At 31.1% G+C, this 144,179-nt stretch overlaps 5 protein-coding genes across 18 annotated transcripts; 3 read left to right on the top strand and 2 right to left on the bottom strand.

Annotated features, from left to right (window-relative positions):
• Positions 1-3,995: 3,995 nt before the first annotated feature.
• Positions 3,996-57,307, bottom strand: LOC132749660 (TNF receptor-associated factor 4-like). 14 transcript variants are annotated; one of them, XM_060739506.1, is made up of 7 exons: positions 57,041-57,307; positions 24,252-24,303; positions 12,915-13,019; positions 8,981-9,145; positions 8,246-8,404; positions 6,781-6,936; positions 3,996-6,169 (listed from the first exon to the last, which is right to left on the bottom strand). In XM_060739506.1, exons 1-7 carry the CDS (start codon positions 57,181-57,183, stop codon positions 5,558-5,560), a joined length of 1,392 nt encoding a protein of 463 aa, XP_060595489.1. In that variant the 5' UTR covers positions 57,184-57,307; the 3' UTR covers positions 3,996-5,557. The 14 variants fall into 14 exon arrangements, with proteins under 14 accessions (XP_060595489.1, XP_060595491.1, XP_060595492.1 ...); XM_060739508.1 differs by lacking the exon at positions 57,041-57,307 and adding an exon at positions 31,380-31,517; XM_060739509.1 differs by lacking the exon at positions 57,041-57,307 and adding an exon at positions 30,263-30,339.
• A 4,946-nt stretch (positions 57,308-62,253) lies between these two features.
• Positions 62,254-67,606, bottom strand: LOC132749659 (transmembrane emp24 domain-containing protein 2-like). Its single transcript, XM_060739505.1, has 4 exons — positions 67,330-67,606; positions 65,193-65,388; positions 64,678-64,785; positions 62,254-64,273 (listed from the first exon to the last, which is right to left on the bottom strand). Exons 1-4 carry the CDS (start codon positions 67,513-67,515, stop codon positions 64,149-64,151), a joined length of 615 nt encoding a protein of 204 aa, XP_060595488.1. The 5' UTR covers positions 67,516-67,606; the 3' UTR covers positions 62,254-64,148.
• An 8,546-nt stretch (positions 67,607-76,152) lies between these two features.
• LOC132749658 (RILP-like protein 1) lies at positions 76,153-113,375 on the top strand. Its single transcript, XM_060739504.1, is given in 13 exon segments — positions 76,153-76,346; positions 76,349-76,488; positions 76,490-76,555; positions 79,405-79,471; positions 79,474-79,572; positions 86,367-86,485; positions 87,992-88,138; positions 90,109-90,180; positions 90,794-90,934; positions 92,206-92,321; positions 95,142-95,234; positions 98,386-98,481; positions 108,023-113,375. Coding segments are annotated over 13 exon segments (1,314 nt in total). The 5' UTR covers positions 76,153-76,255; the 3' UTR covers positions 108,090-113,375.
• A 2,067-nt stretch (positions 113,376-115,442) lies between these two features.
• On the top strand, positions 115,443-116,972 carry LOC132749657 (zinc finger protein 737-like). The gene is made up of 2 exons (XM_060739503.1): positions 115,443-115,611; positions 115,720-116,972. The coding sequence occupies exon 2, from the start codon at positions 115,873-115,875 to the stop codon at positions 116,908-116,910; it is 1,038 nt and encodes a 345-aa protein (XP_060595486.1). The 5' UTR covers positions 115,443-115,611; positions 115,720-115,872; the 3' UTR covers positions 116,911-116,972.
• A 5,714-nt stretch (positions 116,973-122,686) lies between these two features.
• On the top strand, positions 122,687-123,289 carry LOC132749655 (uncharacterized). The gene has a single exon (XM_060739501.1). It carries the CDS (start codon positions 122,687-122,689, stop codon positions 123,287-123,289), a length of 603 nt encoding a protein of 200 aa, XP_060595484.1.
• Positions 123,290-144,179: the final 20,890 nt, after the last annotated feature.

Raw genomic sequence — 144,179 nt, 5'->3', positions numbered from 1 at the left:
GGTACTTAAATGTCAGAATACAAAATTAAAATGCTGATAATATATAGTCAGGTTACACTTCTGAGGGTTTTTATGTTTGTTTTTGTTTCTTTCTTTTTTGTCAGATTTTAGTAGAATATAATTTGTAGTTCACAAAATCAGAAATTGTATCAATGTATATTTAAAGAGTATTATTCACCATGAATAGGTGTATTTAGTCAAAACTTGCTTGCCACAGATTTATGAATTGTGATTTGATGTAAAGGTAGTGGGATGTTCTAAAAAACATGAATACAGCTTAGGGATATGCTTAGAAACTCAATAAAGTGTTAGTAACCCATCAGGGTTTTGTAGAACACTTTTGAAGTTTTCCGTAATCCCTTCAATTTTGGATAGTTTATTTCGTAGAACTGTTATAGATTGTTGGAAATCGGGACATTCAACCATAGAAATATAGTTTTGTAGCAAGTCTACTTTATCTTACATTCAAAGTGTTTAAAGCTATATCTGATAGGAATTTAAATTGATTCCCAATATAAACAATAATTTTACCATCCCAATACAGCAAATAGTTATATAGCTTTATACACTTTAATGTCTTGATATTCAATACCTATAAATGAGCCGTGTCATGACAAAACCAACATAATGCGCTTGCGACCAGCATGGATCCAGACCAGCCTGCGCATTCGCGCAGCCTGATCAGGATCCATGCTGTTCGCTTATCAACTCTCCTGATCAGGATCCATGCTGGTCGCAAACCCATTATGTTGGTTTTGTCGTGACGCGGCTCAAATGCAGAAACTCGATCAACTTTGCAGCTTTGTTATTTAATTAAAATGTTATATTTCAAATCTCATTCCAAAATGTTGCTACTGATTGTAATATGCTTTTAACTTGTTAATTGCTGTATCTTATATATATACATGTATATATGCGCTTTATTGTATGTTTTAGAAAATTGTCCACCTGCTAGTCACCCTAATAGAACTTTCATATTGTACAAGAATATCTAAATAGCTTGGTTATAACTTTGGTTTTGATTTTGCTTTTCCCACCTAAATAAAGTAGTATAAATTAATTACCCCGCCCCAAATTTAAAAGTGTTCATTGTTAATTTAATCTTATCGTGCTTTAACTGAAAGTGATAAGCTTCTGCCACCAGAGTATAGCCAGGCCAGCCTGCACATCCATGCAATCTATTTAAGCTCTATGCTGTTATTGGCTCAATTTTTAGCAGAAAAAGTCAAGCAATTAATTTGATCACTGCAGTAATGTTCTTATTATTGTGCAAAATCTTTAATGTAGTCCATTGTTCTAAACATTTTCAAAGCTATCAACATGAAACTTGTGCAGTTATTAGACAAGGGGCATAATTCTGAAAACAATATTTTTGCAGTGATGCCTCTTTTCAACTTAGAATTTTGAACAGACAAGTTTCAACACAGTGTTCGGTGCTCATGTTATATATTTTGATATTGAAATCCCCTTACTTTGAGTAGAGTAAACCAATTCAAAGCAGTACAAATCCAGCTAGTTAAGGTGGTTTTATATCTAGAATAAAGCTGTCAACTGTTAGAATCCTGTGAGATTGTGCAGATGTGCCGACTGGCCCTGCTTATTACAGGTAGAATAAGTACATGATTGTCACTGCAAGCGTTCAAATCTTTTAAAATGAGGCTACATGTATTTTATATTGGTTTTAATGAGATTAATCATGATAATAAAGAAGGTTTATTTTAATAAAAAGTTTGATTCATGGATTTACATGTATTTTTAGACAATTCCCTATCTTAGTCAATTGTTTGGTTTAAATTGGAGACAGATTTTCAATTGACCATTGTATGAATACAATTGTTTATATTTTTTTCATTTATTGAAAAAAAAAAAATGTTTTTAAAGTGACCACAAATATATTAAATGGTTTTATTAGTAGTAAATATTTACCATATTTGCTTGCCTATAGGACAGGTTAAACTGAAGACAGTGTTAATAATTTTGCGTGGCAATTTGCTGTATTTTGCTTCTACTTGTGATTTTCTTAAAAAGGAACATTTTGATCTATACTCCTAGATGTATTTTTTTAATACATGTATTTTTAGACAATTCCCTATCTTAGTCAATTGTTTGGTTTACATGGGAGACAGAGTTTCAATTGACCATTGTATGAATACAATTGTTTATATTTTTTTCATTTATTGAAAAAAAAAATGCTATTAAAATGACAACAAATATATTTTATGGTTTTATTAGTAGTAAATATTTACCATATTTGCTTGCCTATAGGACAGGTTAAACTGAAGACAGTGTTAATAATTTTGCGTGGCAATTTGCTGTATTTTGCTTCTACTTGTGATTTTCTTAAAAAGGAACATTTTGATCTATACTCCTAGAGAAAAAAAATTTATTGTAAGTTTTTTCCCTAGTAGATCTATTTGCAATAGTACAGAAAAGCATTGTAGGAATTATATGAACACTGCCATTGTTGAATTTTGTAGATAACTTCACTATTAAAAGCATTTTTTGTCAACTTTTTTTAATGGTTAAATTGAAATATGAAGAAATATATGGATTTGTGAGAACTGATATTTGTGAAGTTTTGTTATTCTTGATTGTACATCTTATATTTGGACTTCAAATCAAAAATAGCTTAGGAGCTCTTAAGTGAACTTGTAGACTATAATATATGATTTTGTTGACTATATTTATATTATAAGGATTTCTAATTTTAAAAGGCTCAAGCCATACTTTTTTTTTAACAAGAATGTTGTGTACTTTACATTGATTTGATTATTTCACATGGAAATCTAGATGATTTTTATTTTGTCAACAAATTATGTAGGAAATCCAGCATTTTGCTAATTATTGTTTAACAATGTAGAAAAAGTATATTGTTGGCAGTTAATATTAGTCCAAACATTTTTATTTTAATTGTGAATAAATCTGTTCATGGCTTCAGCATTTTGTTTGTCAGTTTTTTGAAAATCTGTTTAATGGATGTTGGAGGTCGTTTAGATAGGATGTCATGCTGATAGTTCCTGCAGTTACCTTTAACCTCTAAAATGATGGTCAAGGTTACTGCATATAATACAGGTAGATGACAAGTCCTTACCTAGAATGAATAGAGCAACTGATTTCCAGCAGATATAATGGCAGGTGCCATATTTACTACTTGTAACTCTACACAAATGTATATCAATTTAAAACAGATAATTCAATCAAAAGGGTGCAACATTAACTCGGATGGAGTTAGCACAATGCCCCAACACAGCAGGGTTATATGGGGACTACATTATAGCTTTACAGGTGGAGGAAGACCTCAAGTCCCCCTTTGTACATTTTTTCGGACACAAATAGGCTGCTGAGTTGAACCACCAACATTCTGTAAGCTAGCTGGGTAGCTTCCTTACATGAAATAATCCACAGTCCCTAGTAGAATTTGAACCCACAGTTGTGAGGGCCAAGTCAACTACATTAACCACTTGGCCACAGATGCCCCCAATATCAACAGTTCTATATAATACAGTTGTATTTACTTTACAACAAACGGTTGCCCAAGAATCCAGAAATTTCATCACAGATAAAAAAGGAACACATTTTGCTTGTTTATTATCATATTTAATCTGTCAGATATAAACATACATGTAGTTACATTTGACTAGAGTATAAATCCTTCAAATAATAACTTATAAAATTTACTTTAAACTTCTGCATAAGAGTATATCCATAGATAAAAGTCTGGCAGTAGTTACTAACAAGTTCTACAATAAGGTGAGGATAAACATGTCTGACAACATCACCTAAAACTTGCCAATGAAATCAATACATCACAACTGAACCAGGATTTTCATTGTTCCAAAAAGACTAACACATTAGTAATTGTAATAAAGGCACATTTTTTTACATTTAGAAGCTGCACTTGTAAAACAAATTAATGATCTTTCAATTTAAGAAAAAAAAATAATGAAAAGAAAATACAAAGCTCATTCTGAGTAGGGTTTGAACAATTAATATTGAAAAACTATGGTTTAATGGGTTGGGTGGAGTTTTAAGCAGGTTGATAATAAGTAAATGAGAAATGATTCCTATAAACATTGATGCTATGATCCACAATGATGATAAATTAAGACCTGACAGGTAACAAACAGGGTAAGGAAGACTAAAAGTGAAACTCTTCCTCTCCTATAAAAGCCTTGTCATATAAATTTGGTTATAATTACACATCTGTAATGACACAGCACTATTTTACAAGGTTTTATATTAAGGAAACTATTACTACATATTCAAATCTGACAGAGAATTTTTCACATGAGATACAATGTAAGAACATCATAATACAATAATATTTCTATATACAGGAACAAAACATGCTTCAAATGTGAGAGTGAAACATTGTCAAAATACATAACAATCAAATCACCGAAAAGGATTTCATATACATGAACAAAACAAAAATACATACAAATAAGAATATCTTTATAAGTTATTGCACAAATTAGTAATCAATTAACCATCTGAATCATGGTTTATAGATGGCTGAAGTAAGAATGCATGTTATTTTCCTGGCTATAAGGTTGTAAAACAGAGATTACAACTTCAACAATATACTCTTCTACTCGTGAACGTCACATAGGACACTTACTGAACAAGGTAGTATCTAAATGCTTTTAATCTATTGGTCCTGTGTGACACAAATTTAACCAATCAAATGCCGAGTTTCATACTGGTCTCATTCTCTAATTCTATACTCTAGAACCCTAATAAAATGTCAATTATTGTGACCTGATATAATCTAAGGAAATGCAAACTAATCTTTTGCATAAGTTCACATGACACGGGATTTTATAGTTGCTTACAATACTGGCCAACCTTTTTAATATTATGAAATTTAAATATCAACTTCCAACATGTACTTATCACAAAAAGTTACATTTTTGTTCAACTTCAAATATAAATTTCTTATAAACTCCAAATATCAATTTATAGTCATCTTCAAATATCAATTTCTTGTAAACTTCAATTATCGATATCCTGAACCTCAAATATCAATTTCTTTCGACCTTCAAATATCAACTTCTTACTTAACTTCAAATATCAACTTCTTACTAAACTTCACATATCAATTTCTCAACTTAACTGAATATCTTTTTCTCAATCGATCTCTTATGCCAATTTCTTATTGAATCTGAAATTTCTCATGAACTTTAATTTAAAAATTTAAACTTCTTACTGAATCATAAATATTTGTTTATTATTGAACCACAAGAAGAACAGAAAAAATATGAACAGTTTTGAAGCTTGCAATATCGATATTAAGTACCAAAGAATTAAATTAATAGCATGAGTAAGTAAAGAACATAATAGGACTTAATGCCCTTAATTAAATAAATAAGAATATGACATTTTCGCTGATTAAGCTTTTTTCTCATATTCACTATGCCTTAAGATTATTATGTAATGTGAACATTATTTAATGGGCCTAATACATAAAATTTAGCTATAAAATAGCACTGTACATATAACAGATATATGGCAGGAAAAACACAAATGCATGAAAGGGAGGTAATCATTTTTGGCCTTATGTAATGATATGCTGAGAGTTGTCCACCTTCACTCTAATGATTAAAGAGTCACCACGGAGATAATCTCTCTTTTTCAATACTTCATTTGACACAAACTTTGGGTATCCAAATCCCAGCTGATCAACATCCTTTACAGGCTTCTGGAAATGTTTCCATGTTGGATCTGGGACGAAGCTTTCCGTGATGTTAGCACGTTTTTCAATGTCTGAATTTTGGTCATACAATGTAAATGAGATAGGTAACATGAATGGCCAGTCGAGAATGTTGTCATACTCTCCTTGCAGGAGTTTAATGTACACAGATAAATATTTGCCTTCACCAGAACCATTTCCATTCAAGAACACTGACGCTGCCATCTTGTACCCAAACCTCATTGTGTAGAAAGGCTCGCTGACAATTTCTGTATTTTTGTAAATGGATTCAATGAACTTCTGTTTATAGTCTGTTATTTTCCAGATGAATGTGCCATCTGTGACTTGTGTTACAGAGTACAGGGCGTTACACAGTTGTGTTATTTGGTTTTGCTGTTTCTGTACAAGGTCACACATCAACTGTAAATGCTGGTTTGTACTGTCATCACTATGACGATCCATACTGTATCTAGGACACTGAAATCATAATATTTATATTCAAATTATTAAAATCTTGATGTTGCTAACCTTTAAGAATGTTTACTCTTTCTTTCAGAAAGTTACATTTATTACATATATGTATCAATTGAGCAACTAATGTATTATATTTAAGAATGTTAACTTTTTCTTTCAGAAAGTTACATTTATTACATATTCGTATCAATTGAGCAATGTAAAATATTTAAATCTTAAATAACAAAGAAACCCTCAAAATAAATAATGTGTTAAAATTTTGTTTTATCTTGTAAAAGTTTTGTAAAGTTATGTAATGTTACCACGTTTTAATTTCTAGTTTCAATATTCCTCAAGGGCAACTTAAAAACCTTCTTGTCTAAATTTAGATTTTGAATTTTGTCTTACAGTAGCTAGGTTAGATTTTTTTTATCTTTATACTTTTTCAATGTTGCCGCTTTTAGATCTTGTTTATATTAACATGCAATATTCACAAGGGTGAAAGCAGACGACAGATTTTGCTGTTTCGAGTGTACAGAGATGTTATGTGCAATAAACAAGTAGAGAGATTGTTTTATTACATGGGAAAAGTGGTACCTTTATGATCACACATAATTTAAACATGGTTATATTACCTTGTGCGTACAGCCGGCATGTTTGAATGCACATGAGACTGTAGCAGACGGACACAACTCCTGCACATGTACATCCACCTCTTCACGTGGAATCTTTGTTGGGTCACATCTGTTTGGGCAAGGAACTGGGTATCTGGGGCACTGATATTGATGAGTCTAGAAAAAATAGCAAATCGTTCACAAATATGCAAAAACATGTATTTTCCTTTTTAAAATTCATTTTGAGATTCAAATTTGTTTGTTTACATTTTCAGCACAAATGCTGCAAGTTTAGAGCCAAGCCAGATTCAATCTTGTTGGCAACTCAATTTTAGTATCTTAATACTGAATATTCTTAACCCTTTACACCCTAATATCTTAAATGGACTTGCCCATCATTCATTCTGGACAAAACTATTCACCAGTTTTAGAGATAATTTTCTCAATATATACTGATTGAAAAGTCAACAGTGTGGACAATGATTAGACAGCATGGATGTGCAGACTGATTAAAGTCTGCACTGGTCCAGATACAGCTTGTAAGGTAAGGGGCTAAACTGTAAATAGGCTTTTTTCAAAGCTGGACAAGTCCAAAATACAGAATTTATCCATGTAATGGTAAAGGTTTATTGACTGTGATAGTGATTATAACATTTGGATGCTCCACTTGTCTATACACGATGAGCTAAACATTTGTACAATGAGCAGACTGACACGCAGATTTTCAGATTAAATTAAACAAACTTTTCATGATGTACTTCAGAGATAGTTACAATGAATTTTATACAGCCATAAGACTCAACAACTACATAAGATGCATTTTAATGTGCTATAAGATATAGAGTGTAAGTATATCATGTGCAGAGAACAATTTGGTATCAACTGAAAGCATTTTGTTCCCTTCATAGTAATTTAAATACCAATTTTATCCTAGTCTTAGTCTGGTACAAAAACATTATTGAAGACTGAAAAACAATATCTGACAATCATCGTCATAAGCAAATACATCCTTCTTTACAGAAAAACTCTTTTAATCTTATTCTATTTAGGTCAAGGTAGATCTAAAGTTTCGATAAGCATTACATAAATAACTTTGAAAATTACTAATTTATATTAATTTTGTATGTATTATATTACATTACAAATTACATGTACATATTCAATACCTATAATTACCACGGCTTTCATTTTGTGTTTTTTGTTTCTTTTTTATTAAATGTTCTCTTTGTAAAATAGAATCAATAACAGTAGAACGGTTCCCCACTTCACTGGTATAGCAATAGCTAGTGAGTCAGGCAGACATGATAAAAAAATAGATGACAGTTTGGTGGAAGTTTATCAATAATCTGAAGTCATAAAAACTTTATGTGGGCCTTTTAAATATTTGAGAAATATCTTTTTGTTAAGTTTGTCAATTAGAATCAGCATGTCAAAATATTTGTCATTTAAAACCATATAATTAAATCTGTTAACCGTATAACTTTACCTGTAATGTTTCATATACAAATTCTTTTGCACAGTAAGGACATTTAACTGTACGTTTGTGGCATTCGTTTCGCATGTGATTGTTGAGAAATCGACGTTCCAGTTTAGCTCCGCATTTGTTCTCACACCAAACTATCTCATACTGGCAGTTACCTACATGCTGAATAAAAAATTGCAAGATATATTATTATTACAATCATACAAATTGCAACTTTTATATAACATAGAAAGTATGAGAATTTTGAAGATAAAATATATTTTTTCAAACATCATAATTATGCTTATGTAATATGAATTTAAGATCAGAGTGATGTTTTTGCTGTTGTTTTTACTCATTATTATGATTCGCAGATTTATGCATTAATTTTAGGACATATATGACAAATTTTACAATAAATGCTAACAAAATTTTAAAAAAACCTAAATAAGGATATTATCCTAGCAAGTGAATGTTTCTAATTTCCAAGACATTTTCAATACTATATGGATTTAGGTGCTTAGTTTCTACAGGTAATGAATAAATCACACTCATTGAATGCTGACTCTATAAGTTAGCAAGTAACCTCCCTAAATATCGAAATATTAATTCCTCTAATTCACATTTAAAATATATCATATGCAGAAAATTACTTGTTAGTATACAGTGGCTTCTAGCATCAATCAATGACCTTTTTAGTGATAAAACATTATAATGAAATAAATGGTTCCTAATAACAAAATATAGCATTTAGTGTACCAGATCAAAGGCATCCCCAGGAAACTCCTGGTTACAGAATTCACAGATGACGATACGTTTCGAGCAGCTAAATTCTAGATGATCATCTAATGACAGACGTGACAAAACTTCAGTACACTGGTTCGGGCATGGAATGGCATCAAATCGGCAAACATCTAAATGAGCCTACAATAAAGAAAATATTTATCTAATTTATCTGAAAACTATGACAGAGCCATTAACATTCAAGTTATTGATTTAGAATGGACTTCTGAAAGGTATTTTTTTCAATCAATGACAGTTTCTTTGACTTGAGTACCTGACATGAAGCTGTTTTGTTTGTTGTGGTTTTAAATGACATAGAAATAATTCTGACTCATTGAATCCACTATAAACAGAAGGAAATCAATCTTTCTACACCATGTCACCTCAAATAACTCAACCTTATTCTCTATAGACAACATAGAATCACAGTTCGAAAGTAAAAACTTAATATAAATGTATGCACAAATTGCATTAAAACTTTTACTACATGTATTAACATTGATTAAATGACATTCAATGTTAAACATTTACTAAGCATAGCAATATAACACAGTCCTGAAACAGTTTTCTGCATCCCTAATGCAGGTTTTGGTCACAGAACAGAAAAGCATCAGAAAGACTCCCACCAAAATCACTTATCAAAAACACTGTTCACAAATTGAAACAAATGCAAAATGAATTGTAAATATAATTTATCAGTGTACATCATCTTTTTCAGGACTTTTACATGTGAATATAAAATTAAAATCAGATGTTTTATACATAAATCATAAATAAACTGACTTCAAAATTGACAGAATCTAGCTGACCATCATTAATATAATTGAAAATTTTGGGCACAGTCTAACATACAGTCATCAAATAGTTATTAAAATGTGATCTTCTATTTCATCAAAAACTACCTGGAAATTATTAGACATATTTCTCATTGTTTTCATATCTTGTCTATCTCAGGTAAAAATGATAAATTTCCTGCCCTTACAATGGACAAGGAAGGCTATAAAATATGAATAAGGAATATATATATATATAAATGTAATTTAAATTGTTTAAGGACATTTTCACACCAAACTGAGAGACACTGGTATTTGAGTTTGTCAGCAAGTTTTCACCATCTTTTCAGTTCTTTTTGCCAAAATGTTTTGACATTTCAAAAGCACCTGCTTGAGCAAATGATTCTCTGTCCGTTTTTTATATAAATAAATATCAAATTGTCCAATATTTCAGCATGTGACACTCAGGCATTTACTTACCACGTCTAACTTATAATACAATATACAAATGCCCTTTTATATGCTTTTTAAAAAGCATTTCTAATTCGAAATATGAATCTTTATGATCATTTTAGTTTTCAACTTTTTAAATAAAATACTTTACACCTCTTGATGGTTGTAAAATGACAAATCTTCTATTTAGAAAGTAAAGTCCATTTAAAAATAATACAGAGACCCAGTCCCCAATATCTCCATGACAGCCTAGCGACAACAACAACAACAGGTGTGCAATGTCAGTATTTTATAAAGCAAGCTCTCATGTTTCTATCATATATCTAGATCTTTTAAGAGGATAATTGTCAGCAAAATTTGATACCCTCACATTCAAAAACATTGAAAACTTTAAGTCCATAAAATAAACAATTTACCAGTAATTGAATACTGGCATGTCCTGCGCATGCACGGTATGCAGGCACTTTGTCATTTATCTTATAATTTAATTCATCTCTTACCAGCAGTAAAATACTAATGCGTATTTAAATTCTATCTTTTATAGACATTTAATTGATCTTTAATTAAAAGATAAACAACAACAATATTGACTGAGTCAGTTCTTTATACAAGTAATGGGAGATTTACTGTTAATGACTTTGAACCCGGCTTATCACAGTGTATAAAATCTCAAGTATGAAATGATTTTATTTTGTATATTTATATTAGGATAATGGATATAAAGTCTTTATTTACTATGTAGACAATTTAGACATCAAAAGAATTTATATATATTCAGGTGTCCACTGATTATTTATGTAAATGTCAAAAGAACTTTGTGAACCTTAGAGAGCAAATCATAATTTATAATTCTTAGCATTAATGTTTCATAAAAGGTGAAAAAAGTTCACCCATAAAAGTTTAAAATGTCAGATGTTGAAAACAGTTCATCCATAAAAGTTTAAGATGTCAGTTTGTTTCAGTGACCATCCTACTGGGCAGTTTCAAATTTCAAACATAAATGTAATCGATCAATCATATGCTGTGTTGTTAGGAATTTTTTAAATACTTATAAGTCAGATAATTATGTTTTATCATATACAAATTTGCATATAATAATGCTGACCCCAGCAAAGTCTTGACCATACAGAGATTGTGTCACTTAGACATGTTTAGTGTCTCAGTCACAATTGGTAGGATTGTGCCACATGTGAAGACTGTGCCACATCACATACATGTGGTTAAATTGTATAACACATAAGTCTGTGTCACATGTTTATATTGTGTCACATATTGATATTTTGTCACATGGTAAAATTGTATGACACATAAATTTGTGTCACATGTGAAGACTGTGTCACATACATGTGGTTAAATTGTACAACACATAAATCTGTGTCACATATTTAAATTGTGTCACACATTGATATTTTGTCACATGGTAAAATTGTACGACACATAAATTTGTGTCACATGTTTTTATTGTGTCACATATTGATATTTTGTCACATGGTAAAATTGTTTGACACATAAATTTGTGTCACATGTTAAGATTGTGTCACAGGTTAAGACTGTGTCATATTTTAAGACTGTATTACATTGTATTGTACTACTGTGTCACATAATAACTGTGTCACATAGGAAATTGTATAACACATAAATTTGTGTCACATGTTAATATTGTGTCACATATTGATATTTTGTCACATGGTAAAATTGTATGACACATAAATTTGTGTCACATGTTAAGATTGTGTCACAGGTTAACACTGTGTCATATTTTAAGACTGTATTACATTGTATTGTACTACTGTGTCGTATTGTACTACTGTGTGGCATAATAACTGTGTCACATAGGAAATTGTATAACACATGAATTTGTGTAACATTTTATGATTGTGTCAAATGTTAAGAATGTGTCACATTATAGGATTGTGGAAACTTGAAGAAATATTCTGCTGAGATGAGATCAAGTTGACAGTGATAACTCAAATGAAAGTATGGCTGAAGGACAGAAGACAATAGCTTGGGTCAATTATGCCAAGTACAAGTAGCTTTTGCCTATCTCAATAACGATAATTGACTTGTTTTATCAGGAAAAAGTGGACAAATTGGATTTGAATTGTTGTCTCTGGTATTTACCTCTTGTGAAAGAACAGTAGGCTGTGGAGATAAGACTCTTGACATGAAGTCAGGCACTGATAGATATCAACTTGTAATTGACCGTGGTCAGATAATGACCACCTGCTTAATACACCTAAGGTCATCATAACTTATACTTTTATGGTCAATTCACGTAGATAGTCAATTAAAGAGGTAAAATGGGTTGTTAAATTGAAGCAATTGGTGCAATAAATACCAGACAACTGGTCTAATCATGTAAGGTTCATGATGGCAAAAATGTGTTCACATAATTCATGATTCAAAACCTGACCTGTGAAAGTTCTTATTTTATATTGACTACTGTAACAGATGTAAGCACATACAGAACATTAGAACAAGGTGTAGAAACCCTGTCACTTAACTTACCATGATTTTATTTTCAATTTAAGACAAACATGGTGAACAAATATCTGTTTTTGGAGATGATTATGTTGTTAAAGACCAAATTTTCCTATTTCTCAAGACTTGTAGACAGGTTCCATTGTAACCATTTAAATCAGTTTGTAAAACATAATTATTATATATACAGGTGTTAAGTTTACCTGAAGGTTTTGAAGTTTGTCCACCCAGCGACACCCCTCCTTGTAATATTTACATCTTACATGACTATTCATCACTTCAGCCTGTAATTCAGGGTCTGGATAAATCTGAAAATATAAACAAATGTTAAAATATTATATTAAACCAAATTAAACAGTAGCGAAATTATTCAGTAATTTAATATCCATTGTAAAACTGCCTCAAAATAATGTTTTGCTGTTGACTTTCCTAACAAAGATTGCAATATTTACAATTTATTTAACAGCTCCAATTCTTTTGCAGCATGGTCTTACATTACATTAATCCATGAAAAAAATCTATGTTATAGGTATTATACCTTAATCAGAAACACTAGTTTTAACTAATAACACTTTTTTTGTTTCAGCAAGCTGCATTCCACATTTATGAATATTCTTACATGAGAACACTATTAACAGATTGCATGGGGACATCTGTTACCAACTTTCGCAATTATCCAATACCCAGCACGCTTTAAAAGTGCACAAAAAACTTCTTCACTGCAAGTGAATTATGTGCACAAATTTTAATTAGTTACCATGACAACAATCTTAAAATTAGCCAATATCACAAAAGTAATTACAGAGTTAAAAGTAAACTTCATGTCTCCTGAAGGAACGCGTTCCACTTTATTAACTTTTCTTTGTCCCTTATCCTTATTCTTCCTTCTCTCTTTCCCTGTCTTTACTCTTTCTTCTTCCTTCTTTCTATCCTTATTTCTGGCTCGAGTAATCTCCATTATAATATTTTGTTATTTTAAAATTCTAACATAAATTTGTCTCTCTCCCTATCTGTATTGCGTTTTCTACCTTATTAACATATTTTCTTCCTTTTCTTAATACTCCCGATATATTTTACCATCTCTGATCAAATTTCGTCATTTCTATTTGTATATGGATACAGAACTACGTAAAAAATATATAAATATATCACGCAAATTACCGTGTGACAAAATTAGCAGCTTACTCTCTCCCTCGTTAATCACACGGTAAATTTTCTGCTATCATCAACGTTACAATAATCTACCTTGAAACGTAATAGCCTTAATTGTAACATGACATCAGCAGTCACTTGATAACAGAAAAACCATATATTTTATTTCAAAAACAAAATTACGCCGTAATTTCACTTAAAGAAAACCAGCAGTTTAAATATTTTCATTTAAATGCAAACAATTATATTGACATAAATTAATGTTTTTTCCCACGAAAAACAGCACATTTTTTGTGATTATGTTAATCATTACTATACATAATGTCAAATTTTACGACTACTTAAAAAACTAATGACCAAATAAAAGGCAATATCACAAAGACTTGTTTTGTAACAATTTAAGTTTTGATAAATGTAATTTTTAAGATATTTTCATAATTTCTTAAACTCCAATAAAACAAATCATGTTTTTTTGTGAAAAAATGAACCTTAATCTTAGCTAGCTAATATTATTTAACCCTCGTGAAACTAATGTTTAGAGGTCAAACACTATGATTCTTGGGTGTAAAAATGATTCCAAGGAATAAATTGAACCAACCCCTGGGTTCATAGATCATGATTAAGTTGGCAATACTAGTTTATTATGCCTTCAACTCTAGTGTCTGATCTTGTATTCGCACAAATTTAGAATTCAAGAATATAACATTTAAAACATGCAAAAAACAATGCTTACCATTACACAAGAATTTCTAGGAACACACACAAAACTTTCAACACTTGAGGTTGACATGTCACCTTTAATCCAACAAGTTTAATAACTATATAACAAACAAATTCTATATATCCCTTTGTTTAAATAAAAAAAATATTTGCATATAAAATAAGTGTCTTTGTGTCATAAAGTATCTAATTCCAATTATTTATTAATGAAGTATTAAATATAAAGAATCCATCACTGCCTGCCCGTGACCTGATCCTATCTCATTTCAATCAATAACCCGTTTAAAAGCCGCTGTATTAAAAGTGCATTAAAATACCCCGTATGCACTTCCACTTTAAATTATCCCCGCATTCCATTTAAAACAGTAAACTCCGTGATAAAACCCATACACTACCACACTCAATCATCCACGGTCCTCAAATCCAATTTACTTCAATATTGACTGAATCATCAAAACAGTACATACGAGTCATTATAGGTAGAGTCCACAATCATGTTTTTTACCTCATAACCTCATTGTCATAGCTTCGATCACGGTAATAAATTACTGATCAAGCATTTTTTTTAATCAAGATTGATTCGAGCTTCTCTTGCATTCAAGATTATCAGATTTCTTTATATCAAAAACGAAAGAAAAACACACTGTTACCTAATACAAGTGTATTAATTATCAATTATTATCCATTTAACACTTGTTCCACATATCTTTTACATACAAAGCCTGTCAATAAAGCCATCTGTGTTAATATTTAATGAAGAGAATAATTTCTATAGGATCCTTTGTCATCTGCTTATTCATCGAAAACATATACCCTTACACTGAATCGTTCATATATATCTGTGAGTATCAATTTTCTATGACAATTGCGATTGCCATGAAGAAAAGCACTGACATAGTGTAATAAACTACATGTATTGTCTTCTTTAACGCAAGTATTTAATCTTAGACGTATCTTAAAGCATGTATAAATTCCTTCCATTCATTAATTAGAGTAATCAAACCTGCGATTAGTACTGTCCACCCCCTCCCTTTGTCCCGTCTGTCTATCTGTGTTTAACATAGTATTTAACTTGTTTATCCACGGCTTGAGTCACACATACAATCATGGTGACAATGTCGAGATATCGGTCCTTTTGTTTTGTTTTAACTTGTTGACCGTCAAGATTATTTACCTGATCATTAACTTTATCAAATTCAGCAGTGACAGGCAAAATATTTTTACCACACTTTTACCACACTGTATTATTACTCACCACAAAACTTCCACTCAATGACAAAAATAATCCAAAAGCTATGCTATATAAGATATAATTCAAAATAATACCTGTTTTAACTTAAAAAAAAAAACAACAAAAAAACACTGATTTAGATTCTAATAAAAAGAAAATAATGGTGTTCAAATTTTGACATCTTTAAGGCTGATACACAAATCCACTACATATATGTCATGATACACTGATTCCATGTTTTCCTTCACTGAAAGGGCAAACATGAGTTTTCTAATGGTAAGATAATCAATTATGAGAATGTTAGATGCTTATCATTTGAAGAAAGAAGCACTTAATGTGAAATTATATGCCATAAAAGTAGCAAAATGTAACCAAAGTAGTATTTTGACTTCCATACAAAATACTAAGTCACTAAAACATAACTTATTGCCAACTTATTGCCAAAAAGCAACAGAAGCAAAAGATGGTTCAGGTAATTGGAGAATGAACCTATAACAGGATTAGTTCAAACCCGGTCAGGGGCAATTCATTGTTTCCTTGAGCAAGAAACTTTACACTTAAATTGCTCAGTACTGGTTGGTTCCATGCAGGAACAGATTCGAAAGTGTGGCTATTATAAAGCTTATAGCTAATCCTATACAATCGAACTAAAATAAATTTTGTATTTTTCTGTACCAAAAATTAAAAAAAAACTTTTGAGATATAAAATCTCTTTCCTAGGGATAAGATATGAAACCCTAGGATTGAAAGAACAGAACAACAAACAAAAAAGAATATAACTTCTGCAAAATTAATTTGTATAAAAATTGTCAAGTCATGAAAACATGTATCACATTGCATACCACTGAGTGACCCCTAGTCAACTTTGTTATCTTACCAAATATTTCATTTCATCTTTGATGTCATCTCAACATATGTACAGACATATACATAAAAGATTAATTTACTAATACATGTGTAAAGTTAAACTAATCTTGACAATTTAACAAAACAGAGCTCAAAAATCAGTCTTTCAATTTTTATCTAATTACAAATTTTTATTTGATTACAAATGTACCTTCTTTAGAATAGTTTAAACATTATACACATGTGTATTAAGCATGAATGAAAAAAGTTTTGTAGCTTGTTTGATCTTATCTTGTGTCTGTTTCCTTGCACTAACCTGAGTACTGAGTTGTGACCCATATAGAGCTATTTTAGCTCACTGTCCCTGGTCTATCAGGCAGGCATGATAACCATAATGTCAACAGTAATTATTTTATGTTGCACATTAACATCATCAATTAAAGGGATAACATCATCTTCAAGCTTACATTAGAACGGTTAAGTTTGAGCCTCTGCCTGAATGTATCCCGATATCAGACAAAATATAGTTTGACCCAGTATACATCCTGACCTAATTATCATTTACATCAGCAGCCACAATCAAAGTAAAGTTTGAGCCATTGATACATCCTGACCAAAGCCAAATTTTGCATATGCAGACATCCTGACCAAAATAATCATTCACAAACAAAATTTGTTAAACTATTTTTAAGGAAGATGTTTATTATTCATGGTAGACTGAAAACCTAAAGCTTGGTAAAATAAATGAGGCAAACTTTTTGGAATATTTACCTTGAATAATTAATATCAGATATGTATATTATTGTTCAGAAAATAATTGGAATCTAGAAATGTTTACTTTACTTAATCTATTCAAGTAAAATACACCTATGTTGTGAAACAAGAAACACATGATATACATGTTAACACACTTAAAACCTTCCATCTATAAGAAATACATGCATGCAGATAATTAATGAGAATGCTTGAATCATCACAAAGCCAACCTGAAAACATGTAAGCCACAAAACAGGTTTCCAAACACATCAACATTATACAGTACCAGCTGTTTCTAAATCCTCATGTATATAACTTCTTCATAAAATCCAAGCACCTGACTCACACTGATCTTTTCACAGGCTGTATATTCCATTTATATTTAGAGATATCTACTATAGTAAGCACTAATAGCACTAATGGTCATTCCAAAATGCCCGCTCTTAGTTTGTCCAGTTTATGTCCCAAGTGTCAGAGTAAGAAATCAAACAATAGCATAATACATAACGTAAGTTATTCCTATTTCATACAAAATATTAGAAATACAGTGAGAAACCATCACTATATAAACAAATATTACAGAAAGGCCACTCACTTAAAGTTTACAAAATTGACGAAAATAACAACAATTCTCTTAAATCCAGTTTTAATTTCTTTTAAACTTATGTCACTCGAAACTTGTGAAGTTTGTATCTGTCATTTCTCTTTATCATTCTAAAACTTCAAAACTGCTATCTATATCTGTGATGGTATCCTGTGACAATCTAAACTATATCTACACCAATATAATAATCTCCATCTGAGGCTACATCCATTAAAACCAGTCTGGTTCTCTAATCTATTGTAATGAGAGATGGTGCTATTAATTACCAATGTTTTTTCTGTTTTCTTTACAGCTACTATCTGTCATGTAAACTATCAGTAGCTTTAAATTATCAGTACCGTTCATGATCTAAAACCAGCACCATATAATATAAAACCAGTACCAAGTAAAGCATTTGAAACATAAGATCAAAGTCACTGGAGTCTGTTCCAACATTCTGACATAACCTTCCTCATGAAGAGTATATAACTATATACCACTAGAGAGGAAACCAAGACAAAACCAGCCACTAAGTCTTTCACCCCTTTATCAAAATTAAGTCACCCTATAGAATTGCTAAAATAGAGAAATATTATGAAACCCCTAAATGGAAAATTGCTAAATGATGCAGGCTCGGTATGATCGTGCCAGTTCAATCATCTATCAGTTTTCTCTGAGACTGTCACAGTGAGTTAACACACTCCCTGCTGGAACCTTTGCTTCAAGTATAACGCCAGGCCAGCCAGACCTACAAGTTAGTGCATCTAACCTGTGGTTCTAAACTGTTTGCTAAGTTAAGTTTTCATCTTGATATCTCCAAACATGACATGGAACATTTCCAAAAATAGAAGCTGGACAATTCCGATTAAGAAATTAAGCAGATTTAGTGTTAAGAAGTGACAGCATTTGAAAATTCAGATCGTTTTAAATTTACATTGAACTGAAAGAAACATACATTTTGTATATTATTTTTACATGCATACAGGCTCATTCTATCTAGCACATGTTTTATATTCTGTGTGAAAGAGCAGATGTCAAACCCTTCTTAAACTAAGGCATACATGTAGAATGGTTTGTAATATGGTAGAATAAAATGTTGGTGCAGTTAACAGATCAACTACAGTATCTGACTAATACAACAATGCAGGTGATGATTTTACTGTCATTTTAACAAACTATAACACTTTCTCATTATCATAAAAATATTATTATGAGCAAAAAATTTAATATTTGTTAGTGTGTCATGGAAATTATTTCATAGCCATTTAACAGACTACCTACTGAATTGTTATGCTTTGAATGTTATGAACATGCATCTAGTTATACAATGTATATTCTAAATTACAAAGTAAAAATCTACAGAGAGCTTCACAAAGCTTACAACAGTTTTACCCATACAATATTTAATTCATTACTTTGTTGCATTTTTGCAATATTGAGTCAGATGAAAATATGAGTAACTTTTTAATGTCCATTAATTGATTGCAGTAAATAAAATAATATTCATATCAGCATATTTATTAACAATAACTAAATTTAGATATTTCTTAAGTTTGTTCAAATGTTTGGCTCAATAAACAATTCAAATACAATTTTATGAACCAGTTAATAAAATCTGCTGAAGATATAAAAACTGTATCAAATATAACAGTTACCCTTAGTCCAACAGAGGATTCTGGAGATGCCCCTGGAGAGAATCGGAATGAAGTTGGTGTAATAAAACCTTGTTTTTTCCTCATTTTATCCATTCTTATAATACAGATTCTGTCCTCACAAATAATATTCTAACATATCATTCAAATTCACAAATTTATTCCGCTTAGAAAAACACAAAGCACACTAGATATCTAAGGTAGATTTTCTTGAAATTATTTTTGTAACAAATACTCTCTCTATATACATGTAATTAACAGTCATGCATGGCATTATTGGCACACAGTCTCTGGTACACTCAGGTGGTGTAAATACACCAGGAAAATCTACTACTCTAAAACTAACTCATACTGATGAAAAGAAAAAGCAAACTCATGTTACAAAACACCAGTATAAAATTTCACTTATAAGCAAAACCGAAGTATCTGCAATGAATGCAAATCCTGAGATATTTCCGTATTGTATCAACATGGACGAGATGTTTATCAATACATCACCAATGATTATCACCATTAACAACAGCTTGTTCATAATCTTACACAAATACATTTACCATCTACAGATTCTGAATTGTTTCTTCTTTCCTATATTAATTCAATACAACTTGATTATCTCTGATTAATCTATATGTCTACATGCTACCATCACATGTTACCATTACTGTATGGTAGGCCTTCTCTATTTTTTTTAAAAGAAAATTCATTATTCAATTTAATTGAAAGTGTTTGATAATTAAGGCACCATAAGAGATGAGCTTTTATTTCTAAGTTAAACAAGATTGCATTTGAGAAAATGCTATGCCACCGCATTAATACAACACTTAATAGAAGTGTAGGAACAAATACTGTTGAAGAATGGGTCTTTTATTAACCTCGTATCTTATTGTCTGGATGAGCCAGTACCAATGCAAAACCAACGTATTACTATAAACTGCTAGCATTCCCTTGCAGAAAGATAAGCAGACGACAGCCTAAATTTCATGACTACATCAAAGGACAACACAGTAAGACACTTTGTCAAAATCTAGGTCAGCTGATATCAAAGTTCACTTTACATCTTAATCTGTGCACATGGTTCAAATTTCATAGCTGTACATCAAAGGACAAGAAAGTAGGTCACATAATCAAAATCTAGGTCACTTGATATAAAAGTTCAATTTTACAACTAAAACTGTGCACATGGTCAAAATTTCATTGCTGTACATCAAAGGACAATAAAGTAGGTCACTGTCCCTGTGGGCAAGGCAAAATTTTGACCCAAGGGTTTAATTCAAAACAATCTTGATACAGGTCCACTAAACAACATTTCAAGTCAAATACCTAAGCTGTAGCTTCCTCCCATTCAGAAAACATTTGTTTTATTTTCTGTTTTTATTATGTGTTCTTAATGAAAATCACTGCCCCCAGGCAGGGCCGATTTTGACACCTGAGGGGAAAAATTTGAACAACTTTGGTAGAGGACCTACAGATGATATTATATAGCAAACATCAAAGCTCTATGCCTTGTACCTTCAGACAAAAATAGCTTTTATTTTATTTTATTTTTACTATATGTACATTATGAAAATCAATGAACCCGGGGCGGACCGAATTTTGACCCCAGGCCTATAATTTGAACAATCTTAGTAGAGGTTCACTTCCCAAAGTCTCATGCCATAAATTTAACCTCTAGCCTTTGTCAATTCAGAGAAGAAGGTTTTTCAAGTTTTTACTTTATACAAATAAGGAAAACTATCACCTCTAGGGCAGGGCAATTTTTTCACTAGGGGCATAATTAAAACAACTTTAGTAGAGGACCCATAGATGATATTATATACCAAATATCAAAGCTCTAAGCCTTGTACCTTCAGACAAGAAGATTTTTTTTTTTTCTATATGTACATAGTGAAAATCAACGACCCCTGGGGGTGGGGCCAATTTTGACCCCAGGGCTATAATTTGAACAATCTTGCTAGAGGTTCACTACACAATGTTTCATGCAAAATATCTAACCTCTAGCATTGTCAATTGCTAGAAGAAATGTTTTTAAAGTTTTTACTATAAGTTTTTACAATATACATATAAAGAAAACCAATGACCCCAGGGGCGGGCCGATTTTGACCCCAAAGCTATAATTTGAACAATCTTGCTAGAGGTTCACTACACAATGCCTTATGCAAAATATCAAAGCTCTAGGCCTTTTGGGTCTTTACAAGAAGGTATTTTAAGTTTTTCCTATATGTACATATAGTTAAATTCAATAACCCCCCGGGCGGGGCCGATTTTGACCCCAGGGCTATAATTTGAACACTCTTGGTAAGGGTCTACAAGACAATGCCTTATGCAAAATATCTAAGCTCTGGGCCTTTTGGGTCTTTACAAGAAGGTATTTTAAGTTTTTACTATATGTACACATAGTGAAAATCAATGACCCCCAGGGTGGGGCCGATTTTGACCCCAGGGCTATAATTTGAACAATCTTGGTAGAGGTCTACCAGACAATGCCTTATGCAAAATACCTAAGCTCTAGGCCTTCTGGGTCTTTACAAGAAGATTTTTTAAATTTATTCTTATAATTCCTTTTGGTTGCCATGGCAACCAGATTTCTGCATGGAATGAAATTCTTTGAACAACTTTGGAAGCCCTTCACCCAAGGATCAATCATGCCAAGTTTGGTTGAAATTGGACAAGTGGTTTTTCACAAGAAGATTTTTTAAGTTCACTATATAATCTATATAACACACACACACACAAACAAACACACACACACACACACACAGGTGAATCGCTATATGCCACCGCATCGCAGATGCTGCGGTGGCATAAAAATATTATTCTAAAAATTTATACATGTATACAGGACATTTTATTTCATGCTTTCCGGTGTTTTATTGTAATATATCAGATGATTATATTCCGATAAACCACTAGTGAAATTTATAAAATATAATTTTCACTGTAGCCGGACTATATCTGAATGCGGATGAAAAGAAAATCATAACTAAATGGAATAACAGGCAGAAATAAATGCCGTCATACGTAAATTTTGTTTCTTTAGGAAAAGAAAGTCGATGTCATCATACATCATGTTAAAAATGTAACAAAATTAGAGAAATTTAACAGAACTATATTTCAAAATTGATGACGTGACGTCATGATGAGATGACGTCACAAAGGAGAATGCGCGACGTTACGCGGCAAAATCAGTAATCAGATACTTAAAATCACTTAAAAAGCATTAAATAAAAAGAAAATTTATTTGTTTTACATATAAGATTGAAATATATTTCATTTGTGAACACCAGCTATTATATTTTCACTCGTGGCTACGTCACTCGTAAAGATATTGCATCTGGTAATCACTCAGTGAAATTATATTTCAATCTTACATGCAAAATAAACAAATATCCTCTATATATATTATGAAGCTTTCTCACAATTTTGTAACAGGTACATTTTTACTACATTCTTGGAGAGGAGGGTGGGGAGTGGGAGGGGGAGGGGGGTGTTTAGAGAGACGGAAAACTTATCTATATAAATAACTTTATCTAGAAATCAATTATTCTGAAAAGAATAGTAATGCTTATGGCTTCTTGCAAAATTTCAGAAAGAATACAAAACTTGATAAATGTTCTGGTCAATGCAAAGGGGAATCAGTAGATATCTCTACAGGTGGTCAATCAGAGACAATAACTGGACATTAACTGGACATTTAAGTGTCCGAACTTGACCAATTATACCATAATGTGACAGACTGTATGATGCATTAATACAATAATCTTGTCACTATCTGATATAATATAGCTACAGCAGACGTCTGTTATAGATTCTAACACTCTATAGTCAATATCTATCACATTATAATTCTCATCTAATCAATCTAATTGTCTATATTTTGTGACAATTCTTCCAATTAATGGCTCTGTTTATAGATAAACTAATAGCAACCTTCCAAGAATCACTTATATGCACTTAATGACTTATTACACCATGCCACCTATAATTATCTCACCCAATCAATATACCAAATCTCGCATTAATTTGCATAAAATCGCTGCTGCAGACATTTAAAAAATTGTATAGTTTGTTTTGAATTATTTAAATTATGTTTGGCTGTGAACATTTATCGTCATGGAGAACTAATAAAGTAATGTATTCATACAGAAAGTAAAACAGGAGGGAGCACAGTCATGTCAAAGTTTGTAATTTATTATTATGGAACTTCCATTTAACATTTCTAGCAAATGTGGTAATGGAGCACTTTCGATATGCTTATAATCACATGGCTGATCTGAATTGAAACAAAGCTTCTTGAGCTACCCGTATCTATCTTTACAAAGCACTCATCTTGGCAAAAATAATCTTAATGGTTTATTTAAGATCCACTTATCTTCAAAAACATAATCTTGAGGTCTCAAGAGCTAAATTTCAATAAGTAGACTGAAAAAAATGCCCATTTCAGTAAAGTCTAGGTTTTAAATATAAAACAATATCTAAGCTTGAATAATCTTGTGATTATAATTAGAATCTCATAAATTTGTATAATCTTATATTTAAAAGCAACAACAAGACGTGCCCATTTCGATTCTAAAGTTTTTTTAGAAAAATAAAAGTAATTTACCTTGGCATAATCTAAGGGTTTATCATCTTCAGGACACTTGAACACTCCACCACTGTAAATATACAATAATAAAACTAATATTACAACTTTGTCAACCAAACCTATAAATTATCATTGACCATAGAATAGAAATTTATGATTATTAAAAAAAAAGGAAATATCAATTTCATAGTGAAAATTGCTTTACACTGAATATTTGACAGTTAATTTAACTCTACAAAAAACCAAAAATTTATCCTGTACATTATAATATTGCATAATGCTCAATATTGACATAAAAATGTCATAAAATGTCAATATCCAAATATTTTCATTCAAAACTGTGAATTTCTGTACAATCACAAAACAAACATCCTTCCTATACAGAACTATAGCACTTTTTAAACAAACAATAATGTTTCAATTTTAATTTATATTAATACCCTGTTCACATCACTATACAAAACATCCCATTCAGTCAAATTACCATACCCTGATAGTTTTGTTTATTCCTGTACATCAATGTAAACAAAGAGCTTTTATTTGAAGTAAGGAAAGTACAACAGTATAAATAACTTTATTGTATTAATTGAATATTTTGTCTTGCTTTACTACAAACGAATGGTATTATTGATGATAAAGAGAAGGAAAATCTATAACTCTGCAGATTTAACGCCATAAATAGCTCCAGTACCTGACAGCTGAAAGAAGATGGGGAATATTTTATGATCAATTTACACACAACCTTTTAACAAATTATTAAACTCTCTCTAATTATGTCAATATAATCGTCAACAATGTGGAAACGGAAAATCCCTGTAGCAAGGGAGACAAATTTTCATCTACTAAGTTTACAGCAAAGTTCAAACATTGCTACTCTGATTCAATGTTAGACCTTATTTTAAAATTAAAAAAATGCATTATATAGCTAAGGAACTTTAACAAAATCCTGTTATACATATAACCTAACTTGATCGGAATAGCTTAATGCTATTTAGCAATCAGCTAACTCGGCCCACAGAACTTGCCGCATTCATTTCCAAAACCAATCACAGACTTAATGTAATCAAATTGTACCACACCAGTGTGATGAAATTCATTTAATTGTTCTTCTGTTCTGTAACTTTCATTCAATTAAAAGTCAGACTTTAATTGAACTGTTTTAATGAACACAATCAGACTTTAATCAAATTTCAGAGAAAACTCATCCAATAAATAGCGAAGATAATGTTTGATAAAGTTACAACAACATATGGAGAATCTTCAATAATTGCTTTCATTTTGTTGTTGTTTTTCTTTCTTCTTTTTTTCGCAAAATTCATACAGCTGATATCAAGTTAGTCAAGTATAACGATTTTATGATATCAGCAAAATTTACAAAATAAATGGTCATGCAGTTGTGTCTATAACCAAAATTCTCCGACAATTATCAATAATTATCTCCCTTGATTAAGGAATATAAACGGTCATTATCTATTTATTTTAATGACCCTAACACTTATAAATACAAATTACAAGATATAATTTCTATTTTGACTGCTATACAAGGTCAATTTTACAACATTTGTCATTTGTCCAACAATATTTGTGAACTATGATAATAGTTAATAGTGACCTGGACATGATCGAAGCTTACAATTTATGGATAATTAAAATGATACAATTCACGTTAAAAATCAAGTTTATGAATAATCATATTTTATGTCCTTATTAATATTTTTTCTAAACCTTTACCTTGAATCAACACTGATCAAAAAGATCTAAAACTACATAAATCATCTAAATTTAGCCGAAAATTATTCCACTATAAATAGTCAATAATAAAAGTCAATAATTATCATTATGAGCTTAACTGAATTCATTGAAATGTATAAATTTAAAAAGGTAAAAATAAAATTACTTTGTTCGTAACAAGTATCGGCAACATATTTGTCACATTATTGGTACTCTTGAAAATATGTTACCAAAGTAACACTATACATAATTATAATGAATTTACTGACATATTGATCTTCATGTTCAGATATAAAAACATTGTCACCAGCATCTGTTAGAGAAAACAAATATTGCATCAAATAAGTGACACTGACACAAGCACACACACATGGTTGTCACCATCTTATATCAATATTTAAACTGTATCTACAATACCCAGCATTCAATTAAGCTTGTCAATTAACATCAATCTACTCCTATATCAGATTTTAAAATAGCTGTTAAGTAATCAATATTGCCAAATTAAGCTCAATTAAAGGCTGTACCTGCTACAGTTTAATTAGTCAATAACATTTGCTTTTATGTGTATCCATTTCAATAAATTTATTTTTACAAAAAAGATTACTACAACAACTTTTTATGAATATAATCCTTATCAAGTATGATTTAACAGTCATTTTGGTGGAAACATATGTCACTTAAGCACCATTATTTTAGCACTTTTGTCTACAAAACTGAAACCATCCAAAGTCTTTAACATTTAACGTAATATATTTAAGTCATCCAGCAATTTACACAGTCATATCTATATTAATCAATACTTTATTCATCCCACAATTTTGATTCATCTCTCACATAAAACATTATAAATTAATAATTAAATTCCCTAAAACACCATTCATTCAGCACAGCAGAATTTAGAAACCACAAATTATGTATCCTGCCTCAACTAAACTATTTTAATTAGTATCCACTTAATGGGTATAAAGCAATATAATATATGTCATCAAATTTGTCATTCCCTATAGAAAAATAAATACAATTTTAATTACTTAAATATCCTTTATTCCTAGGTACATAACTATGCTAGAAATTTCTTCCAGCTGGGAACTTAGTATCATTATCACTTTCACTACCTTACTTAAACTCCAAAGGTATCACTTGTAATATAAAGTCAGTTTTTATTTCATATTTTATTGTAAATCATATTTCACCAAGTGTTAAAATATGGTATAATATTTCCGCAAGCATGTGTCTCCATAACTGTCAATCATTGCTGTCAATAAAACACACTGACAGCTAGCATTTCAGATGTTTATCAAACTATCTTACATCAATTTAATTATTTGTAACATTTATGATAAACCCATTTCCAAATTAACATAATCAATATCAGTTTACAAAGGTTGTTTCATTATAAACTAATTTACCTGTGTGAATTCAGACTCCATCAAAATTATAACTTTTTAACAGGAATACCTAAGGGTACAGATGGCTGTCAGTTTGTATTTTGATAAAAAAAAGTTTTTCAATATTTAATAAGATTGAAAATATTAAATGAACTTACATACTAACTGCTGACCCTTGTTTCATTGCTACACATGTATTTCCTAGCAACATTTTTTTATATATAAAAATGCCAAAAATAAAATCTTGACCAAAGTCCAGAAAATGCTCCTTACCCTCACACTTTGCAACTACTAATGAAAATGTCTTAGTTCATTTATTTAATGAATTCAGTATCTGTTTAAATAAACATTTTCATAAACTCACCTGTTTGATTTCAGATTCTATCAAAGTTTTATCTATTTCTTAAAACAATTCAATAACACTGTCTATGTCCCTTATCTGCTAACAATCATATTATCCAACCAAAACCAACAATTATACAATATCACATGATATGATCATACAATAACTTACTGATAACACCACTCTGATTGGTTGTTATCATAACAATATGCTATATCTATATCTGTTGTTATTACACCAGGGGTTTCTACAGGAACATCAAAGTTACCAACAGATTCTTTATCAGGATTGGTATCAGATGTTTTTACAAGATCACTAAATAAGATGTTAAGCAAATTCTTAAGAATTTTTTTATATTCATGTGGTCTTTTCCTATTGAAGATTAAATCAATATCAAATACACAAAACATATCATTAAACATGAAAATGAAACAATAAAATGTTGTTTGCCAAAAACAAATATTGCATAACTTAAAACAAGACTTTTTTTCTGGACAAGTGCAAATAATCTAAATGTTTTTGATTGTCGATCAATTTTATGATATTCAGTATCTGATAAAAAGCAAAAAAAGGAAAAGAAACAGACAGAAATCTGCAGAAACATAAAGCTAACCTCCAAACCAGACAGTTGTTGGTCATAGCCTCCATATCTTATTCAAATTTAACTAGATTTCAATTTTGTTGTCTTATAAAAATCCAAACATGCACATAAACATCACCATCGTAACTTGTAAATAACGAGAATTGAAATGTGTCTTGGTGATAACTTTGCTCTAAAATGATCTAAACTATTGCCGACTTAAATGATCTGAACTGTTGCCGACTTAAATAGTGAATGATTCATTTAATTCACAAGTGACCCTGAAAAGTCCATGCGAAATGTTGTTCGATGGAGCAATGATACAAATCAGTGATTCGGTTACTAAGGATCAGATAAAATCCACGAGACATCAGGTCCAACTACCCAACCGATACGAATCTGAACAAAGACGGCAAAATAATCGTTATCAAAAATCTGATTTTTTCTATTGACAACTGTTTCATTGTTTCAATACGAACTTTCCCTGACTAGTGGTAATTAAAAAGTTTAATTATACTAGAAACAAGAGCTTCACACCTGAAATGTAATTAGCCGCCCAAGTTTTTAGTTTGGTTGTTTTTTCTGGCTATGTCATTGAGTTACACAATTAACACCGAATGTTTGACCCAGAATGTACGAGATAAATCCTTTGTTTTAGTGTCCCTCAGTTGTCTGCTGAACATCCGTAAAATAAATTTTATTTTTATACAATTTCACTACAAACTTTTCACAACTAATTTTCAATATTTTCAATGACTCATGAGAAGTCCTCTGATATCAAATTTTACAAAATCATCGAACGAAACTTAAGCGACTGTGTTTAAAAGTTTTTAATACAGAAATTTATGGAAATATAGACATACAAATAAAATTATTTAAGTAAACCATATTTCAACTTTGATACCTGTATCTAGTTGGACATCTTAAATATCCATCAAAGCTTCTCATCATCTTATTTTCACCTGACCATCTGTCCATTTTTCACACAAAATATTTAAATTATTCACATTAACATCACCTATTCTAACAATCTGTTAAAACCATCAAAAAGTACCATTTCTTTTTAAGTAATTAAGTTAAAAAATCTTCATCAATTTAAGTACTTAAATATGGTGCAGATGTGTACAGGACAAATCTTGTGTGGTAAAAGGAAAATCTTAACTAATTTAAGTTAGATCTACGTCAAGGAGTTATTTATGTTCCTGACTTGTTTATAGAGATGATATTTAAAGCCCTCTTAAAGAATTGCCTATAACTCTCTTAAACCACATCAAACTCTTCAGATTATATAAGTGGTCAGTGTATAAATCCTCTAACCTGACCAGGACAATGGAAACAACTTGACCAAATGTCCACCACAGATGACAGTCAATATAAATCACTAAAGCCATGTCATTATCAGTCTTAACTTTAAGAAGGTCCTCTAATTAAATTTAACATGTAATATTTAAGCCATACAATTTAAGTAGATTCTATTAGAAAGTAAAGCCAAATGATGTGTGGTTTACAATATTTTTTTCATGATGTATATTATTTGAGGTATTTTAAGTCCCAGAATACATATATGTATAAACTTTTAAGATTTTAAGTACTTTTTCTAATCCTTCAAATTGTTTATTCCTGGCATGACACAATTAGTGATTTTGCACATTTTACTAAGAAATTTAGAACTATTATATACACTAATAAATAGTAATGTATAATCCATAGTCTACTGGTTGCAAAAGTATTAATATATCCAAGCAAACTGAGCAGACCTGAAGATCAGCCAGCCCACCTATCTGGTCCGCACTGATCATGGTCTGCATTGCACTGTTTGCTATTCAGTGAGTGCATACCAGTATTTTAAATTTTTTCCAAAAAATGATGAAAAGTTTTGTCCAAACTGACCGATAGGCCAATGAGTTCATTTAAGATATTTAGTGTGGTATTTAGAGTTAAAATCACATAGTTTTACATTATTTGTAAATATGTATATACTTACAATCTATTCCTGAAATCTTTCATTTCATTTCTATATTTCCTATATTGCCTCTCACTAGTCATTATGTACTTATAATGTTACACTATTTAACAACAAAACATTCATATACTGAATCCAAAATTTTATGTTTTATTGTAACTATATCACCATGCAAAACAAGTAAATTTCTTTCATTATCCTATGAAATATGAACAAGTTTTATGTAATTTTAGACCAAATTGTAAATATTCCTGTATATATAATGTACAATGTCCTACAAATTATGCTCAATTGAGTAAATTTTTTTTAACATTATGATTACATTACAAACAGTATAATTTATAACTCATTATATTATGGTAAAAATTATATAAATTTTAACATGACAGAAGGTAGACAAGCATTTTACTGCTTAATAATATTAGGAGCTATCTTAAATGATTGAAACACGAAAAATCAGTTCTTTTTAAATGACTCATTCCAACCTTCAGAAACAGTAACCTTTGACCCTAAACAGGACAAATTTTGACAGTTTTACAAATTAATTTGGAACTTTTCATTGACCTGATCCCTTTCAGACACAAAACATGATATATTGCAATTCTTTAATATAACGACCTATAGCGGAAGTCTTAACAATTCACTTAACCACTTTAGTCAGATTATGGTATAAATTACATTCAATTTGATATCTAAATACCCAATTGAAGATTTCAACAAATTCTGCGGACAAAAAAGGAGGAAATGAAGGTTTTATCAAAATCTGCAATAATTTCCTGTGCTTCAATGTACTACATTCGGATTATCCACTCAGATAAAACAGAAAATATTTATACAATCACTTTGCACCTCAATCCTCAAAGCAATAAAAATTGAGAACGGTATTTAAACAAGCAATGACTAAATTGGTTGCGGTTCAACCACAAATTAAAGTAGTATAAAATATTACATAAACGAAGAGAATTTAATCTTATCAGTTTTTTCATACAGCCTTCTAAAATCATTGGAAAGAAGAAAAATATGTTAAAATCATTCATTGTAATAAAACAGCTATTTTCAAATTGCAGAGAAAACTGGAAAACAATAATTAACATAGATTTCCTTAACGATTCAATGAAATAAATTAAATTATACATACTTTTTTACTTTATCCAGGAGTTTCACACTTGCTTTAATTAGTTCAGTTCTTGATAAAACAGGCATTATTCCCTCCTTTCTTAATTCTTGAACATCCAAATGTATCTGAACCTAATCAGAACTGTAATCCTTAACTGAGCTTTTTAAAATCTCACAAAATTATCTTCACAAGAAATATCAATTAACTGTCAATTATAGAAGAAGAAAAAAGTTCAAAATTTCACATATTTGATACAATATTTTTACAATATTTTATCACTAGATTATCAGAAGGTCTTCTGTCTATGTCCAATTGGTTTAAGGTCACTTTAATTGGATGTAAATGTCACACTATCATCCCTTTAAACCAGTCTGATAGTCTTTTTTTCTCATAACATTTAAAATCAATCTATTAACCACTTTAAACTATCACCTCCAGTGTTAAAAAGTTTTACTTAACTTTTTATTGAATAAACACAAGATGTCAAATTTTTCTAAATATTTCACAACTGTGACAAACAATGGTGACAAAATGTAAGTGAAAGTTAACACCTTAAACTTGGTAAAAACACTTGTAATCTCAACAGTAGTTACTCTGTACTTTGAGAACAAAATGTCTTTGAAAACAGTCCAGTACAGGAGTAATATTTATCCAAAACAAGCAAGGTTAGTCACCTCCCACTTCTGTCTGTATTCCTTCACTTACAAAATAAAAAGATTAAATTTCATAAAGACCAAGTTTGGTAATGTTTTACATGACAATGGGTGGTCGGCAGCTGTTTAGTGATGCCCCGCTGTGTGCCAGACACACTACATGCTTTAACTAGAGGTAAAGACAACAAATGTTAACTTTGACAGTGATCCCTCTTGTGTCAAGTGCTTTAATCCTCTCTTACTTTACTGTTTGTAATACAGATTTTTGTTACACACTTGCGACTTTTGGCAAGATTTTAACACCCTCATTTTTGTACCCCAGGGTTATAAATGTTGACACAGTTTTACACACCCCTTATAGGTAGTGGACCATGGGGTATGTATCATGAGAAAAGACATCTGTTCTATTTCCTGTGGGGAACTGTCAGAATCACCCCTTATAGGTTGTGGACCATGGGGTACAGACTTCTATTTACATTATTTGCAGACTGATATTTATAAGTCCTTACTATTCACTTTAACATAAGTATATTAATTTTGTTTTATTTACTAAAACAATTCATTAAATTCTTAATTGATAATATTGATTAAAGAAAAAAAAACATGTTCAATCACGATATCAGGTGACCCTTAGTCTTGTAATTATTTTTTCATTAAGTAATGAAATTAAAATATGTATGGAATTTAAATTGTTAAATGCTTTAATTATTTCAATGCAATTGTACCAAATAGAAAAGTAGGGACAAAAACTTTAACAGGGTTAATGATGCTAAATGAGAAATCAATTAATGGATCAGGTGATTTACCTGTTTAATCAATAGACGGTAAAATTACACTCCATTAATGGTATTTAATTCAGTAAAAACCACAAATAATTTCACTTTCAATTAAATACAAAATGTATTTTTCATGTAATTGTTTTATTGCAATATAATTTTTTTTTTCATTTCCTTTTTATCGAAACATTTTGGTGGGAATATAATTTCTACTGAAGACCACCTATATAGGATATAGAAAGTCCAGTTTTATACAAAGGAGTGGTGTTCAAAAAGGTTCAGTGTTGAGACCAGCTTTATTCCAGCGATCACTCAACACCTTTATATTGTATTTCTTTTGTTTTTCTAACTAGATTTAATTCAATTAGAGCTGTAATCTTTAATATATGGTGAACTTTATTGGCAAATAAACAAAAGTAGAAATAAACACAATATATTTTTTTATAACTTTATTGAGAAAAAAAAAATTAAAGAAGACTACATTATCTGCTGTGAGAACAGATGTATTAAAATTTATCAAAAAAAAAAAAAAAAAAAAAAAAAGATGAGACTGTAGGCTCAATGATATATTATCCGACAGCTGCTTGTCCTAAAAATTACAATATCGACATTTCATAATAATTATCATATAGAGTAAAATAGACAAATGAAATAAAATAATATTTTCTCATTTTTTTTTTGTGCAACAGAAGTCAACCTTGTATGCTTTCCACCTGCCATAACAGACCTTATAAAACCAGAGTTAACTTCCCGCCTTCTGATATTTTTGATATTTTAAACAGCTTATAAAGAGATTAAAATCAGCATGACGAAACGAAGCCCTTCATTATCCGTTTCACTGGCAAATTTGACAATTAGTTGATGGTACGCGCACCTGACACACGCTGGCTATTTATCGTGATTAACTAAAGGCACGTGGAATCCACTGATGCGATTATCATAACATATTCATACACTTGTCATTTTCACAGTGTGTTTACAACCACTTAGGCACAAAAAGACCATCCAGAGTCATAAAAGGAACTTGATCACAATGAACCAACCAAAGGTCAATAAAAATTTTAAAACTTGAAAAGAGCTCCGAATGTCAAACACTCTCCAACCTTTTACAGTTACTGTTGTTTAATTAACGGTACCACACCTGCAGTTGCTATGACAACATTTTAATAGACAGGTGTCCTAAACAATATGAAAATCTAAATCCTTTTTATTTTGTACATCATAATCTGAAAAGCCTTTGAGATCAAAGGGCAATGTATCTTGCTTTAAAGGATTCAAAGAAAATTTGAAAGACTTTAATTGCATGGGTCAGACTTAGTGCACTTGACCATTGATAAGATAATTAAAGTTTATGTATTTATAATTAACCTTATTTCTCCAAATATAAACAGCCAAATATGATAAATGAGGCAGGAACAAAATGTTGCATACATTTTTATTTTTTAGTTTAATTATGTTCAAACTTTATAATGTAAAACCCTTTGAATTCAGGCTTCATCAGGACCTAACCCAAGATTTAGTGTCCGGATGGATAAGGCGTCAGATTAATAATCTAAGGATTGCTTAATTGCCACACAGGTTCAAACCCTGTCAGGGGAAGCCATTGTTTCTTAGGGCAAGAAACTTGACACTCATTGCTTATTATTGGTCAGTCCCAGGTACGGATTGGAAAGTGTATCAATATGCTAAATCATAATTTTTTCAATACAATCAAACTTAAATAAATTTGTAAAAACTAACCAATACTGTAACAGTTGTGACATGGTCATGACAAAAGTAGGGCTCAGACCCATAATCTCTGGGTTAAGAGGCAAAATACTTGATAACTAGCCCACTTCTCCACTGAATACATTTTAGAACAATAACAGTTACCAGCTAACTGAATAAAATAATACAAATTTTACCTCCGGATTTTTTTCATAAGTATATCCACTTTGATATTACAGCTTTCTATTTAGAATAATAAATACAGCAACCATCCACAATGCTCAGACACCTGGTATAACAATAACAATAAGTAATCTTAGTCACCAACAACAACTAAACTCTTGACCAGTTTTTTTTCTCATTCTCAGAAAATCTCAGATCCATCATTACATGTCATAAAACAATTTCCCACTTGTAGGTCACTTTTATCTTTTTCTTTTATCTTAGTAATAACAAATATGTTAACATCAAAAATGTCCAATTAAGGATACACATTACAAATGTCTGTTCATTATTATAACCCTTGATTGATAACTAATTACCCAGGGGGTAGGTAAAAGGGGCAACATGCACATTACAGGTAACACCGCAAAATATATCTGTGTTACCTTTACTATATTTGGTAGGTCACAGACATGAAGCAGTCAGTTCATTTGACAATAAATGGATATAAATATGTTGCTGCAAATAAAACAGAGTTTAACAGAGTCCAAAAAGTTGCAGAAAGGGTGATAATTCAAGTCAGTCAAAGAACTGCAATAATGCACAATATTTCTTTGAATTTTTTCATGCATCTACATGTACCTTTATTTCATACACATGTTTAAACCCTTCATTGTGATAGCTGCAATTATAAGGCAACAGCTGTGCAGACTGCTTAAGTATAATAAGCAAAAATGGGACTAATTCCACAATATCGATTTTAATAATTTTTAATTAAATTTTGATTACAAATAAAAATTTTGTGCAAAGTTTTCTTTTTTTCTTTATTTGTAGTCATTTATCTACATTTTTTAAATGTAAAAAAAAGAATGATAAGAAAGATACCTAAAATTTTAAACAGACACCCACTATGTAGAAATTTAAAAAAAAAGATTATCAATGGATTATTATTAGATATGAATTGTGCAAAATCAGAAGTCATACAAACTAAGTGTTTCAAGTGTTTGGTATTATCTTGTACTCACAGGTTTCACTATATCTTTACAAAAAAAAGAAAACAAATGTTACTTACCAATCAATCAAAAATTTAATTACAACTTGTCAAAATTATACATGATAAAATTTGTTCATAAGACATAAAAATGTGGTAAGAGACAGTTACATTATCACAGCAAAGATTTATCATGATTTCACAGGCTGTCATCACAATTCTGTGAAGTGGGGTCCAAACTGACCCTACAGGGACAGCTCAGCCAATAAACTTGTAAGTTTTAATACATCATGTATTAAACTACTTGTTACATGGTCCAGTGTATATAACATACATGTATGACTCACTCAGTTTTCCAACACCTACAATTCCCTTTTTTAATATCATGTAATTTACAGTCAATTAATATAAAATAGATAGAAGAGTATTATATATCTTTTTTTTTGGGTTAAATTTGTTTGCTCTATCCTTTATATACTACAAATACTAAATTAACTGGTTTAGCTCCTTAAATGATTATTCTATGCCTTATTTAGCTTCTTGATTGAATACAAATTATCTTATTAAGTCCTTTGATTGATTACTCTTTATCTTTTCTTCATTTTTCTTTACCTTATTACGCTCCCCGATTGGTTCTTCTTTACCTTTTTTAAAGTTTTTTATTGCTTATTTTCCTTACATAATTGCTTGATTGTTGGCCCCAAATAATTGTTAACTACAACCAAAAGGGTTTCTTGACTGCTTCCTCTATCAAGAACTTTGATTGTTTACTCTTTTCTCAATAAAGTTCTTTGATCATTTTCTATTTATCCTTCCTAAAAATTATTCCTTGATTGTTAGCACATTATTTAGTTACTTGATTGTAATTCCTTACCACTGTAAATACCATTGATTTTTACTGTTGACTGATGCTTATTGGAACATGTCCCTTGAATGTTGTCTTTTTACCTTACATAGTATTTTGAAAGATTGGCCCAATTTCTATTTTTTCAAATATTTTTTTACTTTTACTTTTTTACCCATGTTTCAATATCCTATCTATTTCATTAGGTTTTTTGACAAGAACCTTTTCTTGGACTTGAAAATGATCAAATTTTAAACCAATTTTGAAACATTTATAGTATTGATATAAGAATTGGGGAGTAAAAAACTTTTTAATATACTAAATTGGCTCATAATTAGCTCATTTAATACAACAATGATCCTGGCTCAAGGAATGTTATTTTCCTGCTTATAATTCTTGAAGTTTCAATGCTCCATTATTTCTCTACAGTAAGATATAATTTAGCTAAGAATCAATCTCCCAAATGAGTTTTTCTTATCAAAGTATTAATCTAAGGCAGACATGAATCTTTAATTGACTTTACTAATTACCTCCCTTGCTTCAATACAAGATGGAGCTAATTATGCCTGATTTAAAGCTGTGGTCTATATGGCACTAAATGGAGACATTATGATACTATCTTTTCTAATTAGGCCGGGAGTATTTTAAAGTCAACTGTATTTCCCTGGATAACAATTATTATATCCTATGACAGTCATTCTAGTTTTTGAAGTCAGAAGACTCAGAACTTACCATATGGCTTCATTTTTGGAGTCTTTCTACAAAAATATCATCTTTTTTGTAAACTGGTATAGAAAGATCTATCTGTCACTAATTTGCTATACAATGAATAATCAATATTTCAGCAAAACATTTTAGATATTCTAAATGGTGAACAAATAGCAAAAAAAACAACAACAAAAAACAACAACATCACATTGCGCAGTTGTCACAAAATGATAACAAAAAGTCACTGTGGTGACATATATAGAGTGAAACAAGACACTATTTATGGATCTGCTATTATCTGTTTTATTATTTTTGTGTCTTGATCATAAAATTGTGATATCACATCCCACCATCTCATAACATCTGCTATATTTTATATTTTAATACTGGTTACTGTATTACTATATCATAATGCAGGTACCAGTGTTGCTGTCAGCTGCTTACATGCAAATTACCTGGCTGTGAATATTATTTTCTGTTTCAGACAACCTTTACTAAAATAATCAGGGGAAATTTATGATAATACATGTGGCTTAATATAAGAAACAAATATTGTACTTGTATAACAAAAGAATTTTTAATTGTTACTCAACCTATTGTAAATAATAAAAATCTAAGACTAAAATTTGTTTAATTTGTATGTTTCAAGTCAAATATGTATCAAGTCAACACAAAGTAGACTTGTTTATATACTGTGCAGCTATCAATATTGCCACTTACATTTGTAGAAAACTTCATATACAGTCAACTATCGTTATCTCGACATTGCTTTTCTCGATATTTCGTTATCATGATGAAATTTTGAAAGTCCCGATTTTTAAATTCTTCCTTCTTTATCTATATTGGAAATATTTGTTTATCTTGATATTTTTATTTCGATATTTTTAGTATCTCGATGTAAAATTTCAGCTCAAACAGTTATTTTCACACTATTATCCTTTGTTTATCTCGACTAATAGTTTTCTTTAATCTGTTCCCTTCAGACCTGTGAAAAACACAAACTAGACGATAATTGCTCAATAGCGCATGTCATAATGATGATTATGTTTGTAACAAGTTTAGCTGTTATAATAAAAGTTAATAAATAGCGTGCTGATTGACTTATGTCCAAAATGACGTTCTTTATAAATATTCCAACACTGAATCAATTCATTATGACTTTAAATGTAAATGAAATAGTGAAAGTATAGAAACGCTATTGTTGCAATATTGTTTAACAACATCACTTCCAAATCAATCAGCGGTCGAGCAATCTCGAAAAAGACCCGATAAATAACCCGGGAGGATATCCGGATCAACCACCCAATCACTATATTGGTGTATTACTGAGTAAACCTCACTATGTGATTTTATCACAGACACCCGTATTTCCTCTGGTAAACATCCGCAAATGTTACTTTGTTAAATATTGACTAGGCCTATGAAAACAAGACTGGAAAAATCATAGTTTATTTGACATAAGGTATGCACATGTCTTTTGTAAAAATCAGTTTCTGCATTATTCAAACCCTAATATGTGTATCTCGACATTTCGTTATCTCGATATTTTTTGGACGGTCCCGATGACTTCGCGATAACGAGAGTCAACTGTAACTTACATTCAAGTAGTCAGTCGCTGGATTATTCCTATTAATTTTGTGATTTGCAGCTCTCTATATCTATGTGAAATATAGATGGGTTATCCAATGTGACCAGTTAACTTGCTAAATTATTTTAAACAAAATTTATATTAATTTTACCTTGGATATTCCCCTAAATAGCCTGTACTGTTCACTATTCAATAATTAAATATTTTGAAAATTCCCTAAAAATGATGAGTGGTTTTATCCAGATTGAAAGATGGTCAGTTTATGTAAGAAATTTCGGTGATTTATGATATTTACCTAGTTTTATAGGGTTAAATCCTATGTAATTACAGTGCCAATAGTATAAACTGAACAGATCAAAGAGAATCCTTGATTCAAGTCATTTATCATATAAAAAATTTTTTTCATGAACATTTAAACAGCTCCTTTATGGATACAATATTATGATATCTCAATAAAAATGTCACACGAAATTGTTGGAGAAAAATTTATATCTTCTACAAAGAATAATATTCATTATTGTAAAAAGTAAAACTTTATTATGTTTTCTATAATTGGTATACCTTTTATAAACGATTTGAATACATGACATAAACCAACTTGTTAGTAATAATTATCTTTTGGAATATATCAATTTAAAAGTGTAATTATTTCTATACATCAATGTAAATTGTATATACTTTCTATATTATCTTATAATTTTTATTCATTCTTTAAATGAATAGTCAACTCTATTTTCACCCAATAAATTCTTATAAAATATGAATATAATTATTAAATCCAGTCTATGGTAATTTTGGCTGTTCAGTTTCATTAATAACTTCAGTTGAAAAGAAAAATTTCAAGTTCAATGTAAGGTAAGTGCTAATGGTATAAAATTAATGCAATGGAGCATTGCCCATGGTGGGGGCGGGTTAAGGGGAGGGTAAAGAGCTTCATATTTAGTACCTCAGGGAAGGGGGTGAGGGGTTTGCCTGTTATAAATTAGGTACCTTTAAACTAATTAAGTCTCCACAACAAAATTAAGCATTTGAAAAATAGAAATTTCTAGAGATTCTGAAGTAAAATGAAACATTTTGAAACATTTCACTCAGACAGCTAGCTTAGGTCTTCTATGAAATCGTAAATGCCAAAGTGAGTATTAAAGTTATTTCAAAACATTCATGTTACAAAAATGAAATAAACCAAAAAGTGTACATTTAAATACTAAATGTCTTTCGTTCGATCTTTTGATCTCAATCAAATTCAAAGTTTTATTTACTCAACTGTATAATCTGAGATTCAGATATATTGTTTCTTTTAATCTCAGTATCTAAGTAATATACAATATAGTGTATTTCTATACTGCTGAGATTTACACATTTATAATTCCTTATTTCTCTAACAAAGATGGGAAAGGAAACATAATCTTTCAATAAACTTCTTTCTTCCATTCAGTGTTCGTTTATTTTCTTACATTTCTTTTCATACCAAACAAACAATGTATTAAATCTCAATTCAAAACATTGTATTATTCAATGTTGCAAAATTACAGCTCTTGCAAAATTTGAAACTTTGATAGTGAAGATTATTTAGTGACACTGACAATAAATCAAAAAGAAACATTGAAGGGCTTTGGTTGGCATACAGTATATACAGATTCTGCAGGGTGGGGTAAAGAAAGGAATAAAAAGAATGACTTCCGTAGTCAAGACTGTTTTGAAAGGAAATAATATGTTTAATTTCCTGCCTGATTTCTATTAAAAAGTTGGTGATTCATTTAAAGTTATAGAAAAATCAAAGCAATAATTGAACAGTCATCTGCACACCTGTCAGCAAATATAAATGTCCTGATTGAGAGGAACTTAAATAATACATTATATAGAATATGATAAACTGAAAATTCCAGACTTATTTCGACTGAGTCTGTATATTGGGATAATGAATAAGTGCAACATTCCTCACGCCCCCTAGCACCGGCTTGAGCGGTACTCAATTTTCAACACTTAAGTAAGTGCTGCATCAATGATTCCGAAGGAGCAGAAAAATATAAAAATACTGAAGACTTAAAGCTTTCAGTCAATATAATATTATATTTATAATATGACATATATTGAAATCTGTTCTTCAAATTCGCTGATTTTGTTGTGTAAATTGTAATTTTCTCTTTTATTTATAATTTTTTTTTTGAGCTTTCATAGTTATATGTAGTTCCAGGAAAGTTTGGTTTAAAACTTTAAATCCATAGATAAGCACAGCAGAGTATTTCTCTGTATGATAATATACATTATACGAAAATAAACAAAAACAAAGGGCCATAATTCTGTAAAAAATAATCAAATCATAAAACCTGACATCGACATTGATGTGTGTGTGCATTCTGGAAACTTGGTTACAATAATTTTGGGAAAGTTAAATTGGAATGATCTATCAATAGAAATGTAAGGAGAAATTGACTGCACTCCCAGCCTGTTGAGCCAACCACTGACAATTTTTGTTCATCAATCTAATAATCAGTATTTTCATGGTTAAAAACCTTTTACCAATGCATGCTGCTGTAGCTCAAACATACCAAATAGTGAAATATTTTCCTATTATGGTGTTATATACAGCTTCCTATAGTTTATACAGGTATTACAGGTATTTACTATAGAACACTTACAGAGTATCAATAAATTATTAAGCTGTAATAAAAACATACTACAGTAAACTAATCAGCTTTTAATAAAATACTGTTTCTGTTTGAAGACAAATATTTATACAGTTAACAATCAATAAATAGCTTAAATGATTAATGCACTCTAAATACAGTTCATTCTTCAACACACTATTAAATAACACACACATTTTTTGAATGTACAAAACTTGTAAATGATATCCTGATTAAATGTAGCCGACTCCCAATTAAGTAAAAAAATCCACCTGTTAATCAATTAAAAAATCATTTATTTCATAAAAATATTTTCACTTGCTTTTAAGTTGCTGCTCAAAAAAAATCTCTAATTATGGTATAAAACACATTTTTACAGAAATTAAATTACTATACATGAAATGAACCTTGTCGTCTGGAACAGTGAGTTTTTGCACAAAAGTACTTACTTTAATTAATATAATCAATTTTGAAAAAATTTTCCTCAAATTTCAGTATGTCACTATAAAAGAAAGCAAACTCGGCTATACAGTAACTATAGGCTACAACAGCTTTCAGATCGGCCAAGTTTTAAATGGGGGTAGCGGACAGAATCTTTTATATAACTTTTCCACTAAAAACAGTCAGAGTATCCAATGATTTATATTACTATTTTCTACAACAGTAAGCTTACAAAAACATTTAAGTTTAATAATCATGGAAAATATTTCAGCAATTTATTTTCATTATAAAATGCCTTAATTAACAATACAGGTAAATACAGGTAAATCTTTTTTTTGCCAAATTTGGCAAAAGATGCAGACTTACTGACTTTACTGTCCACTTCACTAGAAATAATCTATACAATAAAATATGGCCTAAGTTCAAAACCTTTCTTGTTGCCCTACTTTTATAATACAATAACAACCCTGTGGTTTTATGGATTTATTTTGTGGTTAGTCAGGTAATATAACATCTATGAATCATCATTAAAAGCAGGTCACTTGTAAAATAAACAAATTCAGCATATTCTGAAAAAATATCCACATAGAGTACAGAAAAGATACCTGGATCAATTTTTTACGGATCGCAGATAAATCAAACAGAACAATTCAGTTACTCAAAACCTTAAACTTCACTAGAACACCCATTAATAACTCCAAAATTAGGCAAAGCAGAGTAACGGTTCTTGTGGACTGCACATCTACCCAATGAGATCTATCTACCTACAAAGTTCCATATTGATACCTTGTGTTGTTTTAGAGTTATGTCCCCCCACAAGAAAAGCAGGCGGACAAACAGATAGACGGAGGGAGCAGCGACTATATGCTCACCCTTTGGGGAGCATAAAGACATGTACCATGAACAAGCATAGTAATTTTTGGAAATTCTTCAGTTTTGACAGTCTATAATTATGATCTTCAAATATTTTCCTGAAAGTTTCGTTCTTGTGTCACCAGTTTCGTTCTTGTGTCACCATTTGCAGTATTTTGACAGACCTTATATAATTTCTACCCTACTCATTTCATGGCTCCCATTTTTATTGCTTAAAGTGATTCAGCAGTTTTCTTCTTAATTCTAACAATTATCTTCTGGAGATAATTTCCTGATATTAATTTTTGCACTATTTGACAGCAGAGACCTTATTTCCCCGCCCAACTTTATAGCTGCCATCTTTATTGCTCAAAATGACTCAGCAGTTTTCTTCTAAGTTCTGTAAATGTTCTTCTCATATTTCATAGATAATATTTAGATAAAAAGTTTTCTTAAAATGAAAGAAATTCAAAGGAATCTCAAATCTTAAACAAGTTCTCCATTTTGTATAGATTTTCAAAGCAAAAACAAGCAATACCTTCATGTATTGTTGTAGTTTTAGCAAGGCACCTGGTTAAGGTTTGATTTAATGATTGAGTTTAAATGAGAATTGAGACCTCATTTGTTGTCATTATTTATTACTATAAATCTGTTGGGGCTAGACTGTGTATCAGTCTGGGAGATTTTAGTTTGGTAACTCTGTCAACGGGTACCTGCATAAATTAATGGACAGGAGGCCTGCAATTGTTGTGTTTAGGGAACTCAATCATTGGTTACCATCATAAATATTCCAGGAATCAGTCTGTTTGTTTCTGGTACAGTTACTTGATCAACTCTTGTCGTCATAAATATTGAAAGCTTAGATTTGTCAATTAACACTAGGGTAACCTCCAAATATGGAGAGACAATGTATTTCATATAAATACTGGTACAAGATTTTCGAGGGGCATTCTAAATTGAAGGTTGAAGAATAAGATTCAAAATGCAAGAGTGAGGTTGTAAGAGCTAGAGTCGGGATAGGGATTTTTGAGAGTTAATTCTAAGTGACTTATCAACCATGTGTGAGGAAGAAAAACTCTGTAACTTTAATTATTAATTGTAGAGTAGAAATTTAGAACATTTTATAACAAATAAACAGTGAAATGAAATTAAGAACAGTTATTGTGTATATTTTATGTGGAATTATGGAAGTAGTAGAAATTATAAATTACGAGAGAGAAGAATTTATAACACTGGTGGCAGCGAACGGGATTTTTCGACTTTCACACGTTTAGAAAAGATTTTAAAGTGACTATCTGAAGAGACGTAAATTTGAACTGTACATTATAAAATTACTAAAATGGGACCAAAGAAACAAACCGGTGCAGCTTCAATTTTTGTGGAAGAACAATTTGGTGACAATGTTTTATCGGTAACTGAGTTATTACATGAAAAACTGAGAATTGCAGAAGAAAACAGAAAGTTAGAAAAACAGAGCAAGAAGCCATGTTACAAAGAGATAGAATTGTGAATCATTATCTACAGAGGATTAATGACATAGATGGATTATTAATTATAGTTGGTCTGTGTGAATTTTTGTCAGACTTTTAAGTACACTGTTTTCATTGCACATATTCATGAAGATAGATTATTAGGATAAGACTTTAAATGAAAAATATTTCTTTATTTATTGCTCAATTGGAATTAAATGTGGGTTAATGAAAAAAAGAAATTGTGGAGAAGGTGCCATTAAAATTTGTGAAAATTATAACATGGTCAAAGGTATCAATCAGTTCAAGTAAATTCAGACATTGTTAAACCTGGTAAGGCAATAAATCTTGGATCAATTAATTCATCATTAGGCATCTCCTGCATTTCGGAAAGGAAAATAAATAGCCAGCAGATAAAGTGTTAATGGGAAGTGTGCTAGTATCCCATAGGGAAGTTCGAGGCAATTCAATTCCCATTAGATTAGTTAACTTTTGATAGAAATGTAAAATTGACCAAGGGGTCATTATTTGGATATTTGCATGAATTAAATCAATTAGATTTATTGAAAGAGGAAGTGAAAATTTATGACTGCAAATTAACTAGTAAGACATATGATAATATTAAATATGATTTCACTAAATAGAGCAGTAAGTTAAAAGGGTTATATCAGGAAGCGGAATTTATGTTAATGTTGTGAAGCCTTTTATGTTTGCAATTAAGTCTTTTATCAAACTCAAAGACTGTACTGTGCAACTTGAAGAGAACTTTTAGATGTTGTGACTTTTATTACTCAGTTTAGACACTACCTTTTAGGGAGAGAATTTCTTTTAAGGTCAGATTATTTCGAGTCTGCGATGGTTAATGTCATTCCAGTCGCCGACAGAATCAAATGGCTCGCTGGTTAGAAGTTGTGTCACAGTTAAATTTTAGGATTGAACATAGAAGTGGAAAAAAATCATACAAATGTTGACAGTCTCTCTAGAATGTCATGTGAACCAGAAGAGTGTAGTTGTTATGATGGAAAAACGATCTTGGAAAATTTACCTTGCAAAGGTATGTGTAACATGTATAAGGAAACATGAGTCTTGGTCGGATTTTGCCAAATTTGATAATGTTGTTCCCTTGTTCGGTAGGAACATAGGTGAAGGAAAAGTATCAAACATGTTGTGTAAGGAGTGAAACCTCAAAATGACTGGGGCATTTTGGAGTGATGTTTTCTTGTTAATGCAAGCTGCAAGTTATGAGATTATTGTGTTGTTTAAGATCAACTTTTCCAACATGGAATAAAAGGGCAAGGAAGTATTTTCGATTTATCGCATAGGTCGACTTCGTTTCCGTGAAAGCCTACATTTGCGTGGTGAAAGAAGTGGAAACAATCTCAACATGTGAAAATAATACACAAGTGGTTTGACAAAGACGTAAATTCCATAGTAGCATACTAGGTGGCGAAGTTGTTTCATCAGAAAATGAAGCTCAGGCATCTAACTTGGGTAGTCTTATGCAGTTCAACACTATTAATTATTCACCTATTAGAATGGCAAAATTACAGAGAGCAGACCTTGATTTAGGTGTTGGGACATCATGGGTACTGGAAGCAAACAAGTGGTTTGACAAGGACGTAAATTCCATACTAGGTGGCGAAGTTGTTTCATCAGTAAATGAAGCTCAGGCATCTAACTTGGTTGTCTTATGCAGTTCAACATTACTTGTTATTCACCTGTCAGAATTGCAAAAACTACAGAGAGCAGACCAAGATTTAGAAGTTGTTATAACATGGGTTATTGAAAACAAACGACCCTCCAGGACAAGGTAGCTAGATATTCTCCAAATATAAGGAACTACTGGTTTAACTATGACTTGCTAGTGATGAAAGATGGAGTGCTGTTTACAAAAATGTAACAGTATTCTCAACACAAGAGGGGAGGCTTTGCTTCTCATTGTTCCAAAGGTTTTACAAAAAGAGATTTTGGTATCTACACATGGCTCAGTTACAGGCGCTCATTTTGGGAATTACAAACACTTTGTCAAAAATAAAATGCAAGTTTTATTGGTTTAAGCTAAGACACAGTGTTGAAGTTCATATAAAGCAATGCAAGAAGTGGTTATTTCTAAAACGATGTTGGTCACAAAATGGACAGGGTTAGCACTGATAACAAGAACAGATAATGGCCATGTGGAAATCATGCATCATGATAGTTTGAAACATTATCGTGGAAATTATATGACAAATTGGCAATCAAACATGGCAAGGATCAACAAGAATAACAATAAATTACAAATCAAAGAAACTAAGACAATGCAGAAGATGGCATCTGAAGAAGATTTTCAACAAGTAAGAAGAGGTAAAAAGGAATAGGACTCAACACATACCATACCAGCACAGAACATAAAGATCATAAAGAATCATCATGTTAAAATATCTTTCAATAAGTTTTTGATTTCAAAGGAGTACAGTTGGTATATAAGGGTACTCTGAGATTTTGCAAGTCATTCGGAGTTTTCGACTATTTCAGAATTGTGTAGGAAATTAATAATGGAATAATATGAAAGTGTAGAGAAAAATAGTGAAAAAAGAGGAATTTTACGGTGTTCTTACAAAAATATATATTGGATATAAAACGCAAATCGGAATTAATTTGTGATTCGTTAAATTGGAATATTAATTTGTTATTCATTTCAAAATTGGAATATTAATTTGTGATTCATTCTGAATTGAATGTTAACTTGTGATTCTTTTCGATTTGGAATATTTTATTTTGTGATTCTTTTCAAATTGAATATTATTGTGTGATTCTGGTTCAAATTGGATTTTAAAGTGTTTATTTTCAGTTTAACAATCAGTGCCATTTTTCTAATTTCAATTATGTTATATATCTAAATATTAAGTTTAATATTTTGGCACTTAGACTCTATGGTAGAGACGACTACCAAACAAATTTATATTCAGTTTGTGCCTTTTAAGAATTCTTACACATTTGTTAAAATTTATTAAGAAATAAATAGGCACCAGGACTTTGTGTGCAAGAAATAGACAATGTGTGAAAGATTGAATTAGGATATTGTGAAAAAAAGGGACAACTGAACATTTACATGTATATTATATAATTGAGTGACAAAATATGTTTCATTTTGATATTAAAACACGGCTGTTAAAAGTTGAAACAACAGTTGTTTGAGAACTTTTATTAGTTTATTTTGAGTATTCAATGTATAATTGTAGTCAGAAAAAATAGGCGTTAACAGAAGTAACATTTCTGTAGATTTAGTATTTTCTTAGAATTTCGTATTTGAATAATGCTTATTTTAGTTAATGCAGTGTTTATATGTTAATTGAGAATGTTTTTATGTTTAAACTTCTATCCATTTTTGGAGTAAGATTGGTGAATATAGTCACTGATTTTCTGTTTCATTTCTATATTTTGTTTGTGTTGTTAACTTAATTGGGACAATTAAGCTTTTTAAGGTTGGGGGAGTGTTGTAGTTTTAGCAAGGCACCTGGTTAAGGTTTGATTTAATGATTGAGTTTAAATGAGAATTGAGACTCATTTGTTGTCATTATTTATTACTATAAATCTGTTGGGGCTAGACTGTGTATCAGTCTGGGAGATTTTAGTTTGGGTAACTCTGTTCAACGGGGTACCTGCATAAATTAATGGACAGGAGGCCTGCAATTGTTGTGTTTAGGGAACTCAATCATTGGTTACCATCATAAATATTCCAGGAATCAGTCTGTTTGTTTCTGGTACAGTTACTTGATCAACTCTTGTCGTCATAAATTGAAAGCTTAGATTTGTCAATTAACACTAGGGTAACCTCCAAATATGAGAGACAATGTATTTCATATAAATACTGGTACAAGATTTTCGAGGGGCATTCTAATTGAAGGTTGAAGAATAAGATTCAAAATGCAAGAGTGAGGTTGTAAGAGCTAGAGTCGGGATAGGGATTTTTGAGAGTTAATTCTAAGTGACTTATCAACCATGTGTGAGGAAGAAAAACTCTGTAACTTTAATTATTAATTGTAGAGTAGAAATTTAGAACATTTTATAACAAATAAACAGTGAAATGAAATTAAGAACAGTTATTGTGTATATTTTATGTGGAATTATGGAAGTAGTAGAAATTATAAATTACGAGAGAGAAGAATTTATAACAGTATTCATATTAAATTCAATAGAAATGTTTTACATGTAAATTGTGGAAAACATCTGTTACCAAGCATTTTAATTGCTTTTAAGTGTTACTAAGCAACATACCATGTATGGTAACATATGAACAACATTTTCTGTTTCCATTTGAAATTACACTGTTTATATTCCTCAATATATATCAAAGATAAATCAGTTTACACTATTATAAAGATCATTTATTTAGTATTTCCCTTTTAAACATAAAAAACTTGACAAATCACCAGTATGAAATTTTTTTAAAAAATTTTTATTCCTTAATTTTGCAACCCAATAAAGATTACTGGTTAATTTCCTTTTAACAAGCATTTTTTAATTTCCCCAAGGCATTAAGTTTAGAGTTTTAAGAAATCCATAGGTCCTAAAGCCTAAAATTTGATTTTTTTACAAAGATTGGGCTGGGGCAGTCATAAAACTGAAAGACACAAAAACATACTTAGAAATAATTTTTTAAATTGTATGTAATGCTATTCTTAGAAAAGCATTGCGATATTACAGTCTGTGTTCCTCATAAACATGACATATGGTAATCATGATAAACATTACACTATACATTCCTCTTAAACATTACACAATGCATTCCTCATTAAATGACAGTGTGGATTGCACGTAAAAATTACAGATTGCATTCCTCATAACATTACAGTTAGGATTCCTCATAAAAATTACAGTAAGGATTCCTATTAAATATGACAGTAAGGATTCCTCATAAACATTAAGTAAACATTCTTCATAAACATTACAGTAGGCATTCCTCATAAACATTATAGTAGGCATTCCTCATAAACATTACAGTAAGCATTCCTCATAAACATTATAGTAGGCATTCCTCATAAACATTACAGAAGGCATTCCTCATAAACATTACAGTAAACATTCTTCATTAACATTACAGTAAGCAATCCTCACAAACATTACAGTTAGCATTCCTCATAAACATTAAGTAAACATTCTTCATAAACATTGGAGTAGGTATTCCTCATAAACATTACAATAGGTATTCCTCATAAAAACTACAGTAGGCATTCCTCATAAACATTACAGAAGGCATTCCTCATAAACATTACAGTAAACAATCCTCATAAACATTCAGTAAACATTATTCATAAACATTACAGTAAACATTCTTCATAAACATTGCAGTAGGCATTCTTCATAAACATTACAGTAGGCATTCCTCATAAACATTCAGTAAACAATTAATTTCTTCATAAACATTCAGTAAGCATTCCTCCTAAACATTACAGTAGGCATTCCTCAAAAAACATGTTATTTTGGTTAACCATCAACACAATTCCTGGAATTACAATTTGAAAGTCTTCATAAACAATTACAATGAAATACATTCTTTTGTTTAAATTAAATTAAGTCAGAAATGTTATCATTAAATTTTACTAAAAGAAGGCAATGAAGCTAGAGGAAAAATATATACATGTATAACATAACCATATACATTTCTCATAGTAGATTGAAGCCATTTAAAGGTCCCAAATTGGACCTTAAAGGTGAAATTTACTAGTTACCTGGTAGCAGCATTCTCAATTTTGTACTGACAGGATTTTCTAGGTACACATTAAACTATATGCCTAGAATTTCTATAAAAGGGTGGGAAAAGGGTGGAGCATTAAAACATTAAATTGAATATAAATAGTTATAATAAAAATCAACAATTTTCATTTTGCAATTCATGATGGCAAATTCGGTAAGATATTATTATAACTTAACACAATGTTTATCTGTTATATCTTTTTTTAATTTATTATATAAATGGCTAATCATAATGCCTATAAAGGGTATCATGGTATTTACTTTTGTCAAAGTGTATACACAAACTAGAATGGAAATACAAACAGTTTGAAATTTTAATAAAAAATGCTTGTTAAAACGAATAATTGATAAATTCAATGTTCAAATGAGTGTTAACTTTTGTAAATATGAAATCAACTTGAATCTTTGAATGTTAAATTATTGGAATTCTACTATGAACATTATAGAGTAAATCATTGTTTACACTGTGAAATACTTGAAGGAAAATACTGGGTGGCGTTTCTTTTCTTCTTTGAACTGACTATTGATTAATAAATGTAGTCACTACATGTTTTATAAAAAATCAAACACTATACTTTAACCATATCTGAAGGTTGTTTTTTTTTCAAATCTGTACATTAAAATATTCTTGCTACATTTACAAATTGTTATTTTCCAGCGAATTTAATTTTGTTTGTTTGTTTGTTTGGATTTTTACGGCACGTCAACACATAACTGGCCACATCCTGCCGAATGCTATAATAGGCTTAAAATATTATGTAGAACATTGTAAATGACAATAGAAATGAGCCAATTAGATCCTAGAATACAAGTTTATCTCTTTTAAATAATCAATTATGTTTTTTGATGGAATTGTATTAAAAAGTTCTTTGAGTGAGTTTACAGAATTAATTTGGAACAATCAAAGATTTATTTATAGAATTTCAAAATTTCAATAACGCTATGATTTAACCCTTAGCCTGCTGGCGGCAAATAAACCTACCTATGCAACCACTTGCAGACCAAGATTGTCTGATCATAGTCAGCACTATTTGTTATTTAGTCACTACATGTACTTATTTTAAAATTTTAACTAATACTGATGAATATTTTTGTCAATATTGAAAGATGAGAAATTTAGTGCAGTGATGATCAAAGCACAGTTGTCTGGCTGATTTGTCTTGCAAATAATGGTAAAATTATCATAAAATAATCTCCCCTTGGACATCAAGAACAAAATTACTATCCTGCACCCATTTACTATATAATTTTTATAATACATACACATTTGGTATTCATAAAATTGTTCCAATGGCAAAATTTGTTGAAATCTGCCAAAGCCTAAGAAGCAATATTTCAATTCTCACATAAATCTATTCACAATTATAAACCTTGTCTCAGTGACTTATCTTTGCATGTGTTCAGTAAATCGTTCATCATTCATGTCTGAAGGAATTATATCTTGTCATAAAATAACTCTTATCTATGACAAGTTAATGAAAATAGTTTGTGAATACCACTATTGATTATATAATTGATTAACGAATTAACCTAGCTTTTAGCAGAATCAAGTTTCTCAATTAATATTCAATTACTGGTGCTACTACATTGTCCTGTTTATCAGTCCCCTGGGGGAGAGTTTCAGGTTCTTTATAAATTAATATAAAAATGATCAAATTGCAAAGCAAGCACAAACCTATTTCTTTGCCAGAGATTGTGCTTTTACAAATTAACCATTTCCCTGCTAAATTTCCTATATGGACTTGTCAAGTTTTTATTTTGGAATTGTCCAGTATAAGTTTTGGGGAGTTATCACGTTAAACATTTGAAGTTGGCCAGACAACAGTCATGATAGAGCTTGATCAGACTGCACAGATATGCAGACAAGCCTGGCTCTATACTGGTAGCTTAGTAAATCACTTCTAGATCTATCATTGTAATGGTTTATAGTGTAAATACAATAATACACATATAATATATAATTTTCATGGTTAATACATTACCTATTACTTCTTTAGATTATGAAAGAATTAACTAATTTTGCTTTTATAAGCCATTTCTATATTCTAAGAGAACTGAAACATAAAAATATGTGAATTGTCCTCATATTGTAACCCTATTTGGACATTAAATCTGTTTGTAATCCTTTACCGTGCAACAGACTTCTCTGGCTTTGAATTTGGCACTGCTCCTAAAACATTTGTGGGATTTTAATATCAAAACGAAAATATCAATACTGAGCTACTAGCATGGTCTGTCACAAACTTGACTGGCTCTGTAGCAAATATTTACCACATCACAGTAGCTTTCAAAAAGATACATTTATTCACCTAAGTATATTTCATCCAAGCTTACATAACTTCATCAGATAATGATGTTGATAATGGATTAAAGTAATAAACTAAATGTCATCAAATAAACACATCAAGCCCTCAAATACTGTGAAATATGAGAACCATGAACAACAAGGCAAGATGACATTCAGAAATTCCCCCCTCCCCCACAATATATAAACCCAGCCATATACCAACACTAGGTTGGCAAAATGACACAGCAAGGAGGGGCAATCACAGCAGTGAATTTGAGTTATCATGTGATCTAATTAATAGTGCCAGAAAGAAATCAGATTATTTTCTGAGTTATGTTTTAATGCAGTAAATTTATGCCTGCATGCATGTTGTGATTGAATAAGTCGCAAAAGTGACCAGTAGTTGTTTTGTTTCAAACAAACCAATTGTCTTTTACTTAGACTTACAACTGCTTGAACTGAAATTTACAACAAAATTACATAAAACATAATTATATCAATTTTAGAACTGCACTGATCAAATTTGATGGCTGAAAATGTGATAACAATATGACAGCCTCAACCTTGATATACCAGTTAGCATTTTTTTCGTATATCACACCAAATGTGTCTGCATCTGAGATGCACTGATATTTATAATGGAAAAATGGAAACAAATTTATATGAATCTTTTTATCAGACCTGATAAATATATGATTACATTATACATTATTTAACAAACATTTTATCATTATTCTGGACTATATTTAATGTACAGCATACTGTTCAGTCTAAGCAAGTTACACAACTTTTTACTGCATAATAGCAGACATAAGCAAAACTGCTCTCTTTGACGATCACTATTAATTATTAAAATTTTAATATTTCAAATCAAAACCGAATTATTGCAGAATATTGTAGCTGATATAGTAATATACTTATTTAAAATCAGAATAATAATGGTAAAGAATGGATGAGATGGAAACATTGTGTCAATATCCCAGCAGAGTTTCTGCAGATGACAAGGAAGGAGATGGGTTATACCAATCAAACAGAAATAGTTGATTAGATTGTTGTTGTTCATCTATAATTAAACAAGATCTGAGATTGATCTACCCTGTGAGAGGTAATGTTTGTAATATAACAGTGAACAATACTTGGCAAGGAGAATATTTTATAGCTCCAGCTAAATCAATACAGGACATTTATTTTAACTAGGCCAGGGATAAAAAATCTCAACATGTCTGACTGAAACACTTAACATGCAATAATACCTTTCACTGTTTAATACCAATTTCCTTTTTATCAACAGATAAAGTATTTAATTAATCCTTAAAAGGTATTAAAAACAGACATTTGTCAACTTTGGTAAAGGAAACAGGTTGTTGAGGAATGAAAAAACAAATCATGTTTAATTACTTAGCAAACAAACTCAGCATGCACTTTCCAATTATCTAACATTAACCTGTGGCTTTTATATCAACATTGAGGTAAGCTAATCGGCCAAGTAGGGAAGATATTAAAATAAACCAAATATTACCACTTTATTAAACAGGAAACACTTAACTCAAGTCACCATAGGTGCCAGTTAATCTATTGTTCAGGGCGTAACCTTATTACTGCACAGTAACAGTTTTACAACTACAAAAACACAATATTATAAATTCATTCCCTGTAAACTCTTTTTCTAAATTATTAACTTCCCTAATATGGTTATATTATCATGCAGAAAACAAAAGTTTTTCTTTTATGTCATAAATAAAACCCATAAGGTCTTTCTGGCATTATTTTGCTTTTTGCACTGTTGATTGTTTATTAATCATACCATTGCAATTTTGCTTGACAAGTGACCACTGGTTAGAATACAATCAAGTAGTACTTTTTTGTTGTGGTCCATTGTTTTTGTTGTGGTATCACAAGTCATGTGAAACAAGAAATCTCATTGCTTAAAATATTGTAATATTATCACTATTGCTTCACTGATATTTTCTTTAATATTCTAACAAAAAAGATTACAATGCATTTGAATTCATAAATGTACATTCAAATGTTCATGGTCTCCATAAGTTATAAATGTATACTCAGATTTACTATACATCACTGAAATCTAAGGTAACTAAATTTGAAATTAAAAATTAAAAAATCTTAAACTAAAATTTACATGGAAAGCTGAATGTTGTGTGAATGTATCAATTATTCTAAGTTTATACAATTAATAGTCCTTATAATGGTACTTGATTCAAAGCATTTCATTGGTCAGTTTTTATTGCAACTTCTTTCTCTATCACACATAAATGACAATATTAATGTAATTATGTCTGTTTATAATTAACTAATAATGTATCAACCACTTTTGAGACTCTTCCCTGTTTACAGCCAGCACTGGTTTACTATGAGTAAATCTGGTTGTGACTGAGTAGGTCTCAAACTTGCGATTCCTATATCAAGAACAACAAAGGCAATGATTCTTACATATATACATGTAACTGTGTCATAGTAACGTGACGGAACTGCCATGTTAATTATAAAATATTAAATTTTCAAACTCACAATCTCTGCCGATCCATAGATATGCAATATCTCTCAATTTCTATTCCATTGTATTATTGATTTATCATACAAAATAGAATTAAAAGCGCTGACATATTGTTTCTGAGACAAAATTGATATTTTGCAAAGTGACACTGATCCGAAAACAAACAATTTAAGCAAAGATTTTAAGCAATTATATTTTTAAAGCACTTAAGATATTATCAATGAATAGAAATGTCAAAGTTAAAAAAAGAAATATTTTCAAATCCCTTTCAAATGAATGGTAAGGACAGGTCAGTTAAGGTCATATTGTCCTATAAGTAGACAGAGTCAAAGAAAAATATATTTTGTTGATGTTAAGAATTAAAGTAAAGACTTACTTTAAAAGTACATTAAAACTCATTGTTTTCACCAAATATACAGTCTGAATGAATGAGGTAAAATTGCATGAATTTAATGGATATATGAGCCGCGTCACGACAAAACCAACATAGTGCGTTTGCGACCAGCATGGATCCAGACCAGCCTGCACATCCGCGCAGTCTGATCAGGATTCATGCTGTTCGCTTACAGACCCTATTACAAGTAGAGAAACTGATAGCGAACAGCATGGATCCTGATCAGACTGCGCGGATGCGGAGGCTGATCTGGATCCTTGCTGGTCGCAAACGCATTATGTTGGTTTTGTCGAGACACGGCTCACATTAACTATATTTTACTTTCCACAATTGCATTATTATAATTATAGTAGCTATTGCACTGAATATACACATTTCATTATACAAAAAAAAATTAAGCATGACTTTGTATACCGGTATTTATCAAATAGTTTGCACATGTCAGAAATAATGTTAAGTAGTCAATATGCTGTAACTACACATGTACACATAACACTGTTTGAAAAGTTTGCTATTCATCTATGACATAATTATACAGCTATTGCATAATACACAAATGGTATTTTATTGCATGTTAAGCTGTACATAAAAACACTAACTGCATACAATATGCTATGCACATGGGATATCTTAATATTGCATAGAATCCTATACATACATGGTACATATTGCATAGCTATGTACATAAGATATTCACTGAAAAATATTGTCCATGCACTCATGCTACATTATAGTTGCATAGTAATTGCAGTGCACATGAGTATCAGTATGTATTGCACAGTATGCTATATCCATACAATATGGTATATATTTAATGCATAGCATGCAGCATGTTATGTGCACCATATAGTTGCACGGATAATGTTTTTCTTGTATATACATATGTAACATGCTATACACAAATTATGCACTAATTGCCAGTATCAGCAAAATAAATGACATATATTTCAAAGTATAGGCACATATATTTATTGAACAGTTCCAGGCAAGGCATTTATGAGAATTTGCCCAAAAAAAAGGTAAAGTAGAATACAATATAACATCAGAAAATGTTGCCTGATGGATTGATGATAATGATGAACTATTAGCATAGATCTGTGTTATGTTTACATACACCATTTGAATATTCATTATAATTATATTTATATATAATAATATTATGATAGATAAATGTATCACTTGGATGTAGTAAATATATAATCTCTTATCAGAAAATAATGATAATGTATTGTGTTTTAATAATAACAAGTCATTATTATATAATTTGCTGATAAGATTACAATAGAAAAAAACCCACACACACTATACTTGCTACACCAATAAAGTTTTTTTTAATTCAAAATATATATATGTAACTTATATAAAATGTACAACAATTTTAAAACTAAATTCTTCAGAACAATGAATTTCTTTAAGATTAAAACCATTACTTCAAATATTCATACAAATAAATAGCACCTTCTATTTTATTCTGTAAGTATTGATTTTGCGGTTTTTAATGCTCGTAAAATCTATGATACACTAATACACCACTTCCCCTGCCTATCCTTACACTTAAACAGTGTTAAACTATTTATCTTTACTTTTTACTACTCCAATGTACATTACATATACAATTAAAGTATAGCATTTGCTTTTATTTCAGTTCTTGAAAATAATACTTTTTAATTGGAAAAAAAAAGTGTTATCATAATTGAAAGACCAAGAATACAAAAGCCAATGTACATGTAAAAATATATAGCTCAAAGTATACATGTATATAAATTCTACAAGTAGCTAAACAAATAAACCAGTTCGTTTGTTGTACTTCTGTATTTTTCAAATACTAGTAGTACATGTATCAATTAATAGACAAGACATTAAAGCGGCACTATAAAGCCTGATAAAGGTAATGACAAAAGTCTACTTTCACTTTGAAGAAAAAAAACTTACCTGAGGAATTCCTGCAAACACATGTCACAAAACCGATGACCACATGATTTTATCTGCACAGGGTCTCTCATAGGTAGTCTGCATATTGTACAAATTAATTTTCTTCTTAATTTATCAACAAAATAACTCGAAAATCCACTCATCCTCGAGAATAGTTCACATATTCCTTTCGCTGGTTCACGTGTTTATAATATTGGATTCCGCACAGTTACTGACAGCGCGTGGGAAAATGACGTCATACAGGTGAGGCCAATTATGAGTAGAGTTGTAATGAAGCGTGTCCGTGAGTAGATCAGCATAACGTTACGATATCATTAAATCATTGATTACTTAAATGTTCAGTTTTTTACAGAAATTAGTTGAAACTTTTTACCTAGTTAGGTTATATAGGTAATTATGGATAGTGTATATACATACCATATCTATAAGATATTAAATGTCTATTTATATTGCTGATGAAAAGTAGCGATTAAATCTTATTTATAAACAAACTGTTTACATCAAAATAATACTACAGGTAAAACCGAAAAGGATGAAATAAAGAGTTATATATTTTGCTTACATCAGCAGTGATCATAAAGTTGAGTTACTTATATCTTGGGGTCCTTGTATTTACCGGACAATCATGCAGTTTTATACCGGACAAAATATATTGTAGGGATCCTGATAGCAGAAAAATGTTGAGAAGTGAGTGAAAGCATAAAATTTAGTAGTACATAAAATCATGAAAATGGAACATGATAATGAGTAGGGAGCATGATAATGAGTTGGGAGCATAATGAGTATGGAGCAGGGTAATGAGTTGGGAGCACGGTAATGAGTTGGGAGCATGACAATGAGTTGGGAGCATGATGAGTTGGAAGCATGATAATGAGTTGTGAGCATGACAATGAGTTGGGAGCATGATAATGAGTTGGGAGCATAATGAGTTGGGAGCATGATAATGAATAGGGAGTATGCTAATGAGTTGACAGAATGATGATGAATAGGGAGCATGATAATTAGTTGGGAGCATGATGATAAATAGGGAGCATAATAATGAGTTGGGAGCATAATGAATTGGGAGCATGATAATGAGTAGGAAGTATGATAATGAGTAGGGAGCATGATAATGAATAGGGAGCATGATAATGAGTTGGGCGCATGATAATAAGTTGGGAGCATGATAATGAGTTGGGAGCATAATAATGAGTAGTGAGCATGATAATGAGTAGGGAGCAAAAACATTAGTAGGAAGCATGATAATGAGTTGGAAGCATAATGAGTTGGGAGCATGATAATGAGTTGGAAGCATAAATTGAGAAAGGAACATAATGAGAAGGGAGCATGATAATGAATAGAGAACATGATAATGAGTAGGGAGCATGATAATGAGTAGGTAGCATTATAATCTAAAATGGAGTATTAAATTGAGTAGGTTAAAAAAATTGAGATGAGCAAGGGATATTATATTGCATGAGGAGAATTGGAGAATAAATTTCAGTAAAGAAATAAAATAGAGAAAGGAGTATAAAAGCAACTTAAATCAGTGAATGAGGTGTTTTTGATGTTGTTTTTTTATTCCCCTTTGATTTTTTTGTTTGTTGCTTTATTTATTTATTTATTTATTTTGAAAATAATTATACAGCTTATTTTCAATCAACATTTTCTTGAATAATGGTATGACTGCTATGTACAGCATCTTGTATGCAAGAAATATCTCTGTCAGGTGATAGAAGTAAAGATAACTATCTCTTAACACAGGAAGGTCATTGTCCATAACACTAGCAATCAATATTAACTATGGCCATAAAAATATTGGATCAAGATCTCAATTATTGTAGAGAGCATTAACTTGATGCCTATAAATCTTAATTGGTTAATTATTGTAATTTATTGATTAACAGCTGGTATTTATATCATAATGTTGTTGTCCATTTTAAGTAAACAATGATATTGGGAGATAATTATAGAAAAGGGTTTTACACATCAGCAATTATGACAGACTGAAGCTGTTGTAGAAAAAAAACACAAGAGTTCTTATTTAGAAAATATCTCAAGTGTTTACCTTTGACTGCTAAACAGAAAATGCTTCACAGGGCTTTTCCCCAGCTATTTCTCTGTTCAATTGGAAAAGTTCTGTCACTGCATTTGGGAAATCTGAGAAATCCCAAAATGACCAATAAAACCCCTTATATATGACCTTCTAGGTTTTAATCATTATAAAGACCATATAATCTTCAATTTGTCCCATAAATTTATACAGTTTGATGGTTTGGCAGCTGTTTCTTTTTCATTTAATTGGCGAAAAAAAACAGAGAAAATTTTAGCCTTTAGTAAAACAGTACAAATTAAATGTTCTCTTTCAAAATAGAATTATATAATTTAAGTGTCTATATTAACATGTTGATAAATCTAGAATTCACATCATGGAATAATTAAAATCCATGTAAATAAAAAATTAAAAGGTTCTTGTAACGCTATAGTGACTCAAGTTTTAAGTTCATTGAGTGTATCATTCTTCAATGTCATCTTTCCTCAGATGTTCTTATTCTTCTCGCCATTGTAGGTTCTTTCCCACCAGAGAATTTGGGTGCTTCACATGAGAATTTCTGAAAGCTATTCAGTTAGCTCAAGGAACTTCGGTGGTTTTACGCAGGTGGCTGCTCTGCCTGAAATAGTGCAGGGAGGAGCATTTGAGGTCTTCTTCTGCCAGGAAAGCTGGAAAGGTGCAATAAAACCTTCACTGTGTAAAAACCCTAGCAAAAAAAAAACTAAGAAAAAAAACCCAACAGATCGTTCACCTGATGATGCATAATGCACGATGCCGGACATAGCCCCATCACTATACCACACCTTGACTACTTTGTGGTCAGGTGAGCTAAAAAATAATAATTTAATTATTGTATCATTAAAGCTTCAGGGACAGACCATGTCCTTTCTTTTTTAAATGCTATAATCAAGTGTATTCAAGTAAAAATTAACTGAAATGATGATTTCTAAAGATATCCTGGTAATATATCACAATTATTATTTACTTATAGGAAAAAAGCAAGACCACAATATAATATTATGTTTGTCTGTTAAGGGCAACAACAACAAAAATTTTAATTCAAAGATGGGGGATATGGCTGTTGCAATCACTTCTCTGTAAGATGAATATCTTTGTGTTTAGAAATGTTTCAAGATATTGGTATTTTTACTCAAGTTTGATTATTTTCCATGCAAAAAAGGGGCATTACTCTATAAATACCAATCAGTTATGTCCCTTATATGTCCTATAAATGTGTCTTCTTGTCATTACCAAGTGTATAATTTTTGATAATCTTGCAACAGTCCTTTGTCATGAGCAAATTTTCCAAGTTTCATGTTGATATCTTTCGACTTTACGAAAAGTTCTAAATTAAAAAGAAGCAGAACTTAAAAACTATAGCTTTTAGAGTATTGCCCCTTGTTGTACATCTGTGCCTTGTGATGATAAACAAATATTTCAAATAGTGTCGATACGTTTTGAAATCTATAAGTAATGGGCTACATTAAAGTTACTGCACAACAACAACAACAACAACAATGCAACTCTGACTGAAAAGCTAAAAATAGTGTAGGTATGAATAATATAACCAAAGATATTTAGGCCCGAGGTTATAAAGAAATTTTCTCAATTCAAACTCAGACATTTGATTTGGTTAGCATCTGTCACAGACTATACAATGACCAATGAAAATCTCGAGATTTAAGACAGAACTCACTTAAAATGTTTAAAACGAAAGAAAATAATTATTTTAGTAATTTGGTTTAATAGAACTTGAAGGTAAACTACATGTACTTGAAGGGAAATTCAGTTGGAAAAGGGACACAATTTGTAAATGATGAATCTCAATATTGATTTTAGTTTCCTCCCTTTATAAAGCCAATAGTATGTTATTGCCTTTGGGCAATTGTGTTATTTTAGCTCATTAATTCTATGTAAAGTCTACCAGTTTACATTTAATCTATAATCCATTTTGTTCTATATAGGGAATATTCCATTTTTATTCAATACTAATATTAATTATTTTGTAGCCAAAGAATATTTACTTAATAATTTCAAGCATAATACTGTCAGAAAGCAAAGGCTTTATTAGATACATATTTGAACAAGAACCTGTAATGGGCAGTTCTCTGAACAAGAACAGAAATAAGTTATTATAAATAAGTTCTATTTGTAGAAGTCAGCAATGACCCATGGTAAATCTTCACTAAAAAGGTATGCTATAGATATGTTTAGTTTGTTTGAATTTATTTTAGTTTGATTGTGCTGGAAGCTGTAAGTTTATTGAAACACTCTCAAATCCATTCCTGATATATTTAGATCTACAATGTATTTGCATTATACCCAGTACAGGTCACATGATTAAACTGCAGCAACTTTCATCAGAGAATTAACCCCAACTTTTGTGTTGAATTATCAGTGGTCAATATAATTTTTGTAATTCATTTGTTACAAATATGTTTGGTGTGTTTTTTCTCCACATATTTAAATTTTGGCAAATTCTAGTGGAAACCTTACTGTGAATGAAACATCCATTTTCTGGGAAGTTATGGGCGAGGAATCTACTAGTACTATTTTCATCATAGACTTTCATTTGACACTACTTGATATTGAACCTTCATGTGGCAGATTCTCTGTCTTTTGTGCTATTCCTGCACTGTAGTCTGAGCATACAAAATGGCACAACCAAAAATGGTCATTTCTACTGGAAGCAATTTCATTGAAATAAAGCTTGAAAATTAAAGACTGTACAGAAGATGAATTTAAATTTGTTAACTTTATATTCATAGGTGCCATTAAGGGCCTATAATGCCTAAGAAATGCTACTTTTTTTATTTCTCAAAAACATTTTATTTTTGGTATCGTGTCAGTTTCCAAAATAAAACTCCTATGCCATATTCATAAACTATCTTTTGGTTATTTTTCTCTGTTGGCAAATGGTTTATTTAGAGAATTAGTTATTTTGTATAGAAGTCAAAATATTACTTTGTTTACATTTTGCCAACTCTACAACATCACTGCATGTTAAGTGCTACTTTTTCAGTTGTTGATAATCAATCATGCTCTTAATCCATTATAAAAACATCATAAAAGCCATGTTTGCACACAAAACTTAACCGAAGTGTGATGCAAACGCCTAGATGAGTACAATAGCTCGCCCTATTCTTAGAATAGTTGAGCTTAAAATGAAATCAAAACAATATCTTTCAAAAGTTTCTTTATTCAATTTTTGAATGTATAATGGCTTAGTAATAAAACATTGTAAGATGTTATGTAAGCACAAAGCTAAGAAATTATGCTATCTACTGTCCTTATTACTAAACAGTTTTACGAATTTCTAATGAACTATCTCCATTTAGATGGTGGTAAACTATTTACATGAGTAAATGTTTATACAAAATTCAACATCTGTATAACATTAATGAGATAACAAATATTATATTTCAAATTCAGGATTAAGTTGCCAGTATTAACTTTTTTCTTATTATCATTTTGTGTAAATATAATGTACAAAATGAGGCAATATCCACATGATTCTTGATAAAAGTGTAATGAACTTCTTTGCTTCAATGAAATGAAACTGTTAGTATTGCTTAAGGTATAAAATAAGCTTAAAAAGTCTGTTTAATAGTCTTACATTTTGTTATTTTTTGTATCATTAAAAAACAATACATACATAATTAATATGGAACTCAACTCAATACAAAGCAAGTTCTAAAATCATATTCAATTACCAATCATATAAGAATACAAATTTCAGCCATAAATGGTTTCTAAACAAACCAGTTACGATGATTAAAACTGTTCATGCATCATTCCAGAATAATTATATACAATGTTTGGTAAAATAAACAAGATTTTTGTTGAAAACTACTTGGAAATTAAACCTTATACACACACATAAACAAATATATCTTCTATTCCAAAAGACATTTATACTGATCATGGAAAAGTATATCATTACAGACATATTAATGCAGGAATGGTATGTTCTTCAAAATCATATCACAAATAAACAAAAATTCATTCACTCATTCATTTACGCACTTAACATGATAGTATCACAAAATAACATGTCACAAACATTTTTCACTGGCTCATCTCAGGTTAAACACACATTCAAAATATTTAAACAAAATAAGTTAAAAAATACAAATCCCTCCCCTCGTTACCCAGTTTCATAGCTATATACACTGTACATGATGTCAGTATGAAGAAAGCAAGATTTATTTACTATCCCAGTATCCAGACAGCCAAAATAATTTATCTTTCTTAAGTAGTTTCTATTATAACCCACTCCAAATTCTTAATGAAACTCTTTCTGTTTTCAAAATTGGTAACTACAATGTCCCAATGGAAGAAAATACTTTTTGACTAGAAGAACTTTTTTTGAGAAAAAAAGGTTCATTTATCTGTTAGAACATCTTCATAGTTTACAGTTGAAATTGATTTTTTAGTCAATTTAGTATTTAATACCAGATAAATCATAAAGATATAAATACTTAACACCCCTAACCAAAGCACTTACATATCAATTACTAAAGCAATAGTAATAACTGTGAAAGCACAGACCCTTTATAATAAGTCCATATGTAAATAGTCAATGATAAATGACATATAGTTTAGAAATTTTAGTTGTTACTGTAACCAACACAACATGAAAAACAAACTCATTACAAATTGTTTATTTACCCACTGTCAAACCGTTACTGCTTTTTTTTTTACAAAAAATGTTTGCAAGCTATTTAGTAATCTATTTTAGTGAAATACACCTTGTCTTTTGAGCAGTGAAAAAAATAAATATTCCCAACATAACAAAAGGAACAGACTGAACAAATCCATGTGTATGATAATTTTGAACAGTATTTCTTTCATTTTTGTTTTTACAAAAAATCTTTCTGGATCTCAATTATCAACTCTTACTATAATAATCCCACAATTGATGTTGATTTCAACGAGTGTTTAAATAAGTATTTTACAGGAGTTAATAGCCCAAATTTTAGTTGTTGATTATTTCATCTTATTACAGTAGAATTGCTGCTGCCTGTACCACTGGTTGAACAATTTGTTATCCTATAAGTCTATAAAGCACTTGTGTTATACCACTCTTCTCACTTCAAAGAATCTCTTCAGATAATATACTTGTCCCAGAGTCATAGCCACTAGCACCAATGCCTCAAAGAAAGACCACAATACAACTCTTGAGTTTGTATTGTCATTAACTGAAATGAAAATATATTAACAAATTGTATTAGATGTTTATCAAATTTATTTTAAAAAGTAAGTTTAAGCAACTGAAGTTGGTTTTTGTGGAAGACAAAGAACAAACAATTCCCATTTTTTTTGGCTTTCATGTCATCTCTTACCCTTACTAGAGATATGTGGAGACTTATTTAAAAAAACCTTTTTGCTGACATAGAAAACTATTCACAAATATGGCACAAAAACTCTAGATATATCAATTAATATAAATAAAGATATATATAAATTGGTCAAGCTTTCGCTTTTTTAATTAATTAAGAAAGAATTATAGCATCTGTCAAAATTTACTTACAACATAAAAGTTATGTCAAAAGTATTTATAGAGAACTTTAAATGGTGTGTTATATTGGAATATTATACATACTAGCTCTGTGAATTCTTTCTCTAACTTCCATGTACTCTTGTTCATGTTTAACTCCTGTTAGAGCTGTTGACAGTTCATTTATCATCTCGGACAATTTGTTCTGGTGTTCTGTAATATAACAAATACTCAAGAAATATAAAAACGTTCCTTAAAATCAGATAATTATACTTCAAGTAATATATAGGAAATTCAGCCAAGCAACATTCCACCGTTTACATCATGCCATAGCAGAATTATGCAATGGATTTACTATTGATGCTCAAGACATTTCTGATTTATCTGACATAATGAGAACACTTTGACAAAAATTTTAATTAATTCACCTTAACTGCTAGTTTGCTATACCGATTCTTTTAAATGATCAAACCAGCAAAGACAACAATATATAGTTCAAATACTAAAGATTTACATTTATTATTTTTACACATATTTTATAAATGTTAAATATCAATCAACAGAACATAACTCATTTACAAAATATTTTACAACTTTGAGGCAAATTGACCAATTCCTACCATCTCCCTCCATATTTTCTTCTTGTTTTGGTTTTTCTCCAATGTCAACTGTGAACATAACAATCTTTGGAGTCATGGTGGACATTTTGTTGCTAAAACAGTACTTATATACACCATCCATGTGGGCAGCAAATGTATATTTCCCATTAGATTCTCTATCTCCAGAATGAATAACCTTACCATCTGGGCCATATATCTGAAAAAGTAGCAAAATTTTACAATAAAACATATTTGTTTGCGCCCAAGGCATAATATAACGGGACAAGTAACTACAAACTAGATAAACATTCTTATGTTGGTGTCCAATCTACAGCCCATCAACCGATAAGCTTGATGTTCAAATCATATATTAATGCTGTTATCATGAATAATATCTTGAATTGATTTGCATAACATCATGCAAAAAATATTTACAAGTACAGTATATACGGACTGTTAAAATCTTTATATGTATTGTCCACTGGTTATCCTGCAGCCTGTACAGACAAGTAGAAATTTTCAAGAATTTACTATATAAATATTGTACAAATTTAAGAGATGCTTTCATAAAAAATGGACAAGAAAGTCGAAATCAGATTTTGCTGGCCCTAATGTCAAATGGCTTATATTTCTCTTATTTACACTGGTTGGACAAAATATAACCTTTCACAATTTCGATCAACATGACAAAATGGCAGAGCATATGCATGTTTTGATGAAACGATACTGCAGCGCTTATCTCCAGTTTCTTGTTTTGTTGTATTTTGTCCCAGATTTGCAATGAATTTAAAACAGTAGCCTTGGTTACTGACAACAGTTATCTTATTCTAACACGGTTTCTGTATAATGCCATTTTACGTCCCCCAATTGCACATTCTTGAATAGACATTGGAATCTGGAGCTCTATAGCATCCAACATTTTGGCACTAAGTATGTCACTGTTTGAGAGAAATGGGCAATCTCCTGGATTAGATCCCTATGTATATTTCAGAAGTAAAACCTGTATATAATACACTAAAGAAAACGGAATGAACCTTATATATACTCCTGGTTTAGACCCCGGGGTCTATTCCAGGATATAGCCGAGAAATGTGCTGTCTGTCCAGGACGCAAACAGGACGTTTCGGCCCCAAACCAAATCGGCCCCAGTCGAAAAATCGGCCCCTGGACGTTTCGGCCCTTTTCCGCGAGACGTTTCGGCCCCACTATAGTGTATTGCTTGATTGATTGACAACAATTAATTTAATTACAATTAAACAATAATGACACTTTAATTCTTTGAATAATTATTTATTATCTTTTGATCTCTTGAACCATTTAGATATACGTTAATATTTTTAAAGGTGTAACAAACAATAACGGCTGGTTACTTACTTATAAAACATTATCTTTTGATCTTAATTAAACTATACGTAATTTTTTCAAAGTGTTACTAATTAACTGTTTATACTTTATGCTTATTGGCGGTATTGTTTTGTGTCTTGCTTCTTAATCATTCAAATAAATATTATTTATTCAGGTTAATAATTGTTTGTTTGTCAATTGTGTATTATATTTTTTCAAATAAAGTTTATGTTCTGTTCTGTTTGTATTGAATACTCTCCCCCTACTACTATAATAATCTAGTTTTTATACAAAATGATTAAATATATATATTAATTGATTATTTTTTTTTATTGAAATGCTATTAATATATCGGTTTAAAATACAGTGCTTATTCTGGGGCCGATTTGGTAAAGGGCCGAAACGTCCGGGGCCGAAACGTCTTGGGTAGTTTGGGGCCGATACGTCTTGGGGCCGAAACGTCTCGAAATCGTCCAGGACAAACATTCAATACCTAGGAAACCCATTCCACAACTGTACGTAATAAGCTATCCAGTTATTCAGACATTTTCTCCAATTATAAATGAACGACACCGTGAAATCAATGTAGCTTAATTTTCAGTCAAAGATTATTGACTTTCTTACTGGTTGGTAATTATCCTGTCATGACTGAAATTACAAAGCATATGGAAACCAGAAAAACTAACTGGTACAATTACAGAATTATTCTTTGAAGTAAATGCCCAAAAAATATTAGGATCACTCATTTCAGAAGTTCAATTATAACTTCTTGGATAATTCAGTAAAGTATATGCAATGGACTTGCTGACAATACCTTTACGTCTATGTCAAGGAAACCACCTTCTGCCACCTCAAACATCAGACTCATTTTCGTGCCGGACGTGACTTTGTCGAAGAAACATTCTTCTGCATGGGCATCAATGTTTATGAAATAACATTGGACGGTGGATATGTATAATAATGAAGCAACAACAGTCGCTGTTAACACCAGGTGATGCATACTTTTGTCTATTTGTTTACGTTTTACTAAAAAATTGTTTCATGCCACGTAAGTTTAGTCTGGGCATGCGCAACAAGTCTCGCACTGAATAAATGGCTGTAAGAAGTTGGACAAAATAAGGTTAACAAAAAGACAGGTTCATTTTATACAGATTAAAACATGTTTTGTCATTCGTATTATACAGAGCTTTTACAAGAGATTCGAGATTTTTTTTATTTTATCTTTATCGTTATTATTTACATTTCATGAAATCCTGTTGGCGGTATAATAGCTCAGCCGGCTTGGTCGAAAACCGCTATGTAATTTAATATAGTTCAGATACAGCTAAATACGAGTGTAAATCCTACACATTAACCATGAATTTTATTGTTGTTTATTACGAACATGTGAAGCTTTATGGTGTTGAAATAGACTGAATATCTAATTTTAAATCTGTTAATGTTTATTACTTTTTATCGGTAAATATCATGAAAAATATTTTTCTCTGCACTAATTGTGCGACACTTGTACTTCAGAAATGAATAGTTTTTTCCTTCTTTAGAAAGGGCAAACAATAGTTTTATTACATTGAAATATTACTTTAGAGCATGTTAGATGCTTTTGACATTAAGAAATTAGCGCTAAGTATGAAATTATTTGTCAGAAAAGTAGCAAAATGTAAAAAAGTAGTATTTTTTCACTTCCAATCATTATACTCTAGCACGGATTTATATATATATATAAATATATATAGATATATAAATCCGTGACTCTAGAAATTGCCCAAAGGCACCAGAAGTTAAAGACAGTTCACATAATTGGCCAAGGAGTGACTTTTTGGGAACTTTAAGAGGACACCAAAAATAATAAGCTTTTGAGAAAGAAAAATAAAAGCATTTCTGGGGCATAATGGGCCAAACAAACCTAAACACTGAAAGAACAGAACTCTATCTTGTAGAATTATGTACTTGTAATTCATTTATGTTATCACTATAGCAAGTCTATACTTCCCATGATTCTCTGTAACATGTATTCCCGCCTAAATGTATGCAGCTACAGCGCACTTGGAATTAGTAAATTAAACAGTCAAGACACACTTTGTGTTAGTTGTTTATATTATGACTTAGATGTCATTATAATATAATAGACTATTGTCTATATAAAGTACCAAATATTACATATCTGTTTAAGTAATTTGTCTCAAATGCACCTTGTTCCCAATATGGCGCACTCACCAGTTACAGGCGCTTTTCCATTACAATTTGCACTAACCCATTATCAGTGAACTATAAGAGCTATGAATTTCTATGTCTTTGTCCGTGTGGTGGTTTACAAATAAACCTTAAATAATAATAAGTTTTTTAAACCCGTTTCGGAACTCATAATCTGCTAGACGAATATTACCTTCACCAAGTACATGTAAAATAACAAACTGAAATTTCTTATTTTAAAACAATCAAATGTTTATTTTTTAAAAACTTTTAAATTTTTACAATATTTTGAACTTTTTTTAGACTGGGGAAAAGAATTTATAATTGGCTTTTGTACATTTCTTAAATTATCCCTAAATTGGTGTACGTAAGGGGGAAACCTAAACTAGAGAAAAAGATCCCAAAGCCCCCCCAAAACGACAAACTAAAATATTAGTTGGGTTTTTTTAAGTCTTTTGGAAAGGCTTCTTCTTTTCAACAGAATATCTACCGTTACCCCGGTGCAAAAACTTTTCAAGAGAATTAATAAGGAATTCTAAAGAGTGCGATGTTTAACTTTTTACGCAATCAAAAATACCTCTAATGTAAAGGGAAACTTTTAATATTATTTGAAACAAATTGACAAAAGGCAACTCATTTTTTTATTTTTTAACTTAAACACCCTGGGTGTGCAACAGTTGTCAGACAGAGTTCTCTTAAAATTGACGTAATTTTTTATAAAATGAGAAATCGCAAAAAATTTACAACTTTCTTTTCCCAAATTTTCAAAATGCTCTTTTTAAAAATTTTAAATTTAAACCCGGGAACAAAAATTTTACGTTCGAATCTTTTTTCCTTTTTAAAAGTAAAGTAGCCTTAGCAGAATTAAAAAATGAACAAAAACTAAACGCTTTCCCATTTGGGCCTAAATACAATTTTTTCCAAAACGAAATCTCAAAGTCCCAACATTAAAATTTTTTCTTTCAAATTTCAAATAATCCCATCTCCGATAGAAATTGGCAACATGCAAAACGTAAATCTAAAATCCCTGTCTTGCAACGACTTAAAGTTATCTTAAAAAACTCTGGTAAACATGCAATGTTATCACGTCTTACTTCCCTTTCATTATCATCTCTGAAAATCTTAGACGCGGAGGCAGAATATAGTTATTCAAACAGATCCTTTATATACAGCAGCTTATCTTATTCAAAGTTATACTCAGCACGTCTTAAGACCTCATATCGACAACACTTCTGACCACAACAGGCATTTCCTAAAAGTAACCTTCTTAATAAAGGTATCGATTTCATCGATTTACCAAGTATTTTTCGTGATAAAACGTGTCACTAATTCAGTTCCTTTATACTTCAAAAACTCCGAGATACCAAATTATTTGCTATAAATATAAGAAACCTGTTAGAAATATCATATTTAATTACAACAAAGTGGTTTCTGACTTAGATATTCAGTCTAATACTCCAACAACTAAACCCAAAATATTTTCAAATTTGAAAATTCGTTTTGGCCCAAAAAAAAAGGTAATTTTGAAAAAATGAGACAAAGAATTCTAAACTTTTTCTTAAAAAAGACCTAAAACCCAAAACCCTTCTAAATTTTTTTTAAGCTTCGTGGTAAATTTTAAAAATCTAAAAGGGTTTTTGTAAATGTGTCGCCTAAAGGGGATTAATGCTCTATTAATGAAACGTAACATTTTTAAAAAATTTATATTCACTTTAATTTTTTCTGAAAAAAATCTTTCCCACCTAAACCAAGATTACTTAAACATCTGAAAAAAAATTTACTTTTCATTCAAAATTTTGTCCCACGACAGCGGAAAAATTAAAATTTGTTTGACGAACCTTACTTTAATTTTTGCAAAAGGGAACTAAAAGCACTAATGCGTATTCAAAAACCTCTCCTCCAAAAAACTTTGTAAAAAAATCAATACAAATTTTTTTCCCAAAATTTTAAACCCAAATTTAAAATGAAAAAAACTCAAATTTCCTTTTATGTATTGGATTCCTAAATTAAAAAAAAACCCTTTACAAAGCCAGATTTTTTGCTAACTCTACACTTCACTACAAGAAATTTTCTTTTTATTATTTGTTTGACGCCATTAAAACACGTTAAATTAATATTGTATAAAATCTATGAAAACACGGGCAAAACCTTTTTTGGTAAATTTAAAAAATTGGGAAAATCTGGATAAATTCAAAATTTTAAAAACTTTCAACTTCAACTTCAACATACATTTTTTTACACTTTATAAAACTTTGCCAATAAATTTAAACAATGAAAAACTAATTCTCTAATTTAGAAACTTTTCAGGAAAAAAATTTCCTTTTTGCATGTAATTCTAAAAAAGCTTTTTTTATAACGTATTTTTAAAAATTTATACATGGACCTTTTACAAGTTTTTAGAGCACTCCTTTTCTTTTAAAAACATTATGTCAGGTTTGGAACCCTTTAAAAAAATATAGGAAATTCCCATGGGACTAAAATTCACCCCCGGTCCGATTTTGTTTTTTACCATGAAAAACTTTAGTTTAGCTTTAAGAAAACAAAAATTTATAGTCCATTTTAATAATATTCCAAACCTTATATATTTTAATTTTAAAAATCCTTTTTTGATCAAAAGGGTCACATTATCCGCATAACTCAACAATAAAAAGAACTTTGAAATTTTTGTAAACATTTTTTCTAATTACTATCAAAGCACTATTCCACGAAAATTTTTGATAAAAAGATGACTTACTTTTGTATAGTTAATTATCCACATTTGGAGGAACGAACCCCAGCAAAATCCACGGTTTATGTTTCTCAGTTAATTAGATTGCTAGAGCTTTGTAACAACGTAAAGGATTTCAACGAGCGAAAATTTTTATTACCAGCAAGCTTCTAAAACAGGGCTACCGCTATCATAAATTACGGAAATATTTTACTAAATTTTACAATCGTAACTTTGATTTAATTTCTAAATTCAATAGTGATTTTAAAAAACTCTTCTGCGACAAGGATTAGCCAGCCTGGTTTTTATGGCGATGTGGTTACAAACTTCGTAAGATTTTGGGTCATGGTAATTTTTCTGCTGTTTTTACTAAAATCATTAAACGTTTTATTAAAAGAGGTTATGACCCTACTATTTTAAGACATACTGCATGTTTAGTGTTCAACCCTTTTACAGTTGGACACTACGCTTTCCTCTTTTGATTGCATCTGACGGACCAAGTGGGAGACTCTATGATGGATAGTTCGTAAAGCCCTTGGGACTGAATTGTCTAATGTTCGTCTTCTGCCTTGCTTCGTCGGGCCCTTGTAGGTGATTTTCTTGTTGCTCTGTTCTTCCTTTAGGACATTGAGTACTTTTGTCATGTCATTGGGTTTACTTTTATATTTTCTACATGATCATTTTAGGTTTTTACTTATTTAACCTTTTGTAACCATGACAACTGTTAGATTTCACTTGGCGCGGATTCATTTTATTTACACTGTCTCGTTTATAGAACATGGTGGGGCTAAGAGCGAGTTTGGTGCACCATTAACCGTTTTTAAACTCCCCAGCAGTCATTATTATGCTGTGACCGTTCCAAGGCGGCGCCCCACTGTGTTCCTCAGATGTATGTCTATGTTGTTTCATACTGTTTTTGGTGACACTTTTGCTTGTGTCCCTTGTTGTTTTCTCGTCTACGTAAGTATCTTCCCCATTGCCTCTAGTTTTATTTCTTTGATTACCCCCCCCCCCTTCCCCGGTCTCCTGTCCCTTCCCCTTTGTGGGCCTATTATTATTTTCTTTGAATTCCTAATCAGTTACAAATTATTTATCATTAATGATTTAACGTGTCGTTGCCCTGTCCTTTTTATGTTTGGGGTCCACCTGGGCTCCTTGCCATTGGTTCTTGTTGCTGGGTCATATGGGGGTTGCGTTCATTGAACGCCGCCTTTCCTTGTTGATCTTGTTTTTCATATTTTACACCCCTATGTAAGACAAGTCGCATGCTTTAAATGACGTCATTGACGCGCGACTTTTATGAATGAATCGCGTTCTTAGGATGGCGTCATTTTTCCGTATGAATGAAGTTGTATGTTCATACGCTACTATAAGAAAAAAGTGCGTAATGAGAATATCAGTTTTCATAATTTCTGTTCCGAAAGAAATTGACATGGAATATGCAAGAAGAAGAATCAAACATCGGCTGTTGGTACAGACGGGAATATCTAGCTCTCGGGAAACTGTTTAGCGGAAACTCGGCAGAGCCTCGTTACCGCTGTAAACAATTACCCTCGAGCTAGATATTCCGGTCTGTACCGGCAGCCGGTGTAAGATTCTTATTAGCTGCCTCCCACGCCCGCCTCATTTGCACTTCCCATCCCCCGTGCACCGGCTTCAGCAGAATTCAACATTTTAACATTAAATGGTGAAATTTTGAAGAATCATTTATTAGAACAGGCAAGAAAGGCTATGTTTTCAATTATAGTTAAGGCTAGAAAATTGGATTTACCTATCAGTATGCACATTCATTTATTTGATAGCATGGTAGCACCTATATTGTTATATGGTAGCGAAGTGTGGGGAATTGAAAATGTGAATATCACAGATAGATTTCAATTAAAATTTTATAAACTCATATTAAATTTGAAACAAAGTACTCCAAATTGTATGCTTTATGGAGATTTAGGGATATTACCTTTATCTATTCATATAAAAAGTAGAGTTTTGTGCTTTTGGAATAAGATTTTAAGTGGCAAACAAGAATCAATAAGCCATATATATTGTATGATATGTCACACTCTTTGTATTGTAGAAATGTGTTGAAACTCCCATGGATGAAAAGTGTTTGTAAATTACTAGATTCACTGGGTTTATCAAAATTTTGGATTAATAATGTTGCCACTTCTCTTCCATTGTTTAAGAAAATTGTTAAAAATAGACTGAAAGATCAGTTCGTTCAAAATTGGCATAGTGAAATGTCAGAATCAAGTAAATGTCTGAATTATAGAATGTACAAAAGTGAATTCAGATTTGAAAAGTTTTTAGATATTTTACCATATGATAGCTCACTTGGTGATGAATATCATTACTTATTTAATTGTCAAATCTTTTATACTGATAGAAAAAAATATATTACTAGAGAGTATAGTACTAATGTTAATTCAATCAAGTTTTCTATGTTAATGAATAGCACAGATAGGAGTATATTGTTAAAACTTGCAGTATTCTGTAAAAAAATTATGTCAGCATTTAAGTAACTGATAACTAAGCTTATTTTCATAATGTAACACTTTCATTTTTGATTTATATTTGCCATGTAGTACATTAGTATATTTCGTGGATATCTCTTTATGATATGTCATATTATATGTATATATTATTGTATATGTGACTGATGCCTCTAAGAGGCCCAGCATTTTCAATAAACTGTTCAAACTGTTCAATTTAGAAACATCCGCTGATGTGTTCATGGAACCGTGAATGTGACACTTTCATGCCATTCCATGAAAAGCGGCGTATGCTCCCCAAGACTGGATAATAGCTTTGCAAACCAATATTCTCTGTATATTGTGCTGATATATTTTGTCTTTCAAAAATTAAATTTGTATCGTATAAGCTTCACAACCTTTAATGTGAACCATAAAGTTTTATACATGACAATCAATCACGATATGATTATATTTTGTTTGAAAGTGTGATCGAGATACATGATTCAATATAACATGTCCAAAAAAAAGCAGACAATAATTTGTTCTAGAACAAAATATTATTATTCATCATATAAATGTCCATGCTATGTCACTTAAAGAACTTTAAATATTATTTTTTCAAGAATTTTTTTAGAATATCCAAATGATATATTTCTCTTGTTTTTATAATCATTTGAAATACTTATGGAAAATGTCCCCATTATAGACCAATCCTCATTAACGCTCACCCAGTACAGTTTTTTTTTATAGATTACTAGTATATGCATGCATTATAAATATAAAATTTTAGCAGGAAACGATTAGATAGACAGGTAAAATAGGGTTCTTGCAATCGTTTTCCGAATGTTTATTTAGTGTTTCTAGATTTATTCTTGGACATAATATATTAATTGCATTATGTCCAAGAACCTTCACATTTCTAAATAAGACATCTATACCATGGATTTCGGTATATGTATACAAAATAATAATAATAATTATGTATGACTTTTTAAACTGCTGAAGTACAGGCATTAGATCATATCAATTCTTTCTCTCTATCTCTCTAGCAAATGATATTACCTTGTATTGTCTTTTAGCTTAAGAGTGTTACCATAACGGAAACACGAACTGTTTTGCATTAGTATAAAAAATCATATAAATGACGCTTCAAACGCGTTTGACAAACATGTTTCAAATATAGACAACAATTCAATTCTAAAATGTGAATATAGCTTTCATTAATGGAACAAAATATTAACATATATGAAGAAAACTAAAAATCTTTTTATTATCAATTTATAATTTCTAAAATTTAACGCTACACCGAAATTGAAAATGTCGCAGGCTCAAGACATAAATTCATTTTTGTTTTTTTAAAAGAATTTTTGGGGTATTTCATGAATACTGTATTTCACAAAAACTACAGTACTGTAAATAAAAGGTAAAACTCACATACATAATGAAGAAAAGATGTAAAGAAACAGGCTTGTCAAATTCCATAAGTTTAGGTCAATACTCAACCTTTATGTATTTGAAAAGTATATTTTTAAGATTCTGTCCATTGCAAAAGTTTCATAACGGCTTTTATCACATACCCGTGCCAATTTTGCGACTCCTATCCGTAAAAGTGGTAATGCACGACCGCGCATATATATGTAGTTTGACGTGACGTTATTTGCGTTAAATGAACAGCGATAATTAAGACGCGCTGTACTATAGGCACGTCAATGAAAAATGGTTCTTTTTCACTTCAAACGGTCTTTATTTTTGGTATGTAATAAATAGAATATTATATTCGTGTAGGTTCATTACTGAATTTATTGAAATCTTTAAATAAAATAATATTTTGTTCGCCAGAGGCTCGCAGAATATAATTCTATTAAATTCTTACAATAAATTCATTATTGAACCTACACTCATTCAATATCCTCTATTTATAGCATGAAAGAAAAGCCAATGTCTCAAGTACATGTATAAACGGCGATGAAAAGAAATCTTTTGTTTACAAGAAATTAGTCAAAGGAATACATGAAATATTACTATAAAAATCTAATTTGTAGAAACATTCGAGTCTCTGTCATCTCGAATTTTCATATAGCATCGCAATCCATTCATAAGACTCCTTTTTACTCTTTATTATTTATGCAATTGCTAACTAGCTTTAATTTTATGCACGCGAAACATGTGCCATTAAAAAAAATAATCGGGCACTTTATTTCACACCATGTTAATTATGTGCATCTGACACGGTGAGATTTTTTTGAAATTATATAGTGGTTTATTACCTAAAGGCAAGGCACGGAGTGAATAATGTCATTTGACAGAAACAGGGAAGGAATATTGAAAATGGAAATTACTAACTGTTAGCATGTTTTTGTGCTAATTATTCAATGGATCTTTTTCCGATTCGAAGAAGAATGGAAGAAGATGTTATTTCTGATGTGACGGTCACAATGATTTACGACCAAGCTGCAGGAATAGGAAAGAGTTCGAAAAATTGATAGAAATTTATGGGGTTGATGCAGTGACTGATTTAATGCCAAAAGTGATTAGAGCTTTAGAACAGTTAGAGGCACTAGCTTCTAAATATGAAAAGGAAAGTGGTGAAATTAATGAACTCAGAATATGCTGTTGAAAAGCTAGAAACTGAAAAGGCAGAGAGAAATCAAGAAAGAGTTCGTTTTGAAGAGGTATTGAAAATTTTGCACAAAACTCTTTGAATAAAAGTGAAAGTACCATTGCTGTATACAAATAATTCCGTGCAAAAAATATGTTAATACACAAGTCTACGCACAAAATATCTCTAATCATTATTGCAGCTGCCACTGTGACTGTTTTAAATTTATTATTTATAGATAATTTAAGTTTTGTAAAATCAGGGATGGAGAGGTAAAGGAACATTGATTAATAATGGAAAAATAGCAATAGTAGCGCTGTGTACTCTTATTAGATATAATTCCCCAGAGATAAATCAGTAACATACCGGAAACAGTGTTTAGCTAATAATATTATGTTTTCTAAAATGTCAGTAGTTTGGATCTTGTTTGACAAAATTTGTGTACTGGAAGGGGACCACCAACCAGCCGCTTTTTTCCATCTTTCATAATTTTAAAGCTAGAGATCTGAAAATTTGACACTGTAGTCAGTACAGCTAGGCTCTTCTCCTAACTAATATACTAGTTTGTTTATTTCTGATTATGTTGACACATATATCTGAGGCCTGTGAAGGGGGGTATTAAAATTACCTCAATTGTCCACACTACAGTACAGTACCATATTTACATACAGACATGTCCATGATGCTGATTTAATTCAATAAAGGCTTTGGTGTTTTAATTTTTTTTTATTTTTAACATGATATATTATAAGCAGCAAATGCTGAAGTTTTAGATTTACTATTACCACTCTGCAAATGATTATAGCTAGTATAAGAGGTCACTCTTGACGTCCAAATTTTCAATATCAATGTTCTTGAAAAAGATGAAATATTACCATTTACGAAAATTGAAATAAATTTAATTACTTAATTATAGAACAAACCTGCAGTTATTGTTGATATAAAAGTGACTTATAGATCAACAACCACTGAATAAATAAAAAACACTTAATAATTAAGGCATTTTCGGGACAAAGTTTTGATGGCGTCCGGTTTGGTCTCCACAGTAGGGACTATAGACGCATCAGCCTGCCCTCATATTTCTTTGTACCCCATTCCAGAAATAAAATCCCAGGAAATTTTAGTAACATAATGTTGTGGGAACATAAAATGTTAATTCCTATATAATGGGGTGTTCTGTCTGTTTTTATGCACGCTGTTGCAACCATTCACAAAAGACTAAAAAAACACTTTTAGATGACCCCTTATTAACTTTGAAATTCAAAAACCATTGCCAAGGTCACAGTGACACTTGTCATATCAACACTTGAAAGAAAAGCCATGGTTTAAAAAGCATATTGTAGTAGGAACATTGCTCATGGCCAAAAATGACTCATGATTGAAGGTCATTAGGTTAAAGGTCAAGGTGATAGTAACATTTAATGTTAAAGTCTTAAAAGTGTTTTAAAAGCTTGTAAAGGAATAAGCTCTGGTTCATATTACTTGGATTGACATTCTCATAGCTTCATATATTTTGATGACCTCTATTGATTTAAAGGTTTTAGTCAAAGGTCAAGGTCATATCAAACACTTGAGAGTGAAAAGGCCATGGTTTATAAACATATATTGTAGTAGGAACATTGCCCGTGGCCAAAAAAATGACTCCAGATTTGAAGGTCATAAGGTTAAAGGTCAAAGGGTATAGTATCACACTGTTAGTCACATGTACCATAAAAATTAATGCCTTAATGGATCAGTGTTGGCAGTATAGTGGAAATCATTTGATGGATTTTATGTATTTGTTATGATTCTGTTATCTTTGACAGAATAAACACAATGCAAAATTCAAAACACTACACCAAAAGAATCTGAAAAAAAGGATTTAAAAGGTAGAAAGAAATATTCTAAACTTGCTTTGAAAGAGGAATCCATTTTTTTTTGACAATGAGCAGATTCAGAAACTCTTAATGTAAAGGTAGAAACATCTTAAAAGTGAAAAAAAAAATGATCAGAAATATAATTATGTTTCTTTCATATATTTTTAAATTTCCCTATTTGATAATAAAAATATTTAAAAAATCCTAATTGAGGCATGTTTTTCAATAGAGGTCTTTTTGTGAAAATTATGGAAATGTGGTCTACTTAAAAGATTTTTCTTTCCCTTTTGCAAAAATGTTGTGTCATTTTCCCCAAAATTTAATTAAAGAGTCCCTTCTCCTATCAGTGAAAAAGTCAAAAAACAACAGCAACAACAACAAGAATTTATGTTTTTTTTACAGCACATAGTTTCCCAAACTGGGTTAAGTACTTGATCCCAAAATGGCTAGGAAATGGTATGCATTGACACTTTTGTAAATTCATGCTCTGACCAATAACTTTAAATAGAATAGGCCTAAGGCTAAGTAAGTTAAATTTGATAGGGAAGTTACCCATAGCTAATAGATTACCCTATTTATTTGGAGTTCATGGTCAAGGTCACAATTTTTGATTATATAAATTCCTTGTCAGTCAATAACTTCAGATGGAATAAATCTAAGTACATGTAAATGAACTTTACTTGGTAGGGATATTGCCAATGGCCAGTAGATGATCCCTATTCTTGGAGGTCATTAGATCAACGGTCACAGTAAAACTTGATAGGGAATCAGGTCATTATTCAAGTCATAGTAAATTTGATAGGAATCCTTATCAAGCAAGAACCTCAGTGTGTGCAAATTTATTAGTTATGAACTATTATATATACATGTTAATTACTTTTTTTCTAAACATTGACCTCCTTGAAATACATGTATGTCAGGGTATTTGCTGCAGATTTAGCAAATAAAATGATAATAAGACAACTGATACTTACTTCTTAATAATGTCTCCCTAAATTTTTGGAAAATCCAACTTGGTAAAACCCCAATTAAATTTGTTTTTTTTTTTTAATTTTTAAAAAATGAGAAAATTTTTTCCTTTAGGGAGTTGATACAGATAGAGGAGACTTGGCAAAAAGAATCAAAAGAACAGATGCATCAATAGGTAGATTGCAGGAGGAGAATAGAAGACTTCGATCATCATTGTCAGAACAAAAACAAGCTGTTGTTGAAGAAGTTGCTGCTGTAACAAAACGTAAGTTAAATAATAAAGTTACCAAACACTTCACTTACCCTAACTTACCCTTAAACTCTTTGTGATGTTTTTTGTTTAGGATTTTGCTTTAGTGGGCTACCTTTTTGTGACAATGAAGCTAAAGACATTTTACACCAACACAAAGTTGTATCAAATAAATATTATGAAATCAAATATACCGGTATATGTAAAAGCCCAAGGCAAGTTTACATTTTTGTTGACTCTTCAGATATATGTGACATGGGTCCCGTTTCCCCAAATTTTTCCCTTGCTTTAAAGGAGACAATTTTAGGGTTTAAAAATTGCTCATTTTTTGATAATTTTTATTTATTAATGTACTGCTCAGCGGAATTAAAAGTCTTTTTTACACTGCTGCTGTATTTAATTTTCAGTAAGAACTATTTATATTTTATTTAAAATGGTAAAATTGTAACCGCAAAATTATGTGGTCAAACTTTATATAAAGAAGAGAAAGGAAAACACCAGTATCTAATTCATTCTCAATATTCATTTTTGACTTTTGGGAAAATTTTTTCACATTTTCAAGAAATAATTTCTTTTAAAAAACAAGGCAATTTTTAACCCCAAATTTTTTCAATTTTTTGTATGAAGCTTAATCGGACACGGGCAATCCAGTTATAATTCCATATTCAATTTTTCAGTTTATTTTTGTTTCCATGGCAACAAATGAGAAATCATTAAAAAGTCATTTCAAAAGCAATATTTTTTCTCCTGCTAAATTTTTTATTTGAATATTTAAAAAAATGTTAGCATTTCTCTAAGATTTAATTGAATTTCTTTTTTTTCCCCACCATTTTTTTTGGTTTATTTTCAAGGTGCTTTTAAAGTTTTAAATGTGTTTTTTAACTTTTCAAGAAAAAGAATCTTGCTATATGGTAAGCATAGTAAAAAAGAGCAATAACCCATTTTGTGATTTAGTTTCATATTTTTGAACCCCAAACATAATATTTTTGTTAACATTTTACTATATTAAATTAAAAAAAAAATTTATATCTTCAAATTTATATGAATTTAACTATTATTAAACTAAGTTTTCTTTTTACAAAAAATATAAATTTTTTTGTGTAGACTTTCTTTAGATTGGGGCAGTAAATTTTAAGGGAATTTATAGGTCTAAAATCTGCAAAAAAAAAACTTGAATTTCTTCTTTGTTCAGCTGGGGAATTTAAAACAGAAAGATATGCAAAGGATTATTAACCCTTTACCACATATATACGCGAAACAACGCATTTTCGACCCCCCCCCCCTTTTTTAGGCCTCAAATAGTGAAAAAATGTCCTATTTGGGCCCCAAACACATGTTTTCGTTTGAGAAATGTTGGTCAAGAAAATTTTGGACTTGTGAGAGGCTAAAAATGACCCCAGGTCGATCATAATATAACGTGTAACCAACGCTGAAAAGCCTTTGACTCTATATCAATCCCTTGAGAAGTTGCAGCACTTTGAAATAAATTTTGATGGAAAAAATCGAGGCAAAATAGTGATTTTTGGCAATTTTGAGATGTCCCCTCGTTGCCATGGTAACAGGAAATTTAAGACTGAGCATGTCGTCACAAAGGCAATGGTCCAGTCAACATTTGTGCCAAGTTTGATTAGTATTGAAGCATTTTTCATAGTTTCATAGCAGTTTGAACTTGTAAGAGGAGGCTTTTCAGTAAAAATGGCCATTTTTCACAATATGCTCATGGGGGAAAGGGTTAAGATATACTCTGGAATAAATAGCCTGATTAGAGTGAAAAGCGTTTAGTGTTTCAATTGTTTTAAATTTTGGGTCATTTTTCACAATTAGAATAATGAGTAAGCGGGAATAGTCTGAAACTTTGCACACAAGTTCTTGGTCTAGAACAACTATATCAATGGAATATTAATCTTGGAAAATTATCTCCAGTCCGGTCACGTCAAAAAACATCAGTGGCCCTTTAACATTTTGATTAGTACATGTAGTAATAGATTTCAGTATCAAAATAGTAAAGTTGGTAAGTAAGTGGTCTGAAGCATGGTCTTAGTGCATAGATATGTAGGCTGACCTAACTTTAAACTGTTTGCAAAAGCAAATGATGATTAGCTTTGCAGATTATTAGTGCTAGCTTTTAAATAATAAATGTTTAATAAAAGCTGGTCAAATATTGTTATAGAGCCTGATAACATGCATTCAGTGTAGATAGAATTCCTTGTAGAATTGAATGTTGGCACATGTTTGATCTGGTTATGTTGACATTGATAAAACAAACACAGGTTAATCAATGTGAAAACTTGGAGACACATATTATTCTGAGAAATAGAATGTCACTAGCCTGGTAACTGCCCTAACCCAATCTGGGACATAAAATGACACCAGACTGGTTATTGTTCTAACACTGTTCTTTCTTGTTTTATGAATTTGAATGACAGTTTATGATGATCAGATCTTCATTTTTATTATGTTCACATGTTTCATAACCACCTGTCTGAATGATGAAAGAGAATAATGAGTAACAGGGCTGTATTTTACTTTTTGTCCAATTTAGGCATGTGCTTGACAATTATATTTTGAGCTGTAGAAGTGATAAGTGCTGTTCCAAGTCAAAAATAGGATAAGTCCGGAACTGTGAGATACTAAAGTAATAAAAATTCTGTCTGAAGTTACAGCTTATATTAGACCTGACAAAAATTTAATTCTTATGATTTCTTTATAGTTACAAAATTTATGAAATAAAAAATATCTTAAAATTGAATATTTCCTTTTATTCTGGCCTCCTCAAATTCAATTCCAGCCTCCTCAAAAATATTCATAATGACAACCCTGCAGAAGTAGATTCATCAAACTCTTATAATACCAGATTTTTTCATACAATCCTTAAATAGCCTATTAGTCTGAGATATTTATCTATGTGAAAGAACATATCCTCCCACAAACAGGATATTAGATTGTGTATGAATAGGGAGAAAAATGGCAATTTTATTGTGCTATTCTAGAAACAAAAATGGGTTGCTGATTTCCCTCAGGCTGTTTACTTTAGATCAATAGTGATCAATAGAAAATTCGGAAATATTGGTACCGGTAAATAAATATTGCATCATGGCAACTGTTTTATGAGATGGGGGAGGTTGATGTAATGAATTGTACCATGTATAGATGTATATGCATAGAGCCAAGCCTTGCGTCTTCATGTTCGTACAGTCTGATCATGGCTGACTGACTTCAAAATTACTTTCATCCACATTGATAATGGACTGCTTTACAAAGGCATTGAGACAAGTCTGGTTCAGGAAATTCAAGAGGTTAAAGGTTACACAGATCAATTATTCATTATTTGTATAACTATAACTCAACTGGTAAACATGCATTGATCATTTACCTCATATAAAACTCTCCCATTCTAACAAAAAAAGGTAATATTCCTGAAAGAATAAACATTTTAACATTGCCTTATGAATTGCCATTTGCTGGGAAAAGTTCAGTAATGTATATTGGATATTTGTCTAAATGCTCAATATCTGAGATTTTTGAATAAGAGGTTTAGAAAGAAATGATTATGGTCTTTTGATTTCTTTTTTGTGTTCTATGAATAACTTAAAATAATTGATTCATTTATGTTTGATGGAGAGAAGGAAGTTAAACCAGTAATGCATTCTATTAGGATAGGCACCTGTCAAAAAGCGTAATTATCAATGAGATTATTTTGATGTTAAGGCATTTTTAGTAATTTCTTTCACATTTTAGTGGTCGAGGGGTTAGACTCGATGACTTCTAATCAAGTTACCTCTCTGGCGTGGGTTCGATCCCCGTGAAAATGCTTCGGTAGTTTAGAAGGGAGGAAGGTAGTCTAGTACTGGTGTAACTCTCCAGGATTGATGGTTAGGAAACTACCCGCCTATATGACTGAAATACTGTTGGGAAAAGGCGTAAAAAAATGAAACAAACAAACAAAACAAGGACAGACCAAAACAAAGTGGCTTTGTGCTTCTTTATTTTTTTAATAGCGAAAAAATATCACGACGTCACATTTGCCCTGATGATCATAAGAGAAACCGGTTGGCAAATAATTAAATAAGTTAAAATGGACTGTGTTTTTTGTTTTATTTATATGTGACTTTTTTCCGGCACTTGTTTTCATTTTTTGTATATATATACAACAACAACAACAACAACAACAATTGTGTGTTTCTATTTATAGAATTGCGTGTTTCTATTTATAGAATTGCGTGTTTCTATTTATAGAATTGCATGTTTCTATTTATAGAATTGCGTGTTTCTATTTATAGAATTGCATAAATTGCTAGTTACTATTTATAGAATTTTATAGAATTGCGTGTTACTATTTATAGAATTGCATGTTACTATTTTTAGAATTGCGTGTTTCTATTTATATAGCTAACCAAAACTAATGTGACAAGACAGACCAACTAAATTTATAAAAAGGAAACGTTAAGATATGTTCAAACCTTTCGAGGTTTGCTTTTAGAAAAAGTAAAAAGTCGAGACTTGCCCCCGCCCGGCGGTGGCTCTTGTTGGTAATTAACATGGATTGTTAATACCATTTGTAATGCGTAGAATTTATTTCTTTCTTTGTTCATTTCACTTTTAAAGTACATTTTCAAAATTTTCATGAAAATCATCATGAATCTGAAGGCATGCTGCTGTAATAGAGAGTGTACAATAATTTAATAGTGTAATGACTCGGAGAGGGATTGAGGTGATCAATAATGAGTCACCATGATGGTATTGTCTCTGTAAGAAACTCTCCCAATATTCTCCCACACCAATGCTCTTACTATCTATCCCTTTAGACTCTCTCTATATATATGGAAACATACTTGAGGATTTATTCATGAATCTATCAAAATATTGGTTAATATGACATCATTGGATAACAGGGTTAATGCCTGCGTCACAAAATTTTGTCTGCTTTTATTCAGAATTATCGGATGTTCACATTCTTGTAACAGTGTAAACCTTTAAAGGGTGTGTTGGAAAAATATATTTTTCTTTATTTACGCCAGTCTGTCTTGAAAGTTTGAAATACAACAAAAATGTGACATTTATAAACAAAAAAGATTTTCTTTCTTTAAAACATTCATGCTGTTAAAGACTTATATAAAATCAAGACATCAATAGGTTATTATGAATGTAAATAAGTGTTTTTGTTCTCTGCCAGTAAAGATCAACAAAAACTAAGGAAAATCATCAATAAATAATAAAGATTTTTGGTAACTCAGTGAGGTATGACATTTATAAAGTGACCAATAACAAGTTTTGTCCATGATGTCATGAATGAAAAACTAATTCACATTGACATTCAGCATGTAAGAAAATAAATATAATGGTGTAATGATAGAGTGCACTTCCTTCAGGGAAGTTAACCTTTCACTGATCATTTGTAAGAACACAAAATTAATGTCGTTTTCATGTTTACCCTTGGTGAATATTTTGTGAAACTAAATAACATACCTTTCCTATCTTATCTCTTATCTTCGATAGGGATATTTCACTAGTGACATGGAGTTTAACCTATACATGAATACAATATAGTTCACCGATTTTATATATAGAAAATAGAACTCATTATCAATATTTCATTCACATGGTAAAAATGTAAACAAAGCCAAATAAGATATCAAAAATACATGAAAGATGCAGAAAATACATCTGGGGTCTATATATATCATTGGCTGGTTTAAAATTTCATGAAGAAAAACTCAGTAAGGTCGAAATCTTCTTTCCATATCTCAATAAGGTCGAAATCTTCTTTCCATATCTCAATAAGGTCGAAATATTCTTTCCATAACTCAATAAGGTCAAAATCTTCTTTCCATATCTCAATAAGGTCAAAGTCTTCTTTCCGTATCTCAATAAGGTCGAAATCTTCTTTCCATAACTCAATAAGGTCGAAATCTTCTTTCCATAACTCAATAAGGTCGAAATCTTCTTTCCATAACTCAATAAGGTCGAAATCTTCTTTCCATAACTCAATAAGGTCGAAATCTTCTTTCCATATCCGGATTATTTTTCTTTAGAAATAAAGAGTTGATATTCATGCTTCTGAACTTGAATTTTGTGAAGTTAAGTTCAGAAGATTTTCTGATCCTGGCCTTTGGGAATATTGGACACTTGTTTACGATTTCTGTACAATTTAGTACTCTTACATAGTATCCAACACATAATATAGGATGTAATTATGCCAGAAAATGACTGTAAAAACTGCTAGTATTATATACAAGCAGGACCAAAACACATATTAATCAAAATGAGAATTGCCAATATTTGATCACAAAGGCATGAGCGGCTAGTTATTATTATAGACTTAGAAACTAGATTACTGTGGTCAGGTATTTGAAATATATTATATATACCACTGATAATTATAACCTGACAACCTCTTAAACCTCTTATTGTATTGAAATAAAAGATAACTTTATGCAAATTTGATCAATAAAAATCAGTTTGTTTCTTTCTACAAAGTATTTTGACTGGGTGCAGAGGAAATACCGCTGATTTTAGCATCAAATTCTACTCCCTGCCTTATAAATGATTTCCAACGTGTTAACAACTCGGACATGCAGCCACTTAATTATATAGAAACAATTGACATAATTAAAAACAATGGCTCTTTCAATTATGTTCTTCATGAGAAAATTGGACCCAAAGTAATTAATCACTGAAAGATTGAAAGATACATATGTATTGGAGATACCCTAATTATTTCTTTTCTTTTTTAGATTGAAATATATATAATTATATCTTTAATTTATGCAACAATTTTAATGTAATTGATGGTATTTTTGTTGCTATAGGAACTGAAGAAAAAGAGATAGAAGTATTAACAAAGTTGAAAGAGACAGTGGACAGACAGAGAGAAGAAATCAGGAAATATAGCCGTGAAATCAAACAGAAAAATGTTGATGTTGAAGCAGTAAGTCAATTAGTCATCAATTGAGCGGTGTCATGACAAAACCAACATAATGGGTTTGCGACCAGCATGGATCCTGATCAGACTGCGTGGATGCACAGGCTGGTCTGGATCCATGCTGGTCGCAAACCCATTATGTTGGTTTTGTCGTGACACGGCTCAATTAATGTTCAGTCTGGCCCAGGCTTGGAAATGACAGGCCATTATTACACTGACTTTAGAACAGATAGCCAGCATTTTTATGTGCACAGTGTGGCTAGTCTGCGATAATGGCTGTTGAATGTTATCATTTTAAATATTTATAAAATTAAACTAACAATATTGACAGTTACATAAAAGTTAGTTGAACTAGTATAGACCCTTTAAGTTAGAAAAAAAACTGTTGGGTCAAAGATGAGGAAACTGAAAAGCCTGCTAAAGTATGCTTACCATATTTTATTTGCGCCTTTTGAATCAGTTACTGAGATTTTCTTTTTACAATCTTTGCACAGGCAGCATTTGTTGAAATTGTTATACTGTATACATGTATTTTGTATTATAAATATACTGGAAGGAGTTGTGGGAAGTTTGTTAAAACAACACATACATGATGATGTACATGAAATACATGCTGTGATTCTAATTATGTAAATGACATAATTGATGAGACATGTGACTTTTATTAGAACTGTCACCTTTGAACAGACCAACATATGACAAAAACAGATATGTAATTAAGTGACTTGCCACTGAAATTGTCACTTCATAATTAATATTTACAGAATTTGCTGTGTATCATAAAACAGATTTTCTGTTGTTGGAAATCTTATGGGAATAGTTTCTCACAGATTTCCAGATTGTATTCAATGGCATAATTGATCTGTATTCATTGTTTAAATCTACCAGAAATGTAAATAGTTTTAAAATCAAATCAATAGGCTGTGAGTGAAAACAAAATGTCCTGGGTGATAACAACATTTTATTGGTGATAATATTTGATGATTAGAAAAGTTATACACATCATCTATTTGTTTATTGACTTGTAGTTCACTTGTTATGTTTGTAGACTGATCTGTTTTTTCCCTTAACATATGTAATAAACCTTGCATATCTTTCTGAACTCTCATGTGAGGAAGCAAAGAAGCATTTCATCTAGAGAATGGGAGGCCAGTAGTTCCTTGTTTATGAAATTAGAAAGCACAGATTAAGTGCCTACATTTACTGGTAAAGGCAGACTAGTCTGATTAGTTGAACAAACTTATGTTTTATAGTACATTAGTCATATACTGGTATATTATTCATATACTGGTGGACTAGAACCTAACGAGACTACTGTTCCTAGATTTCTTGCCAGTTTTTACCTGTTGTTGTTTCCCCCTCTAGTAACTGTCACCTTCTCCACAATTATGATTGTTACAGAAAAAAACATGGAATGCCAAAGCTCAATCTTTGTATAAGCTTTCTTACTATTTGTACATTGTTGTTTTACTTACAGTTTAACAAAACAACATTCAATGCCTTTATTTCCAGTTACAAGCACAGTCTGAGCGCCTCGTCAAAATCAACATCGAACTACGACGCAAGAATCAATCACACAAAAAGCATGCAAGAACTTTAATTTCAGAAAAGGTTGACTTAGAAACCCAACTGGCTGAAAAAGAGCAACAAGTGAATAAGGTTTGTATTTGTTTCTTTCCTTTTAGATAATGAATACCGTCATGAATCTTTCTTAAGCAGGTTTATTATTTTATTAGCATGTACTTTAGTGGCTTCTTCACTTATTTTGAAATTTTTTCCTAAAATGATGAATGGTTTTGTCCAGATTGAAAGATTGTAAAGTCTGTTAGTATAAAAGTCAGAAATTTAGCTTTCTCGCCACATGTACCTTTCATTATTCATTTTCTATCTTTCTCTTGCTGTCTACTGTCAAACATAATAAGATGTGGGTGAATCCATTTTATCGACAGCTATTTTTACTTTATCAATCAAAGCTTAGTGTTTCTGTATCTTGAAGAAAATGCCATTATTTACGAGGGATTTGTCATTGTTAACGGTAATAATGTGAGTGGTGATGTAGAAAGTTAATCTGGTGAATAACCTACATCTCTCCACATACTGTGCTCATGATGACTTCTTTATTAGATTTAAATATGTATCTCATGTAAATTACATGTAAACATGTCTCACAACTTCATTATTCCTAAAATGAATCATTTCCAAAAAAGAGGGGAAATTGAAGTTTGTAGACATTGCTAAGTATCAATATTACTTTTTGTTTTTATTTTCCCAATGAAAAATAGGAAATCTAATTAAAGAGTCTGCAGTTTTTGTAAATGATGAATTATTGTCAGCATATATCCCAGTGTCTGACATAACTTTCAATATATTGACTATCCTTTCTGTTTGTTTGTTTTTATAGATTACTTAAATTAATGTTTGTTTTGATAGATTATTTAAATTGATATAATAACCATTTCCTGTATTCCCTGCATCCATTATAGAAAATAAACATTCAATTGACCATGTGTCGAAATGATTTTATTTTTTCCATGATAATGAATCAACAATATTAATTCATTTTTGCTCTTCATCCATTGATACAAAAATAAAGCATTTAATAGCATTTGCTTAGTAATTCAAACCTTGCTCTTGGAGGGATTAAAATAAATGATATTTTATCTAGATTTAAGTGTCATTAACATATTGTAAATCCTAGTAAGTCCTTTTAAGTATATTTATAATAAAGTCTTGCAAAAGCAGTTGACTGATTTCATAAGGAAGGCTGTCTCCACACATGAGCTGTATACAGAGAGAAAATCAAATGAACTGTGGGTTTGAATCCCGACAGAGACTTTGTGGAGATTCCTTTCATGTGAGGAATCTATCCAGCTAGCTTACAGACCATCGGCAGTTCTACTCAGGTGCCTGCTCGTGCCTGAAATAATGCACAGAGGGGCATATGAGGTCTACCTCCATCAAATAAGCTTGAAAGTTGCCATATGACCTATTTTGAGTTGGTGCTTCATAACCCCCTCCCCCCATCCCCATCACCAATAAAAAATAAATGTATATGACATGATTCTATTTTAAGTTTTTTTGATACCCATAATGTGTTGGGGTTTACATAAACCAAACAAACAAAAATGTATAAATTGATGACCATTCTGTTTTGTCATAAACCAACAAAGCAAACATGATTTATACATAAGTGCGTGTCTCCACACATGAGTGTATAAGAGAGAAATCAAATACTGTGGGTTTGAATCCCAAACAACAAACTTTGTGGAGATACCTATTAATGTGTGTGAATAATCCAAACAGATTAAGCCATGAGTTTATCAGGTGCCTGCTTGTGCATGTGAAAACTATCCCCTCAACCAGAAGCATGAAAGGTTGATGATGACCTATACTGTGTTGGTGTTAACAATAAAAAAAAACAAAAAAAAATGATATATGAGAATAGTGTTACTATCCCCCAAAATGTTATTGAGTATATTGTTTTGAAAAAAAAAAACATGATGGTATATGATGACCTATACTGTGTCGGTGTGACCTAAAACTCAAACAGTCAAACAAACATGATAGTATATATGAGATTGATTTGTTTTTGGTATGTTTTTATTTTGGTGTATGACATTATCTTGTAGGTGAGAGAGATGATGAAGGACCAGGAAAGTATAGATGATCATCATATACCCGAGAGAAAACATGATAGTATAGTGAGTAATATTTCTTGCCGATTTAATATCTTAATATATTCTGTAACTTTTTATTGTATAATTAAATATGTTATCTTGTATGCTTGTTATATGATAAGATTCTGAATTCCTAAGTACAGTGAGTAATTTTTCTTGCCGATTTAATATGTTACTAGATCCTGAATAATTACTAGATTATTTACTAAGATATGTGTAATTATACATTGTATCTTGTATGCTTGTTATATAATAAGATTTTGAATTCATAAAGATGTCAACTGTTACAAAGATTAGTGAACATATCTGTATCTACAGTTCAAGAGGCAGTCACAATTACAACTAAATTTGTTACAACCCCTCCCCCCAAAAAAAACATTCAATTTTTTTTTCCAAATTTTAAGCTAATATTTAGAATGAGAAAGTAAAAATGGACTTTTTCAAATGTTTTTTTTTTCTTTTCAACATTTTAATGTGATACTGATAAACAATTATACATTTCTCATTGTGAAATTCTTAAGGTATGCTCCTATTAAAAAAGATGTCAATCCTCTGAGAAGTTAGCTGAAATGATGATTAACTTATTAGTATATAGCTAGACCTGATGAATGCATTAATGTTGGTGATATAATTTCAGACTGAGGATGTTGGTTTAGAAGGGGCGGATGCGCCAGAAGTCATAATGGTTAAAGACGGTGGTCTCAATACTAATGAGGAAAGTACACCACAACTTACTGATAAGCTCAGTCTGATAGGCAAAATAGTTATTGACAAACAGGTAAGTCCAGCCTTAAAAGATGTTCTTTGTTTCTCAAACATGTGATCATGTTTTGGTACCTGTTTTGGTAAACAATTTTTTATCTAAAATATTTTCCTTTTGAACATTTTAAAGCAGCACGCCTCCAGATTCATGCTAATTTTCATGAAAAGTTTGAAAATGTATTTGAATGTGTAATATTGTGAAGAAACCAAAAGGAAGCAATTTACACATAATCAATGGCACTTACAAACCACGTTAATTACCGAAAAATGGCCAAAATATGCGTAAATAGCCTTTACTGTGTTAGTAACGCAGTAGAAATATAGTTGTAAATAATGAAAATCAGTCATTAATCGCACATAAGATATAAAAATATAACTTGAATCTTAAAACTTCTTACTTTTCCTTGCATCTTAGTACATTTTTCTCAGGTTTGATTTTATTGAAATATTTTGACTCATCCGGAGCATGTAGCTTTAATTAAAAATACATGTCTAAAATGCAGAATCATGAAACAGTTATGAAGATATGATTCTCACTCACTGACAGACTTTGCTTCCAAGTTTTGGGGGTGGGGGAGAAAATGATTTTGGAAGCAGTGATTTTATTGAGTAGGTAGAGAGAATAGGAAACATTGTTATTTAAGGCCTTGTGACTCTTTATTAATTAGGGCATGCCTTATTGATGATACTTTCTATTGATATAGGACAGTTTACATTTTGCCTATATGTCTATATGAAAATTCTTGAAAACGTCCTTAAGTATCAAACTTGTACGAAATTACTTTTGTCTTAAATTAAACAATTATTATGGACATAATACTTTAACCATATAAATGTTCATTAGATTTTCCCAATTTTTTTATTGACAATAAATTTACTACCTAAATTTACCATATCACCTGATGTATATTGTGACAGTTTTGTTGTGTTGTTTGTATTTTAGGACCCTAACAGACCTAGGTTTACCTTGAATGTTTGTATTTTAGGACCATAACAGACCTAGCTTTACCTTGAATGTTTGTATTTTAGGACCCTAACAGACCTAGGTTTACCTTGAATGTTTGTATTTTGGGACCCTAACTGACCTAGGTTTACTTTGAATGTTTGTATTTTAGGACCCTGACATACCTAGGTTTACCTTGAATAATTGTATTTTAGGACCTTAACAGACCTAGGTTTACCTTGAATGTTTGTATTTAAGGACCCTAACAGACCTAGGTTTACCTTGAATGTTTGTATTTTAGGACCCTAACAGACCTAGGTTTACCTTGAATGTTTGTATTTTAGGACCCTAACAGACCTAGGTTTACCTTGAATGAACTGAGAACAGTCCTGATGGAGAGAAATGAGCTGAAAGCCAAACTGATGGAAGTAGAAGAGGAACTGACAACATTTAAACCCAAGTTAGTTTATCAATGCTTTCCATATACGGATATGCTGCTAGTCTTTATGATAAGAATAATTTGCTTTATATTATATATATAGTGATGAAACTCTTTGCTGTTTAAACTTTTTTCTTTTAGTTTGCATGAAAAGTTGTTTTCACCTCAAATTTGTATATTTTCCCCATATATTATGGCTTTAATGAGAAAGAGTGTGCCTCAATCTTGGGATATTGTAAATATTTTTAAGACATCCTAAATTATGACATTGCGAGACACCTTCACATGGATTTAATGTTTTATAAAGTTGCCATCCCACTTTTTATCTGTTTCACTCTGTGCATCCAAGTCTGTCAACTTCTAGTATACCGAGATAAAATCAGTACTAGTTCAAAAGCAGGCCATGTAAATTCTTCCTTACTGTATCAAATTCTGACACAGAAATTAGTGATAATAAATTATCTTAATAGGTTATACACAACTAAATCGAAATCTTTCTTTCTATATTTTTTTCCTGCTTTGGCAAATACTATAGTCCTCACTGACACACTGCACAAGTTGTATATGTACAGAGTTTCCATTATAATAAGCACTGCTTGATTAGTGCAAAGCTTTGTATGGAATAAGCAAAAAATATCTGTTTGATTAAAGATGCATGATGATTGCAGGAATGATATTCCTTCTAGACAGACACCTCTTCAGCCCTTTTCTTATATTATCTGATCAGTTAACAATCCCTTTTTACAAGGAAATGTTTGATTTATATAAATCATTCTTTTCAGATTAAAACTTCTTTATAATTACATTCTGTTACATTTGTTGTGCAAAACTGATATTATTCAATCAATGTATATTAAGAAATTTTCTTGATGAGTGAATTAAATTAGGCAAACAATACTAATTGTCTTGGCATGAATTTAACAAAAGAACCCTTCATTTCCCCTTTTGTTGTAGATTAGATATAGATGAGTTTGTCATTATGTAAGTAAATGACCCTTTTCCTTCAAGTACTCTCTAAATCTAATCATGTATTTTCTGTGCCTATTTCTATACTCTCTAACCCTTCTAACACTAGTGGCTATACTTATATACAGATGTACACTTGGCATCTAGTATTAGAGCAAACCGAAGCTGCACATTTATGCAGTCTAACCAACTTAGCTGTAAGCTGTTAAAATTTTATTATTAAGATACAAAACCCCTCAAACTTGCAATGGACTGTTCCAATTTCAAAGCAGGACAAGTCCATTTTGAAAATTTAGGAGATTCTTGGATAAATTCTCACTAAGTTGCACATAATCATAGGAACATTTTTCTGGGTTTAACCTCAATCAGCCCATACATAGAATGAATTATCAGAAATGGTCATTCATCCATTTTATGGCCACCATTACTGGTTAAACCTAAACAAGTTTTTACTTGTTTGCCAATGGGATGTCATAAATTATCTGTTATGTGGACCAGTAACATTCAGTTATTCATGTTTTTGTGTTTTTGTATATATGGTGAACATTTTGCGGCTGCTAGGACTTAACCTCTCTAATTGTATGTCTGTAAACTTTATGCTGTCACTTGTGGATGCTTATTTATATCACAACTGAAATCATAGATTGACATCCAAAATAAAAACCATTGCCTTATTTACATATATGACAACATATGTATTTTTGAACCCTTAATGAAAGACCAACTTGTATGTGATTTGTTTGAAATGTCTTTAGATAAACTTAACATATGTTTTTCTATTTTCTGCTTACAGCCACAGCAGTATTTATCTAAATTCCTTGTCTGAGACAAAAGAAGTTTATTATCTTATGATATCCTTCAATAACTGTCACTTTGTTAAACAAATAGAATTACATTTTATACATACTTTAAAAAAAGAGATAGATAGAAACTTCTGTGGCTCAACTAACTTGCAGTTTGAATGAAGATGAATTCATGTTTAAAAGTTTAGCATTTTATAATGTAATTAAGGGACACTTTTCATTATATTCTTATATATATAGTTACATAATACCTGTCAAACCCCTTTCTATTAAAGCAACTTGTTCACAGTTTCTGGTATACATTGTATACACACCTATAAGACAGACCATGTATTAGTCTATGCCTTAATTTTACTATTGAAAAGGCTTAGTCTTATAAATGATTTGTCTTGTAGGCAAGTAAATACAAAAGAAAATTACAACATTAATGTTGATCCTTATTTTCTTAATTTTTGATGTGTTTATACAATATGGAAAATAAGAAATGTAAGTTTTAAGTGTTCAGAGTTAAGAAATTGAAAAAATAATTTGAGCCGTGTCATGACAAAACCAACATAATGGGTTTGCGACCAGCATGGATCCAGACCAGCCTGCGCATCCGCGCAGTCTGATCAGGATCCATGCTGTTCGCTTACAGACCCTATAACAAGTAAAGAAACTGATAGCGAACAGCATGGATCCTGATCAGACTGCGCGGATGCGCAGGCTGGTCTGGATCCATGCTGGTCGCAAACCCATTATGTTGTCGCGGCTCATTTATTTTTTTAATAATTTGACACACATCTTGTCATAGATAATGTTATGATACTTTGTTGATATTATCAATTTTTGAAGCGAGTAAATATGTATGAATAATTTCTCTTCAAAAATGATATACTTTGACGACAAACCTACCTTTATGCAAAGTTTTTGACAAATTTTGAGATATTCATACATGTAACTGTGAACAAGTGGCTTTAATATAAACATCTTGATTAAAACTTTACTTATTATAGATATGATTATATTATGCTTGTAGTGAATCTGTTGTTCTGCTAACTTGCGTGCTTGTGTATTTTTTTATTGTGAACAGAGATGGTATAGATGGTAATTCTAATGGTAATGCAAATGCCCTGTCCGAGGAACTGAGCAGCGCTGATAACGACTCTATCTTATCAAATGATGGGTATGTTTATAAGCACAGAAAAATGTCATTCTAGTTTTGTTTCATGTCATTCTGGTTTTATTTCATGTCATTCTGGTTTTAATTCATGTCATTCTCTGTTTATAGCTTGAATATTCAAAGAATAAAATGGGGATATGCTCCCCACTCTGGTGTGGGCATTTGGTCAAACTCTGGTTTATATTAGGTCGTGCTATATTTTCATATGTCATTAATCACTTAAGGTATTAAACTTAAAGCTCATCTATATTTTGAAACTTCACAAGTGTTAACTGGATTATAATTGTAGGTCACTGGCCAATGTCTATAACTGTAACATTTATTGAATTATTTCCCTTTGTAAACTATTAAAATTTTACATTGAAGTTTTAACCTCTCAACCATCAAAAATATTCATTAAAGACTTGACATATATCTTTCAAATCATTATTTATAACCAGTGTCCTCTACTGAATTATTCCTAAGATTAACTTTTAATTTTGAAAATCCAGGTTACCGGTAAGGTAATTTCTCGTCAACCATTTAAGATATTCAAATGAATAAGGGGTCGTTATTGTAGATCACAAATAAAGACCCATATTTTTCAAGCATTGATTTTAACTGATAATGTCCCTTTAGGGCTTTTGTTGACAATAATAAAGTCAGATTAAGTGCTGTTTAATTCTTTTTTTATTGGTAGAGATAAAGTAGAAATATCTGTATATCTTCTGCATAAACTGCAGAAGGAGCATTACAAAAGTTAGTGTATAACATTCTTAAATGATTACCAAGATTGCATCAATAAATTGTGAGCAGTTTCATTATGGACCTTTGAAGTGAAATACGTGTATATAAACCTTTACATGAAACAATGCATGCTTCATTACCAAAGCTGTTTTAAGAGGGACCTTACATAAGATTGTTTAAACTGGTTGCATCTAGTTTAACCAATGTAACATTCCATGACGACTTTCTGTTAAATCATGTATTTGTGGAACATATCGCCTTTTATTTCATGTTTTCATCTTTGCCTTATTTATTGTAACATAGTTTGTTATGTTTCCTTTGTGCATTCCATGTTATCTTGTAGCATGTGTTTTAGGTTGTTGCATATGCGGTTATCTTGTTTGGTTATTTTAAGTTATCACTAGGTGCCATATTTTATGATATAAAGTTGGACACAAAGTGGAATAAAAGGAGTCTAATGAAAATTGAAATTAAAAGCTTTTGAAAGCAACATTTGTGATAAATGCCAATGTAATTTAGCTCATCTAACTGCTTACGGATAAGCTTTTTGAAAGAACATGATATCTGGTATAGACACATTTTTTTTTACACAACCTTTCTCCTGAACCACTTGGTAGATCTTGACCAAATTTCTCAGGAATGATTCTTAAATGACTCCCTACCAAAGTTATATAACTGGTTCCAGGCTGATGCATAAGTAGGTTACTACGAGCTAAAAACAGAATTAAGAAATAAAATAAAGTGCAATCTGAGAGTAAAGACACTTGACATGTAGCATCACATAATTATGGTCATCGACTCCTACAAAAGCTACTAAATCATGCCAATGGAGTCAAAATATGACCTGGCCAAGGTCAAATTTGTTACATTGACTTATATAGAAAATAAATTTTAAATATCTTCTTCTAAGAAACTGCATTCCCAAGAGCTTAGGTATTAGGCATGTAGCATCACCATGTGGTTCTTTATAAATGTCTTATAAATCATGCCCATAGGGGACAACTTTGACCCTGCCCTGGGAGTCACTTAATTTACATAGACTTATATAGGAAAACACATTAAAGTCTTCTCATCTAAAACTATAATTATGTCAAAAAGTTTAATTATTTAATATGTAGCATTGCTAACAGTAGACCTCTACAAATGTTATCTAATTGATTATTCATGTTTTTGGGTTTAAAAATTGCTCTTTTGTTACATTAAGTTATATAGAAAAAGACTAAAATGTTTTCTCCTCAGAAACTTCAATATCAAAAGCTAAGATATTTGGCAATTGGCAGTAACCGTATTATTATAGTTATAAATTGTTTATTCTTTAAGCATCATTTTGTAATCCTCAACAAAAGTATAATAAATTATGCCTCCAAAAATTGAAATTAGCCCTACACTGGGGATCCCTTAATTTACATAAACTTGATATAAAGGCAACACAATAGAATATTTTTGTGTGAACAATATGTCCTCGAGCTCTATATTTGGCATGTTGAATTGCCTGATGTACTTCAACAAAAGTTGTGGCTCAAGAGACAAAATTGACCCTACCCCAATATGACCCAATGACCTTTTCCTGCCTTCAAGAATTATGACCCTTTTCTGGAAATGAAGCTCAGGTAAGTGATGTTGGGCCATCCAAGCCCTTTTGTTGAAATCATTGTTACATGATTTTTTTCTATATAGATTTATTATCTGTCTTTTAGCTTTATAGAGTTTTGCTTTTTTCTGCTTTTATTTGAAATTGCTTGTTTTCAGCTATGTTTTATATCTAGAAAGAGTAGAAATCATTATGTGTTTATTTTGATATCAAAAAATATTGCAAACAAAGTTAATTGATAGAAAATGTCATCATGATATAATTCTGATACTGTATGTGCTTTTTGCATTAGTGGGGAGAAAACATTTGTAAATGTTAGAACATATTTTTATAAGAAAGAAAAAAATAAATCTAAATAAAAAGCAAAGGCAAACAAATTATGATGATTTCAAAATTGCTTAAATCACTTTATTGTGTGAAATTAGAATTCAACATGAATTGTACACTCATAATTCCCTGTTAATCAAATTTTGGTCTGTCACAGAAGTAAGGTCAGGTGTACTGGCTTATATACATGTATTTATGCTAGTTAAGTATGAACTTATATATTTATGCTAGTAAAGTATGATCTTATATATTTATACAAGTAAAGTATGAATTTTATATGCTAGTAAAGTATAATTTTTAATTATTATGGTGTTGTTTATCACAGCAGTACATTAACTTAATTTTTTTTTTAATCAAATTAATATATAATTATGTATTAATGTATATTACCATATTTTGTGGAAACAAATATTATTTTGTGGAAACAAATATTATTTTGTTGAAACAAATATCCAATTTTATGTATACATGGAGTAAATATTTGTGTACAGAAGTTGTTGACATTTTCAGAGATGAGAATGATGAGGACCTGCCTGTACAGGGACCAATAAACAAGGAACCGTTTGATAAACTACATGGTAAACGCCCCTCAGGAATCAGACGATTGTATGTATCATTTTATATACCACTGTTTTATTGTATCGTTTCTTGCATATCTTTCTTTTGTTAGTTACTAAACCTATACAAGACATTTTGTATGAACACAGGGACTTACCCCTTGCCACATTTAATATCTTATATGGTCTTGTCCAACCTTAAATCTGGACAAACCTATTTATCATTTTTTGGGGGAATTTCAAAATATGTACTGACTGAATATACCGAACAGTACAGACCATGATCAGACAGCATGGATAGGGCATATAATTATGCCCCTGTTTGTTCATGCTAGTGTCCTGCTGTCCGTGGACTGATGAAAAAGTAAAATTAGAGGCCATCCATGTCCTATGGACACATATTTAGTTGTAAATTATATAGAAATAATATGTGTATAAAACCTTTATGTGAAATGTTTTGTTTAAATAAAGAAATTCATGTTGCAAATTTTCTGTTTTATACATGTACATTCATTATGTCTTGTAAAGAAACTTGGAACAGTAATCATCAGTGTTTTATAACTTACTTGTGAGAACATACTATTAATGGCATAATCTGAATAAGTTTCTAATATGTGTTTTGCCATATTTTAATTATTAAAAGTTTTGTACTTAGAGTTGAGTGTTTACAATTTATAGATTTGAGCTAATTATAAACATTGATGAATATTGTTCCAGTTATTTTATTGTGTGTATGTATAACAAGGGTTGTTTCCAACGGAATGTTTTCTAATCTGCTAACAAATATCACCACTTTTTATAGAATTCATTCTCCTTTTCTTATGCAGTGAAAAATATAGGACATAAAGCAAAATAAAGTGATGGTTTTAATTTGAGCATTTATAGACAGTCTGGGAAGTGAAAACTACATAGGCAGAGCTACTGCCCGTGCTTCAAAAATATTATAATATCCTCTAAAATTCCATCCTGGATTTAATAATGTGAATTATGATGTCCCGGTTTAATGTACCTGAAAGTAATTAGCCTTTGCCACCAGTGTACTGTTGGCGGACTAACTTCATATTTCCATCTTGATAACTCTAAATTTTATAGCAGATTCAGGGTTACGCTTCCTTCGCAGCTCATTGAATACACTACTGTTACTTCACAATGAACAAAAGTGAAACATTCGACCGATGCGCAGGAGAGTAGATCAGGGTTAATATCAAGGCTATCATATATGTGCAGTATAACCATATGCAGTTGCTTATTACAAAACATGGCATGTCCTTAACATAAATTAAGCAGAGTAAATACTAGATAGATGGATGTATAAAGGGATTACTCAATTAATAAATGGATTATAGACCTAGGTTTTCATAGACAGAGTTTAAAACTATGAAGATATATGCCAATAACAGTTATATCTAAAAACTCTCTTGCATGTTAACCGTTGTTCTGCAGTATCCAGCTATCTTTTATTAGTTTTTAAAGGTTTTCAATATGAAAAAGATAAAATTGAGTAGTTAGCTTAGTGAGACAGCATGGATAATGGTATAGACAAGTCAGTAAAACTGTTAGCACATTAATGGAATAGTTTTAATATCTATTAAAATCCTCACAATTCACAAGATGCATTGTGAGTTATATGCATCATGCATTACCCTTGGGATCATAGTTAGGATCTGTGAGTAAGCCACATTGTATTTAACAGTGCACTGTTAGGCCACCACATCGTTCCTGGGCTGGCTGTCAAGCAGTTTACCAGTACTAGTTGCCTTCACTTTGGCAAGGAAATGATAACTTGAGTACAATAATTATATCCGAGCTGTGGTACAGTGCAACACAATGAAAGGAATCGAACCCTGGTCACCTGATTCACAGTCCAACACTCTATCTGTTAAGCTTACTGGAATGAAATTTAAAAGTTGACTTTATATAATTATAGTTAGACAAAAATTCACATTTGCATTTGATTCTTATGTACTAGAGTTTTAGTCTAGATTAGTGGTTATAAGTAAGCGTTTACCAAATCAAATTGGTCAAGAATTGTGCAGCCGATTGACCAGTTTAATTTGGTAAATTCTTACTAACAGTCACAAATTTAGTGTTTGAAATTATTTTTATGAACCATCAATATACTAGATTGATTAATAGACTTACCCGGTAGCAGATTAACTGAAGTAAATGTGTTAAGATTCATTTAAAAAATAAATTAAAAAATTGTAACGTCATTTTTCCGCCAACGTATGTTATGCTTTAATTATTACGTCATTATTATTATTATCCTGATGAAGGTGTTGTTCACCTAAACGTGCCAATAACGAAATAATAATATTTTGAAAAACTGACTACGTGTTGTTGTTTAAAGGTCGTTTGATTAAGATTCATTTGAAATACTGTGATCCTATTGTACAAATTTTTTTTTAAAAAATGATTTCAAATACTAATACAGTTTTATGTCATTTAGCATGAAATTACTAAATTTCAGAAAATCTGGAATAATATTGAACAATTTTTTAACTGCATGATTTACCACAGATTATTAAGCCACCTTCTCTAGTACTTAGATTATTATTAGTGTATTGAAAAAACTTGTCAAAATATTCAATATTATATTATTTTAATAGGGTTTTTGTAGCAACTTTTTTTTACATTGTTGTTGTTATATATATATGTGACGTCTTTTCTTATTTTTAATGAATTTTTGTGCACTTGTGTATTGTTATTTATATATCATATAGGGCAAGGGGCATAAATCTATTTTGCACTTTGAGGGTAACAGACATGTTTAATTCCCCTGCATAGATTGATAGATCTGGAGCAGATTTTGTCCTGTTGGTTTAGCTGTGATATCATTATTATCCCCCGCTGAAAAGGCGGCGGGGGATATAGAAATAGTCTCCGTCCGTCCGACCTTCCGTCCTTCTGTCCGACATTTTTGTCCGGAGCATATCTCTAAAAGTATTTGAGTAATCAACTTGAAACTTCATAGGTGGATAGACCTCATTTAGGAGGAGTGCAGTGCACAAGAATGATAACTCTACCCTGCATAATTTTTTAGTTATTGCCCTTTGTTATTTTTCAAAATTGATTTTTGTCCAGAGCATAACTCCAAAAGCCTATGAGATATCAACATGAAACTTCATAGGTGCATAGATCTTACTCAGGAGGTGTGCAGTGCACAAGAATGATAACTGTACCTTTCATAATTTTTGAGTTATTGCCCTTTGTTTTTTTATTATGCCCCCGCCATGTAATGGCCGGGGCATATAGTGTTACCCTGTTCCGTCCTTCCGTCATTCCGTCCTTCCGTCCTTCCGTCATTCCGTCCTTCCGTCATTCTGTCATTCCGTCATCATCAGTTTCCGTTCATTATCTTAGTAACGGTTGCACATATTCAACTCAAATTTGGCATATGGATATGTCATGAGAAAATACAGGTCAAGTTCGAATTTGGTCATGGTTCGATGATTTTTGGCAGAGTTATGCCCCTTTTACTTTGAAAATAATATGAAATTTTCAGTTTCCGTTCATTATCTCCCCAACGGTACAACACATTCAAATCAAATTTGACATATGGATATGTCATGAGAAAATACAGGTCAAGTTCGAATTTGGTCATGGTTCGATGATTTTTGGCAGAGTTATGCCCCTTTTACTTTGAAAATAATATGAAATTTTCAGTTTCCGTTCATTATCTCCCCAACGGTACAACACATTCAAATCAAATTTGACATATGGATATGTCATGAGAAAATACAGGTCAAGTTCGAATTTGGTCATGGTTCGATGATTTTTGGCAGAGTTATGCCCCTTTTACTTTGAAAATAATATGAAATTTTCAGTTTCCGTTCATTATCTCCCCAACGGTACAACACATTCAAATCAAATTTGACATATGGATATGTCATGAGAAAATACAGGTCAAGTTCGAATTTGGTCATGGTTCGATGATTTTTGGCAGAGTTATGCCCCTTTTACTTTGAAAATAATATGAAATTTTCAGTTTCCGTTCATTATCTCCCCAACAGTACAACACATTCAACTCAAATTTCACATATGGATATGTCATGAGAAAATACAGGTCAAGTTTGAATTTGGTCATGGTTCGATGATTTTTGGCAGAGTTATGCTCCTTTTACTTTGAAAATAATATGAAATTTTCAGTTTCTGTTTATTATCTCCCCAACAGTACAACACATTCAACTCAAATTTCACATATGGATATGTTTTTGGAATGCCCAGGCCAAGTTCGAATTTGGTCATGGTTCAATGATATTTGGCAGAGTAATGCCCCTTTCACTTTGAAAATAATATGAAATTTACAGTTTCTGTTCATTATCTACCCAACAGTGTTACATATTCAACTCAAATTTGATATATGGGTATGTCAAAGGAATGGGCAGGTCAAGTTGGAATTTGGTCATGGTTCGATGATTTTTTGGCAGAGTTATGTCCCTTTCACTTTGAAAATAATATAGATACATCTTAGGAATAAGCAGTTTAAGTTTGAATTTGGTCATGGTTCAATGATTTTGGACAAACTTATCTTTCTTGAATATTGGAAAAAATTTGAACTTTCAGTTTCAGCACTCATACTTTTGTGGAAATGTATGTAGCCATTATTTTGGCTACAAATATGAAATATGCTATTTTCAAAAGGTTAAGACTGAATAATTTCAGTGCCTTGAACATTGTATGAAAATGGTTTGTGTAAACGTTGAAAAGTTTTAGGGGCTTTGAACTTAAAATGAAAACAATAATTTGTGCAAACAAATTTGGAACTAAATATTATAACATCTGAAATTTTGGCTGCATGCGGGGGCATCCGTGGCATGATGACACATTTCTAGTTTCATACTTAATTTTTCACCTGAGTGGAGCATAACTCAAAAAGTGTTTGACATATCAACATGAAATGCCATAGGTGGATAGATCTTATTGAGGAGGAATGTTGTGCACAAGAATGATAACTCTTCCCTATACAATTTTTGAGTTATTGCCCTTTCTTATTTTTCATGCTATTTTGTCCAGAGCTTATCTCAAAAAGTATTTGAAGTATCAACTTGAAACTTCATAGGTGGATGGATCTCATTGAGGAGGAGTGCAGTGCACAAGAATGATAACTCTACCCTGCATAATTTTTGAGTTATTACCCTTTGTTATTTTTCAAAATTAATTTTTGTCCAGAGCATAACTCAAAAAGCCTTTGAGATATCAAAATGAAACTTCATAGGTGCATAGATCTCACTAAGGAGGAATGTAGTGCACAAGAATGATAACTCTACCTTTCATAATTTTAGAGTTATTGCCCTTTGTTATTTTTCATGCTAATTTTTCACCCGAGTGGAGCATAACTCAAAAGTGTTTGAGATGTCAACATGAAATGTCATAGGTGGATAGATTTTATTGAGGAGGAATGCTGTGCACAAGAATGATAACTCTTCCCTGTACAATTTTTTAGTTATTGCCCTTTGTTCTTTTTCATACTATTTTGTCTGGAGCTTATCTCAAAAAGTATTTGAGGTATCAACTTGAAACTTCATTGGTGGATAGATTTTACTGAGGAGGGATGCAGGACACAAGAATGATAACCTACCCTGCATTATTTTTCAGTTATTGCCCTTTGTTATTTTCAGCCATCAGTATTCACATAGGTTTTAAATCTGTAATCACTATAGCCATCAGTTTTCATTACCAAAAGACCTCTTGAAATGGAATTATTCTGCTGTACTACATATACATTCTTCCAATGAGCAAACACATTCGGCGGGGGATGGCCATGTTGACATGGCTCTTGTTCTATAAGTTACAACAGTCTTTCTATGGTACAACATTTATCTCAATACTGAATATAATTTTATTTTGATGTTAGAATAATAGGTAACCTTGACCTTTATACTAGTTTGTTCTACAAGGTCAAATTTTCAAAATTCAGGAAACATTGAACATCAACAACATAGACCAATATCCTCTGTTTGATTTTTATATTTATCACAATATTTCTATATACTTGTATGCACGTATTCTTGCAGTTTTGAGGAGTTTAAAGATAGATTCAATCTCCCAATAGACATTTTAGACTTTTGATGTGAAAGTCTACTATTTTGTCAGGTGATTTTAATGTTGTCTGCACCTTTTTATTTTCTCTCTTATTTCTATCTTGGCTTACATTGTATTGTGCACAAATTTGGTTTATATATTTTGTTTTGTGATCTTGTCTTCAATATTTAACTTAATGTAGATCTTCAGTATTTAGAGGTAAAGATGACAATATGCTTAATGCCACCAGCTTAGAGCCATGCTGGCAAATATGTACAGCCTGACATGCCAATTCAAAATGGACAATTTCATTACAAATAGTGTGATTCAGCAAGATGTTAAGTTAATGAGTGAAATAGACATTATGCCAAAAACAGGTTTTAAAGTTATTTAAAGAATCATTCTTGCATCATATACAATTGGTTCCATGCATTATCCAGTGGTAAAGCATTGCTAAAACTTATTGGAATTATACCGAAAGACTGGTATATTTTTGCAAGATTAAAATGCTGATTTATAATTCAAGTCGGAATGTAAAAATTACAGTTTGAAAAACTCCCATGCATACCTGAAAGCAATTTTTAAATTGCTTTTCTTTGCAACAGGAAAAGTTCATGAATGAGTCGAAAGTGACTAGTCTTTAACTCTTGACCTGCTGGTATTGATAGTGATCGGCTTTTGCCACTAGCCAGGTCAGCATGTGGGGTGACCAACTCCAAACTTTCAATTTTCATATTGATATCCGTAAAATTGCTGATGGACTTTTCCAAAAATGGAAACATACAATTTCAGAAATTGAGCAGATTTACAGGTCATTGCGAAGTATAAAGATCCAGGCCTGCTTTCAGTCTGACCAGGCTCTAACCTGTTGGTAACAATAATTATTTCTTTTTGTATTTTTATATTGAAATCCCTTTAATTTCAAATTAATTGTTTCAAATTTAAGCAGAGCAATTTTTTACACAATAAGCAGGTTAAGGGTTAATGACTATTCAAAATAGAACTGATAAGCCAAGTAGGCAGAAGTACTAACTTGGTTCTTAGATTTACGATGCTGAATCTAAATCTGCAAAGCCTTGTTACTAGCAAAGTGTACTCCCGTACAGCGTGACCAAGTCCAATAATGTTGGCTTCCAAATTACCATCCTGGTTGATAATTGTTGATATTGACTATTTCAAAATGGGAAAAAACTGTTTCAAAATGGGAAAAAAGGCAAGTCCATATAGGAAATTCAAAAGATAAAGGACTGAGGGTTTTCATGTTTTGTAGGTCAGTTAGTTGAAGGTTTAATTTCTTGTGAGCTTTCAATATTGACATTGTTGTAATCCATGTAGTTTATGTATCGTGTTATATTGAACCTGCCTCTTAGTTTTATTTTTCATATTTATTATGTGACTGAAGACATAATTGAGCCGCATCATGACAAAACCAACATAATGGGTTTGAGACCAGCATGGATCCAGACCAGCCTGCGCATCCGCGCAGTCTGATCAGGATCCATGCTGTTCGCTTACAAACTCTATTACAAGTAGAGAAACTGATAGCGAACAGCATGGATCCTGATCAGACTGCGCGGATGCGCAGGCTGGTCTGGATCCATGCTGGTCGCAAACCCATTATGTTGGTTTTGTCGAGACACGACTCATATATTCTGGTCTTTTTTAAGTTAAATCCCAGGATAGTTGTCAAGAAACCACAAATTATGATAAAAGCATTCTATTTCCTATTAGATATTTTGGAATTACTTCCTTCCATAAGGGGTTTTGCAATTTCTTATAGATTTCATCATTATTTTGAATCTATTTTAGCTGGCCACGTAATTTGTGAGTAGTGTATTGTTGGTGTATTTTAGCTTTGCTTTTTTTTGAAGTTTGGTTATGCAGACAACATTTTTTGCAACTGGCAATTATCAGGCTTTTTGTCCAAGATTGTTGAACAGAATTTAGGGACCAGTCAAACATGAACTACAAGCATCTGTGTAATTGAATTGACTTTTACCAGGCTCTGTGTTTGAGACCTGGGTGAAGCACCAGATTTTCTGTGATGAGCTTGGTTTACTGCAATATGTCTAATGACATTCATCAGTGCTGGGTCAAATGGTTTATATGATAAAGTTTTGGCAAATACTAGTACAAAGACAGATTTGTACTTGAACACTCCTTGGTACTACTGCATGCAATACTGTTTATCATTATAAAGCTCAATGGAACAAACATACCTAAATGGTTCAGCATAATGTAATGGTTAGTGAGGTGAGAAAGATGTTTGAAATCAGTAACCTCAGCAACTTTTCCAAGGAGATTTTGCAGACTTTCCTTCCAGGGACTGGTCTCTATTTTCTGTTGTAATCAAGGACTTTTAGTTTTAATTTTAGTAGCACAGTCAAGGTTTTGAATATCAAAACTACACAAATGATATTTTGTTAATTTTTGTACCTTTTATGTCTGTTATTATAGTCTTATATAAAGAGTTTTGAGTTTATATATTGTACAAAACTATCCTGTAATGTAAAAGTAGAATTACTAAGCTTAAAATTGTAACTTTGAAAGTGCTTCTATATTTGTAAGAATAAGTAATCTTACATAAGTATAAGCCAATGCTTATAATCAATGGTAGTTCTCATAATGAGGAATTTAGTTTTTTAAGGGGAGGGGCAAAAGCTTTTTAATTGAGCTACTTTGTTCTTTTAATGTCCGATTACATAAACCCTATTTTAAGCACCATGACAAAATGCTTCATTTAAATAGGCACAACTTGCGTAGTTTATTTTTCATATAGAAAGACAATGTTATTTACTATTTGCTAACTTTTTAAACCTGAACATTTTAAATATTATATCAACTTGTATGATTGATATACGTTACTTTGAATGAAATGTAATATGAGCCGCGCCATGACACAACCAACATAGTGCGTTTGCGACCAGTTTGGATCCAGACCAGCCTGCACATCCGTGCTGTCTGGTGAGGATTCATGCTGTTCAATTACAAACCCTATTATGAGTAGAGAAACTGAAAGCAAACATCATGGATCCTGACCAGACTGTGCGGATGCGCAGGCTGGTCTGGATCCATGCTGGTTGCAAACACACTATGTTGGTTTTGACATGATGCGGCCCATATACCGGTATATTTATTTAAAATCTGAACAATGTGTTTAATTTTAGCTAAAGTATCCGTACAAGTATAGTTATGTAATGTAATAGGTCCAGTTTTCACTAGTCAATCCATTTTGCACTAGGATAGAGCTTTATTTGGTAGTTATAGTAAACATAAAACATTTTTCTGCATTGAATGTGTGATCAGTGTTGACTTACCTATGCCACTGATATAGAGCCAGATTAGGCCAGACCATATCCTGCCAGCTTCTTGATATCACAACACATTAACAATAGACAGTATCAGATTCAAAGCAGACCACATTGATAAAATAAATTTATAATGGTATAGAAAGTTTAAAGTCAGGTATAGAATTAACGTTATTAAGGTGATTATCTTTTAAAAGAGCATATCACCGTTACAAATGATCTAACAAAATACATCATAAGTTTATTTTCTATTTTCAGCTTTTCATCGATTTTTGGTGGAGAGTCGTCGAAGCGTCCTGCACGAGCCCGGGAAGCTGTGGAGTGACTTGCATCAGATGACGACCTCCTATCAACTGTCTGTGATATTGCCTTAGATTTAGATATCAACATAGCCCCAAACTTTCATATCAATAATGTTATTTGATATCAATTATTTTATAATTTGATATTAGTAATTCAATTTGATATTTTATTTCATACTAATCAAAGAGAGGTAGGGTTCAATCAATGAGGTATTACCTATAGATATAATCCACTGATTATCTTACATTGTGAAAACTTACTGCTTTTCTTCAAAAAGCTTCAATAGGTAATGCATTTCATAACAGTTTCATTGATTATATTCTATTTGAAGTCAGAAGTGTATGAGTATATTCTATTCAAAGTCAATAGAGGCCTCGTACCTTCTTCTTTTAAAAATACACAGCGCATATCGTAAATTTACATCACCAGTAGATGTATATGTTTGTTGATGACTATTGTTTAAATGAAATAAAGTGTTTAAGTTAAAATAACTGTAGTTGAAAATAGACTTTATTATTTAAATGTTATTTTTGCTCCATTTTTTTAAGAGACTGCCAATTTATTCCAATGGTCATGCATTTAATTTTAAGTGATTTTCTTCTATTGTAAGACTGAATAGCATGAACTAAATAAAACAACATAAGAAAAAAAAAATAAAGATCATTATTATGTTAACTTATTCATGTATTTTTGTCTAATTTATTTGACATTCCATTTATGTTCCGAGCAGAATTTGACATGGCCAACTTTTATTTATTAACATTGTAAAAGTTGTACTTTTTCCATTGAAACATTTGAAGTTGCATTTTTCATTGGTGTAATTTTTCCATTGCAACATTTTGAGGTGTAAATTTTCATTGCAACATTGTATTTGTACAAATTTTCATTGCAACAATTTTGTGATAAAATTTTTGATTGCAACTTTATTACAGTATAATAATACTTCATTGCAACATCTTCATTTCAATTCTGCTGTAAATCAAACTTTAATGTTGATGTTACAATGATGTGTTATAGCTAAAACTTTCTGTTATATATATTCTGCTAGACATTCTGTGTATATTTTAGAAATTCAGTTTAAATTAAAACTTATGGTTGTGATGCTTGAAGCTGATTGGCTACCGTCAGTGACATAACACCATGGATTCTAGCCAGTTGTTTCTTATAGTGACATAACACCATGGATTCTAGCCAGTTGATTTTAGTGACATAAAACCGTGGATTCTAGCCAGTTGATTCTTAGTGACATAACACCATGGATTCTAGCCAGTTGTTAATTCTTGCTTTATTCACATGCTTGTTCTACAGTTAACCATAGCAAGCCAATACAATTCTCAAAGATCTGTTTTCATGAAATTTCATTTACAATTGCATTATATACAGGTTGTGATTTGGATTTTTTATTTCAAAAATGGAATTTTGTGGTGTTGAAATAACTTAAGAACATTATTTTAAAGCAAAGATATGATTTTAGATATTAAAGGAACAAATGTCCGACTGATTGTTACACCCAGTCTGAAATTAAAATTTTGATATTGAAAATATTGTTTAGGCCTTCTTTGATTAATGTTTATATAAGAATATACCAAGATCAAATTTTAGATATATAAGATTTGTTGCCATTGTAGATTGTATAGAGAGTTTTGTACAGGTAGATAGAATCATTATATAATAACCCAGAACAACTTGTTTTTATTTTTAACTTAAAAATGTGCTAATGATTAGTTTTTTTACTTTATAAAACTTACACATTACATATTAATGGCTTATCATTTATTACGTACTGGTGTCCAGTTAGAGCAATTTTGTTTTTGCAGCTTTGCTCCATGGACTTTTATGATAAATAGAAAGATTAAGGTACAAAATTGATTTGTCAAGGTGAAATGGAGACGCAAAAAATGTTACATTGTAAAAATTTGGACCAGCATTTGCCTTTAACTGATAATAGTGAATAAATTATGAAGTGTTTGTTAATGTTTTTGTGCACGCTGTTTTGTTCTGTTCTGTTCTGTTCCAATTTCTGCACACACATAAATATTGATCATGTAGGCAAAATCAATGAAACAATTATTACCCTAACAGGACACCATAGTACGAATTATATTGAATTACTGATTCCAAATTAAAATTTGTGATATTTATTCAATATAGATGGGGCCAAGTCGTGACTGTTTAGCTGACAAAATAGTATATTTTTTATATCAAAAACATGCAATATTTCTGTAGCTAGTTTGTATGGATGCTGATTGTGCAATTGTTTGTTGTGTTAATTTATGTTGTTCTGATTTTTTATGTTATTCTCCTATATTTTTATAATTTGCTATTTGTTAGTGAATAAAATTGTTAACCATTACTGTAATGGCCTGCTTGTACTAATTGATTTTTAAAAGAAAACCTGTCAGATTTATTCCTTTTATCCAGCATTAACAATTCTATAATTTTTTTAAACATATATGGGTACAGAAATAACTTTACAAGGACATATAGCTGTTTTTTGTTCTGTGTCCTGCATTATCACGTTTTCCGGGGGAGGGGTTGGGAGGGGGAACACTGACAAAAAAACACAACAAAACAACACCATTCTGTTGTAGGTTATATGTTCAACCTCTTCTGCCGACGTAAGGTTGTAAGTTCCTGAGAAAAGAGATAAGACAATTCTGAAAACATCTCAATACTCTTACAGATAATGTTGTATAGCAACAAACTTGTTGTCTCTAGATCATGATGATTCTGTGATCCCCAAAATAAAGTTACAATATGAAATGGCTTATTTATTATATACATTCATATATATTGTAGTATCTATGAAAAGCTGAGTTTTATCAGTTATTTGTAGATATAAATACTTACTGAAAACTGGGGTATTATTTATGAAAAAAAAAAACACTTCCTGTTAAGCCTTATAAAAATTGCATAGAAAGAAAACAAATTTTGTTATTTTTGTTTTGGTGAACATGGCATATACAGAATTTAAAATTTATAAGTGAAGATTTTAATTTTTACATTTGTGTTGTATATATACTACTGATATAAATTGTATTTGCTGAAAAATATGCAAGTTTAGAAAATTAGTGACAAGTATAGTTTGGTTGTAAAATATGTATTTAACTGAATAGTGTATTGAAATAAGTAAACTTTTATACAAAACTGTTTAGAGATACCATTTAAATTTAAGTCTCTGGATTTTGCAATTTTATGAAATTTATTTGCCAACCCACCAATGATAGAGTAAATTTTTGTATAATAGTGTTAACTTTTAGGTTATAGTTAATTATGCTTCATAGTGTTTTATTGATCATTGTTAATTGATTACCGTTAATTGATTACAGTTAATTGATAGAAGGTTTTTGTTCTATTCAGTTTTATTTAGATGCCAGTTCTGTTAGATTGTGATGTGCAATATACTGTATACATGTATATAATAATAATATATTCCTTTTTATTTGTGCAGTGAAAGCATTTAAAAAAAAACAACAAGAAAATAAAAAGAAAAGACTTGCTGTCCAATTTTTTTTGGGGGGGTCAATAATTTTCTTTATCAAGAATTTTTGTCTAAGTGTTTAAATGGTTTTAAAGTTTCTGTTAGTTTGTGAAAGGTACAAAATTGAATATGCTTAATTTCACATTGTCTTATGATTTCTATGTAATAATGGTGACATAAAAACCCTAAAACTGACAAATAGAATATCCAACTATTTGCCACTTTGATTAACGACTACTTAAAGCTACATGCCTCCAGATGAGTCAAAATATTTCAATAAAATCAAACTTGAGAAAAAAGTACTAAGGTGTAAGGAAAAGTAAAAAAATTTAAGATTCAAGTAATATTTTACATATTATGTGCGATTAATGACTGATTTTTCAGTATTTACAACTATATTTCTACTTCGTTACTAAGGCAGTAAAGGCTATTTATGCATATTTTGACCATTTTTTTGTAAATTTACGAGGTTTGTAAGTGCCATTAATAATGTGTAAATTGCTTCCTTTTGGTTTCTTCATAATGTTACACATTCAAATTTATTTTCAAAATTTTCATGAAAATAAGCATAAATCTGGAGGCGTGCTGCTTTAAAGTGTTTTTTCAATAATAATAAAAAAAACATTTACAATAAATTCAATAATAGATAACAAAGTTATAATACATTGTATCATGTTTGTTTATCTGTGCAAACTAAATTTATATGGAAGTATTTTAATGTTTGTTTTTGATTTGTTGCTTTGATTTTTGTCTCAATTGTTATGAACATTTCAAAAAGTTTGTTTCCAAAACAGTTGTTATTTCTTTTTCTAATTGTGCTCTTTTAAAAAAGTTGTTAATGCATTTTATATTTAAAAGCATTTTGTACAATCTGCCACCATATAAATCATAATTTATAAGCACAGCTTACCAATGCATTATATCTTTATCATTGTTCAAGGATGAAATAATGTTCTTGTTTATATACTCACTGAAAATAATTGTCAAAGTAAGTTTTGTTGATTTCTGTTACACCATTCTTTTCATGTGAAGCTTTATTTACAAATGTTGGTCCAGAGGCTGTTAAGATATGGGCCGCGTCATGACAAAACCAACATAATGGGTTTGCGACCAGCATGGATCCAGACCAGCCTGCGCATCCGTGCAGTCTGATCAGGATCCATGCTGTTGGCTATCAGTTTCTCTACTTGTTATAGGGTTTGTAAGTGAACAGCATGGATCCTGATCAGACTGCGCGGATACTGGTCGCAAACCCATTATGTTGGTTTTGTCGTGACGCGGCTCATATATGTTACAAATTTATTATTTAGTAGAAATCTATAGGCATAAGTTTTTAAGGCATACTGTCATTTTAAAACAATTTTGTACAGGTAAATTGTATTTTTGTGTTAGTAAAGCTAGCTGTTCTCAAGTATGTCACTTATTGGAAAAAAAGTTCTTTTTTGTTTCCTCTAAAGAGATATCAGTAAATGCATTGTTTAGAAATCTTGTATGTTTTACTGAATTTTGAATGAGACATTAGTGTAGAATTAAACACAGGGTAATTACAATTGTAGCACAGTGTTACAACTGCATATTTAATGTTCTGCCAAAAGAATTATTAACTTACTGAGATAATCTGATTACTGTAAAAACCTTCAAAAAAAATGTGAACCAAACTTTAATATGTCAAGAAATTGCCATGAGACGAAACTGCTAAGGTATGTCCTGAAGAAAATACTTGTCTAGTTTATTTTAAGCACTTTTATTAGCTCATATATATATGATTGGATAAATGCTTTGAGTGTCAGCAGTTATATAAAGGTTATGATTAAAAGTTATATGCTTCATAGTGTCATTCTTGTTCATCTTCACCAAATCATGAAATGTCATCGAAATAGACCCATAACTTTTTGCTTTATGTCCCAATGAACGTTTAAGTAAATAAATACAAACCCAGATGGCCCTTTTTGAAGAAAAGGTTCAATTTTCACATACTAGTACTTGATCAAATTCTTACAAAATCTCTCGGAGATAACTAGCCCATTGTGAGAGTTTTTACATAATGACTAGACAGGATTCTGTCTGGTCTGAAGTTTTTAACCAGAAGATTTGGTGTATGTGAGAAACTGAGACAGGTTTTACAAGCGAACAATTTCAGAATTTCCTTAAACAGTGGAACATCACATAATCCCATGTTTGCAAGTTCAATCAGATTACATGTATGAAATTTGCTCAAAATATGTCTACATTGTATATTGTTATTTCGACTATTTCATAGCGTAACGTTATAGTATTTGTTCCGGGGCATTTTATTCTGTTTAAACATAAAGTTTATGTGAACGTCAAACATTCTATGTTAATACTCTTCCGAGAATTGTAAGATTATGGAAACAACATTATTTTACATGATATAAAACAATATTTCTTGACATATACTATACAGTATGTATTTATATCTTACAAAACAAATAGATCATGCAGATCTATTGCGATATCTCATAAAGCTCAACGTGCCTGGCTCCATTCTTGGCTGAGGTACAGACGGCGTGTTTGGCACGCTGTGCTTTTATTCTTTATTTTACCAGATTTGCGTCCACATAATATTTCAAAGATCGTTGAAAGACATCGAGTGTACGATTTCAGGTCAATTCCATGCACTTTTTGAAAAGAATTGTCATATTCTTGTATCAATTGTTGAAACAATTAGTCTCTGTGGTAAGCAAACTATGGCAAGGGGTCATCAAGCAATATCCATGCAATGTGGTATTAAATGCCCCAGTGTAATAAATCGAAACATTTATGACAAATCTAAAGTTATTGCGACCTCACCATTTGAATGGGCATAATTTGTCATTTTTAAGTTCTTTAAATTCTTATTTTGGAAATAAAAGCAGAGTTTCAATTTTCGGTTTTCAGTTCATTCTGAAGAGCGTAACCAAGCTCCTTTGATATGTACTCCATACAATATGTGCAATGAACAAAATACGATTTATATTTGTAAAACAACGGTTTAATGTTAATTTGTTCCTGTTTCTTTGATTCACGACAGCCTATGTTTTTTAAACTAACATTTCATTAATTTTTAGCCGGTGCAAACCCGGGTTATATTATGGTGAATGTCGGGCGGGAAAAAATTCGTTACAGTTTTCTCAGTCATCTGTGTTCAAGATGCGTAGAACTTGGTCCTAGGGAAGATCTCTACGACGAGAGACGGCTTGAGAAGACCTCTGTTTCGACCCTATATGATCAGCGACGTCGAAGGCGAACTAAGTCGTTCGTTGCAGGCTCTACGACAAGCGACGTACCACTGGGACATATGGCAAAGCCGGTGCCCAGAATAAACAAAACTAAAAGCATCATCTCATCGTGAAACATCAGTCATGATTCAAACCTACTTGGTGTAAGATTTACAAAAGCTAAATCATTGACGAGTCTTAAATATTTGCGCTAAAAATAAATAAATAGATAAATAAATAAATAAATAAATATAAATAAATAAATAAATAAATAAATAAATAAATAAATAAATAAATAAATAAATAAATACATAAATAAATAAAATAAATAAATAAATAAATAAATAAAAAATAAATAAATAAATAAAATAAAAAGAGCATTTTTTTTCAACTAAAATAGTGAGATGAAAGCATATAAAATTCGGTAAATATTCTTTAGATTTACTAGTTAAAATCGATCAATTTCGGTCATATTAAATTATTATTAATTTATATATTTGCCGATTTTTTTAAGCATTTAGATCTAACGACAGATTGGAAACTTGATCTTATAACTTGAAAAGTGTAGTAAAGGGATTAAAGCATAATTTGTGCGAGAATTGTGCTATGAAATATTATCAAATCGAGAGTACAGAGTAACTCCCCTTTGATTTCATTTCTCCATTACAATAAGCGAATACGTTGGTGCTATAGTAGTTAAGAAAATTAAATGTGGAATTATACATATTACATTTGCTATATTTTTCAACTACTGTATGGATGTTTTTAAGAAAGGAGAAAACAGTTACTTGTATACAGTAAATGTATTATAGAAAAACAGAAATGGAATTCGTTTAATCTATACTGTAAGTGGGAAAAAAGTTCCAAAAACAATTCTAAAAGTTATGAGATTCTAGATTTAGTTACATATTTTTTATTTGAAATTAGATTTATGTTTTTCATTCTTAATACAGGAAATTGATCGTGACACTGAAAATTAAAGGGTCTGCAAGAAAGCCGGTCAGGAAAATGTACAAGTAAAAAGTATTGAAACAGAAATGAGCTTTACCGGAGGAGAAAACTGTAGATAAAAGCTTTTCTCTCATGGCAATCAACTTACAACACACATGGAGATTCACACCAGTGAGAAACTTTACAGATGCGATACATGTGATAGATCATTTCCTTACCTTAGTAAACTGAAAAAACATATCCACATGCACACTGGGGAGAAGAATTATGAATGTGATAATTGTGACAAAACATTCTCGAGTAGTTCTCATCTTCAAAGGCACATGATAATTCACACTGGTGAAAAGAACTTTGCATGTGAAATATGTGATAAATCATTTAATTGTAAAGGTAATCTTAAAAGGCATATGGTAATTCACAGTGGTGAGAAAAATTATAAATGTGAAATTTGTGATAAAGAATTTTCCCAAAGAAGCAACCTTACATCACATTTGATAATCCACACTGGTGAGAAGAAATACAAATGTGAAATCTGCTCTAAAGAATTTTTCAAACAAGGTCAACTCAAAGCACATGTTCCAACTCACGCCGGGCAGAAGATTCATAGATGCGAAATTTGTTTTAGAACATTTCTCTATGCAAGCAAGTTGAAAAAACATATGAGCACAGCAAATCACACTGGTGAGAAAAAGTTTAAATGTGGAATTTGTAAAAAATTATTTCTTCTTAAAGGTCGTCTTGATAGCCATTTACGAATACACACAGGCGAGAAAAATTTCACATGTGAAGTCTGTGATAAGTCATTCAGATTTGAAAGTAATCTTAAAAGTCATTTGAAAATTCACACTGGTGAGAAGAACAATGTATGTGAGGTTTGTCAAAAAGCCTTTTATGAAATTGGTGATCTCAGAAAACATATGGCCATTCACACTGGAACCAAAAACTATAAATGTGATCTATGTGGTAAATCATTTACTCACAATTCTGGTCTTAACATTCACATGAACATTCACATGGGTATCAAGAGACATAAATGTGAAATATGTGAACAAATGTTTTTGCAAAGCAGTGCTTTTAAAAGACATATGACCATTCACACTGGCGATAAAAGGTTTAAGTGTAAAGTGTGTGACAAAGGATATTCTAGAGGTGATTCCCTAAAAACGCATATGTTGAGTCACACTGGTCATTAAAGTTTTACTTCCTGGAAGTTCTAAGATATATCAATATAGTAGTAAAACTCAGTGTTGTAACCTATTGTGAATCAAGCAATAAGTAATTAACCATAGACGCTGGTTGGAGACGCATTCAATGACAAGATACATTTGTTACAAGAATTACTTATACAAACACATTTCTTTCTCTCATTTTTTTATTTGTTTGGGTCTTCAGACCAAACAAATAATGGTAGCGAAATTTCAGACCCTGGTGTTCTTATTTGCAAATGCCGAAAGTAGTCCAAACTCCTTGAAGCGGTTACTTCCCTTCATATGTACATTAATGCCGAAAAAATAAGGGGAGATCACTGCGTAAAGATTGTCAAATGACAGGTGCATTAATTTTCGTAACTAAAAAAAAGTTCCTGATTGGTCGAAGATTTCTAATATTGTGTTATTCTTATAGAATAATATGAATATACATGCTTATATTCAGCTCCATGATTATTTACTTCAGTGTAAAACAACATGTTTACCGTGAACAAAATATATCGAAATTAATAAGGGTTACAAACTCTAATTTAGAATAATATGGTATTCTTCAGGCTGTTATATTATATCTCCCCGTGGTAGAGGGGTTTACTCACTCGCTTTGGAAGCGAGAGGTCTGGAGTTCAAATCCCAGTTCAGGCAACTCATGTTTTTTTTTATTGTTTAAGCCAAATAAACATTGAATTGAATATCAGTGTTGCAATTAGTCTTATAGCCAATTTACTATAGTTATAACACTGGAAACAGTATTGGTGACACTATACAAACAAATTGGTTTATAATCCTACATCCTTCACCTTTTTGACATTCTGTGACCCAAACAAATTCAGCGCCTTCTATGCTTTGATTTTTATTATTATTTGTATATATGTATTGTTATGTTGTGTTTCTTTTGTTGTAATGAATCTATTGTTTGTGTAAACAAAATGTGTTGCAGATGCATCAAATCCTAGTCTGACCAAATGATGTTTAAATCACTAAGAATGTTTTAAATATAACTAAATGAATATAATAATATATGAAAGTATAAGCGCCGATCGGGGAAAACTCTCGACTTTTTATTTTTCACTTTTTCTAAACAAACGGTTAAAACATTTTATCTTTAAAAAGAAAATTAAAGAAAAAAATTATTCTCTGCGTTGACCGTATCATTCTCGCGCTGACATTATGGATATGGTGTGATTTTAAAGCTGCATGCCTCCAGATGAGTCAAAATATTTCAATAAAATCAAACCTAAGAATCATGTACTACGATTTTAGGAAACATAAAATTATTCAAGATTCAAGTAATATTTTACATGGTATGTGCGGTTAATGACTGAATTTTTATTATTTACAACTATATTTCTACTGCGTTACTACTGCGTTACTAACGCAGTAAGGGCTATTTATGCATATTTGACCACTTGTTTTGGTAATTAACGTGGCTTGCAAGTGCCATTGATAATGTGTTAATTGCTTCCTTTTGGTTATTTCAAAATATTATGCATTCAAATACATTTTCAAAATTTTCATAAAAAGTAGCATGAATCTGGAGGCGTGCTGCTTTAAATGTCGAGTATTACTGTTATACATGGTATATGAAAATAAATGTTAACAAAACGAAGGCATGATTTGTTTTAAATGGCAAAAGCACTTTCACGGATTTCTACATATACTATATAGAATAGAACTAGTTTAACTTCTTTAAAAAATGTAACGCACGCAGAAACAAATTGTCGATCACGCCTCATTTTCAGTTTTTCAATAAATTGGATAGGCAAATTTTATAAGATTCATTTGTTTAAAGTGTTATCAGAAATATTTGGTATGAATAGAGCCAGTGATACTGAAATGATATAATCAAACCTGCATTAAAGACCACTTCCGAATCAAGATAACTCTGTACATAAAGACTACTCTTCACAAACCTTTGTTGATTAAATAGAATATCTATAAAGGACATGTTCAGTCTCTACTTTGGCTGACCTTTGTTCACAGGTTTGACTGTTCATCAAAAAAAAAATAATCAAGGTACATTTAGGTTAACGTAAATCCAGAAAATCATCAGCATTGTATTATAATGTTTTGTTTTGCAATTTTAAGGTATACTCACTTTAATATTTGAAATAAAATAATAAACTGGGCATGCGCGAGAAAGTGTACTGATACCTCATTTAGAGCACCCCAAAGCGTACTGATACCTCATTTAGAGCACCCCAAAGTTTTCCAATACTGAAATTTAGAGAACGCCGATCTTCAAAGGAATGTTATGGCGGTCATGCCATAAAAATATTGTCTTTCATAAGTGAATAGTTTTGTTCAATTACAGTACATGACGTCTGTGCCGCGGAGATAAGCATTTACAACAAATTTAGCACATTTTTCACATTCAACATATAAAATGTTACAATATAATTTGCGATCGTTTGTTAGGTTAACAAAGTCTTGTGAGAGCAGAATGTCCCCAAATATATTTGTTCTTAAAGAATTATACAGGGTACGTTCATATTTTGTAAGTTTTTTTCCAGATATATGTAGTTTAATTTTACATTCATTGTTTGATTTAAATACTCAATCCACTGATTGTCTTTAATTAGTTACCAAACCAAATCAGTAACAGTCAGAATACCACAACTACAAACAATGTGTTGGTGAGATACAATCTTATGAATCTTACAATCTACACTTATGGTTTTATGGATGTATGGGAGAATCAAAGTTGTGTTTGTCATAAATCTGTTATCTGCGAATTGAAGCAACGTGTAATAGATAACTTTTTACAAAACTGGCATTCTGATATTAATGGTAGCCCAGTTTTGAATTTGTATAATAATTTGAAGAGTGGGTTTGGTTATGAACATTATTTAGATCTTATACCAGGAAATCTTAGAACTTATATAAGTAGAATACGTATGTCTTCACATGCATTACTGATACAAACCGGACGCTATGGTGTAAACAGAATTCCTAGAAATGAACGATATTGTATATATTGTAATCTTCGTGATATTGAAGATGAATACCATTTTATATTAGTATGTACTTCGTAAAAAATATGTAATAGTTATAGAATATATACGAGGACTTTACCGGCTGGTATCAGCGCATGGGGGCGACTACAAGGGTCAATCATAGGAAATTAATCGAGACGGAACGTCGAGATTAATTTCCATGATTGACCCTTTTTGTCGCCCCATGCGCTGATACCAGCCGGTGAAGTCCGAGTTTTTATTCTGTAACTGTTTTATCGCATGACCATCACGACTTTTTTCTTCTCTCGTAATATTTGCTTTATTTAAGCATATAAATATTTTAAGAAATACCCACAGAAATACACCCATTAGATGCCGTTGAAGGAATTGGACATTAATAACCATTTCACGAGGTAAGTTGATGCATTTTTCCTAATTGCGAAATAATAACCATCTTTCCACCTCATTTTCAAAATATAATCTAGGACATATTGTCGATAAGTATCCCGGTGTATATTTCAGAGGTAACAATGTAGTGACTTTTATTTAAAGGCACATTATGCCTCAGATATTCTTTTTTATTAAATTCTTTAGAAATGTAAAACACCTGTTTAATAATGTTTTAATAATGGATTTAGAACATGTAGGATATTTAACAGCTGAAGAAAGTAGTGCTGAATGTGCAGTAATGTGTTGTAAATGTAGCAAAATGTAAATAAGTAGTATTTTGACTTCCATACAACATACTAATTCATTATAATTATACCAATTGCCAGCAAAGCAAAAGATATAAAGATAGTTCATTTATATGGCAGATAAGTATTTTTGTGAAACTTGTAACAAGACACCAAATATTTAAAATTTTGAGAAATAAAAATGATAGCATTTCTGACGCATAATGTGCCTTTAACACTACTTCCATCTATTAATAATTACGCTAGAATATTATGTTCATATACGTGTAGTGATTTACTGAATGATTTACTGGTCAGAATCTCCTGTAAAACGAAGGCAATGTTTAAAGTAAAAAAAAAACAACAGAATAATTTGATCATTGTTTCAGATTTGTCCTCGAGGTCAGGATGCAGAAAATGGCGATTACTTTTCAATGGACTCAACATCTTTATAATAACTGTATTTTCAGGTTTTAAAAAAAAAAAGATTGTGTAATGTTTTGTTTTGCTCTTTTTCAGGTATGCTCACTTTATTATTTGAAATAAATAATAAACTGGGCATGCGCGAGAAAGTGTACTGATACCTCATTTAGAGCACCCCAAAGCGTACTGATACCTCATTTAGAGCACCCCAAAGTTTTCCAATACCGAAATTTAGAGAACGCCTATCTTCAAAGGAAACTTGTGGCGGCCATGCGATAAATTAAGAGATACTACTATGTTAGACCAAGTATGTTCAAATTTATTGAATTGTTAAATTGTAATAATAAGAAAATATTGTGTAACTTGGCTTACTATATCAGAGATGCTATGACTTATAGAACATCCATGTCTTATAATATGTAATAATGAATGGTTAATCCTCTATGTAGGAAGTAAATAGAATATTTCATGTTGTATTCTTTATCTATATTTTCATTGTTAACAGTATGTATGTTAAGATCTATAGCTATATTTATGTACATTAAATGTCATGTGACTATTGTATAGTATATTTAATTGTACAAATTGTAAGATGATGTACCATGTACAAATCTTGAATAAAATTTCTGTTCTGTTCTGTTCTATGAAATATCATTGTTACTGTAACAGCTTTAAACCGCAGGAGCGCCAGACATGTTAGTTTCACATTGTATACGTACATGTATTATATAATTTTCATAATGCTTTATCACAAGAGCCACCGCCTAGCGGGGGCTCCTCCCGACTATTCTAATTTCTAAAGTAAAACACATTGGAGGAAAAATATTACAGCAAAGAGAACACCTAGATAACATAATTTTCTATTGAAAAAATAAAATTCAAAAATTTCATATTTGACCTTGACAGTTAGGATCATTCAAAGGTATAGGTCACATTTGAATTAATCACCAAGTTGTCAGTTTGTCTATATTTAGCTCCATTGTTTTAAAATTTCAAAAAGGGTTTTTTTTTCCTAAGGAAGAAAAAAAAATACACTGTAAATTACAAAGTTAGAAAATTTAAAAAATTTTAAATTTATTTTTGACCCCCGACGGTCATTTTTAATTTTTGTAAAGGGTAAAAATTGATAACCCATGTCAATTGTTACTTTTTTCTTTTGCCCAACATTTAAAAAAATTTGAAAAAGATAGGGCCCTTTGGGAAAACCCAAAATTCACTTTTTTGTTTTTAGTGTCCAAGACAAATTAAATAAAAGGTCAAGTTCTATTAAATCTTGAAGTCACATGCAATAACTTAAATTTTTGTCAAATTGTTTTACAGTTGGGAGTAGTCTAAAATAAAAGCGGATTTTCAATTTTCCTGATTTTCATCAAAGTAAATTGGCTATTTTTTACCCGTCTTTTTAATATTTTAGCAGTATAGATCTAGATACACCAAGTTTAAACCTTCAAAAAATATTTATGAATGTGTAAAATATTACTAGCTGTATAGACCTTTCTAATGATAAAATATTAAATTGTTCGATAATGAATGATAACAAAATTGAACTTGTTATGTTTCGCATTTTTATCATTACTGTAGCTATAAACAGATTTAAAACACGACCAGTAAGCGTGACAATGTATGCGGTCCCGTTTTCGGACAAGATAAGGATTATGAATAATATTCGAGGTGTTCCGATAATTTAATTAGAAAATAAACGGTACTAAAATGGCAGCATGTGAATCCGATGAAATCAGAGAGATGTACTGTGAACCTTGCTATAAAGATGGAATTAAACATACGAAAGCCGTTGGGTTTTGTTCAACCTGCGTTGAGTTTATGTGTGTTACTTGTGTCCGATACCATAGAAAATATATGCCTGAACATGCACTGAAGGACGAGGAAGATATGCCCAAGGATTATTGTTTTGATCTCTGCTCTCAACATTCAGTAGAAGTAGTCAAGTTTTACTGTATGACATGTGGTATTACGGCGTGTGCACGATGTAAACAAGATCAACATTCAAGTTGTGCTGATGTTCATCATTTACCAGATATTGTAGTTGATTTTGAAAGAAGCCCTGAGCTAAAGGTTTTGGAAAAGAAAATAATGAAAACAAAGTCGAACTTGCAACGATTGAAAAGAACAATAGCTAAGGGTGAAAAACATACAGAAGTGTTAAGGTCAGGTGCAGCTAGGACATTAGAAAGGCAAAGGGAAAATATGACATTACAATTTGATCATTTTGCAGAAGAAATAAACAGTTACCAACATCAAAAAGCCCCCCCAAATGCTGAGACAGAGCAAGAGCTTCAGGAGAAGTTTGAATGAAGGCTGATTACTGTTAATGATAAACAAATTTCCCAGGGGAAACCCGATTTAGCAATATAAAAAAAGTAAACAAAGTTAATTTTTTTATTAAAGAAAGGAGGGTCATAAGGGAAAGATAAAAATTAAAAGTTAGAAAAACCCTTAAAAATAGGGTTTGGGGGTCCAATGATTACTTTTTTTCCTTTTGAAAACTCGGGGAAAGACCTTTTGGGATCATTAAGGAGGGGAAAGGAGAAAAAAATTAAAAAAAATTGGGGTTACAGCTTTAAAACTTTCGCGGTTTATTTTAGAACCCAAAATGGCAGGTAAAATTCAAAAAAGAATTTTCAAAAATTGGGGAAATTTTTCCTTCTATTTTATTCTCCTTTTGCATTTTGGGGGATAAAAAAAACATGCTTAAAATTTTTTTCCTTATTTTTCCCTTTTTTCCTTTGTCAATGTTAAAGGATAAAATTCCCGGGTGATTCCTACCTTTCTGTTGGATATGACCTTGCAAAGATTTATGTTGGTCATATGTATCAAAGTGACAATATGGACTTATAAAAAATTTTACACTTGGACAATGTTGAAAACACTGGATTTGTTTTGCCAAAGGCCTAAATGAATGGTATAAACAGATTCCCTCTTACATACATCAGTGTTAAAACCAAAAGACCAATGTTTACATGTTAATATCACTGGGAATTTGGCTTTCTTTTCCCCAATTCATCTTGCTGCTGTTGACAATAAATAACGTAACTGTGAAAAACTTATTGATATTGAAACAAGAGAAAGTTATAAACAGAACTGGCGTGGGGAAAAAAATTCACTCTGATTCGGCCATAGGGATGCCTGACAAATAAAAAAGGCCCGAAGTGATCAGTTTAGCTGTAACAAATTCCCCACATTCTAAAACTATCGGGTTTCCTTCACCTGACATGCTTTTGGGTTAGACTTGATCACAATTATCCAAAGCAAGAATAAATAAGCAGTTAACTGTTTAATGCTATGGCATAGTTTATCACAACAACAAATTGATAATATCATGTATTGGAGATCATTTTTCTGTTAGAATGCTAGATTTAGCTGGTAATGTACTACAAAGTTTTGATAAAGACCATGAAGGAGAGCAGTTGTTTTCTTCACCTTATCATGTTATCCTTGGTAAAAATTGTAATTCTTTGTATGTTTCAAATTATGAAAATGGGAATGTAACTAGACTGTCAATGGATGGAACTGTTTTTAGGCAGTCTACAAACATGAACAACTTAAAGATGGTATTTTTTTTTTTTTTGGAATGAAAATAGATAAAGCAGGGAAAGTGGTATGTTTGTGGTTATCGACAATATTTTTTCGGTTGTCAGAGGATTTAACTGAGGGTTTCCAGGTACTGCATGCTAATAATAGAGTAAACAATAACATTGCTTATTGTGAAAAAACAAATTCATTCTGGTTAGCTTTTCATGATCAAGATTACATATTAAACATTTCAGTGTAATGTTAACATATCATAAAAAGGAAAACGTCTTAGATTGGAATTCTCATTAACACTGGTGTATCTTGTAATTTTTCAGACTGTTTAGTGATTATCCTTAAATCAAAACATCAGCTTGTAATTTTCTTTATAGATTTATTGAGTTAGTTTTTAATCAAGTAATTATTTAAATAATGTAGCTGTTTGATAGAGAATAATTGTGATTAATATTATTGACATGTAATTCTATTTTTCCTGAATAATAACATTATTTTTTTGAAGTTTTGTAATTGTGCTACACTTACTTTTTATCATAGGTATATAAGTGTACTAAAGAACATGATCATTCAAGAATATTGTTTGATACTTGTCTAATGTTAAATAAACAGTTTAAAAACAAAACCAATTAAAAACATTCATTATTTTCTATTTCACATACAATCCTTTTCCATCTCAGCACTAATGCAAAAATTTGCAAGTTTGCAAATTCTACTAGCAACTTTTAGTTTGCACAAGTAGCTAGCTTTCAAAGCCGCACATCCATCTTTTAAGTATTTAACATTATTGGATACATTCTGTATAACTTATGGTTTTCAAATACATAAAAACATTCATTTTCGAATGGATTATTACATAGGCTTGTAGGGTATCCTTTGCACAGCGGAGGGAAAACACGCTAATTAATAAGCAAGGGCGCGGGACAAAGTTTAATTCATAAAACTTCAAAATTTCACCATTTTTCGTGTTTAAATGTTGAATTCTGCTTAAGCCGGTGCTAGGGGGCGTGGACGGTAACTTGCACTTTCCAGTACCGTCCATGAACAGGCTCAATCAAACCGAGCCTGCAACATTTTCAATTTTGTCGTGTTGGGCTTTCTTTAGGGATTCTGTATTTCTCTATTTTATTGTCACATCCGCTGTAAAAAGTCTCCCCGTACATTTAATCAATGATGTTATATTTTCGATCCTTGAAGATCGTTCAGCACGACATTGTTGTGTATACATGTTACATGGTACTTTTATTTTCTTCTATTTGGCCTTTTTCAACTTGGGTGGTTCCAGTATTCCTACTTGAATACTGTATAATCACCCTTAGGATATGTTGCCTGCTTTTTAAATTTGTCTTTTGACGTCTTGTCTGTGATACGCAGGCTTCATAACCTCAGATCCCCTTTCAAAATTCCAGTTTATTTAGTTCCGCCCATTGTTTTCTCGTTTAGGGCACACGCATTCTTTTACTTGGGGACCATACGCCGCTTTTCATGGAATGGCACTACTGTGTCACATTGAAGGTTCAGTGATAATCGCCGTATGAACACATCTGCGGATGTCTCTAAATTCAAAATTTCACCATTTTTCGTGTTTAAATGTTGAATTCTGCTTAAGCCGGTGCTAGGGGGCGTGGACGGTAACTTGCACTTTCCAGTACCGTCCATGAACAGGCTCAATCAAACCGAGCCTGCAACATTTTCAATTTTGTCGTGTTGGTCTTTCTTTAGGGATTCTGTATTTCTCTATTCGCCCTGCGGGGGCTCGGAGCGAGATTTAAGAAATAAAACGGCGGGGTCGCAGCCGAAAACACGCTTATTAGTGGGGGCGCGTGGCGAAGTTTAATAAATAAAACTTCACTGCGCGCCCCCAATAATTAGCGTGTTTTCGTCCCGCGACCCCGCCAAGCGAAAAATCAATAATTAACAAGTTAATTGGCGGGGGTGTTAGTGTCTGTGGTTGCGATGATTTACTTTTACATGTACTGTATTATTCAAGGTTTGCCAGAAATTTTTTGGATTATTCTTAACTAGTTTTGTAGTCTTTTTCCTTAATTTATTTTAAATCTATTTTGAGCATTCTTCTTAACTTTATTATACTTTGTTCTCGAACGTATGAAGTTATTTTCATTTATTAGTATGTCATTTCTGTCTCTAATAAATTTATTTCGTGCTTTAATTATTGAAGGTAATTTTCTCGATTACGCAGTTTTTATCAAACCATTTAGATTTACGCATATACTTGTATTCATTAAACTTATTTTGTATACTCTTCGCAAATAAGTCTTGACCTTTTTTAATTAAAATAGATGAAAAAAAAATTACAACGTCTATTGGGTTTGATTCCAGAGCATTAGTTAAATCAATAAATTCGCTTCTGCAATTTTCTAATTCTTTTACATATGAGTAGTGTCATTCGGAGAGCGAGAGGGAGTTGTGAGCAGGAGCAGTTTAGGTTTGGGGATTATGACGTAATGTTAATCTTTTGAAGTGTTCTTCGAGTGTACTTGAGAGGTAGAATATCCTTTTGAAGTGGTCTGCCAATGTACTTGAAAGGTAGAATATCCTTTTGAAGTGGTTTTCAATGGCACTTGAAAGGCAAAGTGTCCTTTTAAAAGATGTTTAATTAAAAATAAAGATGGCGGATATTTGCATAATTAAAAATAAAGATGGCGGCTAGTTCCGTAATGAAAAACAAAGATGGCGCGGATAGTTTACCTGGCAACCAATGGGGAGAGTGATGCATGAATGAGTGATTATGGGCAGTATGTGTGTGTATTGAAATGTTTTCTCAATAAACATTACTATTATTATTATAAACGGGTCAGTTTTTACTGACCACCATTAAATTGGAAATGGCTACCGCCGACAGCGTGTCTATATCTTTGAGCAAGACTGGAGAAATTTCACCAGAACGCGAACCTTTTAAAATCTGTGAGGAAAGTGAGCTTCAGGGCGGCCGGGCGGTCTCTAGCGACTGCGTGGTTTGCGGCAATAGGCTGCCTAAGAACCGCGTTACTTTCATCGCTCAAATAGTCGCCATATACGGAATAATAATCGTGTCTGCGGTCAATCTTTCGATCAATTCCGGGTCAAATCAAGAACTCTGGATTGCTCTACTCAGTTCGGCCGTCGGCTACGTGCTGCCGAGTCCCGGACTTAAGTACAGAAAAGCCAAAGCGACATTCGGACCAACCCTTAGGGATGAGGGACAGTAATGGCGGAACTGAAACCAAGTTCGAGTATCTCGGTAGATCGAGAAGGCAGATTCAAAATAAGCAGAAAAGAAATAGTTTCATTCCCGGAGTCTCAGGACACGTACAGACCGGTTCACATATTGCTCAGCAGCCGGTCTAAACATTCATTTATTCAACACTAATGATAAGTCAGCTTTACTTTTTTGATTCTGAAAGGAGATATTTTGACGCTTATTCTAACTGGATTGTACGAAAACGAGCATGTTATAATAGCCTTTATGAATCTTTTTAAATTGAATTAAAGATGGCGGTTAGCCATTCGAGTTATTTTTAAATAAGATAAAAAAATGGCGTCTTATTGGAGGGAGATTCCTTTGGGGTTTATCAAGTACAAATGTATGTATCGAAATATATCTCGATACTCAAAATAGGCGGCAGAATGTCTGTCATTATAATAATAACAACGGTTATTATTATTATGATTGTGATGAAGATTATTATTATCATTATTATGAGATAAAGTAATTGCTGAAAGCCGTTGCTCGGGTAGCGGCTCAATGCTAGTCATTTTTTAATGACGTGTTACTCATTAGCGGAGAAAAAAAGCAATTAAAAATGACCTAGATTTCACTGAACACGACTTGTTCAGGCATTTTGCCAGAGTGTCGTGTCGACGCTTTACCATTGACGAGAGAGCAGAAAAACAGGATTGCCAGTCGATAGAGACCTCTTTTTCATTTCATCAATTTTTTTCTAAAAATAGTATACTACCGCGCAATTTTGATGTTAGAATACAATGCCGTGACAGTAACTGGAAAAACATCGAATTACTTCCCCTCACTTATTCTGTATTGTTAATGTGGCAGCTATTCTTACTTTTGATTCAAGTGTACCAAGTGAGTAAAAATATTGTGTTGTTACATAGTTAACAGTCTATTTTATCAGTAAAAATCTGAAATTTAAAAACCTATAGAAAGAGTGTCCCAATGAAGTATAAGTTCGGGGTAATAAAATAAATAACACGCAGTTTGTGATTAACATCGCTTTGAAAACAATGTTAGCTAATTCTTCGGGTAAATAGTATTTTTCTTCGGGATGATATATTTTACTGTTACTCACAAACTGTGTTTTATTTATGATTTTGTACAGTGATGGGAATAGTCACGGCAAGGACGAACTTGTATGAATGCAGGGAAAACAAAAGTGATATGTTTGAATGAAAGAAGGGCATTTTTATAAAATTTATTAACTGCCAGAAAGCATAAGCATAAAGTGGTTAAACCTATTTATATTATGTTATGACTTGAAGAAACGAGGTCAGTATATATGTGGCATTTTAAACAAAAATTGTACGCGTACAATATTTTGTATATAATAATTATAATGATAATGTAAATTATTATAACTTTGTTACATTTTTATTTCACTTTATTTTTATTATTGATTTTTTGTACACGCATTTTCAATATGCCAGTTTCAAAAGAGATTAGATGTTATGTTATAACAGTGTCAACATTTGAACAGCTATCGTAACAGCTAACTAATATAGTGTGAAAGGTTCACTCTTTTATCTGTTTTTGTAATAAACATATCTTGTACTTGTATACATTGTGTATTTGTAAAAATGACAATTTATGTTTGTTTATGCTTACTCTATTTGTATTTGTGTGTATGTGTGTTCTTTCTTATTTCAAGTGGAGTTGATCTTATTTCTAATGGAGTGTTTCTATTAAATCTGCATACCTTCGATGAAATTTACTGTACCATTAAACAATCAGTTTATCAGTAAATAAGAAGAAGAACAAACAAACAAAAATAGTTGAGTGACGTAAAGAAAAGAAATGGCCAAATAATAAAGAATGCGTATACACTTAGTAAATCCCGGCTAGAATTTAATTTAATTTGAAAATACTGACTGCTCGAACGCATGTAATAGCTACAAATGAAGAATTACTAGTATACATATTCTATGCTTGTATAAATGATGTAGTCCTGAAAATAATAATGATAATAATAATAATGATAATGAATATCACTTCGTTTTCTCAACAAACTAAAGCATTATACACATTTTATACAAGTATAAATAATGTGATTTTAAAAAAGCAGAAAAAAACATTAAAAATATTACTTCGTTTTCTTATCAAACTAAAGCGTTATACACGCTTTATACCAGTATAAGTAATAAAGTCCTAAAATAAAAAGAATACTAAAATCATTTAAAATATCAGCCCGTTTTATCATATCAACAAAGTAAAATACTATACATATTCTGTACTAGAATAAATAAGGTAAAGGCGAGCGTCCATTTTTCGCTGGTGACGTAAATGATATTACTAATTTGTAAGTAAGGAAACATAAAGAAAATGGACGCATTCAGTTCAGTCAGAAACGTTTACTTTGCAATTTGCAAATACATGTACATTCAGAGAATATAATAAAACCATTGTCACTCGAACCTATGCAAACTGGAATCATAACACTGCGCCACTGTTTAACAGATATGTTGCTTTTATTAAAATGTTGATACACATTTATGTAGTTTTTAAAAAAAGGGAAATTAAAACAGTTTCTTATAACAGAACATTATTCCGTCGACTTAAGACTTTTAAATGTAGAACACTCAAGTTTGCCAATAATATAAACGGCATAAAACTACTAGAAAATAATCAGATTGAAATGTATCTTAACCGATAAAAAATTGAATTATAAGATGTCTTTCCGAAGCTTTGTAAAAATGAAACTGTAATACTGGTCTGTTTATTCGATGTCCGTCCCTGTCATAGTAGCTGCGTAGACAAGGTTATGATTAAGAAATAATACATTGTTTCAGCGGTGTTTATCGGCTATTTAACACCGGTTTGGAGTTTTGATACGTAGAAATTGACCACGAAGGCAATAGGTTGTGAAAACTATCTTATAGAGGTAGAAGTAAAAAACAACAACTGAATCTAACGAGTCTCGAATCTAACTAATGTATATTGGCAGTTAAACACCGGTTTCGTTGTGTATAGTGACACAACCACTAATGTATCGTTCAAACTGTGACCGTCTGGAACCATGACTGATGATATGATGTTACCGTGATGTATGTCTAGTTGTGAAAATGTTATTGTATCTAACTAGCTCACTTGTATCTCGGTTTTGAAAATATGCTAACTCACTTAAAAGATTGTCTTCTTATAATTCTTCCCTCTTTTAAAATATCTAATTAAGGCGATAAGCCTTTGTACATATACATGTATACATGAACTCCAAAAGGACATGGTATTTTAACAGGCCATTTGTTTTTAAGATAGTTGATGTCTATCCGATAAATAGTAGCAGCTGAAGTTTATGTATATATTCTACTTGCATATATATGGACATGAATATTGCTAATTATTCAAATACGTTTATTTCTCACGTTGGTATCGATTAATTACGTACCAAACATAAATGTTCACACAAAAATGTGACCTGAAAACAGAATTCAATTTCAACAATTCAGTTAGAATGTGTTGTCTGTGACTTCAAATTAATATGAAGAGAAACCTAAAATATAACAACAACCAGAACTCTGAATATTTTTCATGCTTAAAAGATATCGTCTTGCTCGTATTCTTTACTTAGTTATCTTTGCATCGTCCTTATGAAGCATTGTATCTTGCTTTAAATAATTGTATCTTGCTCAACCGTATATCTGACTGCTTGAAGTACATGTACAATCAATATGTAAATGCCGTTCGTTATGTACTGTAATGGAATTGTATCGTGTTGTGTTCTATTGTGTTATCGTTTATAACAACTAGTGTCTAGTAACAAATTTACCTCTGCACTCTTTTATATTTATATTTTAACCAAAGCGCACGTATAAACAATTCATTCGTTTAACGCCAGCGCAGTAAGCGTGACGATAGTCTCAAATGAAAAAGACAACGGAACATGTTTGAGGATAGTTTGATTTAGTGTATTTCATGTACATTGTAGTTGATCTACACGCTTTTTAAGTTAAAAGGAGAAAATAAGAATCCCTACAGAAAACGGAAGTCAATAATACTTTATATAATTATACATAATCTGTAAAAGATGCCTTTATTGAAGATATCCAAATATGTTACATATTGTAACATGTCTATTTTTTCTTTGAAAGTAAGACACTTGATGAGATTTGCATTTCTCTTTCTCCTATAAGAATGTTAGACGTAATAATAATACTTTATGAAATGTCTATTTATCGAGATAAATGAGAAAAATACTGATTCTGAAAATGACACATTTATTCATATGACACATGCAAAGAATGTATCATCTTTCCTTGTAAAGAAGATGGAGTTACAAATTATATTTGCATGACTATAAAACTGAAACATTAGAGAGGTACGATTAAAAATCTGATGTTAAATAACCAACAATACTTCACAGTCTGGCTTAAAACTTTTGTTTGTATGGAGTTACAAATTATATTTGCACGACTATAAAACTGAAACATTAGAGAGGTACGATTAAAAATCTGATGTTAAATAAACAACAATACTTCACAGTCTGGCTTAAACCTTTTGTTTGTGACTATGACATTCCATTGCCATAAGGTTATCCATCACTGATTTAATGTAAAGTTGTAAAATATAGATCTTGGTTTATAGATCGGATACTTAACTAGCTAATTATCGTTATAGGACACTATTTCATGGTCTTAAACCGTATGCACAATATAGTAGAACTTTAAAACTGTAGAACTTTCAAGTCGCTATGATTTCCACTATGATAATGGGCACAGAAACGACAAGACGAAATGCGATTGAAATGCGATTGAAATAATTTAATATCCTTTTACCGTTAACAAAACGTAAGTCCGCGTATTTAAATCGTTTGTTCGTAACGGTGATATAAAGCATTGTATTGCATTGTATTGTGCGGTGTTGTCATTTACTGTCATTGACGGGCTCCTTGAAGACCGCTATTAACGCACGCGTTTTAACTGACTGGCTACACTACATTTATTATATGTTAACATCGTATTTGACCGGTTATTATTCTATTCTATATCTTGAAAAGACTAAAGTGGTAAAAGCTTTGTATAACTATTTAAGCTTTCTGTTAAGCTTCCACTACTGTACATGTGAAACTCTGTTTTATCACAATGTTAAAACTGTATCGTTTGAACTTCTTTTGGGTCTGTTAATACTTTCACCACATGTAACGAATTATGTCGTTAATTTGCTCAATCGTATTGGATCGGTGTTAAACTGCTGATATATGTCGCTTTAACAATTCTTCTTTTTGTCATTCGTCTCCGTATTTAGACAGGGCATTAACAACACGTGCACATATTTGTATGAATTTAAAAGGAATTTATTATTGCATTGCAGCGATAATACTTTTTGTTTGTGTATGTAAGAATGAAAGTAACTGGAAAAAATCAACTTATATAACTGTTTATGAATTATGCAGCATATTTTCTAGATACCTGTTCAGAATTCGGCTGAATATATTAACCTTTCATTCAATTCGTATTTGTTACTCTTTAGATCATGTAATCGTTTATACTTGAAATAATACGTTATCGTTATCTATATCGAACTAATCTGTATACGTTCACCCGAAACATATTTTTGAAGCGTATACTTAAACTGTAAATAATCCCCATAACGCGTATATTTACTTAACTCTAAGTGACTCAAAAGTCCCCCATCGTTTTATCGTTTAAGCTTTCGCTGTATCTTGCTTTATTAGCAATACAGTGTCTCAGATGCAGTATTGTAAATTGTATAGTTATGTATTATTTTGCATTGTATTGTGTTGTAGTGTATTGTCGTTTACTGTCATTGTCGGCTCCCTGTAGGCCACTTTGACGCATGCGTTTTAAGTGACCGATTTCACTACATTTAATGCATGTTAACATTTCGTATCTGACCGGTTTTTTGTATTTTCTGATCGCAGATCAGGACAATCTTAACAACAAAAAGTAGTTCTCAAAACACCTTAAAACTAGCGATGTAAAAGAAAGAAATATTTTTATTTTGTTACAAGTATCCAAGGAATTATAACGCAATCAGTAGTGAGTAGTGAAATATTATATGCATGTCGGAAGATTTTAGCAAAATTATTTACATCAGTGTTAAACAACAGGTTTACCGACCCGGTTTACCGTGAACAAAATGTTTCGAAATTAATAAGGATTACGAACCTTAATAGAAATCATTTGGTTCGTTTCAGACTTTTTTCTTATAACTTCCCCGTGGTCCAGGGGTAACATGCTCGTTTAGGAAGTGAGAGGTTTTGTGTTCAAATCCCAGTCAAGGCAACTAATTTTTTTTAAGTGTCTTTTTAGCGATTTTAACATTCTTTCTTAAGGAATTAGCCACGATATGCAAAGATAGAGTGTGAATGTCATAAAAAATACATAAATGATTTCATTAGAGGTTATTATAGATAAGATAATAGCCGAGGACGTTCCGATTGGCTTAGCAGTTGTACTTTATTTAATTGTTAAAAGTAAATGGCATTACTACAAGTGTTTTATTTCATATTTTAAAGAAAACCCGTGTTTGTTTATTGGGTAGTCTACTGTTATAGACATCTTTCTAGATATCTATTTGAAGTCAAGATGTAACATTACTATTTATATACGACGATGATACCTTACAAATGACATACATTCATCCACTCTGTCATAGCTAACGATCCGTAATACACAAACACAACAGCAATAAATTGAAGTTCATTGTTGGCTTATAATACAGAAATCAACATAATCTTTAAAAAAAATACAGGTTACTAAAACATAGATATTTCTTATAAAGTTTTCAAAATTGCAGAACAGGAATTATGCCCTAACTGTTTTTTTAACGGGATAGAAAATTATTTATGTTTGTGATACTGTTTGTGAGCAGTTGACTTAGCAATGAATGGAAAAGGTGTGGCTAATTGTTCCGCTACGAAAAACCGGAAAGGTCCATTGATAGATCCCTACTCTGACCTTTCATTTGATAACAATTGTATCCACTAATCTGATGATAAGAATTAGACAGGTCAGGGATCAAAGCACAAAAACGAATAGACGTAATATGATTGGAATGTTTTAGTATTCTATTCCGTTAGCAAATAGAATCTACAAATAGTCTGTTTTCATGTTCTAACTATCACTATGAACTCGGATGATTTTGATGATACATTTACCGCAGAAGATTTGCATGTATTAGACAAAATAGAGCAAAAAATAAACTCAAAAAGTGGAGGAGGAGCTAATTTTACTAGCGAAGAAATTCACCGTCGGTCGGAATTTTATATTTCAAAGAAAACCCGTGTTTGTTTATTGGGTAGTCTACTGTTATATACATCTTTCTAGATATCTATTTGAAGTCAAGATGTAACATTACTATTTATATACGACGATGATACCTTACAAATGACATACATTCATCCACTCTGTCATTGCTAACGATCCGTAATACACAAACACAACAGCAATAAATTGAAGTTCATTATTTGCTTATAATACAAAAATCAACATAATCTTTAAAAAAAATACAAACTATATATCATTTGCAAAACAAAATAAGTAATAGTTTAGAAAATTTATATATATTGTATTTGTAAATTAAATTTACTTACTTATAATAATTAAAAAAATATTTATAGTGTTAGCTTCTCTAAGCTAAAGATAATTGATGGCTGTAGTTACATTTTCACGTAATTTTCACACTTTGTCAATTGTGTATCATGGTTTAATCGTTTTAATCCTTATTGGTCAAGTAATGCTGATGTTGTTCGTTTTCTTTATTTTTGTAACTGTATTATTTACAGCTTATAATAATTTTATTATTATTGTAACAATTGGCAGGCGTAGAAACTAGGTTAGTAATGTGGCATAAATACATTTTTTAGCTCGGCTATTCGAAGTCCCGGCGTCGGCGTCGGCGTCAGCGTCCGCGTCGGCGTATGCGTTGGTTAAAGTTTTTTGTAAAGTCAAATATCTCAATTAGTGCTTGAGATATTCAATTGAAACTTACAATACTTATTTATAGTAACAAGGTACATCAGATTGACAAGTTGGATAACTCTGCCTACAATATTGACAGAATTATGCCCCTTTTTAACTTAGAAATTTTGGTTAAAGTTTTTTGTATAGTCAAATATCTCAATTATTGTTATAGATATTCAATTGAAACTTACAATACTTATTTATAGTAATAAGGTACATCAGATTGACAAGTTGGATAACTCTGCCTACAATATTGACAGAATTATGCCCCTTTTTAACTTAGAAATTTTGGTTAAAGTTTTTTTGTAAAGTCAAATATCTCAATTATTGCTTGAGATATTCAATTGAAATTTACAATACTTTTTTATAGTAACAATGTACATCATTTTGCAAAATTGCATAACTCTGTCTGCAATATTTGCAGAATTATTTGCCCCTTTGAAACTTAGAAATTTTGGTTAAAGGTTAAAGTCTTCAAAGATATTTACTTGAAACTTTACACATGTACTTAGGGTCATAATTTGAGGGTCATAACTGTATGTCACTGACCAAGTTCCATAACTCTATCTAGTATTAAGGCTGATTCATATCCCCTTTTCTACTTTGTCTCCTGGTTAATGTTAACATTCAAGTTTTAAGTTTTACATATCTCAATAACTATTAAAGATATTTATTTAAAACTTCACATATGCATTTAAGGTCAGAATTGTAGGCTTCATAAATCTATCTTGCATTTAGGCTGAAACCCATGTTAAAATTTTGCTTGTAAGCTGTTATCTCCATAACTACTGAAAGGTTTGTGCCTTTTTGGGACAATTTTATGCATTCATAATAATAAAGCAGTGATTTACTTGATAAAACATCTTAATAACAAGCCTTTGTACCTTTTCTGTCAATTTTATGTATGCATAGGTAATTAGTATTATTATACTCAATAAAACACCCTTGTGACATTACCTTCCAAATAGTCAAGCCAATACTGTATAATTAGACTCTTTCTAAGGCCTATAACATGAATTTATAAAAAAAATTAGTCCTTTTGTGAACTTAGAAAATTTAACATTATCAAGGCTCTTTTACTATCAAGCACTTAGAATAGTCGAGCGTGCTGTCCTACCGACAGCTCTTGTTATTTTACTTAGTTGTTTCTATTTTAGTTTTATTGAAGTTGATTTTTATATTCATGGCACGCTGTAATGTACTTGTACATACAAAAGATATATACTGTATGTATTAGAAAATGATAAGTTAATGTTTCACACATGAAGTCCTACAACTGAACAATTATGTATCAAAATTTCACCGGGTCAGGGTAATGAGTAGGGTTAGATGTCAAACTCTAAAACAACTCTTTATTTTGTGATGTAAGATCACCAATGATATTGTTAGATTGGTAAGTCAACCAGTTTTGAAACATAATGAATAAGAAAATTTAAAATTGTAAACAACTCAAATAGCAGGAATTGACCAATCAGCGGACACTTTCGTTGCGGAAATAAGAAAGAGTTCAGATTGATTGATTGACTGATTGACTTACTGACTGACTGACTGACTGACTGACTGACTGAATGAATGAAGCACGTTATGAAATAAAAGTTTTAATAGTATATTAATATTTTCGAATTAAATATAGTAAATGTGACAATATTGAAAACAGAAATGCAAAACAAAACCGAATAAATAAAATAAATACAAACAAAAGAAATGTTAATTTTTATTTTTATTAACAAAGCAAAAGCATAATTCAATAGGTTTATCGTTTAATCTGCACATTTTTCAATCGTTTAATCTGCACATTTTTCACCCGTAAATATTCATGATTCAAGTGACATTTAGAACGGTTAATGCAAAACATGTCTGACATTTAGATCTGAAATATATATTTTCTATCCCGTAAATAAGAAAACAGTAATTAAGGGTCATTTCTGCACTGCATTTTTGAAAAATTTAAGGAAGCTGTCATGTTGATTTATATATTATCAACCAATCAAGATTTTCAATAATTTGCTTATTGTGTTAAGCGGATCGTAAGCTACCGGTATTTTACCGACATCCACAGTTGATTAATACATGTATATGTCATTTTAAGGTATCATCGGCATATACGAGTACATGTATAAATAACAATGTTACATCATGTCTCTTCAAATAGAATATCTAGAAAAATATCTCTTCATATATACATCACATAAAATGTATATTTGATAAAATAACTAAATAGATAATAATATCAATGAGACTTAATTATATATCAATAACGATGAAATGCTCGTGAATTCAAGATGAAAATATCTCAAATATTATTCCTTAAACAGCTTACATGAATTATTATTATTTGCAGGTGTATGGACTTTCTAGTTCGCTTTTTATTCGGTATATAAAGGAAGAGATCAGTTACATAAAAGACGTCTATCAGGCATATTCTTACCAGTTTATCACAAACTAATTACACTGATTTCTTACATAAACACGCTAACTTAAGAACTGATGCCACCGACTTTAAGTCTGCGAAATTTGTAAATATACGATTTGTTTAGATGCATGATCTAAACAGAAAATAATCGAAAAGGCAGCTATGTAGAAAAGTTCATTTTCTGAAGAAAATATATACTTTTAAAGGTTTTTTGCCCTCAACACAACAGCACCAGTAACGTCTACTTGTCTATGTACTTCATATTAACATATTGATGTTTATCATTTTATTTTATCCTTAGGTGATGTTCCGTATGCCACCTCACAATACTTTACTATATTTCAGATGAAAACAAAACGCATTGTTATGTTTATAAAATGTACAAAAATGTGTATTCTGCGATGCTTAGAAGTTTAAAACTTAATGAAATAGAGTTTTGTTAGATCGTATAATAACAGCCATAAATAAATTAAACGTATCATTATAACGTAAGTTTATAACGGCGAAACCCAGAAATACAATAGTTGTAGTTATAGCATTGACTTTAAACAATTAAATAAAGTACAAATGCTCAATAATAGAGTCTGAACTAAAGATAGAATAGAATGAAAGCCAGTCGGATACGATACGTTAAAATGTACAAAGATCTGAAAAGTGAATTGTAGTGTAATCAATTATATTAAATGCATCTTCAGGGAGCCCTGCAATGACAGTAAACGTCAACTAAAGTTTATTCGATGGGAGGAGACCTTGGTATCCCCTAAATGCTTTCATCACTGTTACACTGTAACGAAATGAAAACATAATACTTGTAGACGGGAAAAGAATATTAAACGTTTCAATCGTAGTCCTAGTCGTTTGTGCCCTGAGCCGATTTGAAAAAATGGTCCCGTACATAAACACTTTTAGATCTTAATAAAATATGCAAACGGAAAAAAGAAAAAGACTATTTTTCGTTTTTAAATAATTTATTGTTGTTCATACTGTTTTTTCTACATAATAATCAAGACATATCAGGTCGATTGCGATTCAACATTCTTATTTAATCAACCAACTTAATTCATTCGCAGGTCTTACTTGAACATAAACCGTTTACCTGCTGAAACCACATTGAGGACAAACATCATTGTTTCTTCTAATTTTGTGCACATTCCTCAGTAATACACTATTAATTTGTTCGATAACATTACAAATGAGTTTCTTGTTTTTATTTACGAATTCTGTCAAATCCGTACCCTGTTCCTTTGGTGATCGATCAAGATAATAAGGATTTGAATGCTTTACATACGCCAATATGTGAATTGGCAGCAACCCATTCCTTTTTCCTATTTCGTCAGCGCCTGGGTACCAGATGTCAAACAAGGCATTCACTCTAAGTAGACACTTTCTTGGATAGTCCTCCTCTATATAGTCATACGCCCGCCATGAAACACCCATACATACTGCCAAACATCGTAACGAACTAGGTATAGCGTTTTGTTGGAAGAACATTTTCAGTTCCGACCGACGGTGAATTTCTTCGCTAGTAAAATTAGCTCCTCCTCCACTTTTTGAGTTGATTTTTTGCTCTATTTTGTCTAATACATGCAAGTCTTCTGCGGTAAATGTATCATCAAAATCATCCGAGTTCATAGTGATAGTTAGAACATGAAAACAGGCTATTTGTAGATTCTATTTGCTAACGGAATAGAATACTAAAACATTCCAATCATATTACGTCTATTCGTTTTTGTGCATTGATCCCTGACCTGTAAAATTCTTATCATCAGATTAGTGGATACAATAAGAATTTCACCACAACATGTTTGTTAACAAAGAGTACTTGTCAATGCTTCTGGTTAAAATCTATTGTTATCAAATGAAAGGTCAGAGTAGGGATCTATCAATGGACCTTTCCGGTTTTTCTTAGCGGAACAATTAGCCACACCTTTTCCATTCATTGCTAAGTCAACTGCTCACAAACAGTATCACAAACATAAATAATTTTCTATCCCGTTAAAAAAACAGTTAGGGCATAATTCCTGTTCTGCAATTTTGAAAACTTTTTAAGAAATATCTATGTTTTAGTAGCCTGTATTTTTTTTTAAAGATTATGTTGATTTCTGTATTATAAGCCAACGATGAACTTCAATTTATTGCTGTTGTGTTTGTGTATTACGGATCGTTAGCTATGACAGAGTGGATGAATGTATGTCATTTGTAAGGTATCATCGTCGTATATAAATAGTAATGTTACATCTTGACTTCAAATAGATATCTAAAAAGATGTCTAAAACAGTAGACTACCCAATAAACAAACACGGGTTTTCTTTAAAATATGAAATAAAACACTTGTAGTAATGCCATTTACTTTTAACAATTAAATAAAGTACAACTGCTAAGCCAATCAGAACGTCCTCGGCTATTATCTTATCTATAATAACCTCTAATGAAATCATTTATGTATTTTTTATGACATTCACACTCTATCTTTGCATATCGTGGCTAATTCCTTAAGAAAGAATGTTAAAATCGCTAAAAAGACACTTAAAAAATTACATTGTAGTTGCCTTGACTGGGATTTGAACACAAAACATCTCACTTCCTAAACGAGCATGTTACCCCTGGACCACGGGGAAGTTATAAGAAAAAAGTCTGAAACAAACCAAATGATTTCTATTAGGGTTCGTAATCCTTATTAATTTCGAAACATTTTGTTCACGGTAAACCGGGTCGGTAAACCTGTTGTTTAACACTGATGTAAATAATTTTGCGAAAATCTTCCGACATGCATATAATATTTCACTACTCACTACTGATTGCGTTATAATTCCTTGGATACTTGTAACAAAATAAAAATATTTCTTTCTTTTACATCGCTAGTTTTAAGCTGTTTTGAGAACTACTTTTTGTTGTTAAGATTGTCCTGATCTGCGATCAGAAAATACAAAAAACCGGTCAGATACGAAATCTTAACATGCATTAAATGTAGTGAAATCGGTCACTTAAAACGCATGCGTCAAAGTGGCCTACAGGGAGCCGACAATGACAGTAAACGACAATACACTACAACACAATACAATGCAAAATAATACATAACTATACAATTTACAATACTGCATCTGAGACACTGTATTGCTAATAAAGCAAGATACAACGAAAGCTTAAACGATAAAACGATGGGGGACTTTTGAATCACTTAGAGTTAAGTAAATATACGCGTTATGGGGATTATTTACAGTTTAAGTATATGCTTCAAAAATATGTTTCGGGTGAACGTATACAGATTAGTTCGATATAGATAACGATAACGTATTATTTCAAGTATAAACGATTACATGATCTAAAGAGTAACAAATACGAATTGAATGAAAGGTTGATATATTCAGCCGAATTCTGAACAGGTATCTAGAAAATATGCTGCATAATTCAAACAGTTATATAAGTTGAATTTTTCCTGTTACTTTCATTCTTAAATACACAAACAAAAAAGTATTATCGCTGCAATGCAATGATAAATTCCTTTTAAATTCATACAAATATGTGCACGTGTTGTTAATGCCCTGTCTAAATACGGAGACGAATGACAAAAAGAAGAATTGTTAAAGCGACATATATCAGCAGTTTAACACCGATCCAATACGATTGAGCAAATTAACGACATAATTCGTTACATGTGGTGAAAGTATTAACAGACCCAAAAGAAGTTCAAACGATACAGTTTTAAAAAATTCTGAAAACGAAGTGATCCCTCGGAAGCATTAATCACAACAAAATAACATAAGAATTGCAGACTCGGTTTGATTGAGTCTGTACATGAAGGATAATGAATAAGTGCAACATCCCTCACGCCCCCTAGCACCGGCGAGCGGTACTCAATTCTCAACACTTTATAGTTTTAACATTGTGATAAAACAGAGTTTCACAAGTACAGTAGTGGAAGCTTAACAGAAAGCTTTCATAGTTATACAAAGCTTTTACCACTTTAGTCTTTTCAAGATATAGAATAGAATAATAACCGGTCAAATACGATGTTAACATATAGTAAATGTAGTGTAGACGCGTGCGTTAATAGCGGTCTTCAAGGAGCCCGTCAATGACAGTAAATGACAACACCGCACAATACAATGCAATACAATGCTTTATATCACCGTTACGAACAAACGATTTGAATACGCGGACTTACGTTTTGTTAACGGTTAAAGGATATTAAATTATTTCAATCGCATTTCAATCGGATTTCGTCTTGTCGTTTCTGTGCCCATTATCATAGTGGAAATCATAGCGACTTGAAAGTTCTACAGTTTTAAAGTTCTACTATATTGTGCATACGGTTTAAGACCATGAAATAGTGTCCTATAACGATAATTAGCTAGTTAAGTATCCGATCTATAAACCAAGATCTATATTTTACAACTTTACATTAAATCAGTGATGGATAACCTTATGGCAATGGAATGTCATAGTCACAAACAAAAGGTTTAAGCCAGACTGTGAAGTATTGTTGTTTATTTAACATCAGATTTTTAATCGTACCTCTCTAATGTTTCAGTTTTATAGTCGTGCAAATATAATTTGTAACTCCATACAAACAAAAGTTTTAAGCCAGACTGTGAAGTATTGTTGGTTATTTAACATCAGATTTTTAATCGTACCTCTCTAATGTTTCAGTTTTATAGTCATGCAAATATAATTTGTAACTCCATCTTCTTTACAAGGAAAGATGATACATTCTTTGCATGTATCATATGAATAGATGTGTCATTTTCAGAATCAGTATTTTTCTCATTTATCTCGATAAATAGACATTTCATAAAGTATTATTATTACGTCTAACATTCTTACAGGAGAAAGAGAAATGCAAATCTCATCAAGTGTCTTACTTTCAAAGAAAAATAGACATGCTAGCATATGTAACATATTTGGATATCTTCAATAAAGGCATCTTTTACAGATTATGTATAATTATATAAAGTATTATTGACTTCCGTTTTCTGTAGGGATTCTTATTTTCTCCTTTTAACTTAAAGAGCGTGTAGATCAACTACAATGTACATGAAATACACTAAATCAAACTCTCCTCAAACATGCTCCGTTGTCTTTTTCATTTGAGACTATCGTCATGCTTACTGCGCTGGCGTTAAACGAATGAATTGTTTATACGTGCGCTTTGGTTAAAATATAAAGATAAAAGAGTGCAGAGGTAAATTTGTTACTAGACACTAGTTGTTATAAACGATAACACAATAGAACACAACACGATACAATTCCATTACAGTACATAACGAACGGCATTTACATATTGATTGTACATGTACTTCAAGCAGTCAGATATACGGTTGAGCAAGATACAATTATTTAAAGCAAGATACAATGCTTCATAAAGACGATGCAAAGATAACTAAGTAAAGAATACGAGCAAGACGATACCTTTTAAGCATGAAAAATATTCAGAGTTCTGGTTGTTGTTATATTTTAGCTTTCTCTTCATATTAATTTGAAGTCACAGACAACACACTCTCACTGAATTGTTGAAATTGAATTCTGTTTTCAGTTCACATTTTTGTCTGAACATTTATGTTTGGTACGTAATTAATCGATACCAACGTGAGAAATAAACGTATTTGAATAATTAGCAATATTCATGTCCATATATATGCAAGTAGAATAATTATATACATAAACTTCAGCTGCTACTATTTATCGGATGGACATCAACTATCTTAAAAACAAATGGCCTGTTAAAATACCATGTCCTTTTGGAGTTCATGTATACATGTATATGTACAAAGGCTTATCGCCTTAATTAGATATCTTAAAAGAGGGAAGAATTATAAGAAGACAATCTTTTAAGTGACATAGCAGATTTTCAAAACCGAGATACAAGTGAGCTAGTTAGATACAATAACATTTTCACAACTAGACACATACATCACGGTAACATCATATCATCAGTCATGGTTCCAGACGGGGGCAGTTTGAACGATACATTCGTGGTTGTGTCACTATACACAACGAAACAACCGGTGTTAAACTGCCAATATATACTAGTTAGATTCGAGACTCGTTAGATTCAGTTGTTGTTTTTTTCTTCTACCTCTATAAGATAGTTTT

Source organism: Ruditapes philippinarum, unplaced genomic scaffold, assembly GCF_026571515.1.
Source record: "Ruditapes philippinarum isolate M1 unplaced genomic scaffold, ASM2657151v2 ctg985_1_1_1_1, whole genome shotgun sequence".
Taxonomy (NCBI): domain Eukaryota; kingdom Metazoa; phylum Mollusca; class Bivalvia; order Venerida; family Veneridae; genus Ruditapes; species Ruditapes philippinarum.
The sequence above is the reverse complement of the archived record's forward strand: the minus strand, read 5'-3'. Positions and strand labels throughout refer to the sequence as shown.

Excerpts from the sequence above, each read along its gene's own strand:
- LOC132749660 (XM_060739506.1), bottom strand. The coding sequence starts at position 57,183 with ATGAGTGGATTTTCGAGTTATTTTGTTGATAAATTAAGAAGAAAATTA. Across the intron at positions 24,304-57,040 it reads TGTTTGCAGGAATTCCTCAG|TGGTGGAGTGTTCAAGTGTC; the intron begins GTAAGTTTTTTT and ends GTATATTTACAG. Across the intron at positions 6,937-8,245 it reads TTGTATATGAAACATTACAG|ACTCATCAATATCAGTGCCC; the intron begins GTAAAGTTATAC and ends TATTTTTTCTAG.
- LOC132749659 (XM_060739505.1), bottom strand. The coding sequence starts at position 67,515 with ATGCATCACCTGGTGTTAACAGCGACTGTTGTTGCTTCATTATTATAC. Across the intron at positions 65,389-67,329 it reads TCCTTGACATAGACGTAAAG|ATATATGGCCCAGATGGTAA; the intron begins GTATTGTCAGCA and ends CTACTTTTTCAG. Across the intron at positions 64,786-65,192 it reads AGAAAATATGGAGGGAGATG|AACACCAGAACAAATTGTCC; the intron begins GTAGGAATTGGT and ends GTTATATTACAG.
- LOC132749655 (XM_060739501.1), top strand. The coding sequence starts at position 122,687 with ATGGCAGCATGTGAATCCGATGAAATCAGAGAGATGTACTGTGAACCT.
- LOC132749657 (XM_060739503.1), top strand. The coding sequence starts at position 115,873 with ATGGAGATTCACACCAGTGAGAAACTTTACAGATGCGATACATGTGAT.